General features: G+C 32.9%; 13 protein-coding genes, 1 long non-coding RNA gene and 1 other non-coding gene across 18 annotated transcripts; 7 read left to right on the top strand and 8 right to left on the bottom strand.

The window, feature by feature from the left end:
• Positions 1-54,940: 54,940 nt before the first annotated feature.
• On the bottom strand, positions 54,941-55,741 carry LOC105964980 (uncharacterized). Its single transcript, XM_012989486.2, has 2 exons — positions 55,465-55,741; positions 54,941-55,224 (listed from the first exon to the last, which is right to left on the bottom strand). Exons 1-2 carry the CDS (start codon positions 55,739-55,741, stop codon positions 54,941-54,943), a joined length of 561 nt encoding a protein of 186 aa, XP_012844940.2.
• Positions 55,742-56,675: 934 nt separating this feature from the next.
• LOC105965197 (protein transport protein SEC16A homolog) lies at positions 56,676-64,001 on the bottom strand. 2 transcript variants are annotated; one of them, XM_012989725.2, is made up of 14 exons: positions 63,916-64,001; positions 61,358-63,513; positions 60,957-61,274; positions 60,644-60,772; positions 60,442-60,564; positions 60,176-60,331; positions 59,822-59,947; positions 59,581-59,715; positions 58,910-59,037; positions 58,724-58,832; positions 58,318-58,629; positions 58,045-58,200; positions 57,670-57,968; positions 56,676-57,534 (listed from the first exon to the last, which is right to left on the bottom strand). In XM_012989725.2, the coding sequence occupies exons 2-14, from the start codon at positions 63,443-63,445 to the stop codon at positions 57,069-57,071; spliced, it is 4,545 nt and encodes a 1,514-aa protein (XP_012845179.2). In that variant the 5' UTR covers positions 63,446-63,513; positions 63,916-64,001; the 3' UTR covers positions 56,676-57,068. The 2 variants fall into 2 exon arrangements, with proteins under 2 accessions (XP_012845179.2, XP_012845178.2); XM_012989724.2 differs by having other exon boundaries at positions 63,764-64,000.
• A 1,843-nt stretch (positions 64,002-65,844) lies between these two features.
• On the bottom strand, positions 65,845-67,497 carry LOC105965342 (large ribosomal subunit protein eL30). Its single transcript, XM_012989889.2, has 5 exons — positions 67,339-67,497; positions 67,133-67,238; positions 66,895-66,996; positions 66,140-66,208; positions 65,845-66,042 (listed from the first exon to the last, which is right to left on the bottom strand). Exons 1-5 carry the CDS (start codon positions 67,357-67,359, stop codon positions 66,002-66,004), a joined length of 339 nt encoding a protein of 112 aa, XP_012845343.1. The 5' UTR covers positions 67,360-67,497; the 3' UTR covers positions 65,845-66,001.
• A 1,057-nt stretch (positions 67,498-68,554) lies between these two features.
• LOC105965340 (RNase L inhibitor protein-like protein) lies at positions 68,555-72,406 on the bottom strand. Its single transcript, XM_088822529.1, has 9 exons — positions 72,227-72,406; positions 72,078-72,122; positions 71,852-71,907; positions 71,360-71,423; positions 71,184-71,226; positions 70,541-70,677; positions 69,727-69,817; positions 69,232-69,419; positions 68,555-69,051 (listed from the first exon to the last, which is right to left on the bottom strand). Exons 1-9 carry the CDS (start codon positions 72,303-72,305, stop codon positions 68,933-68,935), a joined length of 822 nt encoding a protein of 273 aa, XP_088678655.1. The 5' UTR covers positions 72,306-72,406; the 3' UTR covers positions 68,555-68,932.
• A 2,509-nt stretch (positions 72,407-74,915) lies between these two features.
• LOC105965196 (MICOS complex subunit) lies at positions 74,916-82,314 on the top strand. 2 transcript variants are annotated; one of them, XM_088822527.1, is made up of 12 exons: positions 74,916-75,088; positions 75,189-75,252; positions 76,472-77,227; positions 77,334-77,438; positions 77,563-77,715; positions 77,886-77,963; positions 78,527-78,619; positions 78,713-78,832; positions 79,428-79,505; positions 80,146-80,325; positions 81,404-81,505; positions 81,736-82,314. In XM_088822527.1, the coding sequence occupies exons 1-12, from the start codon at positions 75,078-75,080 to the stop codon at positions 81,961-81,963; spliced, it is 1,968 nt and encodes a 655-aa protein (XP_088678653.1). In that variant the 5' UTR covers positions 74,916-75,077; the 3' UTR covers positions 81,964-82,314. The 2 variants fall into 2 exon arrangements, with proteins under 2 accessions (XP_088678653.1, XP_088678654.1); XM_088822528.1 differs by having other exon boundaries at positions 75,001-75,088; positions 75,189-75,489; positions 76,283-77,227.
• A 1,877-nt stretch (positions 82,315-84,191) lies between these two features.
• On the top strand, positions 84,192-89,803 carry LOC105965195 (Eukaryotic aspartyl protease family protein). Of its 2 annotated transcripts, none has more exons than XM_012989720.2 (10): positions 84,192-84,809; positions 85,614-85,752; positions 86,336-86,580; positions 86,664-86,891; positions 86,981-87,119; positions 87,197-87,267; positions 88,153-88,252; positions 88,768-88,828; positions 89,065-89,136; positions 89,271-89,803. In XM_012989720.2, the coding sequence occupies exons 1-10, from the start codon at positions 84,481-84,483 to the stop codon at positions 89,477-89,479; spliced, it is 1,593 nt and encodes a 530-aa protein (XP_012845174.2). In that variant the 5' UTR covers positions 84,192-84,480; the 3' UTR covers positions 89,480-89,803. The 2 variants fall into 2 exon arrangements, with proteins under 2 accessions (XP_012845174.2, XP_088678652.1); XM_088822526.1 differs by having other exon boundaries at positions 84,205-84,809; positions 86,301-86,580.
• Positions 89,804-93,862: 4,059 nt separating this feature from the next.
• On the top strand, positions 93,863-95,286 carry LOC105964979 (Heavy metal transport/detoxification superfamily protein). The gene is made up of 2 exons (XM_088822525.1): positions 93,863-94,230; positions 94,809-95,286. Exons 1-2 carry the CDS (start codon positions 94,074-94,076, stop codon positions 95,144-95,146), a joined length of 495 nt encoding a protein of 164 aa, XP_088678651.1. The 5' UTR covers positions 93,863-94,073; the 3' UTR covers positions 95,147-95,286.
• A 3,156-nt stretch (positions 95,287-98,442) lies between these two features.
• TRNAM-CAU (transfer RNA methionine (anticodon CAU)) lies at positions 98,443-98,527 on the bottom strand. Its single transcript is given in 2 exon segments — positions 98,443-98,478; positions 98,490-98,527. It is a non-coding gene; the product is annotated as a tRNA-Met (tRNA).
• A 1,824-nt stretch (positions 98,528-100,351) lies between these two features.
• LOC105964977 (agamous-like MADS-box protein AGL66) lies at positions 100,352-104,290 on the top strand. Its single transcript, XM_088821159.1, has 11 exons — positions 100,352-100,550; positions 100,681-100,734; positions 100,835-100,853; positions 100,989-101,044; positions 101,569-101,596; positions 101,708-101,769; positions 102,729-102,828; positions 102,995-103,048; positions 103,161-103,306; positions 103,667-103,808; positions 104,056-104,290. Exons 1-11 carry the CDS (start codon positions 100,366-100,368, stop codon positions 104,161-104,163), a joined length of 954 nt encoding a protein of 317 aa, XP_088677285.1. The 5' UTR covers positions 100,352-100,365; the 3' UTR covers positions 104,164-104,290.
• Positions 104,291-104,418: 128 nt separating this feature from the next.
• Positions 104,419-106,176, bottom strand: LOC148768904 (uncharacterized). Its single transcript, XM_088821378.1, has 6 exons — positions 106,046-106,176; positions 105,681-105,891; positions 105,487-105,582; positions 105,317-105,381; positions 104,935-105,190; positions 104,419-104,807 (listed from the first exon to the last, which is right to left on the bottom strand). Exons 1-6 carry the CDS (start codon positions 106,174-106,176, stop codon positions 104,691-104,693), a joined length of 876 nt encoding a protein of 291 aa, XP_088677504.1. The 3' UTR covers positions 104,419-104,690.
• Positions 106,177-106,275: 99 nt separating this feature from the next.
• On the bottom strand, positions 106,276-106,733 carry LOC148768903 (uncharacterized). The gene is made up of 3 exons (XR_016032940.1): positions 106,670-106,733; positions 106,449-106,548; positions 106,276-106,328 (listed from the first exon to the last, which is right to left on the bottom strand). It is a non-coding gene; the product is annotated as an uncharacterized LOC148768903 (long non-coding RNA).
• Positions 106,734-108,731: 1,998 nt separating this feature from the next.
• Positions 108,732-109,716, bottom strand: LOC148768902 (agamous-like MADS-box protein AGL104). Its single transcript, XM_088821158.1, has 4 exons — positions 109,316-109,716; positions 109,133-109,186; positions 108,984-109,002; positions 108,732-108,809 (listed from the first exon to the last, which is right to left on the bottom strand). Exons 1-4 carry the CDS (start codon positions 109,495-109,497, stop codon positions 108,732-108,734), a joined length of 333 nt encoding a protein of 110 aa, XP_088677284.1. The 5' UTR covers positions 109,498-109,716.
• An 8,352-nt stretch (positions 109,717-118,068) lies between these two features.
• Positions 118,069-119,568, top strand: LOC105965192 (Tetratricopeptide repeat (TPR)-like superfamily protein). Its single transcript, XM_012989718.2, has one exon. The coding sequence runs from the start codon at positions 118,167-118,169 to the stop codon at positions 119,313-119,315; it is 1,149 nt and encodes a 382-aa protein (XP_012845172.2). The 5' UTR covers positions 118,069-118,166; the 3' UTR covers positions 119,316-119,568.
• A 1,716-nt stretch (positions 119,569-121,284) lies between these two features.
• Positions 121,285-125,072, top strand: LOC105965191 (bifunctional aspartate aminotransferase and glutamate/aspartate-prephenate aminotransferase). The gene is made up of 10 exons (XM_012989717.2): positions 121,285-121,697; positions 121,936-122,173; positions 122,284-122,377; positions 122,466-122,569; positions 122,777-123,025; positions 123,132-123,245; positions 123,369-123,452; positions 124,002-124,172; positions 124,275-124,388; positions 124,721-125,072. The coding sequence occupies exons 1-10, from the start codon at positions 121,561-121,563 to the stop codon at positions 124,859-124,861; spliced, it is 1,446 nt and encodes a 481-aa protein (XP_012845171.2). The 5' UTR covers positions 121,285-121,560; the 3' UTR covers positions 124,862-125,072.
• A 1,049-nt stretch (positions 125,073-126,121) lies between these two features.
• On the top strand, positions 126,122-128,693 carry LOC105965033 (Polynucleotidyl transferase, ribonuclease H-like superfamily protein). The gene is made up of 6 exons (XM_012989544.2): positions 126,122-126,791; positions 126,890-126,936; positions 127,732-127,795; positions 127,959-128,039; positions 128,133-128,252; positions 128,342-128,693. The coding sequence occupies exons 1-6, from the start codon at positions 126,345-126,347 to the stop codon at positions 128,411-128,413; spliced, it is 831 nt and encodes a 276-aa protein (XP_012844998.2). The 5' UTR covers positions 126,122-126,344; the 3' UTR covers positions 128,414-128,693.
• The last annotated feature ends 14,961 nt before the right edge of the window (positions 128,694-143,654 follow it).

Genomic DNA, 143,654 nt, shown 5'->3' with positions numbered 1-143,654 from the left:
AGAAAGAAAAGAATAAAAAAAAAAAAAAAAAAAGTCAACTCCGGAAACTAACGAAAAAATCCGGAAGAAAAAAAAAATTGAAAAGTCAACGCCGGAATCCGGCGGAAAAAAAAGTTTTTGAAAAAAAAATTCTTGAAAAAAAAAAGTTTTGGGTCAAAATTGAAAATTTTGTAAAATTTGTGGTTAAATTGAGGTTAAATTAAGTTAAGGATGAAATTGAGCATATTAAAGTATGATGGATTATTTTAGTGCTTTACAAAAAATTTGAACCATGTGTGAACTTATTGTTAAAGGAGATTTTTGTGGATCTCTTTATAAATAAGTACACATTGATTGGCTTATTTGTAATCACCCCATTTTTATTAGGTTGGGAAGTATATATGTTGCATATAGATTAGGTAACTTAATTCCATGTTGGCTAATATATATTTATTTGTTAATTAAACTTGTGATTAGTTCATAATTAAGCATGTGTTATTTATAAACTTGTTATTTAATCTCTTTTCTAATCTTTACATGTTGAGAAATTGCAGTTTTTGTTGTAATTATTAGCCTAATAATTATAAAATAAATCAAAGGATATTCCATTGTTTAGTCATATAAGGTAATTGTTTTTTCTATTTGTATTTTCCTTGTGTTATATATATTGAATTATTAAAACAAAATAAGAGTAAATTACGAAAACTCCTACAACTTAGGCTAAATAATGAAAAACACCTCCACCTATTCGTAATTAAAAAAACTCCCTAATGTTCACTCATAATTTCAAATGTCCAACCATCCATATACTCTAAATATTAATTGTGTTCAATAAATAAATATACATGTGCCAGTACACCTATATAATTGGCGGCAGACTTCTTCCCGAAAAAAAAAATTATTATGAAAAAAAAAAGAGAAAAAAAAAAAACAGGATGAGACAAGAGATGACTAGGTCAACTGTATCATTGTCATTTCTATTCATAAATGTGCTCACAATAAATTCCACTACTTGAATTTTTCTATTTTTCTTTTTTTCTTGGCAAGTAGTCTAATTGCTAGATTTTTTTTTTCATCCGTATAAATTGTACGACAAATTTGAGTTAAGAATTAGGTAAAATTTATCGGGTCTAATACTGAACAAAGTTATTTCTATGCTATACCCGGTGAGGTTATACTGCGTGATTTTTTACCGTTGGTCTACACACACCAATGTAGGTATGTGTGTGTTTATGTGTATATGAATGGTAAAGATCTACCCAATGTATTTCACCCGGTGTAGCATAGTATAGGCGTACTGAACAAACCGTTGTAGGGGCGAAGAAGTACTGGGAAGCTATACGTTCAATTATTTTTTTCTAATATAAGATTGACACTTATATACACATACCATATATTTTTGTATGTCTGAAATATAATGATGACATAAAACAATTAATTTTAACTATGACAAAAAATGATAAATAGAAAATAGTATATACTAATACAAGTTGGCAAATAGGTGATGAGCAATGTGATTTCTGGAGAGATTTTGCCGACAAAAAAAAAATAAAAAAAGGAAAAATTCGATAATAGTCTTTATCACAAATTTATATATTTAAGGATATCGTTTTCATTTGTTGTAAATTCCGTTAAAATTATTATGTATCTTGTATTATAAATGACTAAGAACAAAATTTGAAAATTTCTTGATTCTGATCCGAAATTTTTCGATTTTGGAAGAAGTTTTTTCGTTATAATTTTTTGAAATTCCGATTGTTGTTTTTTCTGAATTTTTTTCGAAATAAAATTATCATTACATGACTAATATACGTACAATTGCACAATATAATACACACACAACTAAAATATAACAAAAAAAAAAAAAAAAAATTACCATATTCCACGTGTACAAAAATAACGTAATAATATTAGCTCTTCGTCACTCTCATCATAGTACTCCCAATAACGGCGGTCCCGGTGCTTCACCACCTCCTCCTCCGGCAGGATCACCCAGCGGCACAACGAGCAGGTGGCGGAGTGGTGCTGCTGCAGCCACGTGTCAAGGCAGTCCTTATGGAATGTGTGCTTACACTTCAATTTCCGAACTTCGTTTCCTTCTTCATAAACCGACAAGCACACCCTACACTCCGTTGGTTCGACTCCGGTGATCGTGTACCGACTGGCCAGAACTTTTTTATCGACGATTTTGAGGAATTGCTCGGTAGTCGTGGACTGCCTAGTGGCGATTCGGGCCGGGCCCACGATGAATATGGCTAGCTCAAGGAGTAGGATGGAGAAAAGGCCATGGTGGTGGTGAAAGCATGATTCAAAAATTGAAATAGGGATACCATTGTCACAAAAAGAAAATTAAGAGGAGTGTGTTGTAATTAAATTTTGGTTCGTCAAATGTAATATTTGGTCATATATATATATATATAGAAATGCATTTAATAATTTATTATATTTTAAATTGGAGTCATTTATGATAGTGATGGTATAGGATTTATATGTGTTAGAAAAAAATACATAAAATTAATTAGTTTTATAGATACTACGTCTGATTAATTATATATTTTAATGCACATAAGTTTTTGTTTGTTGTTTTCTTAATTCGAAAAGGCGATTGATTTTGAGAGAGAAAAAAATGCATTAAATTTTAAAATGAATATTTAATAGTAGTTTATATATTTTTATTGTCCCCATTAATATCTCGATCGATACTCAACATGTTTCAAAATTTTGTTGTTTTCATATATTATTAATCTTTGTTTTTTTTTTTTTGTTTAACGATTGTACGATTTGGTGTTTTCATATATTTTCTTTTATTAAATTTTTATGATTGTACGATTTTGGAAAATATGAATCAAATGATTTATTCGCAATGCTAACCGAGTGAATCAATAGTGCAATTTATGTGAAATACTAAATCGATCTAACCTATCATAGAAAATAATTTAGTAATATATATATATGCAAATATGATGTGCACTTGATAGTAATATTTCAAAATAATAAGAAAAATGATCAAAAAATATTAATTTAGACCAATTAATTCTTCAATAAGTTATATTTGCAATTTGATACTATATTATAGTAAGATGTAAAAATGATATGATATGTAACTATTGCATTGAAAATTATGAGTCACTATCAATCGTAATAAAAGTTGTATCTAAAAAATAATACAACAAAAGAAATATATACATCGAACTACAATTTGGTGATTGGGTTGTCATAAGCATAAGAAAAGATATCGAATTCTTCACTATCCATCTCAGTATCTTCTCCCCCCTTATTCTCTGTTGTTGGATCGTCTGTTCAAAATTAAGAACATTCAATCGAGATAAATGAGCTTGATTTTGCCGGTATAAAATGAACATTATCTTTAAAACTGAAAACATATGTCACATACCTTCTATTGTATTTTCTTCTTCACTAGAAATGTCATTGTTTGTATGACTTTCAGTTGTAACACTGCCATGAGATTCATAGTAGTTGGAATACGATTCACGAAGAAATGATGTTACAATTTCTTCATTTGCAATCGCCTCCTAAAAAGAAGCATATAATTACTCTAAATAAGCACTGAAATGCATAAATTATATATGCAATTTGAGAGATAAATAAGTAACTAAATAATTAGTTAAGGTATTTACCGTTTCAAGTCGTACGAGATCTTCCCTCCGACAACTATACAGTATAAAAAGTGCAACCTCCTTCAATGAACGAAAGTTGCCACTAACTTTGTCATGAATATAATACTGTTACACAATGTTTTTGGCAAAAAAATATTAGTATGACATACATATTTTATTTAAAATATGTTAAGAAAATTGTGATATATACCTTATCACTGGCTTTCGAGCCATTTCGTTTTCTCTCTTGCACTACCCAACCCTCCAACCGTTCTTGCAAAGATATGTTGTACTTCGGTTGAACAGGTGGATTTGATAGTTCGTCAAGAGGAATCAATACGCCGTGTTGTTGGATTGAAATCATTTTCACTCCTAACGCCGACCTTTCTTCTTGTCGTGAAGGAAATAAGTGATACATATTCGTTTCACTTGTTTCATTCTGTGTCACATTTGTAAGGAAAGTCAATCAAAACTAGCCTTTAAAATATATGCAGTCTACATAGTTGTGTTTATATATTTCCTAGGTATATGATCATTAAAAGCAACTTATAAAAAAATGATCAGTAGAGGCGTAAATATATATTGTTACATATATGGGCATGAGTTGCACATTTTATGTGTCGTCTTAGCGCAATAATTGTGGGAATAGTAACAATAGTCTTTTATATGGTAATGATTTTTGAGTTCATTCAAAAGTAGTTCGAGAAAATCTTAATTTTACATAATAATTTTCCTATATAGAAATTCTTATAATATTGTTCAACTTGTAAGTGCTATTAACCTTGTAAAAGAATGTTCTTCAAGTATATTCTATTACAAAACAAATTTTCTAGGATGTAACTAAGTAGTGAGATAAAAAGTTGTTTAAGAAAATAGTTAATCTAAGTTAAGAATGTTTAGTATATATATATATATATATAGGGTTTATTTTGTGGATTTTATGTGCACATAGAATTACCTTTTACTCACATTTTTATGTAATATTAATTTTATTTTAACTTTCTCTTTTAGTAAAGTGATAATATTTTTCCAAAATTTGTGACCTGGTAGAAAAAAGTATATTTTCTTTATAATTATTTTATTCAATATAAATCATGTGTAAAGTAACCAATCCATAATTGTTTATTTGAAAAAAATATGATTCGATCTTGAAAAAAATACTTTTTAAAGATGATGATTAATGAAAATAAAGAAGATGATAACAATGAAGAAATTAACATATACACAATAGTTACAAATATCCCATGCACGTACCTTTTGCATTTCTAGAATGTAATGTCCGTCTTCTTGATTTTGGAAAAGTCGAAACGAGACATTCCAAACTCCCTCGACTACACACCTTTCTCTTCGTTTCTTTTCGAGAGACGAATGTCTAGTGCTCGATTCAGCTTGATCCTACACGAGCAACGATAATGGTTATGTAAATAAAGCTAAAATTCGAAGAGCAATCCCTTGAAAATCGCATAACAATTTTGTTACGATATCTCATGAATTATATAACTTCACTATTTACATAATTACGCGTACGTATAAAATTATGATTGTTGTTCATATATACATAAATGAGGAGGCAAAAAAATATATCGATAAAGAGAGGCAAAGAAAATTAAGATGGTGAAGAAAGCAAAAAAAAATGTACAAAGCACTAATAAATTAGAAGAAAGGACACCTATTTTTAGACGCAATAGATCGAGTTAGGTTCGTTACACTTCGAAGGGGTACGGTGTAGTAATCTAATTTTTATTTAGATTTTCATCTAGACATAAATAACCAGCATATTGATCGATCGACTAAATGATCAATGAATACACAACCAATGTACATTTCCACGCGTCGAATCTATAACAACCTCATATAAAATCCTTTTACGACAACATCAATAAATATCAAAGTTGCGTGTTTGCATTTCGAAATATTTCGAACATATATACCTTTTTAGGATATCGTCATAAGAAAATATAAAATTACTTATTATACGAGGGTCATCGAGACCAATAACTTACATATGATTCATCATAGAAAAAAAAATTAGTTGGTAAAAGTGTGTTGCATTTAATTTTCTGTAAATGAGGTTAGTTACTTACTATTTTTTATAAGAGGAAAGACTTTATGTTTGTCGTCAATTACTACATCGCCTGCGCTACGATTGAAATCAAACTACATTTTTATTTTAAAAATTTGATAAATTCGTTGCGTGAAGGCCACGTTTAGTTTTCATTAGGTTTTCGTACTAGATTTCAAACGCATGCTATAACGGGAAAATATTTTAAACACATGCTTTTAGGGTTTTTTGCTCATACTTGAAATTATGTTGTTTCTTTTTATTAGAACGACGAAAATGGGACTCTAGACTTATTTCTAGTACTTATGCCGGAAATGAACCAGAATTCAACACCAATCTCAGACAACAATGAACGATTTTTATGTTGTCTTCGAATGTTTTCCCTTTTTTCTGATCCTTATAACTAGAAAAAGTAAAAAACAAACAATCACAAACCGAAACCCTAGAGATGGAAACATATCTATGAATGTACACAAAAATGTAAAAGATTTATCCTAATTAAATACTCAATTAAATAAAGAATGTGGTACCTGAGATTGCATTAAAGTTGCCGGAGGAGCAAATGAGATCGGCTCCGGCGATAGAACTTCGTGGGAATCTTCCACCGGCAAGAAATCCGAGTTGTGCTCAGATGTTAAGTTTCTGTCAAAATCACTCTGCTGCAAATCAGAGAATCAATTAAGCAAAACCCATCTAAAAAAATCAGAATTCAAAAAAAAAAAAAAAAACAAAACCCAATTCATTTTGAAAAAATTAAATCAAGAAATAGAGTCATGTCGTTTTGGAATTTTGTCTTACTTCTTGATTTTTTGAGTTTCCAGCCAATTTTGTGTAATTGAAGGATTTGGATGCCGAATTCCTAGGGTTCTTTTTTAGTGTGTGTGTGTGTGTGTGTGTGTGTGTGTGTGTGTTTTCAGGGGTGAATATCTTTTGTGTGTGTGGGTGTGTGGGTGTCTGAATATATATGATTGTGTCTTAGGGTTTTGTGTGTGTGTCTGAATGAGTATTGATTGTGTGTATTTATTGGTCTTTTACTATGCTAGACACATCATGCTACAAAAGATATATATAATTCATTGAAATTTATCGAATGTAGCATAGAATATAGACCCTATATATATATATATATATATATATATATATATATATATATATATATATATAGAGAGAGAGAGAGAGAGAGAGAGAGAGAGAGAGAGAGAGAGAGAGAGAGATTTCAAAACGCAAAATATCAAAATTAATTCTTAGAAAATGTCTTGGATTATAGAATGAAAAAGATTGTCTAGTTAATATTTAAAGGATAGATAATCAGATAAGATGAATTATTAATGTGTTGTTATCCCCAAAAATAGTAAGCAAATAGACTGAAATGGATAAAAAATTAATTTGGATCAAAAATTTATCATATGTTTTAGGATAAACTTTTCAATTTTGTTTACAAAATAAAAATATTATATAATTATAACTATATAATAAAAACTAATGTAAAGGACTATAATTACAAATATGAAATAACTATATAATCATCGTAGCATATTCATTAGGGAAAATTTGAAAAAAAAATCATTATAACATCGTAGCATATCTAGTCACTAAAATTAAATCTAATTTAAAAAAAATTATCTGATAAGTCTGAAAATTATTATTGTGTACAATTTTGATATCTTATTTCTATTATATTTTATTATAACTCCTTAATTTTGACTCAGGAGTTTTTTGAATTTTCAACAGACGGGAGCAAAATTAAAGTGCCCGAAATTAAAATTATATAGATAAAATAAATTAAAGTATATAGTATATACAGTAATTAGACTCAAATCCAATACACCACAAATAATTAATTTTTCAATTATAAAAAATTTCAATTAATACATCATGATTCTAGACCTAAATCGAACTCGTCGGCATCTCGAATCGACAAAGCGGACAATAATGGCTAGTCCTCAGCCACGTCTTGATACAATCGCCGTGAAAAATATGCGAACACGGCATCGATAACAACAATAACTCTTCTTCACAATCGCCGCCGCCGGAGAAGTCTTCCAAGCAAATCGAGCAACATCCCGTAAAAAGAATATTCCGGCGAGAACGATCTTCAACAACGTCCACCGTCTTCAGACCCTCGATCGACGAATCGGCCGCCGGAATCAAACGAACACTACTGCTAATAACTTCCTCGAGAAAAACAACTCGGTGTTCCAACAAAACATCAATCTCGAGATTGAGACGACTGAAGCACGAAAGATTCGACATGACGATTTTATTGGCCTCGCCCCACGCATAATCGACCAACCCTCGAATACGGTCAACTTCTTCGACACGGAACCGGTCCTTGAGCTCTTCCTCGACGGATCTTTTCGTCTTTTCTGAAAATAAATTCCCGCGCCTCACGCGAACAACGTGATTGATTACAGGGTGGCTGAGTTGTCGGACAAACTGCGGCAACTCCGAATCTTGCCGGAATATCCAATCGGAAAATTCCACGTGAAAAGAAAAGTGGAAGTCGATATCGCCGGTGACGACGGGGTTTTCGACCATGAATTCGTGTTTAGTCAATTTGCAGGTGAATGATGGATGGTATTCCGAATTGCTGGTATCCATGGCCGAATTATAATTAATTAAATAAATATTTCTGGGATTAGGGTTTCAAGAGAAAGTAGAAGGAGTAATTCTGGTTTTATAAGATGGAGTTTTTTTCAACGTTGTTGATTATATATATATATATATATATATATATATATATATATATATATATATATATATATATATATATATATATATATATATTAATTAGTGTCTTGGTGGCTAAGGTAAACGTGTTTTATGTGTGCTGTGATACCTTAATTAGGTGTCCTTTGTTACCATAATTAATTGATAATTCAGAGTTTTCCTTTTTTTTTTTTTTTTTTTTCTGTCTAGTTACCATAAATTTATTACATTATTACTTAATTAATTATTTTCTGTGCTGATGTAATAAAAAATTATTTAAATTATAAATGTCTTAATTCCACTTTGCACCCTTGAAATATAGCAATTTGCAACTAACCCCCTATGGTTTGGGCTTTGTGCATATTGACCCCTCCTACTTTCAATATAAGCCTATTAACAAAAAATTAAAAATTAAAATCAAAGGATATTCCATTGGTTATAGTCATATAAGGTAATAGTTATTTTCAGGTCGGAACGAAATTTATATGAAATTTGCCAACTTCGGGGGCTACATTAGTTTTTATTAACTCATTAAACAAAGACACACCCACAAATTGATTTTTTTTTTTTCCGCAAATTTCCAAAATTGAAAAAAATTTTGAATTCCAAAAATTTCGGAATTGGAATAAGAAGTGTTACTTGAATTTTTTTTTTTTTAAGTCGAAAAGTTGTTTCTCTTATTCATTCGTCTTTCAGCCCTAGCCCCTAATTAGTAGTGCTAATTAATTTGAACTTGATTTTTTTCTTTTACAAAGTCAGAAAACATAATTTAATCAAATCTCTAGAAGAAGGAATATAAGGCTTACTTATTATTATTTACAATCTAACTAGATTTTCTAATCCAACTAAAAATCTATGAAAGGGAATCATAAGTCATAACTATACTATAACAATACATAAAATAAATAAATAAAAATTGCACAAAAAAAATTAAAAAAAATTGTGTATAGGATTAACTCACGTATCTAATTCTCATTAATGAGTCGGCATCTCAAATCGACAAAGCGGGCAATAATGACTAGTCATCAACCACTTTTTGATACAATCGCCGTGAAAAATATGCAAACACGGCATCGATAATAATAACACTTCTTCGCCGCCGCCAGAAAAATAGTCTTCCAAGCAAACCGAGCAACGATCCGCAAGAAGCATACTCCGGCGAGAATCGGCGGGCCCCATCTCTTTCAGCTCCGCGATCGAAGAATCGGCAGTTGGAACCATACGAAGAGGAGAGTAATCGTCATAATTAATAATTTCCTCGAGATAGACATGATACAACCCGGCCTCGATGTGAAGATTCAAAACACCGTGGGCCGTCGGATCGGCCGCGGCCTCCGTCGCTATCCACGTGCACGCTTTGCGCAAAGCATACCCCGCGATCTTCTTACTGCGTCCAGAACTCATCGGCATCGCTTTGAGTTCTTCCTCCGCGAGTATCCGCGCTTCTTCAAAATTGCACGACAACTGGCGGCTACTCAAGCGGAGGTGGTATTCTTTTTCGAATTCGATCGATCGGCCCAAAAATCGTGGCTCCTCTCCTTCGCGTACGGCCCACACGAAATATTTGACCGTCAAAGAAAAATTGAAGTTGATTTCGATATTCGATTCATCTTCCGATTTAGGGGTCGGGATGAATTTAGTTTCGATTGTTCTGCAGGCTGATATCTTTTGGCAACGAATCGTGGTCGGCATTATGAAAAGATTTCAAGAGAGTTGGTTTTTTTCTTTTTAAGTTTTTTTTGGGAGAAGAGATATTTATAAGGTTGGGAACTATATATGTTGGATTTAGATTAGGTAATATAATTCCTTGTTGTTTATATATATATATATATATATATATATATATATATATATATATATATATATATATATATATATATATATATATATGGAGAATTACACTTTTGGTCCCTCATGTTTGGCCCGATTTCACTTTTGGTCCCCCTTGTTTCAAAGTGAACAAAGTTCACCTCCAAGTTTCAATTTTAAACACCTTTGGTCCCCGCCGTTACATATCCGTCAGCAAGTAACGGAAAACACTATTTTGGGCCAAAAATTAAAATTTTAAATATTTTTGGGGCTGAAAAATAATTAGAAATTTAAAATAGACTACTTATAATTAAATTCTTAATAATATTAAGTATAATGAAATTTATTTAGTTAATTTGTTTTTTATTGTTAAAAAATAATCATAAGTAGTATAATGAAAACTAATATTAAGTATAATGCACAATAATTTATTCAGTTAATTTCTTTTTTATTATTCAAAAATAGTTATAAGTAGTATAATTATAATAATAATAAGTATAATTATAAATGACTTGTTTAGCTAATTTTTTTTTTATTATGACTTTTTATTATAAGCAGTATAATTAAAAATAATATTAAGTATAATTAAAAATAACTTGTTTTGTTAATTTATTTTTTTAGTATTAAAAAATTAATTATAAGTAGTACAATTATAATAATATTAATTATAAGTAGTACAATTTTTTTTTGTTTGTCTAGTTACCATAAATTTATTACATTATTACTTAATTATTGTCTGCTGATGTAATTAAAAATTCTATAAATTATAAATGTCTTAGTTCTACTTTGCATCCGTGAAATGTAGCATTTTGCAACTAACCCCTATGGTTTGAATTTTGTGCACATAACCCCTTTACTTTCATTATAAGCCTATTCACAAAAAAATTAGAAAATAAAATCAAAGGATATTCCATTGGTTATTATAGTCATATAAGGTAATAGTTATTTTCTCGGGTTCAAGTCGGAACGAAATTTACATGAAATCCGCCAACTCCGGTTACGTTTGATTTTTCTTTTGAATATTTTTATTTAATTATTATTGTATTATCTCTATATATAATAAATACATAAAATAAAATAAATTGTAAAATTATTAAAAAATTACAAAAAAAATTAAAAAATTGTATATAGGATTAAATCATGTATCTAACTCTGATTAATTAGTCGGCATCTCGAATCGACAAAGCGGGCAATAATGACTAGTCCTCAACCACTTTTTGATACAATCGCCGTGAAATACATGCGAACACGGCATTGATAATAATAACACTTCTTCGCCGCCGTCGCCGGAAAAGTAGTCTTCCAAGCAAACCGAGCAACAATCCGCAAGAAGCATACTCCGGCGAGAATCGGCGGGCCCCACCTCTTTGAGCTCCGCGATCGACGAATCGGCAGTTGGAACCATACGAAGAGGAGAGTAATCGTCGTAATTACTAACAATGCCATCGAGATGGACATGATACAATGTGGCCTCGATGTGAAGATTCAAAACACCGTGCGCCGTCCGATCGGCCGCGGCCTCCGTCGCTATCCACGTGCATGCTTTGCCCAAAGCGTACCCCGCGATCTGCTTACTGCGTGCGGAACTCATCGGCATCGCTTTGAGTTCTTCCTCCTCGAGTATCCGCGCTTCTTCGAAATCGCACGACAGCTGACGGCTACTCAAGCGGAGGTGGTATTATTTTCCGAGTTCGATCGATCGTCCCAAAAATTGTGGCTCCTCTCCTTCGCGTACGGCCCACCGGAAATATTTCACGGTCAAAGAAAAAGTGAAGTTGATTTCGATATTCGATTCATCTTCTTCGGAGTTAGGGGTCGGGATGAACTTAGTTTCGATTGTTCTGCAGGCCGATATCTTTCGGCAACGAATCATGGTCGGCATTAAGAAAAGATTTCAAGAGAGTTAGTTTTTTTTTTTTTTTTTTTTGGGAGAAGAAAGAAATTATATTAGTAACGTTGATGAGAATAATCGACCTATTTTTATAGGGGTTTTTGTGCATAAGTCCCCAACCAAGCATCTTTATTATTCTAGGTTTAGGGGCTATATCTCTTTCACCAATAAGCCCATCCCTTTAATATTTATTATAAATAAAAGAAACATTCATGTATATTCCAATATTACCATCAACCATTTATACTCAATTTTTAATTGTAACCCAAATTTAATAAATTTTGTCCACAACAATCCAATTTTGACCACAAAAATTCAATTTTGACGGTTTTTTGGAGCATACTTTAATATGCTCCAATTTCATCCTTAACTTAATTTATTCTCAATTTGACCCCAAATTTCACAAATTATTCAATTTTGACTCAAAACTTTTTTTTTCAAAAAAAAACAAATTTGCCGCCGGATTCCTGCGGTCAACGCCGGTCTCCGGCGTTGACTTTTTTCTTTTTTTTTTCTTTTTCTTTTTTCTTTTCTTTTCTTCCGGATTTTTTCGCCGGTTTCCGGCGTTGACTTTTTTTTAGTGTTTTTTAAAGTTTTTTTTTTTTTTTTTTTTTTTTTTTTTTTTTTTTTTACGTTCGCCGCTAAACGTTGACCGTAATTGTGCTGTCACTGACAGTAAATTAACGTAATTATACTGTCAATCAAAGTTAATTAACGTAATTGTACTGCCGTTGACAATACATTTATGTAATTGTTCTGTCGTTGACAGTAAATTAACGTAATATTATTATTTTTTTATTTTTTGTTATTTTTTTTATTTTGTTTGATTTGTTGACAAGTCAACGTAATTATATTACTATCGTTGACAGTAAAATAACTGTAAACACAATAATATTACTGTCAACAACATCAATATTATTATTTTTTTGGGTTTTTTGTTTTGTTTGAGTTATTCACGGAGTAACGTAATAATATTACTGTATATTATTGTAATATTACTGTAAACACAATAATATTACTGTGGTTGACGGTAATATTATTGTTGGTATAGTAATATTGCTGTCAACCACATCAATATTATTATTTTGTTTGGATTTTTTTTTGTTTGAGTTATTCACGGAGTAACGTAATAATATTACTGTCTATTGTTGTAATATTACTTGTGGTTGACGGTAATATTACTGTTGTTATAGTAATATTACTGTCACTCACAGTAATATTAATTCTTTTGACTTTTTATTATGTTTACATTTGTTGAACGGTCAACATAGTAATATTACTCTATTACACAATAATAATGAGTTTTGTTGTGTTAATATTACTGTGTTAGAGATTAATATAGCAATATCACTGTGTTAAACTGTAATTTAGTTAATATTACAGTCAATCACAGCAATATTATTGTTTAAACGAAAAAAAAAGTTACAGAAAGAAAGAAAAGAATAAAAAAAAAAAAAAAAAAAAAGTCAACTCCGGAAACTAACGAAAAAATCCGGAAGAAAAAAAAAATTGAAAAGTCAACGCCGGAATCCGGCGGAAAAAAAAGTTTTTGAAAAAAAAATTCTTGAAAAAAAAAAGTTTTGGGTCAAAATTGAAAATTTTGTAAAATTTGTGGTTAAATTGAGGTTAAATTAAGTTAAGGATGAAATTGAGCATATTAAAGTATGATGGATTATTTTAGTGCTTTACAAAAAATTTGAACCATGTGTGAACTTATTGTTAAAGGAGATTTTTGTGGATCTCTTTATAAATAAGTACACATTGATTGGCTTATTTGTAATCACCCCATTTTTATTAGGTTGGGAAGTATATATGTTGCATATAGATTAGGTAACTTAATTCCATGTTGGCTAATATATATTTATTTGTTAATTAAACTTGTGATTAGTTCATAATTAAGCATGTGTTATTTATAAACTTGTTATTTAATCTCTTTTCTAATCTTTACATGTTGAGAAATTGCAGTTTTTGTTGTAATTATTAGCCTAATAATTATAAAATAAATCAAAGGATATTCCATTGTTTAGTCATATAAGGTAATTGTTTTTTCTATTTGTATTTTCCTTGTGTTATATATATTGAATTATTAAAACAAAATAAGAGTAAATTACGAAAACTCCTACAACTTAGGCTAAATAATGAAAAACACCTCCACCTATTCGTAATTAAAAAAACTCCCTAATGTTCACTCATAATTTCAAATGTCCAACCATCCATATACTCTAAATATTAATTGTGTTCAATAAATAAATATACATGTGTCAGTACACCTATATAATTGGCGGCAGACTTCTTCCCGAAAAAAAAAATTATTATGAAAAAAAAAGAGAAAAAAAAAAAAACAGGATGAGACAAGAGATGACTAGGTCAACTGTATCATTGTCATTTCTATTCATAAATGTGCTCACAATAAATTCCACTACTTGAATTTTTCTATTTTTCTTTTTTTCTTGGCAAGTAGTCTAATTGCTAGATTTTTTTTTTCATCCGTATAAATTGTACGACAAATTTGAGTTAAGAATTAGGTAAAATTTATCGGGTCTAATACTGAACAAAGTTATTTCTATGCTATACCCGGTGAGGTTATACTGCGTGATTTTTTACCGTTGGTCTACACACACCAATGTAGGTATGTGTGTGTTTATGTGTATATGAATGGTAAAGATCTACCCAATGTATTTCACCCGGTGTAGCATAGTATAGGCGTACTGAACAAACCGTTGTAGGGGCGAAGAAGTACTGGGAAGCTATACGTTCAATTATTTTTTTCTAATATAAGATTGACACTTATATACACATACCATATATTTTTGTATGTCTGAAATATAATGATGACATAAAACAATTAATTTTAACTATGACAAAAAATGATAAATAGAAAATAGTATATACTAATACAAGTTGGCAAATAGGTGATGAGCAATGTGATTTCTGGAGAGATTTTGCCGACAAAAAAAAATAAAAAAAGGAAAAATTCGATAATAGTCTTTATCACAAATTTATATATTTAAGGATATCGTTTTCATTTGTTGTAAATTCCGTTAAAATTATTATGTATCTTGTATTATAAATGACTAAGAACAAAATTTGAAAATTTCTTGATTCTGATCCGAAATTTTTCGATTTTGGAAGAAGTTTTTTCGTTATAATTTTTTGAAATTCCGATTGTTGTTTTTTCTGAATTTTTTTCGAAATAAAATTATCATTACATGACTAATATACGTACAATTGCACAATATAACACACACACAACTAAAATATAACAAAAAAAAAAAAAAAAAAATTACCATATTCCACGTGTACAAAAATAACGTAATAATATTAGCTCTTCGTCACTCTCATCATAGTACTCCCAATAACGGCGGTCCCGGTGCTTCACCACCTCCTCCTCCGGCAGGATCACCCAGCGGCACAACGAGCAGGTGGCGGAGTGGTGCTGCTGCAGCCACGTGTCAAGGCAGTCCTTATGGAATGTGTGCTTACACTTCAATTTCCGAACTTCGTTTCCTTCTTCATAAACCGACAAGCACACCCTACACTCCGTTGGTTCGACTCCGGTGATCGTGTACCGACTGGCCAGAACTTTTTTATCGACGATTTTGAGGAATTGCTCGGTAGTCGTGGACTGCCTAGTGGCGATTCGGGCCGGGCCCACGATGAATATGGCTAGCTCAAGGAGTAGGATGGAGAAAAGGCCATGGTGGTGGTGAAAGCATGATTCAAAAATTGAAATAGGGATACCATTGTCACAAAAAGAAAATTAAGAGGAGTGTGTTGTAATTAAATTTTGGTTCGTCAAATGTAATATTTGGTCATATATATATATATATAGAAATGCATTTAATAATTTATTATATTTTAAATTGGAGTCATTTATGATAGTGATGGTATAGGATTTATATGTGTTAGAAAAAAATACATAAAATTAATTAGTTTTATAGATACTACGTCTGATTAATTATATATTTTAATGCACATAAGTTTTTGTTTGTTGTTTTCTTAATTCGAAAAGGCGATTGATTTTGAGAGAGAAAAAAATGCATTAAATTTTAAAATGAATATTTAATAGTAGTTTATATATTTTTATTGTCCCCATTAATATCTCGATCGATACTCAACATGTTTCAAAATTTTGTTGTTTTCATATATTATTAATCTTTGTTTTTTTTTTTTTGTTTAACGATTGTACGATTTGGTGTTTTCATATATTTTCTTTTATTAAATTTTTATGATTGTACGATTTTGGAAAATATGAATCAAATGATTTATTCGCAATGCTAACCGAGTGAATCAATAGTGCAATTTATGTGAAATACTAAATCGATCTAACCTATCATAGAAAATAATTTAGTAATATATATATATGCAAATATGATGTGCACTTGATAGTAATATTTCAAAATAATAAGAAAAATGATCAAAAAATATTAATTTAGACCAATTAATTCTTCAATAAGTTATATTTGCAATTTGATATTATATTATAGTAAGATGTAAAAATGATATGATATGTAACTATTGCATTGAAAATTATGAGTCACTATCAATCGTAATAAAAGTTGTATCTAAAAAATAATACAACAAAAGAAATATATACATCGAACTACAATTTGGTGATTGGGTTGTCATAAGCATAAGAAAAGATATCGAATTCTTCACTATCCATCTCAGTATCTTCTCCCCCCTTATTCTCTGTTGTTGGATCGTCTGTTCAAAATTAAGAACATTCAATCGAGATAAATGAGCTTGATTTTGCCGGTATAAAATGAACATTATCTTTAAAACTGAAAACATATGTCACATACCTTCTATTGTATTTTCTTCTTCACTAGAAATGTCATTGTTTGTATGACTTTCAGTTGTAACACTGCCATGAGATTCATAGTAGTTGGAATACGATTCACGAAGAAATGATGTTACAATTTCTTCATTTGCAATCGCCTCCTAAAAAGAAGCATATAATTACTCTAAATAAGCACTGAAATGCATAAATTATATATGCAATTTGAGAGATAAATAAGTAACTAAATAATTAGTTAAGGTATTTACCGTTTCAAGTCGTACGAGATCTTCCCTCCGACAACTATACAGTATAAAAAGTGCAACCTCCTTCAATGAACGAAAGTTGCCACTAACTTTGTCATGAATATAATACTGTTACACAATGTTTTTGGCAAAAAAATATTAGTATGACATACATATTTTATTTAAAATATGTTAAGAAAATTGTGATATATACCTTATCACTGGCTTTCGAGCCATTTCGTTTTCTCTCTTGCACTACCCAACCCTCCAACCGTTCTTGCAAAGATATGTTGTACTTCGGTTGAACAGGTGGATTTGATAGTTCGTCAAGAGGAATCAATACGCCGTGTTGTTGGATTGAAATCATTTTCACTCCTAACGCCGACCTTTCTTCTTGTCGTGAAGGAAATAAGTGATACATATTCGTTTCACTTGTTTCATTCTGTGTCACATTTGTAAGGAAAGTCAATCAAAACTAGCCTTTAAAATATATGCAGTCTACATAGTTGTGTTTATATATTTCCTAGGTATATGATCATTAAAAGCAACTTATAAAAAAATGATCAGTAGAGGCGTAAATATATATTGTTACATATATGGGCATGAGTTGCACATTTTATGTGTCGTCTTAGCGCAATAATTGTGGGAATAGTAACAATAGTCTTTTATATGGTAATGATTTTTGAGTTCATTCAAAAGTAGTTCGAGAAAATCTTAATTTTACATAATAATTTTCCTATATAGAAATTCTTATAATATTGTTCAACTTGTAAGTGCTATTAACCTTGTAAAAGAATGTTCTTCAAGTATATTCTATTACAAAACAAATTTTCTAGGATGTAACTAAGTAGTGAGATAAAAAGTTGTTTAAGAAAATAGCTAATCTAAGTTAAGAATGTTTAGTATATATATATATATATAGGGTTTATTTTGTGGATTTTATGTGCACATAGAATTACCTTTTACTCACATTTTTATGTAATATTAATTTTATTTTAACTTTCTCTTTTAGTAAAGTGATAATATTTTTCCAAAATTTGTGACCTGGTAGAAAAAAGTATATTTTCTTTATAATTATTTTATTCAATATAAATCATGTGTAAAGTAACCAATCCATAATTGTTTATTTGAAAAAAATATGATTCGATCTTGAAAAAAATACTTTTTAAAGATGATGATTAATGAAAATAAAGAAGATGATAACAATGAAGAAATTAACATATACACAATAGTTACAAATATCCCATGCACGTACCTTTTGCATTTCTAGAATGTAATGTCCGTCTTCTTGATTTTGGAAAAGTCGAAACGAGACATTCCAAACTCCCTCGACTACACACCTTTCTCTTCGTTTCTTTTCGAGAGACGAATGTCTAGTGCTCGATTCAGCTTGATCCTACACGAGCAACGATAATGGTTATGTAAATAAAGCTAAAATTCGAAGAGCAATCCCTTGAAAATCGCATAACAATTTTGTTACGATATCTCATGAATTATATAACTTCACTATTTACATAATTACGCGTACGTATAAAATTATGATTGTTGTTCATATATACATAAATGAGGAGGCAAAAAAATATATCGATAAAGAGAGGCAAAGAAAATTAAGATGGTGAAGAAAGCAAAAAAAAATGTACAAAGCACTAATAAATTAGAAGAAAGGACACCTATTTTTAGACGCAATAGATCGAGTTAGGTTCGTTACACTTCGAAGGGGTACGGTGTAGTAATCTAATTTTTATTTAGATTTTCATCTAGACATAAATAACCAGCATATTGATCGATCGACTAAATGATCAATGAATACACAACCAATGTACATTTCCACGCGTCGAATCTATAACAACCTCATATAAAATCCTTTTACGACAACATCAATAAATATCAAAGTTGCGTGTTTGCATTTCGAAATATTTCGAACATATATACCTTTTTAGGATATCGTCATAAGAAAATATAAAATTACTTATTATACGAGGGTCATCGAGACCAATAACTTACATATGATTCATCATAGAAAAAAAAATTAGTTGGTAAAAGTGTGTTGCATTTAATTTTCTGTAAATGAGGTTAGTTACTTACTATTTTTTATAAGAGGAAAGACTTTATGTTTGTCGTCAATTACTACATCGCCTGCGCTACGATTGAAATCAAACTACATTTTTATTTTAAAAATTTGATAAATTCGTTGCGTGAAGGCCACGTTTAGTTTTCATTAGGTTTTCGTACTAGATTTCAAACGCATGCTATAACGGGAAAATATTTTAAACACATGCTTTTAGGGTTTTTTGCTCATACTTGAAATTATGTTGTTTCTTTTTATTAGAACGACGAAAATGGGACTCTAGACTTATTTCTAGTACTTATGCCGGAAATGAACCAGAATTCAACACCAATCTCAGACAACAATGAACGATTTTTATGTTGTCTTCGAATGTTTTCCCTTTTTTCTGATCCTTATAACTAGAAAAAGTAAAAAACAAACAATCACAAACCGAAACCCTAGAGATGGAAACATATCTATGAATGTACACAAAAATGTAAAAGATTTATCCTAATTAAATACTCAATTAAATAAAGAATGTGGTACCTGAGATTGCATTAAAGTTGCCGGAGGAGCAAATGAGATCGGCTCCGGCGATAGAACTTCGTGGGAATCTTCCACCGGCAAGAAATCCGAGTTGTGCTCAGATGTTAAGTTTCTGTCAAAATCACTCTGCTGCAAATCAGAGAATCAATTAAGCAAAACCCATCTAAAAAAATCAGAATTCAAAAAAAAAAAAAAAAACAAAACCCAATTCATTTTGAAAAAATTAAATCAAGAAATAGAGTCATGTCGTTTTGGAATTTTGTCTTACTTCTTGATTTTTTGAGTTTCCAGCCAATTTTGTGTAATTGAAGGATTTGGATGCCGAATTCCTAGGGTTCTTTTTTAGTGTGTGTGTGTGTGTGTGTGTGTGTGTGTGTGTTTTCAGGGGTGAATATCTTTTGTGTGTGTGGGTGTGTGGGTGTCTGAATATATATGATTGTTTCTTAGGGTTTTGTGTGTGTGTCTGAATGAGTATTGATTGTGTGTATTTATTGGTCTTTTACTATGCTAGACACATCATGCTACAAAAGATATATATAATTCATTGCAAATTTATCGAATGTAGCATAGAATATAGACCATATATATATATATATATATATATATATATATATATATATATATATATATATATATATATATATATAGAGAGAGAGAGAGAGAGAGAGAGAGAGAGAGAGAGAGATTTCAAAACGCAAAATATCAAAATTAATTCTTAGAAAATGTCTTGGATTATAGAATGAAAAAGATTGTCTAGTTAATATTTAAAGGATAGATAATCAGATAAGATGAATTATTAATGTGTTGTTATCCCCAAAAATAGTAAGCAAATAGACTGAAATGGATAAAAAATTAATTTGGATCAAAAATTTATCATATGTTTTAGGATAAACTTTTCAATTTTGTTTACAAAATAAAAATATTATATAATTATAACTATATAATAAAAACTAATGTAAAGGACTATAATTACAAATATGAAATAACTATATAATCATCGTAGCATATTCATTAGGGAAAATTTGAAAAAAAAATCATTATAACATCGTAGCATATCTAGTCACTAAAATTAAATCTAATTTAAAAAAAATTATCTGATAAGTCTGAAAATTATTATTGTGTACAATTTTGATATCTTATTTCTATTATATTTTATTATAGCTCCTTAATTTTGACTCAGGAGTTTTTTGAATTTTCAACAGACGGGAGCAAAATTAAAGTGCCCGAAATTAAAATTATATAGATAAAATAAATTAAAGTATATAGTATATACAGTAATTAGACTCAAATCCAATACACCACAAATAATTAATTTTTCAATTATAAAAAATTTCAATTAATACATCATGATTCTAGACCTAAATCGAACTCGTCGGCATCTCGAATCGACAAAGCGGACAATAATGGCTAGTCCTCAACCACGTCTTGATACAATCGCCGTGAAAAATATGCGAACACGGCATCGATAATAAAAATAACTCTTCTTCACAATCGCCGCCGCCGCAAAAGTCTTCCAAACAAATCGAGCAACATCCCGTAAAAAGAATATTCCGTCCAGAACGATCTTCAACAACATCCACCGTCTTCAGCCCCTCGATCGACGAATCGGCCGCTGGAATCAAACGAACACTACTGCTAATAACTTCCTCGAGAAAAACAACTCGGTGTTCCAACAAAACATCAATCTCGAGATTGAGACGACTGAAGCACGAAAGATTCGACATGACGATTTTATTGGCCTCGCCCCACGCATAATCGACCAACCCTCGAATACGGTCAACTTCTTCGACACGGAACCAGTCCTTGAGCTCTTCCTCGACGGATCTTTTCGTCTTTTCTGAAAATAAATTCCCGCGCCTCACGCGAACAACGTGATTGATTACAGGGTGGCTGAGTTGTCGGACAAACTGCGGCAACTCCGAATCTTGCCGGAATATCCAATCGGAAAATTCCACGTGAAAAGAAAAGTGGAAGTCGATATCGCCGGTGACGACGGGGTTTTCGACCATGAATTCGTGTTTAGTCAATTTGCAGGTGAATGATGGATGGTATTCCGAATTGCTGGTATCCATGGCCGAATTATAATTAATTAAATAAATATTTCTGGGATTAGGGTTTCAAGAGAAAGTAGAAGGAGTAATTCTGGTTTTATAAGATGGAGTTTTTTTCAACGTTGTTGATTATATATATATATATATATATATATATATATATATATATATATATATATATTAGTGTCTTGGTGGCTAAGGTAAACGTGTTTTATGTGTGCTGTGATACCTTAATTAGGTGTCCTTTGTTACCATAATTAATTGATAATTCAGAGTTTTCCTTTTTTTTTTTTTTTTTTTTCTGTCTAGTTACCATAAATTTATTACATTATTACTTAATTAATTATTTTCTGTGCTGATGTAATAAAAAATTATTTAAATTATAAATGTCTTAATTCCACTTTGCACCCTTGAAATATAGCAATTTGCAACTAACCCCCTATGGTTTGGGCTTTGTGCATATTGACCCCTCCTACTTTCAATATAAGCCTATTAACAAAAAATTAAAAATTAAAATCAAGTCGGAACGAAATTTATATGAAATTTGCCAACTTCGAGGGCTACATTAGTTTTTATTAACTCATTAAACAAAGACACACCCGCAAATTGATATTTTTTTTCCGAAAATTTCCAAAATCGAAACAAATTTTTGAATTCCAAAAATTTCGAAATTGGAATAGGATCACACTCAAAGCCAGAGTCACAGTGTTATTTGATATTTTATTTTATTTTTAAGTCGAAAAGTTGTTTCTCTTATTCATTCGACTTTCAGCCCTAGCCCCTAATTAGTAGTGCTAATTAATTTGAACTTGATTTTTTTCTTTTACAAAGTCAGAAAAACTAATTTAATCAAATCTCTACGAGAAGGAATATAAGACTTACTTATTATTATTTACAATCTAACTAGATCTTCTAATCCAACCAAAAATCGATGAATGAGAATCATAAGTCATGATTATACTTTAACAATAGATAAAATAAATAAATAAAAATTGCAAAAAAAAATTAAAAAAATTGTATATAGGATTAAATCACGTATCTAACTCTCATTAAAAAATTATATAGATAAAACAAATTAAAGTATATAGTTTATACAATAATTAGACCCACAAAAAAATAAAATTTTCAATTATAAAAAATTTCAATTAATACATCATTCTTGATCAATATCGAACATTCTTGATCTATATCGAACTCGTCGGCATCTCAAATCTGCAAAGCGGACAATAATGGCTAGTCCTCAGCCACGTCTTGATACAATCGCCGTGAAAAATATGCGAACACGGCATCGATAATAATAACACTTCTTCGCCGCCGCCAGAAAAATAGTCTTCCAAGCAAACCGAGCAACGATCCGCAAGAAGCATACTCCGGCGAGAATCGGCGGGCCCCATCTCTTTCAGCTCCGCGATCGAAGAATCGGCAGTTGGAACCATACGAAGAGGAGAGTAATCGTCATAATTAATAATTTCCTCGAGATAGACATGATACAACCCGGCCTCGATGTGAAGATTCAAAACACCGTGGGCCGTCGGATCGGCCGCGGCCTCCGTCGCTATCCACGTGCACGCTTTGCGCAAAGCATACCCCGCGATCTTCTTACTGCGTCCAGAACTCATCGGCATCGCTTTGAGTTCTTCCTCCGCGAGTATCCGCGCTTCTTCAAAATTGCACGACAACTGGCGGCTACTCAAGCGGAGGTGGTATTCTTTTTCGAATTCGATCGATCGGCCCAAAAATCGTGGCTCCTCTCCTTCGCGTACGGCCCACACGAAATATTTGACCGTCAAAGAAAAATTGAAGTTGATTTCGATATTCGATTCATCTTCCGATTTAGGGGTCGGGATGAATTTAGTTTCGATTGTTCTGCAGGCTGATATCTTTTGGCAACGAATCGTGGTCGGCATTATGAAAAGATTTCAAGAGAGTTGGTTTTTTTCTTTTTAAGTTTTTTTTGGGAGAAGAGATATTTATAAGGTTGGGAACTATATATGTTGGATTTAGATTAGGTAATATAATTCCTTGTTGTTTATATATATATATATATATATATATATATATATGGAGAATTACACTTTTGGTCCCTCATGTTTGGCCCGATTTCACTTTTGGTCCCCCTTGTTTCAAAGTGAACAAAGTTCACCTCCAAGTTTCAATTTTAAACACCTTTGGTCCCCGCCGTTACATATCCGTCAGCAAGTAACGGAAAACACTATTTTGGGCCAAAAATTAAAATTTTAAATATTTTTGGGGCTGAAAAATAATTAGAAATTTAAAATAGACTACTTATAATTAAATTCTTAATAATATTAAGTATAATGAAATTTATTTAGTTAATTTGTTTTTTATTGTTAAAAAATAATCATAAGTAGTATAATGAAAACTAATATTAAGTATAATGCACAATAATTTATTCAGTTAATTTCTTTTTTATTATTCAAAAATAGTTATAAGTAGTATAATTATAATAATAATAAGTATAATTATAAATGACTTGTTTAGCTAATTTTTTTTTTATTATGACTTTTTATTATAAGCAGTATAATTAAAAATAATATTAAGTATAATTAAAAATAACTTGTTTTGTTAATTTATTTTTTTAGTATTAAAAAATTAATTATAAGTAGTACAATTATAATAATATTAATTATAAGTAGTACAATTTTTTTTTGTTTGTCTAGTTACCATAAATTTATTACATTATTACTTAATTATTGTCTGCTGATGTAATTAAAAATTCTATAAATTATAAATGTCTTAGTTCTACTTTGCATCCGTGAAATGTAGCATTTTGCAACTAACCCCTATGGTTTGAATTTTGTGCACATAACCCCTTTACTTTCATTATAAGCCTATTCACAAAAAAATTAGAAAATAAAATCAAAGGATATTCCATTGGTTATTATAGTCATATAAGGTAATAGTTATTTTCTCGGGTTCAAGTCGGAACGAAATTTACATGAAATCCGCCAACTCCGGTTACGTTTGATTTTTCTTTTGAATATTTTTATTTAATTATTATTGTATTATCTCTATATATAATAAATACATAAAATAAAATAAATTGTAAAATTATTAAAAAATTACAAAAAAAATTAAAAAATTGTATATAGGATTAAATCATGTATCTAACTCTGATTAATTAGTCGGCATCTCGAATCGACAAAGCGGGCAATAATGACTAGTCCTCAACCACTTTTTGATACAATCGCCGTGAAATACATGCGAACACGGCATTGATAATAATAACACTTCTTCGCCGCCGTCGCCGGAAAAGTAGTCTTCCAAGCAAACCGAGCAACAATCCGCAAGAAGCATACTCCGGCGAGAATCGGCGGGCCCCACCTCTTTGAGCTCCGCGATCGACGAATCGGCAGTTGGAACCATACGAAGAGGAGAGTAATCGTCGTAATTACTAACAATGCCATCGAGATGGACATGATACAATGTGGCCTCGATGTGAAGATTCAAAACACCGTGCGCCGTCCGATCGGCCGCGGCCTCCGTCGCTATCCACGTGCATGCTTTGCCCAAAGCGTACCCCGCGATCTGCTTACTGCGTGCGGAACTCATCGGCATCGCTTTGAGTTCTTCCTCCTCGAGTATCCGCGCTTCTTCGAAATCGCACGACAGCTGACGGCTACTCAAGCGGAGGTGGTATTATTTTCCGAGTTCGATCGATCGTCCCAAAAATTGTGGCTCCTCTCCTTCGCGTACGGCCCACCGGAAATATTTCACGGTCAAAGAAAAAGTGAAGTTGATTTCGATATTCGATTCATCTTCTTCGGAGTTAGGGGTCGGGATGAACTTAGTTTCGATTGTTCTGCAGGCCGATATCTTTCGGCAACGAATCATGGTCGGCATTAAGAAAAGATTTCAAGAGAGTTAGTTTTTTTTTTTTTTTTTTTTTGGGAGAAGAAAGAAATTATATTAGTAACGTTGATGAGAATAATCGACCTATTTTTATAGGGGTTTTTGTGCATAAGTCCCCAACCAAGCATCTTTATTATTCTAGGTTTAGGGGCTATATCTCTTTCACCAATAAGCCCATCCCTTTAATATTTATTATAAATAAAAGAAACATTCATGTATATTCCAATATTACCATCAACCATTTATACTCAATTTTTAATTGTAACCCAAATTTAATAAATTTTGTCCACAACAATCCAATTTTGACCACAAAAATTCAATTTTGACGGTTTTTTGGAGCATACTTTAATATGCTCCAATTTCATCCTTAACTTAATTTATTCTCAATTTGACCCCAAATTTCACAAATTATTCAATTTTGACTCAAAACTTTTTTTTTCAAAAAAAAACAAATTTGCCGCCGGATTCCTGCGGTCAACGCCGGTCTCCGGCGTTGACTTTTTTCTTTTTTTTTTCTTTTTCTTTTTTCTTTTCTTTTCTTCCGGATTTTTTCGCCGGTTTCCGGCGTTGACTTTTTTTTAGTGTTTTTTAAAGTTTTTTTTTTTTTTTTTTTTTTTTTTTTTTTTTACGTTCGCCGCTAAACGTTGACCGTAATTGTGCTGTCACTGACAGTAAATTAACGTAATTATACTGTCAATCAAAGTTAATTAACGTAATTGTACTGCCGTTGACAATACATTTATGTAATTGTTCTGTCGTTGACAGTAAATTAACGTAATATTATTATTTTTTTATTTTTTGTTATTTTTTTTATTTTGTTTGATTTGTTGACAAGTCAACGTAATTATATTACTATCGTTGACAGTAAAATAACTGTAAACACAATAATATTACTGTCAACAACATCAATATTATTATTTTTTTGGGTTTTTTGTTTTGTTTGAGTTATTCACGGAGTAACGTAATAATATTACTGTATATTATTGTAATATTACTGTAAACACAATAATATTACTGTGGTTGACGGTAATATTATTGTTGGTATAGTAATATTGCTGTCAACCACATCAATATTATTATTTTGTTTGGATTTTTTTTTGTTTGAGTTATTCACGGAGTAACGTAATAATATTACTGTCTATTGTTGTAATATTACTTGTGGTTGACGGTAATATTACTGTTGTTATAGTAATATTACTGTCACTCACAGTAATATTAATTCTTTTGACTTTTTATTATGTTTACATTTGTTGAACGGTCAACATAGTAATATTACTCTATTACACAATAATAATGAGTTTTGTTGTGTTAATATTACTGTGTTAGAGATTAATATAGCAATATCACTGTGTTAAACTGTAATTTAGTTAATATTACAGTCAATCACAGCAATATTATTGTTTAAACGAAAAAAAAAGTTACAGAAAGAAAGAAAAGAATAAAAAAAAAAAAAAAAAAAAAAGTCAACTCCGGAAACTAACGAAAAAATCCGGAAGAAAAAAAAAATTGAAAAGTCAACGCCGGAATCCGGCGGAAAAAAAAGTTTTTGAAAAAAAAATTCTTGAAAAAAAAAAGTTTTGGGTCAAAATTGAAAATTTTGTAAAATTTGTGGTTAAATTGAGGTTAAATTAAGTTAAGGATGAAATTGAGCATATTAAAGTATGATGGATTATTTTAGTGCTTTACAAAAAATTTGAACCATGTGTGAACTTATTGTTAAAGGAGATTTTTGTGGATCTCTTTATAAATAAGTACACATTGATTGGCTTATTTGTAATCACCCCATTTTTATTAGGTTGGGAAGTATATATGTTGCATATAGATTAGGTAACTTAATTCCATGTTGGCTAATATATATTTATTTGTTAATTAAACTTGTGATTAGTTCATAATTAAGCATGTGTTATTTATAAACTTGTTATTTAATCTCTTTTCTAATCTTTACATGTTGAGAAATTGCAGTTTTTGTTGTAATTATTAGCCTAATAATTATAAAATAAATCAAAGGATATTCCATTGTTTAGTCATATAAGGTAATTGTTTTTTCTATTTGTATTTTCCTTGTGTTATATATATTGAATTATTAAAACAAAATAAGAGTAAATTACGAAAACTCCTACAACTTAGGCTAAATAATGAAAAACACCTCCACCTATTCGTAATTAAAAAAACTCCCTAATGTTCACTCATAATTTCAAATGTCCAACCATCCATATACTCTAAATATTAATTGTGTTCAATAAATAAATATACATGTGCCAGTACACCTATATAATTGGCGGCAGACTTCTTCCCGAAAAAAAAAATTATTATGAAAAAAAAAAGAGAAAAAAAAAAACAGGATGAGACAAGAGATGACTAGGTCAACTGTATCATTGTCATTTCTATTCATAAATGTGCTCACAATAAATTCCACTACTTGAATTTTTCTATTTTTCTTTTTTTCTTGGCAAGTAGTCTAATTGCTAGATTTTTTTTTTCATCCGTATAAATTGTACGACAAATTTGAGTTAAGAATTAGGTAAAATTTATCGGGTCTAATACTGAACAAAGTTATTTCTATGCTATACCCGGTGAGGTTATACTGCGTGATTTTTTACCGTTGGTCTACACACACCAATGTAGGTATGTGTGTGTTTATGTGTATATGAATGGTAAAGATCTACCCAATGTATTTCACCCGGTGTAGCATAGTATAGGCGTACTGAACAATTCGTTGTAGGGGCGAAGAAGTACTGGGAAGCTATACGTTCAATTATTTTTTTCTAATATAAGATTGACACTTATATACACATACCATATATTTTTGTATGTCTGAAATATAATGATGACATAAAACAATTAATTTTAACTATGACAAAAAATGATAAATAGAAAATAGTATATACTAATACAAGTTGGCAAATAGGTGATGAGCAATGTGATTTCTGGAGAGATTTTGCCGACAAAAAAAAATAAAAAAAGGAAAAATTCGATAATAGTCTTTATCACAAATTTATATATTTAAGGATATCGTTTTCATTTGTTGTAAATTCCGTTAAAATTATTATGTATCTTGTATTATAAATGACTAAGAACAAAATTTGAAAATTTCTTGATTCTGATCCGAAATTTTTCGATTTTGGAAGAAGTTTTTTCGTTATAATTTTTTGAAATTCCGATTGTTGTTTTTTCTGAATTTTTTTCGAAATAAAATTATCATTACATGACTAATATACGTACAATTGCACAATATAATACACACACAACTAAAATATAACAAAAAAAAAAAAAAAAATTACCATATTCCACGTGTACAAAAATAACGTAATAATATTAGCTCTTCGTCACTCTCATCATAGTACTCCCAATAACGGCGGTCCCGGTGCTTCACCACCTCCTCCTCCGGCAGGATCACCCAGCGGCACAACGAGCAGGTGGCGGAGTGGTGCTGCTGCAGCCACGTGTCAAGGCAGTCCTTATGGAATGTGTGCTTACACTTCAATTTCCGAACTTCGTTTCCTTCTTCATAAACCGACAAGCACACCCTACACTCCGTTGGTTCGACTCCGGTGATCGTGTACCGACTGGCCAGAACTTTTTTATCGACGATTTTGAGGAATTGCTCGGTAGTCGTGGACTGCCTAGTGGCGATTCGGGCCGGGCCCACGATGAATATGGCTAGCTCAAGGAGTAGGATGGAGAAAAGGCCATGGTGGTGGTGAAAGCATGATTCAAAAATTGAAATAGGGATACCATTGTCACAAAAAGAAAATTAAGAGGAGTGTGTTGTAATTAAATTTTGGTTCGTCAAATGTAATATTTGGTCATATATATATATATATAGAAATGCATTTAATAATTTATTATATTTTAAATTGGAGTCATTTATGATAGTGATGGTATAGGATTTATATGTGTTAGAAAAAAATACATAAAATTAATTAGTTTTATAGATACTACGTCTGATTAATTATATATTTTAATGCACATAAGTTTTTGTTTGTTGTTTTCTTAATTCGAAAAGGCGATTGATTTTGAGAGAGAAAAAAATGCATTAAATTTTAAAATGAATATTTAATAGTAGTTTATATATTTTTATTGTCCCCATTAATATCTCGATCGATACTCAACATGTTTCAAAATTTTGTTGTTTTCATATATTATTAATCTTTGTTTTTTTTTTTTTTGTTTAACGATTGTACGATTTGGTGTTTTCATATATTTTCTTTTATTAAATTTTTATGATTGTACGATTTTGGAAAATATGAATCAAATGATTTATTCGCAATGCTAACCGAGTGAATCAATAGTGCAATTTATGTGAAATACTAAATCGATCTAACCTATCATAGAAAATAATTTAGTAATATATATATATGCAAATATGATGTGCACTTGATAGTAATATTTCAAAATAATAAGAAAAATGATCAAAAAATATTAATTTAGACCAATTAATTCTTCAATAAGTTATATTTGCAATTTGATATTATATTATAGTAAGATGTAAAAATGATATGATATGTAACTATTGCATTGAAAATTATGAGTCACTATCAATCGTAATAAAAGTTGTATCTAAAAAATAATACAACAAAAGAAATATATACATCGAACTACAATTTGGTGATTGGGTTGTCATAAGCATAAGAAAAGATATCGAATTCTTCACTATCCATCTCAGTATCTTCTCCCCCCTTATTCTCTGTTGTTGGATCGTCTGTTCAAAATTAAGAACATTCAATCGAGATAAATGAGCTTGATTTTGCCGGTATAAAATGAACATTATCTTTAAAACTGAAAACATATGTCACATACCTTCTATTGTATTTTCTTCTTCACTAGAAATGTCATTGTTTGTATGACTTTCAGTTGTAACACTGCCATGAGATTCATAGTAGTTGGAATACGATTCACGAAGAAATGATGTTACAATTTCTTCATTTGCAATCGCCTCCTAAAAAGAAGCATATAATTACTCTAAATAAGCACTGAAATGCATAAATTATATATGCAATTTGAGAGATAAATAAGTAACTAAATAATTAGTTAAGGTATTTACCGTTTCAAGTCGTACGAGATCTTCCCTCCGACAACTATACAGTATAAAAAGTGCAACCTCCTTCAATGAACGAAAGTTGCCACTAACTTTGTCATGAATATAATACTGTTACACAATGTTTTTGGCAAAAAAATATTAGTATGACATACATATTTTATTTAAAATATGTTAAGAAAATTGTGATATATACCTTATCACTGGCTTTCGAGCCATTTCGTTTTCTCTCTTGCACTACCCAACCCTCCAACCGTTCTTGCAAAGATATGTTGTACTTCGGTTGAACAGGTGGATTTGATAGTTCGTCAAGAGGAATCAATACGCCGTGTTGTTGGATTGAAATCATTTTCACTCCTAACGCCGACCTTTCTTCTTGTCGTGAAGGAAATAAGTGATACATATTCGTTTCACTTGTTTCATTCTGTGTCACATTTGTAAGGAAAGTCAATCAAAACTAGCCTTTAAAATATATGCAGTCTACATAGTTGTGTTTATATATTTCCTAGGTATATGATCATTAAAAGCAACTTATAAAAAAATGATCAGTAGAGGCGTAAATATATATTGTTACATATATGGGCATGAGTTGCACATTTTATGTGTCGTCTTAGCGCAATAATTGTGGGAATAGTAACAATAGTCTTTTATATGGTAATGATTTTTGAGTTCATTCAAAAGTAGTTCGAGAAAATCTTAATTTTACATAATAATTTTCCTATATAGAAATTCTTATAATATTGTTCAACTTGTAAGTGCTATTAACCTTGTAAAAGAATGTTCTTCAAGTATATTCTATTACAAAACAAATTTTCTAGGATGTAACTAAGTAGTGAGATAAAAAGTTGTTTAAGAAAATAGCTAATCTAAGTTAAGAATGTTTAGTATATATATATATATATATAGGGTTTATTTTGTGGATTTTATGTGCACATAGAATTACCTTTTACTCACATTTTTATGTAATATTAATTTTATTTTAACTTTCTCTTTTAGTAAAGTGATAATATTTTTCCAAAATTTGTGACCTGGTAGAAAAAAGTATATTTTCTTTATAATTATTTTATTCAATATAAATCATGTGTAAAGTAACCAATCCATAATTGTTTATTTGAAAAAAATATGATTCGATCTTGAAAAAAATACTTTTTAAAGATGATGATTAATGAAAATAAAGAAGATGATAACAATGAAGAAATTAACATATACACAATAGTTACAAATATCCCATGCACGTACCTTTTGCATTTCTAGAATGTAATGTCCGTCTTCTTGATTTTGGAAAAGTCGAAACGAGACATTCCAAACTCCCTCGACTACACACCTTTCTCTTCGTTTCTTTTCGAGAGACGAATGTCTAGTGCTCGATTCAGCTTGATCCTACACGAGCAACGATAATGGTTATGTAAATAAAGCTAAAATTCGAAGAGCAATCCCTTGAAAATCGCATAACAATTTTGTTACGATATCTCATGAATTATATAACTTCACTATTTACATAATTACGCGTACGTATAAAATTATGATTGTTGTTCATATATACATAAATGAGGAGGCAAAAAAATATATCGATAAAGAGAGGCAAAGAAAATTAAGATGGTGAAGAAAGCAAAAAAAAATGTACAAAGCACTAATAAATTAGAAGAAAGGACACCTATTTTTAGACGCAATAGATCGAGTTAGGTTCGTTACACTTCGAAGGGGTACGGTGTAGTAATCTAATTTTTATTTAGATTTTCATCTAGACATAAATAACCAGCATATTGATCGATCGACTAAATGATCAATGAATACACAACCAATGTACATTTCCACGCGTCGAATCTATAACAACCTCATATAAAATCCTTTTACGACAACATCAATAAATATCAAAGTTGCGTGTTTGCATTTCGAAATATTTCGAACATATATACCTTTTTAGGATATCGTCATAAGAAAATATAAAATTACTTATTATACGAGGGTCATCGAGACCAATAACTTACATATGATTCATCATAGAAAAAAAAATTAGTTGGTAAAAGTGTGTTGCATTTAATTTTCTGTAAATGAGGTTAGTTACTTACTATTTTTTATAAGAGGAAAGACTTTATGTTTGTCGTCAATTACTACATCGCCTGCGCTACGATTGAAATCAAACTACATTTTTATTTTAAAAATTTGATAAATTCGTTGCGTGAAGGCCACGTTTAGTTTTCATTAGGTTTTCGTACTAGATTTCAAACGCATGCTATAACGGGAAAATATTTTAAACACATGCTTTTAGGGTTTTTTGCTCATACTTGAAATTATGTTGTTTCTTTTTATTAGAACGACGAAAATGGGACTCTAGACTTATTTCTAGTACTTATGCCGGAAATGAACCAGAATTCAACACCAATCTCAGACAACAATGAACGATTTTTATGTTGTCTTCGAATGTTTTCCCTTTTTTCTGATCCTTATAACTAGAAAAAGTAAAAAACAAACAATCACAAACCGAAACCCTAGAGATGGAAACATATCTATGAATGTACACAAAAATGTAAAAGATTTATCCTAATTAAATACTCAATTAAATAAAGAATGTGGTACCTGAGATTGCATTAAAGTTGCCGGAGGAGCAAATGAGATCGGCTCCGGCGATAGAACTTCGTGGGAATCTTCCACCGGCAAGAAATCCGAGTTGTGCTCAGATGTTAAGTTTCTGTCAAAATCACTCTGCTGCAAATCAGAGAATCAATTAAGCAAAACCCATCTAAAAAAATCAGAATTCAAAAAAAAAAAAAAAAACAAAACCCAATTCATTTTGAAAAAATTAAATCAAGAAATAGAGTCATGTCGTTTTGGAATTTTGTCTTACTTCTTGATTTTTTGAGTTTCCAGCCAATTTTGTGTAATTGAAGGATTTGGATGCCGAATTCCTAGGGTTCTTTTTTAGTGTGTGTGTGTGTGTGTGTGTGTGTGTGTGTGTTTTCAGGGGTGAATATCTTTTGTGTGTGTGGGTGTGTGGGTGTCTGAATATATATGATTGTTTCTTAGGGTTTTGTGTGTGTGTCTGAATGAGTATTGATTGTGTGTATTTATTGGTCTTTTACTATGCTAGACACATCATGCTACAAAAGATATATATAATTCATTGCAAATTTATCGAATGTAGCATAGAATATAGACCATATATATATATATATATATATATATATATATATATATATATATATATATATATATATATATATATATATATAGAGAGAGAGAGAGAGAGAGAGAGAGAGAGAGAGAGAGATTTCAAAACGCAAAATATCAAAATTAATTCTTAGAAAATGTCTTGGATTATAGAATGAAAAAGATTGTCTAGTTAATATTTAAAGGATAGATAATCAGATAAGATGAATTATTAATGTGTTGTTATCCCCAAAAATAGTAAGCAAATAGACTGAAATGGATAAAAAATTAATTTGGATCAAAAATTTATCATATGTTTTAGGATAAACTTTTCAATTTTGTTTACAAAATAAAAATATTATATAATTATAACTATATAATAAAAACTAATGTAAAGGACTATAATTACAAATATGAAATAACTATATAATCATCGTAGCATATTCATTAGGGAAAATTTGAAAAAAAAATCATTATAACATCGTAGCATATCTAGTCACTAAAATTAAATCTAATTTAAAAAAAATTATCTGATAAGTCTGAAAATTATTATTGTGTACAATTTTGATATCTTATTTCTATTATATTTTATTATAGCTCCTTAATTTTGACTCAGGAGTTTTTTGAATTTTCAACAGACGGGAGCAAAATTAAAGTGCCCGAAATTAAAATTATATAGATAAAATAAATTAAAGTATATAGTATATACAGTAATTAGACTCAAATCCAATACACCACAAATAATTAATTTTTCAATTATAAAAAATTTCAATTAATACATCATGATTCTAGACCTAAATCGAACTCGTCGGCATCTCGAATCGACAAAGCGGACAATAATGGCTAGTCCTCAACCACGTCTTGATACAATCGCCGTGAAAAATATGCGAACACGGCATCGATAATAAAAATAACTCTTCTTCACAATCGCCGCCGCCGCAAAAGTCTTCCAAACAAATCGAGCAACATCCCGTAAAAAGAATATTCCGTCCAGAACGATCTTCAACAACATCCACCGTCTTCAGCCCCTCGATCGACGAATCGGCCGCTGGAATCAAACGAACACTACTGCTAATAACTTCCTCGAGAAAAACAACTCGGTGTTCCAACAAAACATCAATCTCGAGATTGAGACGACTGAAGCACGAAAGATTCGACATGACGATTTTATTGGCCTCGCCCCACGCATAATCGACCAACCCTCGAATACGGTCAACTTCTTCGACACGGAACCAGTCCTTGAGCTCTTCCTCGACGGATCTTTTCGTCTTTTCTGAAAATAAATTCCCGCGCCTCACGCGAACAACGTGATTGATTACAGGGTGGCTGAGTTGTCGGACAAACTGCGGCAACTCCGAATCTTGCCGGAATATCCAATCGGAAAATTCCACGTGAAAAGAAAAGTGGAAGTCGATATCGCCGGTGACGACGGGGTTTTCGACCATGAATTCGTGTTTAGTCAATTTGCAGGTGAATGATGGATGGTATTCCGAATTGCTGGTATCCATGGCCGAATTATAATTAATTAAATAAATATTTCTGGGATTAGGGTTTCAAGAGAAAGTAGAAGGAGTAATTCTGGTTTTATAAGATGGAGTTTTTTTCAACGTTGTTGATTATATATATATATATATATATATATATATATATATATATATATATATATATATATATATTAATTAGTGTCTTGGTGGCTAAGGTAAACGTGTTTTATGTGTGCTGTGATACCTTAATTAGGTGTCCTTTGTTACCATAATTAATTGATAATTCAGAGTTTTCCTTTTTTTTTTTTTTTTTTTTCTGTCTAGTTACCATAAATTTATTACATTATTACTTAATTAATTATTTTCTGTGCTGATGTAATAAAAAATTATTTAAATTATAAATGTCTTAATTCCACTTTGCACCCTTGAAATATAGCAATTTGCAACTAACCCCCTATGGTTTGGGCTTTGTGCATATTGACCCCTCCTACTTTCAATATAAGCCTATTAACAAAAAATTAAAAATTAAAATCAAGTCGGAACGAAATTTATATGAAATTTGCCAACTTCGAGGGCTACATTAGTTTTTATTAACTCATTAAACAAAGACACACCCGCAAATTGATATTTTTTTTCCGAAAATTTCCAAAATCGAAACAAATTTTTGAATTCCAAAAATTTCGAAATTGGAATAGGATCACACTCAAAGCCAGAGTCACAGTGTTATTTGATATTTTATTTTATTTTTAAGTCGAAAAGTTGTTTCTCTTATTCATTCGACTTTCAGCCCTAGCCCCTAATTAGTAGTGCTAATTAATTTGAACTTGATTTTTTTCTTTTACAAAGTCAGAAAAACTAATTTAATCAAATCTCTACGAGAAGGAATATAAGACTTACTTATTATTATTTACAATCTAACTAGATCTTCTAATCCAACCAAAAATCGATGAATGAGAATCATAAGTCATGATTATACTTTAACAATAGATAAAATAAATAAATAAAAATTGCAAAAAAAAATTAAAAAAATTGTATATAGGATTAAATCACGTATCTAACTCTCATTAAAAAATTATATAGATAAAACAAATTAAAGTATATAGTTTATACAATAATTAGACCCACAAAAAAATAAAATTTTCAATTATAAAAAATTTCAATTAAAGTATATAGTTTTCCTTTTTTTTTTTTTTTTTTTCTGTCTAGTTACCATAAATTTATTACATTATTACTTAATTAATTATTTTCTGTGCTGATGTAATAAAAAATTATTTAAATTATAAATGTCTTAATTCCACTTTGCACCCTTGAAATATAGCAATTTGCAACTAACCCCCTATGGTTTGGGCTTTGTGCATATTGACCCCTCCTACTTTCAATATAAGCCTATTAACAAAAAATTAAAAATTAAAATCAAAGGATATTCCATTGGTTATAGTCATATAAGGTAATAGTTATTTTCAGGTCGGAACGAAATTTATATGAAATTTGCCAACTTCGGGGGCTACATTAGTTTTTATTAACTCATTAAACAAAGACACACCCACAAATTGATTTTTTTTTTTTCCGCAAATTTCCAAAATTGAAAAAAATTTTGAATTCCAAAAATTTCGGAATTGGAATAAGAAGTGTTACTTGAATTTTTTTTTTTTTAAGTCGAAAAGTTGTTTCTCTTATTCATTCGTCTTTCAGCCCTAGCCCCTAATTAGTAGTGCTAATTAATTTGAACTTGATTTTTTTCTTTTACAAAGTCAGAAAACATAATTTAATCAAATCTCTAGAAGAAGGAATATAAGGCTTACTTATTATTATTTACAATCTAACTAGATTTTCTAATCCAACTAAAAATCTATGAAAGGGAATCATAAGTCATAACTATACTATAACAATACATAAAATAAATAAATAAAAATTGCACAAAAAAAATTAAAAAAAATTGTGTATAGGATTAACTCACGTATCTAATTCTCATTAATGAGTCGGCATCTCAAATCGACAAAGCGGGCAATAATGACTAGTCATCAACCACTTTTTGATACAATCGCCGTGAAAAATATGCAAACACGGCATCGATAATAATAACACTTCTTCGCCGCCGCCAGAAAAATAGTCTTCCAAGCAAACCGAGCAACGATCCGCAAGAAGCATACTCCGGCGAGAATCGGCGGGCCCCATCTCTTTCAGCTCCGCGATCGAAGAATCGGCAGTTGGAACCATACGAAGAGGAGAGTAATCGTCATAATTAATAATTTCCTCGAGATAGACATGATACAACCCGGCCTCGATGTGAAGATTCAAAACACCGTGGGCCGTCGGATCGGCCGCGGCCTCCGTCGCTATCCACGTGCACGCTTTGCGCAAAGCATACCCCGCGATCTTCTTACTGCGTCCAGAACTCATCGGCATCGCTTTGAGTTCTTCCTCCGCGAGTATCCGCGCTTCTTCAAAATTGCACGACAACTGGCGGCTACTCAAGCGGAGGTGGTATTCTTTTTCGAATTCGATCGATCGGCCCAAAAATCGTGGCTCCTCTCCTTCGCGTACGGCCCACACGAAATATTTGACCGTCAAAGAAAAATTGAAGTTGATTTCGATATTCGATTCATCTTCCGATTTAGGGGTCGGGATGAATTTAGTTTCGATTGTTCTGCAGGCTGATATCTTTTGGCAACGAATCGTGGTCGGCATTATGAAAAGATTTCAAGAGAGTTGGTTTTTTTCTTTTTAAGTTTTTTTTGGGAGAAGAGATATTTATAAGGTTGGGAACTATATATGTTGGATTTAGATTAGGTAATATAATTCCTTGTTGTTTATATATATATATATATATATATATATATATATATATATATATATATATATATATATATATATATATATATATATATATATATATATATATATGGAGAATTACACTTTTGGTCCCTCATGTTTGGCCCGATTTCACTTTTGGTCCCCCTTGTTTCAAAGTGAACAAAGTTCACCTCCAAGTTTCAATTTTAAACACCTTTGGTCCCCGCCGTTACATATCCGTCAGCAAGTAACGGAAAACACTATTTTGGGCCAAAAATTAAAATTTTAAATATTTTTGGGGCTGAAAAATAATTAGAAATTTAAAATAGACTACTTATAATTAAATTCTTAATAATATTAAGTATAATGAAATTTATTTAGTTAATTTGTTTTTTATTGTTAAAAAATAATCATAAGTAGTATAATGAAAACTAATATTAAGTATAATGCACAATAATTTATTCAGTTAATTTCTTTTTTATTATTCAAAAATAGTTATAAGTAGTATAATTATAATAATAATAAGTATAATTATAAATGACTTGTTTAGCTAATTTTTTTTTTATTATGACTTTTTATTATAAGCAGTATAATTAAAAATAATATTAAGTATAATTAAAAATAACTTGTTTTGTTAATTTATTTTTTTAGTATTAAAAAATTAATTATAAGTAGTACAATTATAATAATATTAATTATAAGTAGTACAATTTTTTTTTGTTTGTCTAGTTACCATAAATTTATTACATTATTACTTAATTATTGTCTGCTGATGTAATTAAAAATTCTATAAATTATAAATGTCTTAGTTCTACTTTGCATCCGTGAAATGTAGCATTTTGCAACTAACCCCTATGGTTTGAATTTTGTGCACATAACCCCTTTACTTTCATTATAAGCCTATTCACAAAAAAATTAGAAAATAAAATCAAAGGATATTCCATTGGTTATTATAGTCATATAAGCTAATAGTTATTTTCTCGGGTTCAAGTCGGAACGAAATTTACATGAAATCCGCCAACTCCGGTTACGTTTGATTTTTCTTTTGAATATTTTTATTTAATTATTATTGTATTATCTCTATATATAATAAATACATAAAATAAAATAAATTGTAAAATTATTAAAAAATTACAAAAAAAATTAAAAAATTGTATATAGGATTAAATCATGTATCTAACTCTGATTAATTAGTCGGCATCTCGAATCGACAAAGCGGGCAATAATGACTAGTCCTCAACCACTTTTTGATACAATCGCCGTGAAATACATGCGAACACGGCATTGATAATAATAACACTTCTTCGCCGTCGTCGCCGGAAAAGTAGTCTTCCAAGCAAACCGAGCAACAATCCGCAAGAAGCATACTCCGGCGAGAATCGGCGGGCCCCACCTCTTTGAGCTCCGCGATCGACGAATCGGCAGTTGGAACCATACGAAGAGGAGAGTAATCGTCGTAATTACTAACAATGCCATCGAGATGGACATGATACAATGTGGCCTCGATGTGAAGATTCAAAACACCGTGCGCCGTCCGATCGGCCGCGGCCTCCGTCGCTATCCACGTGCATGCTTTGCCCAAAGCGTACCCCGCGATCTGCTTACTGCGTGCGGAACTCATCGGCATCGCTTTGAGTTCTTCCTCCTCGAGTATCCGCGCTTCTTCGAAATCGCACGACAGCTGACGGCTACTCAAGCGGAGGTGGTATTATTTTCCGAGTTCGATCGATCGTCCCAAAAATTGTGGCTCCTCTCCTTCGCGTACGGCCCACCGGAAATATTTCACGGTCAAAGAAAAAGTGAAGTTGATTTCGATATTCGATTCATCTTCTTCGGAGTTAGGGGTCGGGATGAACTTAGTTTCGATTGTTCTGCAGGCCGATATCTTTCGGCAACGAATCATGGTCGGCATTAAGAAAAGATTTCAAGAGAGTTAGTTTTTTTTTTTTTTTTTTTTTGGGAGAAGAAAGAAATTATATTAGTAACGTTGATGAGAATAATCGACCTATTTTTATAGGGGTTTTTGTGCATAAGTCCCCAACCAAGCATCTTTATTATTCTAGGTTTAGGGGCTATATCTCTTTCACCAATAAGCCCATCCCTTTAATATTTATTATAAATAAAAGAAACATTCATGTATATTCCAATATTACCATCAACCATTTATACTCAATTTTTAATTGTAACCCAAATTTAATAAATTTTGTCCACAACAATCCAATTTTGACCACAAAAATTCAATTTTGACGGTTTTTTGGAGCATACTTTAATATGCTCCAATTTCATCCTTAACTTAATTTATTCTCAATTTGACCCCAAATTTCACAAATTATTCAATTTTGACTCAAAACTTTTTTTTTCAAAAAAAAACAAATTTGCCGCCGGATTCCTGCGGTCAACGCCGGTCTCCGGCGTTGACTTTTTTCTTTTTTTTTTCTTTTTCTTTTTTCTTTTCTTTTCTTCCGGATTTTTTCGCCGGTTTCCGGCGTTGACTTTTTTTTAGTGTTTTTTAAAGTTTTTTTTTTTTTTTTTTTTTTTTTTTTTACGTTCGCCGCTAAACGTTGACCGTAATTGTGCTGTCACTGACAGTAAATTAACGTAATTATACTGTCAATCAAAGTTAATTAACGTAATTGTACTGCCGTTGACAATACATTTATGTAATTGTTCTGTCGTTGACAGTAAATTAACGTAATATTATTATTTTTTTATTTTTTGTTATTTTTTTTATTTTGTTTGATTTGTTGACAAGTCAACGTAATTATATTACTATCGTTGACAGTAAAATAACTGTAAACACAATAATATTACTGTCAACAACATCAATATTATTATTTTTTTGGGTTTTTTGTTTTGTTTGAGTTATTCACGGAGTAACGTAATAATATTACTGTATATTATTGTAATATTACTGTAAACACAATAATATTACTGTGGTTGACGGTAATATTATTGTTGGTATAGTAATATTGCTGTCAACCACATCAATATTATTATTTTGTTTGGATTTTTTTTTGTTTGAGTTATTCACGGAGTAACGTAATAATATTACTGTCTATTGTTGTAATATTACTTGTGGTTGACGGTAATATTACTGTTGTTATAGTAATATTACTGTCACTCACAGTAATATTAATTCTTTTGACTTTTTATTATGTTTACATTTGTTGAACGGTCAACATAGTAATATTACTCTATTACACAATAATAATGAGTTTTGTTGTGTTAATATTACTGTGTTAGAGATTAATATAGCAATATCACTGTGTTAAACTGTAATTTAGTTAATATTACAGTCAATCACAGCAATATTATTGTTTAAACGAAAAAAAAAGTTACAGAAAGAAAGAAAAGAATAAAAAAAAAAAAAAAAAAAAGTCAACTCCGGAAACTAACGAAAAAATCCGGAAGAAAAAAAAAATTGAAAAGTCAACGCCGGAATCCGGCGGAAAAAAAAGTTTTTGAAAAAAAAATTCTTGAAAAAAAAAAGTTTTGGGTCAAAATTGAAAATTTTGTAAAATTTGTGGTTAAATTGAGGTTAAATTAAGTTAAGGATGAAATTGAGCATATTAAAGTATGATGGATTATTTTAGTGCTTTACAAAAAATTTGAACCATGTGTGAACTTATTGTTAAAGGAGATTTTTGTGGATCTCTTTATAAATAAGTACACATTGATTGGCTTATTTGTAATCACCCCATTTTTATTAGGTTGGGAAGTATATATGTTGCATATAGATTAGGTAACTTAATTCCATGTTGGCTAATATATATTTATTTGTTAATTAAACTTGTGATTAGTTCATAATTAAGCATGTGTTATTTATAAACTTGTTATTTAATCTCTTTTCTAATCTTTACATGTTGAGAAATTGCAGTTTTTGTTGTAATTATTAGCCTAATAATTATAAAATAAATCAAAGGATATTCCATTGTTTAGTCATATAAGGTAATTGTTTTTTCTATTTGTATTTTCCTTGTGTTATATATATTGAATTATTAAAACAAAATAAGAGTAAATTACGAAAACTCCTACAACTTAGGCTAAATAATGAAAAACACCTCCACCTATTCGTAATTAAAAAAACTCCCTAATGTTCACTCATAATTTCAAATGTCCAACCATCCATATACTCTAAATATTAATTGTGTTCAATAAATAAATATACATGTGCCAGTACACCTATATAATTGGCGGCAGACTTCTTCCCGAAAAAAAAAATTATTATGAAAAAAAAAGAGAAAAAAAAAAAACAGGATGAGACAAGAGATGACTAGGTCAACTGTATCATTGTCATTTCTATTCATAAATGTGCTCACAATAAATTCCACTACTTGAATTTTTCTATTTTTCTTTTTTTCTTGGCAAGTAGTCTAATTGCTAGATTTTTTTTTTCATCCGTATAAATTGTACGACAAATTTGAGTTAAGAATTAGGTAAAATTTATCGGGTCTAATACTGAACAAAGTTATTTCTATGCTATACCCGGTGATGTTATACTGCGTGATTTTTTACCGTTGGTCTACACACACCAATGTAGGTATGTGTGTGTTTATGTGTATATGAATGGTAAAGATCTACCCAATGTATTTCACCCGGTGTAGCATAGTATAGGCGTACTGAACAAACCGTTGTAGGGGCGAAGAAGTACTGGGAAGCTATACGTTCAATTATTTTTTTCTAATATAAGATTGACACTTATATACACATACCATATATTTTTGTATGTCTGAAATATAATGATGACATAAAACAATTAATTTTAACTATGACAAAAAATGATAAATAGAAAATAGTATATACTAATACAAGTTGGCAAATAGGTGATGAGCAATGTGATTTCTGGAGAGATTTTGCCGACAAAAAAAAATAAAAAAAGGAAAAATTCGATAATAGTCTTTATCACAAATTTATATATTTAAGGATATCGTTTTCATTTGTTGTAAATTCCGTTAAAATTATTATGTATCTTGTATTATAAATGACTAAGAACAAAATTTGAAAATTTCTTGATTCTGATCCGAAATTTTTCGATTTTGGAAGAAGTTTTTTCGTTATAATTTTTTGAAATTCCGATTGTTGTTTTTTCTGAATTTTTTTCGAAATAAAATTATCATTACATGACTAATATACGTACAATTGCACAATATAACACACACACAACTAAAATATAACAAAAAAAAAAAAAAAAAAATTACCATATTCCACGTGTACAAAAATAACGTAATAATATTAGCTCTTCGTCACTCTCATCATAGTACTCCCAATAACGGCGGTCCCGGTGCTTCACCACCTCCTCCTCCGGCAGGATCACCCAGCGGCACAACGAGCAGGTGGCGGAGTGGTGCTGCTGCAGCCACGTGTCAAGGCAGTCCTTATGGAATGTGTGCTTACACTTCAATTTCCGAACTTCGTTTCCTTCTTCATAAACCGACAAGCACACCCTACACTCCGTTGGTTCGACTCCGGTGATCGTGTACCGACTGGCCAGAACTTTTTTATCGACGATTTTGAGGAATTGCTCGGTAGTCGTGGACTGCCTAGTGGCGATTCGGGCCGGGCCCACGATGAATATGGCTAGCTCAAGGAGTAGGATGGAGAAAAGGCCATGGTGGTGGTGAAAGCATGATTCAAAAATTGAAATAGGGATACCATTGTCACAAAAAGAAAATTAAGAGGAGTGTGTTGTAATTAAATTTTGGTTCGTCAAATGTAATATTTGGTCATATATATATATATATATAGAAATGCATTTAATAATTTATTATATTTTAAATTGGAGTCATTTATGATAGTGATGGTATAGGATTTATATGTGTTAGAAAAAAATACATAAAATTAATTAGTTTTATAGATACTACGTCTGATTAATTATATATTTTAATGCACATAAGTTTTTGTTTGTTGTTTTCTTAATTCGAAAAGGCGATTGATTTTGAGAGAGAAAAAAATGCATTAAATTTTAAAATGAATATTTAATAGTAGTTTATATATTTTTATTGTCCCCATTAATATCTCGATCGATACTCAACATGTTTCAAAATTTTGTTGTTTTCATATATTATTAATCTTTGTTTTTTTTTTTTTTGTTTAACGATTGTACGATTTGGTGTTTTCATATATTTTCTTTTATTAAATTTTTATGATTGTACGATTTTGGAAAATATGAATCAAATGATTTATTCGCAATGCTAACCGAGTGAATCAATAGTGCAATTTATGTGAAATACTAAATCGATCTAACCTATCATAGAAAATAATTTAGTAATATATATATATGCAAATATGATGTGCACTTGATAGTAATATTTCAAAATAATAAGAAAAATGATCAAAAAATATTAATTTAGACCAATTAATTCTTCAATAAGTTATATTTGCAATTTGATATTATATTATAGTAAGATGTAAAAATGATATGATATGTAACTATTGCATTGAAAATTATGAGTCACTATCAATCGTAATAAAAGTTGTATCTAAAAAATAATACAACAAAAGAAATATATACATCGAACTACAATTTGGTGATTGGGTTGTCATAAGCATAAGAAAAGATATCGAATTCTTCACTATCCATCTCAGTATCTTCTCCCCCCTTATTCTCTGTTGTTGGATCGTCTGTTCAAAATTAAGAACATTCAATCGAGATAAATGAGCTTGATTTTGCCGGTATAAAATGAACATTATCTTTAAAACTGAAAACATATGTCACATACCTTCTATTGTATTTTCTTCTTCACTAGAAATGTCATTGTTTGTATGACTTTCAGTTGTAACACTGCCATGAGATTCATAGTAGTTGGAATACGATTCACGAAGAAATGATGTTACAATTTCTTCATTTGCAATCGCCTCCTAAAAAGAAGCATATAATTACTCTAAATAAGCACTGAAATGCATAAATTATATATGCAATTTGAGAGATAAATAAGTAACTAAATAATTAGTTAAGGTATTTACCGTTTCAAGTCGTACGAGATCTTCCCTCCGACAACTATACAGTATAAAAAGTGCAACCTCCTTCAATGAACGAAAGTTGCCACTAACTTTGTCATGAATATAATACTGTTACACAATGTTTTTGGCAAAAAAATATTAGTATGACATACATATTTTATTTAAAATATGTTAAGAAAATTGTGATATATACCTTATCACTGGCTTTCGAGCCATTTCGTTTTCTCTCTTGCACTACCCAACCCTCCAACCGTTCTTGCAAAGATATGTTGTACTTCGGTTGAACAGGTGGATTTGATAGTTCGTCAAGAGGAATCAATACGCCGTGTTGTTGGATTGAAATCATTTTCACTCCTAACGCCGACCTTTCTTCTTGTCGTGAAGGAAATAAGTGATACATATTCGTTTCACTTGTTTCATTCTGTGTCACATTTGTAAGGAAAGTCAATCAAAACTAGCCTTTAAAATATATGCAGTCTACATAGTTGTGTTTATATATTTCCTAGGTATATGATCATTAAAAGCAACTTATAAAAAAATGATCAGTAGAGGCGTAAATATATATTGTTACATATATGGGCATGAGTTGCACATTTTATGTGTCGTCTTAGCGCAATAATTGTGGGAATAGTAACAATAGTCTTTTATATGGTAATGATTTTTGAGTTCATTCAAAAGTAGTTCGAGAAAATCTTAATTTTACATAATAATTTTCCTATATAGAAATTCTTATAATATTGTTCAACTTGTAAGTGCTATTAACCTTGTAAAAGAATGTTCTTCAAGTATATTCTATTACAAAACAAATTTTCTAGGATGTAACTAAGTAGTGAGATAAAAAGTTGTTTAAGAAAATAGCTAATCTAAGTTAAGAATGTTTAGTATATATATATATATATATATATAGGGTTTATTTTGTGGATTTTATGTGCACATAGAATTACCTTTTACTCACATTTTTATGTAATATTAATTTTATTTTAACTTTCTCTTTTAGTAAAGTGATAATATTTTTCCAAAATTTGTGACCTGGTAGAAAAAAGTATATTTTCTTTATAATTATTTTATTCAATATAAATCATGTGTAAAGTAACCAATCCATAATTGTTTATTTGAAAAAAATATGATTCGATCTTGAAAAAAATACTTTTTAAAGATGATGATTAATGAAAATAAAGAAGATGATAACAATGAAGAAATTAACATATACACAATAGTTACAAATATCCCATGCACGTACCTTTTGCATTTCTAGAATGTAATGTCCGTCTTCTTGATTTTGGAAAAGTCGAAACGAGACATTCCAAACTCCCTCGACTACACACCTTTCTCTTCGTTTCTTTTCGAGAGACGAATGTCTAGTGCTCGATTCAGCTTGATCCTACACGAGCAACGATAATGGTTATGTAAATAAAGCTAAAATTCGAAGAGCAATCCCTTGAAAATCGCATAACAATTTTGTTACGATATCTCATGAATTATATAACTTCACTATTTACATAATTACGCGTACGTATAAAATTATGATTGTTGTTCATATATACATAAATGAGGAGGCAAAAAAATATATCGATAAAGAGAGGCAAAGAAAATTAAGATGGTGAAGAAAGCAAAAAAAAATGTACAAAGCACTAATAAATTAGAAGAAAGGACACCTATTTTTAGACGCAATAGATCGAGTTAGGTTCGTTACACTTCGAAGGGGTACGGTGTAGTAATCTAATTTTTATTTAGATTTTCATCTAGACATAAATAACCAGCATATTGATCGATCGACTAAATGATCAATGAATACACAACCAATGTACATTTCCACGCGTCGAATCTATAACAACCTCATATAAAATCCTTTTACGACAACATCAATAAATATCAAAGTTGCGTGTTTGCATTTCGAAATATTTCGAACATATATACCTTTTTAGGATATCGTCATAAGAAAATATAAAATTACTTATTATACGAGGGTCATCGAGACCAATAACTTACATATGATTCATCATAGAAAAAAAAATTAGTTGGTAAAAGTGTGTTGCATTTAATTTTCTGTAAATGAGGTTAGTTACTTACTATTTTTTATAAGAGGAAAGACTTTATGTTTGTCGTCAATTACTACATCGCCTGCGCTACGATTGAAATCAAACTACATTTTTATTTTAAAAATTTGATAAATTCGTTGCGTGAAGGCCACGTTTAGTTTTCATTAGGTTTTCGTACTAGATTTCAAACGCATGCTATAACGGGAAAATATTTTAAACACATGCTTTTAGGGTTTTTTGCTCATACTTGAAATTATGTTGTTTCTTTTTATTAGAACGACGAAAATGGGACTCTAGACTTATTTCTAGTACTTATGCCGGAAATGAACCAGAATTCAACACCAATCTCAGACAACAATGAACGATTTTTATGTTGTCTTCGAATGTTTTCCCTTTTTTCTGATCCTTATAACTAGAAAAAGTAAAAAACAAACAATCACAAACCGAAACCCTAGAGATGGAAACATATCTATGAATGTACACAAAAATGTAAAAGATTTATCCTAATTAAATACTCAATTAAATAAAGAATGTGGTACCTGAGATTGCATTAAAGTTGCCGGAGGAGCAAATGAGATCGGCTCCGGCGATAGAACTTCGTGGGAATCTTCCACCGGCAAGAAATCCGAGTTGTGCTCAGATGTTAAGTTTCTGTCAAAATCACTCTGCTGCAAATCAGAGAATCAATTAAGCAAAACCCATCTAAAAAAATCAGAATTCAAAAAAAAAAAAAAAAAACAAAACCCAATTCATTTTGAAAAAATTAAATCAAGAAATAGAGTCATGTCGTTTTGGAATTTTGTCTTACTTCTTGATTTTTTGAGTTTCCAGCCAATTTTGTGTAATTGAAGGATTTGGATGCCGAATTCCTAGGGTTCTTTTTTAGTGTGTGTGTGTGTGTGTGTGTGTGTGTGTGTGTTTTCAGGGGTGAATATCTTTTGTGTGTGTGGGTGTGTGGGTGTCTGAATATATATGATTGTGTCTTAGGGTTTTGTGTGTGTGTCTGAATGAGTATTGATTGTGTGTATTTATTGGTCTTTTACTATGCTAGACACATCATGCTACAAAAGATATATATAATTCATTGCAAATTTATCGAATGTAGCATAGAATATAGACCATATATATATATATATATATATATATATATATATATATATATATATATATATATATATATATATATATATATATATATATAGAGAGAGAGAGAGAGAGAGAGAGAGAGAGAGAGAGAGAGAGAGAGATTTCAAAACGCAAAATATCAAAATTAATTCTTAGAAAATGTCTTGGATTATAGAATGAAAAAGATTGTCTAGTTAATATTTAAAGGATAGATAATCAGATAAGATGAATTATTAATGTGTTGTTATCCCCAAAAATAGTAAGCAAATAGACTGAAATGGATAAAAAATTAATTTGGATCGAAAATTTATCATATGTTTTAGGATAAACTTTTCAATTTTGTTTACAAAATAAAAATATTATATAATTATAACTATATAATAAAAACTAATGTAAAGGACTATAATTACAAATATGAAATAACTATATAATCATCGTAGCATATTCATTAGGGAAAATTTGAAAAAAAAATCATTATAACATCGTAGCATATCTAGTCACTAAAATTAAATCTAATTTAAAAAAAATTATCTGATAAGTCTGAAAATTATTATTGTGTACAATTTTGATATCTTATTTCTATTATATTTTATTATAGCTCCTTAATTTTGACTCAGGAGTTTTTTGAATTTTCAACAGACGGGAGCAAAATTAAAGTGCCCGAAATTAAAATTATATAGATAAAATAAATTAAAGTATATAGTATATACAGTAATTAGACTCAAATCCAATACACCACAAATAATTAATTTTTCAATTATAAAAAATTTCAATTAATACATCATGATTCTAGACCTAAATCGAACTCGTCGGCATCTCGAATCGACAAAGCGGACAATAATGGCTAGTCCTCAACCACGTCTTGATACAATCGCCGTGAAAAATATGCGAACACGGCATCGATAATAAAAATAACTCTTCTTCACAATCGCCGCCGCCGCAAAAGTCTTCCAAACAAATCGAGCAACATCCCGTAAAAAGAATATTCCGTCCAGAACGATCTTCAACAACATCCACCGTCTTCAGCCCCTCGATCGACGAATCGGCCGCTGGAATCAAACGAACACTACTGCTAATAACTTCCTCGAGAAAAACAACTCGGTGTTCCAACAAAACATCAATCTCGAGATTGAGACGACTGAAGCACGAAAGATTCGACATGACGATTTTATTGGCCTCGCCCCACGCATAATCGACCAACCCTCGAATACGGTCAACTTCTTCGACACGGAACCAGTCCTTGAGCTCTTCCTCGACGGATCTTTTCGTCTTTTCTGAAAATAAATTCCCGCGCCTCACGCGAACAACGTGATTGATTACAGGGTGGCTGAGTTGTCGGACAAACTGCGGCAACTCCGAATCTTGCCGGAATATCCAATCGGAAAATTCCACGTGAAAAGAAAAGTGGAAGTCGATATCGCCGGTGACGACGGGGTTTTCGACCATGAATTCGTGTTTAGTCAATTTGCAGGTGAATGATGGATGGTATTCCGAATTGCTGGTATCCATGGCCGAATTATAATTAATTAAATAAATATTTCTGGGATTAGGGTTTCAAGAGAAAGTAGAAGGAGTAATTCTGGTTTTATAAGATGGAGTTTTTTTCAACGTTGTTGATTATATATATATATATATATATATATATATATATATATATATATATATATATATATATATTAATTAGTGTCTTGGTGGCTAAGGTAAACGTGTTTTATGTGTGCTGTGATACCTTAATTAGGTGTCCTTTGTTACCATAATTAATTGATAATTCAGAGTTTTCCTTTTTTTTTTTTTTTTTTTTCTGTCTAGTTACCATAAATTTATTACATTATTACTTAATTAATTATTTTCTGTGCTGATGTAATAAAAAATTATTTAAATTATAAATGTCTTAATTCCACTTTGCACCCTTGAAATATAGCAATTTGCAACTAACCCCCTATGGTTTGGGCTTTGTGCATATTGACCCCTCCTACTTTCAATATAAGCCTATTAACAAAAAATTAAAAATTAAAATCAAGTCGGAACGAAATTTATATGAAATTTGCCAACTTCGAGGGCTACATTAGTTTTTATTAACTCATTAAACAAAGACACACCCGCAAATTGATATTTTTTTTCCGAAAATTTCCAAAATCGAAACAAATTTTTGAATTCCAAAAATTTCGAAATTGGAATAGGATCACACTCAAAGCCAGAGTCACAGTGTTATTTGATATTTTATTTTTTTTTTAAGTCGAAAAGTTGTTTCTCTTATTCATTCGACTTTCAGCCCTAGCCCCTAATTAGTAGTGCTAATTAATTTGAACTTGATTTTTTTCTTTTACAAAGTCAGAAAAACTAATTTAATCAAATCTCTACGAGAAGGAATATAAGACTTACTTATTATTATTTACAATCTAACTAGATCTTCTAATCCAACCAAAAATCGATGAATGAGAATCATAAGTCATGATTATACTTTAACAATAGATAAAATAAATAAATAAAAATTGCAAAAAAAAATTAAAAAAATTGTATATAGGATTAAATCACGTATCTAACTCTCATTAAAAAATTATATAGATAAAACAAATTAAAGTATATAGTTTATACAATAATTAGACCCACAAAAAAATAAAATTTTCAATTATAAAAAATTTCAATTAATACATCATTCTTGATCAATATCGAACATTCTTGATCTATATCGAACTCGTCGGCATCTCAAATCTGCAAAGCGGACAATAATGGCTAGTCCTCAGCCACGTCTTGATACAATCGCCGTGAAAAATATGCGAACACGGCATCGATAATAATAACACTTCTTCGCCGCTGCCAGAAAAATAGTCTTCCAAGCAAACCGAGCAACGATCCGCAAGAAGCATACTCCGGCGAGAATCGGCGGGCCCCACCTCTTTGAGCTCCGCGATCGATGAATCGGCAGTTGGAACCATACGAAGAGGAGAGTAATCGTCATAATTAATAATTTCCTCGAGATAGACATGATACAACCCGGCCTCGATGTGAAGATTCAAAACACCGTGGGCCGTCCGATCGGCCGCGGCCTCCGTCGCTATCCACTTGCACGCTTTGCGCAAAGCATACGCCGCGATCTGCTTACTGCGTCCAGAACTCATCGGCATCGCTTTGAGTTCTTCCTCCGCGAGTATCCGCGCTTCTTCAAAATTGCACGACAGCTGGCGGCTACTCAAGCGGAGGTGGTATTCTTTTTCGAATTCGATCGATCGGCCCAAAAATCGTGGCTCCTCTCCTTCGCGTACGGCCCACACGAAATATTTGACCGTCAAAGAAAAATTGAAGTTGATTTCGATATTCGATTCATCTTCCGATTTAGGGATCGGGACGAATTTAGTTTCGATTGTTCTGCAGGCTGATATCTTCCGGCAACCAATCATGGTCGGCATTAAGAAAAGATTTCAAGAGAGTTGGTTTTTTTTTTTAGGTTTTTTTTGGGAGAAGAGAGAAATTATATTAGTAACGTTATTGTGAACTATATTTATAAGGTTGGGAAGTATATCTGTTGGATTAATATACGGATGTGTTCCGTATATTAATAGTAAAATAAAATAAAATAAATCAAAGGATATTCCGTTGGTTAGTCATACAATGTAATTGTTTTTCTATTTGTATTTTCCTTGTGTTATAACTTATATTATATATTGACTTGCTAAAACAATTCAGGGTAAATTAAAAAAAAAAAAAAAAAAACCCTAAACTTAGGCTAAATAACCAAAAATACCCCCACCTATTCCTATTCGTAATTACAAACAACTCCCTGATGTTTGTTTCCGTCTTACACCAATCCCCTTACGGTGTGACTTTTCATGTATTTTTTTTTATTCTTGGGAATAGAGTTTACACAATTTCAGATATTTTCTTTTGTTTCTCACCCATTTAACGGAAGATATAATAGACTGTACTCATTTTTTGTTAAAAAACTCGATCAACAGTTTATCAGAGGGATATTTTGATTATTACGGATAGGTGGGGGTATTTCTCGTTATTTTGCCTAAGTTCAGAGGGATTTTCGTAATTTACCCAAAAATTCACGCACGGGGTGTTACCGGTTTATTTGATGCTACACGCTGTAAAATACACCGGATTATTATTAATCGATGATCTACGTATATATAATTACACACACATCCATGTGTATGTGTGTCTAGTGGAAAGTTATTTTCACCACATCAACGATTAAAAATCGCCCAATATATAAAATTTGTAAAGTTGAAAATTTCACACGATTAAGCAAATATTATAACTTCTTCAAAAAGTACTTTTTTTTTAATAAAAGGTGCAATTTTATTCATCAAGATTAACTAAAATAACAAAACCAATGTACCTTATAAAGATTTCTTACGAACTTGTAAATATTTAAAATAAGTAAAAATTATATATGGTTAGCTCAAATATAATGGCTTATATTACATGATCGAAAAAATAACATACTTAATTCTACCCTTGCTAAATAAATAAAAGATTGTAAGAAACAAAGATTTGTGAATTAATACATCATCCATATATATATATATATATATACACATCTAACTCGTCGGCATTTCGAAGCGACAAAGCGGGCAGTAGTGACTAGTCATCAGCCACGTCTTGATGCAATCGCCGTGAAAAATATGCGAACACGGCATACTTAACACCGCCTCTTTATTACAATCACCGCCATCGCCTCCCGAGAAGTTCTCTAAGCAGATTGAGCAATTATTCATCTCGAGAATATCCCGGCGAGAATATTCCACCGCCTTCAACTTCCGAATCGACGAATCCACCGCCGGAGTCATCATACAAGCAGATTCGTAGTTATTATTTTCCCGATTATAAAAAATATAGTCATGGTCTATCGATACGCACATGTGGACGTTCAGAACTAGGTGGGGCCCGCCTACGGGTTCGGGCAGAATTATTTTGCGCGCTTCGTGCAGCGAATAATTAACCAACTTTCTACGGTTATCGATGCTCAAGGGCAAACCCTTGAGTTCTTCTTCCATGTAATTCCGTGTTTCGTCGAAACTCGAGAATTGATGACCTCTCACGCGGACAAGGTAATCGATTATGGGGTCGTTGAATCGGCTCACGAATTGCGGCTCGTCTTCGTCTTCGTCTTCGCATTGAATATACTCGGAAGTTTGGAGTTCGTAAGAATATTTGAAGTTGATTTCAATCGATTGCGGTGGTGAATTATCGTGAATGGATGTGAATTCCGCTTTAACCAGTCCGTAGGTTAAGAATTCGTAGAACTCGTAATCATACTCATCCATGGTTAAGAAAGATTTAAAGAAAAAATAAATAATTAATTAATTAAAGGTGAAATTATTTGGAGATGAAGAATTAATGAAAGATATTACTAAGGTTGATGTGAATTTATAATATTAGGTTAATCCTTGTTGACGTATGATTAGGCTTGTGCCTACGTGTTAAGTTACTATATTTAATTCGTCTTATACCTTTATTAGTAGTAAAATTCCAAAAATAGTTATATTCGAAAAAGGTAATATTTATTAGGAGATGTAATTTCCAAAAAATATGTTATGATCAGAAAAAGGAAATAAATTAAAATTTGGATTGGAAGATTTACAAACTAAAAAGATTTTGTGCAGCAACCGAATTCTTGAACAATTAGAACACCTTTCCGTAAATAGGAAAACTTTAAATTAATTTTGGTATTATAAAGGGCAAATAGCACTTTACTCCCTGAACTAATGTTAATTTACGAACAATCCTCACCTATAAGTAATTGGGTAAATTACGGCATCTCCCTGAGGCAAGGTCAAATTATGAAGGAAAAAACATCTTGTTTGCGTAATTACGAACCACCCCTCAACTATGAATTTTCTTACATGTTCACCCTTGCGATGTCAAATTTAGTGGAATCTTCTAGATTATGTGGAATATTTTTCAATTTGTAATCGTTTTACCCCATTCCAGCTTCACATTTTGAAACAAGATGGTCATAAGATGTGTCACTTGGCTTGTAAGTATCAGATTGTGATGCATCTGAAACTATTTTTTTCTTTTGCACAAAACGAGTACAAACTAGAGAACATTCTACGGAATCTAGAAGATTCGGTTGAATTTGACACCATAAGAATGTACGTGTAAGAAAACTCATAGTTGACGGGATGATTGTAAATACCCAAACAGGAGTGGTTTTTGGTAATTTGACCTATCTCAGGGGGACCGTAATTCACCCTAAATAATTACCAAAATTCCCCTGAAGTTTGTTGACTTCTTACATTGTCCACCTTACGGTATAAACTTTGACGAAATCTTATTTCCGTACTCGTTTTTATGTGGAGTTCTATTGTATTTTTTATCATTTAAGAGAGTGTTGATCGTGATCTTTTGAGTATTCGATCGTACAATATAATATAAATTATTTGGATTCGCTACACCTCCCTCCGTTATTTATTTCTTTATTTTATTTCTATGAATAAAAAGCTATTTTATCCTTCAAACTACATGTTAATTTTATAAAATAAAAGGTTTTATAGACAATTACATGTAATACCATAATTTAACAGATTTAATACAAGATCAAATCTTACATACCAACCATACGAGCCCTAACTCTAATAGAACTCTTTAAATATCACAAGAAGACAAAATTCTGGAAAAAATTGCAATAATTATTAAATAAGCAGTTTGAATAATGCAAGAAAACAAATCCAAGAACATAAATAATTTGACTAATTACACTTATAGACCTAAAATCTCACTAATCACTATCTAATTACCTCGCTAACGGCATCTCGAATCGACAAAGCGGGCAGTAATGACTAGTCCTTAGCCACGTCTTGATACAATCGCCGTGAAAAATATGCGAACACGGCATCGATAATAACGATAGCCCTTCTTCACAATCGCCGCGCTCAGAAAAGTCTTCCAAGCAAACCGAGCAACAATCCGTAGAAAGCATATTCCGGCGAGAATCAACGGATACCTTTTTCAGCACCTCGATCGACCGTTCGGCGGTCGGAACCATACGATGAGAATCTCCCCCGCCGACGTTATTAACTACTTGTAATTCCCACGTAATAACGAAATTTTGATCCAACTCTACCTCCACGTGGAGATTCATATTGGCCGTTGGATGATTATTATTATTATTATTATTATTATTATTATTATTATTATTATTATTATTATTATTATTATTATTATTATTATTATTATTATTATCATCAATAAATTTGGAGGCTTCGTCAAAAGCACGCGCCACCATCCGTTGGCGGCGGTTGAGACTCAGCGGCAAACCGCCTCCGAGTTCTTCTTCGACGGACTGTCTGGTCTTTTCGGAACACGAGAGCAGCTGGTGGGAGCTGAGGTGGACAGAATATTCCTTTCTGGGTATGGTGTACCGGCGCATGGGTCGAGGGTTTTGATCGCCGCCGTCTCGTACGATCCAGTACTGGGAAACTTCTACAGCCAGTGAAAAGTTGAAGGTGATTCCGACGGCAGCGGCGGCGGCGGCGGTGGTGGTGGTGGAATTCACATTGATTACTTCGTGCGTGTCCGCTCTGCAACTCAACATCGTGACCCAAAAAAGACTTGTTACGTACTATAGACTATTTAGGGTTTGTCGATGGATTTAAATATCTGGATTCCTCTATATATATATATATATATATATATATATATATATATATATATATATATATATATATATATAAATAAGGTAATTTCCTTGGAGAATACGATAGTGTTGCTGGTTCTTTATTTGTTAAAATTGCATGAGTTAATTAATATCCCTTTTCCTAATACTATACAAATTGGGAAATTGCAACCGCGTTGTCCTTATTAGCTAATAATAAAAAAAAGGTAAATTACTGATATACCCCCATCAGGTAAGCCTAAATAACTTGCAAATTCTTGTGGTATTGGTAAATTATAAATAGCTCCTTAAGCTAATTGCGTATTAATTATAAATCCTAACGGAATGAATGAGTTGTCTAAATTACAATTTTATTAAACAAACAAATTATGGATATACCCTTGAGGTAAGACAAAATATAATATTTGCACCTCGGTATATTACATTTACCACCTTGGGTAGATTTGGAAATTCATATCGAATAGTGTATGGATTCTTCACGATTCTGTTAATCGTAGCTTTGTAAGGCTGTAAATGTTGGACAAAGCAGTAGTTGAGGGGAGTATTTGTAATTATCGATATCACATGGGTGTGTAAGTTATTTAGTCATACATCAGGGGTTCCTCCACAATATACCCTAATAAAGATAAGGGATTATTAGATGGAGGTCCCTCAAAAACTTTGGTACTGCTTAAAGGTCCTCTAGTTGGATTTTAGTACAATTCAAAGGCCCTGGAGTGCTTTAATTGGGTTATATGGGCGCTGAACAAACAAGTTTACTCTTTCGTGCGTTCTTTGTCGAACTCGCAGAGAAGAAAAGATTAAAAATCGAGAGAGAAAAGCACACACCTATACACTGACATGCTCCTGATCGAAGCGGAAAAAGAAGTTTTATTCGCGTTTACGAAATTTTTTGTCCTCCGAGTTCGTACACTAATAAACATACTCCCTCAATAAATAATCAAATGAACTGTACATCTTTCCACCATTCCTTTTTTTCGAGGTTGCCCATGTTATACGCAGATCACTTGTACATTTCGCCATACGAGCAAAACCTATCCCTCTATATATCGGTAAACATCTAAGTAACAATTAAAGTACAACTGTAAAAAGATTTAAAAGAAAAAAAAAAGGAGAGGTCAAAACAGAAAGAAGAAAGAAAAGGTACACATGTGATTATCTCCCACACAATCTTCGAGACTTGCGACTGTCACAGCATGGCAAAAATTTGCTATAATTTACATCCGATCCGACAGCCAATCAGAAATCAGAGTTCCACTTCATGAAGATCGTCGCCCGAACAATGCATACCCAATACCTCTCCGAGTGGTTTCACTTCAGCACTTTGAGGAGCGCTGAGAGAATCGTTAAGTATTCCACTCCACGAAGCTGTACGCCTCGAGTGTACAGGAAAAGAGCCATTACTAGAATTCCTCTGTTCCGAGATTTGATTTAAGCTCGCGTTTCTTTGCATTGTCATTGAAGATGAAGGTGATGTTGAGTTGAATGAATCTCTTAAATTTGAGACTGCAGGATTTTCGTAAGACGTCGAATTGTTTTGCGTGTCATTTATTACAGAAGCTTCCACTGGCTGCTGCTCAACTGGAGATACTGCACTAGGTACGAAGAATTTCGGATTCGCCCCAATTGCTGGTTTATTAATTGGAGGAGCAGAAGGTGACTGAAATAAATTCGTCGAGTTCCCACCACTTTGGTTAAAGGTGTCGACGTACCTAGGAAGTGGACAAGTTAAAAGATCGTAAGAATGCCACTTCATATTTTCATAGTTTCTTAGTACAAAATTCAAGATAAGAATGCCGTAATTCAAGACGTGATGAAATTATGAAATTGATGGTTTCGGTTTTTACCTAGATCGGACACCCATTCTTCCACGTGCTGAGTATTGATTGGAGGTGGGAGGGAGTGGTGGTATTCCTGGATTATTATCGAGAACATTTGGGCTTTTAAATTCTGGGCTGCCATTACCATGATAAGCTCCGCTTTGCATCGCACTCTTCAAATTGTAGTCTGAAGTTCCATTCTGAAAAGCTGCAGCTGTTGGTGGTGGTGGAAGGGCTGCTTCTTCCGCCGGTGGTGCAGCACCTTCCTCCACCCACCTCTTCAGTTTATCGTCATAATAGAACTTATTTGAGTCACCCAATTTTGCCTATAAAATAATGCAACCATAAGAAAAAAGCAGCGGTAAATCTTCTCTGTCAAAATAAGAAACTTCATTAAACTACCTGACGGCCTTGACGGGGTTTAAGTACTAATCCTACAGTCTTCTGCAAAAGCTGAGACCCGAAACCAAAACGACCAAAGCGAGAAGTCCCACCTGCAGCTGATGCTTTGTCTTGCATGTTTGTGGGAGTTGGCTCCTTCAAAGAATCAGTATGACTCTTCACGAATTATATAAAAAAAAAAAGAAATCAGATATTTTTTTTTATAACCGTGTAACGTCAATTAATTAATAAAAAATAGTATGAATGAAGCACATAGGTTAAATTGAAACAAACCTGTCTTGGACTTCTTCCGAAGTCAGGCTCTGAAACACTTCTTGTGTGCATTGCCATTTTGTTGTTATTAGCTCCCCACTCATTTATGGGCTCCACCGATTGAGAAGGCACTAATGACGACATAGCCATTGTCGACTGGCTAGCTGATACCCTATGTCCAAGTGTTTGTTGATTCTCATAACCTTGTGCAGTACCACCTGCTGTCGGCACTGGTGGTGGTATACCCCCAACAACTCGATGTGCAGTACTATCGAAAAGGTTAAGCAATTTACCGACCAATTTTTTAGGAGCTAAATTTGTCGAGAATCCACCCTGCATAAGAAAGAAGTTTCAGTGACCACTGTATTTTATAAAATAGGAAAACGGACACAACCAAGGGGAGAGGGAGAGGGGGAGAAAGAGATACCTGTTGATGAGTTTTGATCCTTTCCTCAAGTGATGAAACTAAGTTTCTTAGTGTCTCCACCTCTGATGTTCGACCAGTTTTAAGAGATTTTAGTACTGCTTGACAGTACCTATACATTAAACAACAACATTTACGACACAAACGCAACGTTTAAAAGATAAATGAAAGTAGTAGTAATGTGAGTACTTTAATGCCTCTGATATCCTCCCAACTTCTGCCAACATTTGTGCATATACAAGCTTATATGGTTGAAATGGAAGTAGAACGAACTGAGGGTTCCCAAGCGTTATGGAATACTCGTATATTTCTGTCCTCTGTTCAAATATGCACCAATGAATTATGCAGTTAGGCACTTTACCAGTGTACAAATAAACAAATAATAGGTTTACTGCATCCCGCCTCCAAAGCAGATCAGTAGTCATAGGCAATATAAAGCATAATGGGCTTGAACATATCCAATTACATTCATCACTCAAAATATTTCGTGACAAACATTAAACAGTTCGAAACAGTTATACCCACACAAACACAAATGCAAGACCTCTAGGAGTATTATTTTTCAAGTATTATCTTGCAGCAACAATCATTAAACCTCATGGAGTCTAAATATATTAGAACCGAAACATATACAATGAACATTGAGTTGTAATGCTAAGTAATTTACGAAAAGTAAAAGGAAGGTGAATACAGAGTAGGACGTACTTATTCATGATATTCCATGTTTATATGATGTTTAGTATTTTTTCATTTTCTTTATTTACATGTAATTTCTGCAAAGTGGCCTAGGCAGTCATTTAGGCATTTGAAAACTAAAAAGTAAAGTATGCATGACCACTCATCAATAACTCAGCCTAAACCTGAATAGCCTCTGGACTGGCATAAGTACGTGGGAATTTCCAATGGTCTGCACCAACAAGACACATTCTTGCAGTGTCTGAATATGGTTCGAAGCTTGCTTCCCCGACCAAATAGCATATGTGAGCAGCAATTATCTGAGTAAAAATCATTCCAAAAATTAATAACTAAAACATTAGACGGGATCAAAGGAACCCTCAAGAATAGTGAGAAAGATTTTCAGGACAATTGACAAGAACATACATCACTTCTATCCTTCCATAAACAATCTCCAAGATGCTTAAGCACAAGTTCATCGTCCTTTGTTCTATTAGCAGCGATGACTGCCAAATTCTCCTCCCAGTCATCCAGCAACCCATTGCCACCAAACTGTGAATGGAGAAAATGAAAAATGGCAAAACTAATTACTTTAAACTTCTGAAAGAACTTCCTCGTAGCATACGAAAGAGAAAGGAAGCTGTATCTTAGGAAATCATCAAGTAAATCCTCATGCAGTATTTTACAATAGCACCTAAAGACCATGTCACATAAATCACAGCAACAAGTATTGTAGGGAGCAGGTGAAGATTCGTAACATAACAAACATGCACTTCATACCTGTGCAGGTTGCAGAGGCATATTTACAGCAGCAGCCGTGGTACCAGCTGAAAATACATCAGCTGGTTGACCAGCAATTAGAAGGCATAATGTTCGCAAAGGTGACCCCGCTACAAACTGGCTAAGTGCCATCTGCCTAACAGTTTCAGCATAGAACTGCAAAGGTAAGAAAGTTAAAATTAAATATATGAAAACAAGCCATGAGAGGACTTCATATATTTTCTTTCTATTATCTAGAGAGAGATGGGACGTTTATATTGAAAAACCTGATCACCAATCTGGGCAGCAAGAAGAAGAGCAGGACCCCACAATTGACCCTCTTGTGCACATTGTAAAGCCTCTTTCTTTCTTCCAGAGACAAGAAGACTTTGAACCTCCGTAGCAGTTACCTAAAACATGGAGGTCGGTTCTTAACAAATGATTGCATTATTAAAAAAATGCAAATTTTGCAGAGAGCACCCTAAATACCTGCATTTGCCCTTCAGATGGCATTTGCTGTAAGCATTGGGCAACAGCACCATATTGATTGAATTGAGACCCACTTCCTTTTGCAGATGCAAACAGCCTAGCAACTGCTGATTCTGGAGCATCACTTTCCTATAGGATATCAAAGAAAGTTAAACTAGAGAAAAAGCTTATTTACTGATACCGAGGTCAAGGCGCCCAAGAAAAAGAAAACTGTTTCCAGAAAAGCATAATATAGTCAAAATAGGAATGTAACACATATCTATCTTATGCATAATATATTTACAACGTAAACCAACATATAAAACATATCTACCTTCAACTTAGCTTCTGCACCATAAGGAGATCGGAGTTTTCCATAATGCTGAACAGCTATTTTAAGCAGCGAGAGAAGCAACCTCAAAACTTCAGCGGTTCTATAGTCCACATTCGCAGATTCAATATTTGCAATTCTCTCGTCAATCCATTTGTTCAACTCTTTAGTAACACCTCCACCACTAAGAGGACCTGGAGTGCATTGTTGACAAAGAGCCTGGAAATAATTGCTACCGCCCTTTCCCTGGCTTGAAGCATCAGCATTCTGATTAACAACTTCTGCTAAGTTTAGAACTGATATTGAGCTTCCTACAGGGTTCTTCACAAAGAATTCAAAACCTTTTAGTATGTAATATAAGTAAGCTTTGATAAGAAACAAAAAAAGATGGCTTCGACACAGACCTGGCTTCCAAAGCTCAAATTTTCAGTAGAGCTGTTATCTTTCAGCACAATGAGCTTTCCACCAAAACCGAAAGTAACCAGAGCATGTGCAGGACGACCTGCAGATGACCTTCCAGCAGCAGGAGAATAGGAGGTTTGAGCAGTCTGAATCTGTTGCTGAGAAAAGCCGACTGAATTCTGGTTCTTGTAGTAGTCATTGGAAACATGATATTGGTCATTTTGATTAATTCTTGAATCATTGTAATGCTGACTCAAATTCCCACCAACAAAACTTTGTGACCTGTTAGGCGCGGAAAAATCATGTTGACGTTGAGTTGCATTCTCATGGTATGAACCTGTAACCCCGTAGTTAACAGTATCTTGTCCATTTCCATGACCTCTTGCAGAAAAGTTCTGTCCACGGTGGTCTTCCACTGGTTGGTTTGCTCTATACTGTGAAGTAGCATGACCACTGGCAAAATTATTAGGTTGCCACATGCTTGGGCTCTGTTGAATATTGTTGGCTACTGAACCAGCCCAGTTCTGATTTTGCACTTGGCTACCAAAGCTTTGGGCATTATTACTAATACCTTGTTCATGGGCACTGTACGTCTTGTGATTATCATTTTGATAAAATGTATCAGCCGATGCATATCCACCCAGATTTTTCTTCTCCTCAACATGAGGAGTAGACTGGGTTGATGCATTGTATGATTCCAAACTGTCCCATTTCTGGGCAATGGTATCATAATACCAACCAGGGTACTGAGGATCAAACACCATATGAGGTGGGTAACCATTGTTTTCCTCAGAAGCCTGATTCCAATCTGACGAAACGGCGGTGGTGCCTCCACCACTCACTTGTGAAGCCTGATTCCAATCTGACGAAACGGTGCTGGTGCCGCCACCACTCACTTGTGAAGCCTGATTCCAGTCTGACGAAACGGTGCTGGTGCCGCCACCACTCACTTGTGAAGCCTGATTCCAATCTGACGAAACGGTGGTGCCGCCACCACTCGCTTGTGAAACTTGATTCCAATTTGTTGCGGCTTCTGTGGTGTCACTCGCCTGAGAGGCTTGGTTCCAACTAGTAACACTCTCATTTCTACCAACCTCAGCCACGGTACCCTGTACAGATTGAGCAGTTTGCTGCAAGTAAGACACCTCGGCTTGCTCTTTAGTCTGCTGCCCCCAAGAAGAAGATGAATTAGAATCGACATTTGTTTGCACACTTGTTGCATCATATCCATCTATCTGATACCACTGTCCGGTACTTTGATCATACCTCCAACCCGGATACTGGCTCTCCCAGTACTGACTGCTATTCAAATCCTGCACACCTGAACTCTGATCTGCTGTTGTATCGTAATTATACAACTCATTATTCTGCTGCCCAAAGTTGTTGGTGGTGTTATCCACGTACGAAAATCCAGCTACATCATTTCCGATAGTGACATCTGGCCCATTAGCCAGATTATTCTCCGCCACATTCCCAAATGCATCACCAGCATTTTCTCCACCTAATTCGGTGAAAAACTCCGAGTAAGATCCGAAGCCACTGCCTCCATTTTCGGCAGGATCAGAATGAAAAGCACTCCATCCCACTTCCTTAACTCCTGGAGCCACAGATTCATCGCTGCTCTTACTCACAACAGTTGCATCAGATAAGCCCTCACCGCTACTCTTGCTCACAACTGTGGTATCGGACAAAACTTCAGCACCCCCATCTTCAGTTTCTTGGTGCTGCATCAAATTGTCAAACTCGAACGAATTCGACGAAACTAAATGGTTTACGATTTCCTTCATGGGTTCCAGTTCTTCAAGATGTTCGTGTTTATCTGCCTCTATGCTTGGATCATCAACAATGGTATGGTCACTACTGCCAGCCTTCTCGTAATTAACATCGGTGCTACTATCAAGGTCGTTGATGCTCAAATTGGCGAAGGCTTTAGCCTCGTCGGATTCATTCCCGTCCGACAAAAAGGGTACCGATGAAGATTCGGTGTTGACCTTAAAATCCAAGTCGTCATCATCACCATTCACTAACTTATCAAAAAAATCCTCGTCTGTATTATCCTCCACCTGGAATGGAGGAGGATTCGAAGCCATAAACTCAAACCCTCGCCTCGAATTGAACTGAGCTCCCTCACCAAATCCGCAGCCGCAGATTCCAAACCCTAAATTGATTCGAGCTAACACCGATCAGATCCAACAATAAAATCAACTTAATCCAACAAGTACGAAAACTGAATAAATCCAAATCGAGAAAAAGATCTACGGTTTTCACATTTATCCCAAATTACAAATCACAAAAAAAAAAAAAAAAAAAAAAAAATCAAAATCAAAATTCTGCAGAATTTTAACTTAATAGACGCGTAGAATGAAATCAAAAATCGAAAATTCGTGCGGAGGAAGTATTCAACTTACAGATCAAAAAAAAATTGAATTTTCCGGGATCGAATCAAACGTTATAGATACACATCTGTTTCGTATGTATACAAGGAGAGAGAGAGAGAGAGAGAGAGAGAGAGAAGAGAGAGAAAGAGAGAGTGCGTGTGTAAACTGAGAGAAAACAAGACCTCGATCTCGCTACAGATGTCTCAACGACCCACCCAGAATGTGATTTTCGTTTTTCCCCCAAAAAACCTATTTATATTTTTATTCGTTTTTCCCCCAAATTTATATTTATATATTTATCTTTTTTGTTTCAATATTGTTAATTTTTTTATTTTTTCTATTATATTAATTTTAGATTTCCAGTCATGTAAATCTAGGGGTGTTTATTCGGTAAAATCGTATCAGAATTTCAGTAAAACTAATATTCTGGTACCCCAAAGTTTCATACCATTAACAGAACTGAAATATAAGGTCCGGTTCGGTAAATAATCGAATCATCGAAAATATATTTTAGTAAAACATATTAATATTACATATAGCATGTACCGAATATTCGGTTCGATACAGTTCGGTCGGTTTACCAACTGGATGAACCGTCCCATGTAAATATGTAGCTTGGCTTCTTTAATTTTTTAATTTTGAATATTAGTCATTCCAACTTGCAATATTAAGATAAAGTTTAGTATCAAAATTTAGACCACTAGAACTTCATTAAAAATAATATTTTTCCTAAAGTTTTGACTCAAATATTAAGAAATCTAATAAATATATATTGGTTTCCAAAGAAAAAAAAAATACTGAATAGGATTAACGTATTCATCGAATTATATTTTTTTATTAGTTACTCTTCACTTGTGAGGATTATATTATTTGATTGAGATTACTAAGGTTAAATATGGAAAAGGGTAATTAATTCACTATTCCTATTCTAAAATCACTGATAATATGAAACTAAAGAAATTCTGCAAAACAAGAATCAATTTGAAACGGATTAAGTAATTTGTAATCAATATTTATTACATTATGTATAATTTTTTAGGCATGAAAATTTAATTGTGCAGGGATTCTTAACTAGATTTTGTCCATTGAATAAATATATAAATTATCTTGTAATAAATTCAGTTTTATCTAGTAAGTGTCATCATTCGTTACTTTAATTAAACTTTATTCCAAGAAGATTACGTAAATACTCCACCCGAATTAAAATTAAAGTGATCTATGGCACCCTAGTTACGGGTGTAAACGGTTAGTGAAACCGAATGAATAGTTGTTCAAGCTTATTTGAATATGTATTGTGCTTAAAAGTTGTATTTTAGTTTGGTTTCATAAACAATCGAATAAAGTTTATACGAATTTTAATCGAGCTGAACACAAAACGAGCCTTTGTTCGAACGGGGCTTCATATTTTATCAAACGGAAATATGTGTTAAACTTGAGATCAAATGAATTTCTAATGAACAATCTTAAATCAAGTATCGAGTAGCTTACAAAAGCAACTGTGCATTATTTATAGTACATTAAAAGAAGTGAATATTCACATTATATCAATAATAAGCTATATTTATTGAGCAAAAAAACAAAGTTGTAACTAGTAAAATATTTTACTGGTTATAACTTATAACTAGTAAAATATTTTATTTTTTTTGTCACGAATACGATGACAATAAAGAAAAGCTTTTATTTGCCAAACACTTCCAACATCTTATAAAATCAAAAAAATAACTTAAAAGTTATAACTAATAAAATATTTTATCAATATGTAGAAGCTTTTAATATGATTTTGATATTTTATCAAAATCAACAGAATTCAAAAATTCCAGTTTCCAATTCACATATGACATTAAATAAATAATCCAAATTCAGAATTTTAAAATCAAATGAAAAAGAAAAAGAATTTCAAAGTCCAAAAATAAAAAAATCCAAAATCAATTTTTTTAATCAAATTAATTCCAATTTGCACTCCTACTTATATCCAATTAATTCAACCACTTGAAAATAACTAAATTCCCATTTAATTGTTGCATTAATCAATTAAATGTAAAAGCCTATCACAATTCACAACCCTCTGCATATTTTTTAGTTCACACAAAATGGTTGGCTTGAACAAAAGGTTTTCGCCAAAAGCACGCAAAAACTCGATACGGATAACAAGACAACAAATAACACATAAACTATCATGTCAAAGAAATTTAACTCATCCGAAGAAGTTCTACATGTGAAAATAGGATCAATTTCAAGAAATCGAAAAAGTCAACGAAAAGTCTCTTCTCACTGTTCGCTGGGCAATGACTTGATGATGTCCGAATCACCTACATTGTGTCAACAAGCAATCGATAAAATCACTATCGGTTCTATGTTTCCATGTAATAAGTAAAAAAACATTCTATAATATAAATAGTACGGTACCTGGATCAACAATGCTGAGGCATGAAACTCGAAAGTACTTTCCGCAAGCAGTTCCCAAATCAACGTTATCTATCCACAAGTTTAAGATGATTGCGAATCAAAACAAGATTTCAAAACCAAGTACTTTAGAAATAGAACTTGAATTACGAGTTTCCGTTTCACAAACTCGAGAGGTATACAATACATACAGCCATATATTCATAATTATAAATGTTACCAAATTGAGGGTTATATTTGTCATTAGATTCATAACGTGAGAAGTATTACGATAGTGGATACTATATGAAGCCTTCTTTGGATCAAACGAATCACTTGATTATGTTATGCGCCACAAAAATCTACGGAAAATAACTTCAGTGATAAATTTAATCGTTAATATATAGCAAAATATCAACAATTATTCGACCGTATTTTAAGCACCATCAAACCATGTGGCAAAACGAGCGAATACCAAACCAGAGTATAAGTTGAACATGTATTAATACTAAAATGCCTGCCTCGTATTTCTAGACTTGAATGTAGTGTGGGAAAGGTACAACATTGTGATTACCGAACCGAATTACGAGTAAAGAAAATAGCATTATCACTAAAATTTCTGCTTCGTATTTCTAAATGCACACAATTATCAAACAATAATTTGGATTAGCATAATTAACCTAATCTCCGAATCAACATAAAGACTAACTAAAACATAATTAAACCCGAAAACAGGAAAAAACAAAATCATAAAATCAGCTAAAAATGAGTTCACTCACTTCCATTGTAGTGGTGAACCCCAACTTTGGAGAGCATGGCGTAATACTCGATCTCCGATTTTCGCAACGGCGGGCAGTTGTTCGAGATAAGAATCAATTTCCCTAAAATCATCAAACCCCAATTCATAACAAAATTCAAACCATCAGAATCATATTCAGGTACATACATATTTCAAAATTAAGCTTAAATCTCAACAAAATTGAATTTTTTTTTTTTTGAAAATTTGAAAGAAATTACCTTTCGAACTGCGGAGAGTTTTGAGAACGGTTTTGTAACCGAGGGTGAATTTGCCGCTCTTCATCACCAGAGCCAATCTGTTGTTAATGCTCTCATGAGTCTTCTTCTGTACAGATGAAATTAACATTTGAATCAGTTAATAAAAAAAATCAGAGATTTACGAAATTCACGAGACGAATGAACCACACGAGCGGAGAGATTCGTACAGTTTTCTTCGCCGCCACCATTTTGATAGTACAGCTACGGTTTCGCCGCCGCACAAAGAGTGGAGAAATCAGAAATGTAACCTAATGAGGCGTAGTTTAGCACCGCGGCGCAGTATACAGTGTGGGGACGAGTGGGGGTGGAGTTCTTATAAGTGGTGAGTCCCGGGTAAATTCCGGTTTTAACCCTCAGCTAGTCAGCTTGTTTCATTTATTTGTTTTTTTTTTGGTTTAATGTAATATATATTTCAAATATTTCTACATATTAATATATTTCAAATATATATTTTGGGATGTGATAAATGTCGTTCGAGCTTTAATAATACCGTTACAATTTCAAACTTGATTTTGATCATTTTTAATTCCAAATTTTGCAAAACCCGAAAAATAGAATTTGTAGTATTCTGAGTTAGTTTTCTAATCCAACTTGAATCACCAAAATTGGATGTCGGACGAGAAAGATATACATGAATCAATGGATCCTGCCCACAACTTTGATGTAATGAGATATCTAAGAGGGTGTTTGGCTAAGCTTATTTTAAACAGTTGATAAGCTCTTACGTCTGATAAGATGTTTTAAGAGCTGATAAGCTGTTACATCTTATTTTTAGGATTAATTTTTAGAGTGTTTGGATAATAAGCTTATTTCCTATTTTTACTCGTTATAAGATCTTAAATAAAAAGGTGGGATAGAGGTACTTATTTAAAAAGATCTTATTTGCTCTCCCAACAGCTTATTTTAAAAAAATTACCAAATAGTTCGAAAGAGCTTATAAACTTTAAAACATCTTATACGCTCCTTTTAATATTTTATAAGCTTAGCCAAACACCCTCTAAAATTAAAAATGTGATTCATTCATGCATAACTTTGTCACACTGCATCCAATCTAGCGGATTTAAGTTGGATTAGAAAGTTAACCCAAAGGACTACAGTTTTCGTGTTATGAATTTTGCCGAAATCAAAATAAAAATATGTCAAAATCAGGTTCGAAGTCAAAACGACATTAATAAAATTGAAACGACATGTAACATTTCAGATATAATTTTTACCAAATTTTATGACCATAAAAATAGTATCTCAGTTGTAAACTAAATTTGGGAATTCGATGTTTTTTTTCTCTGAAACTGTTTTTTTCCTCATTAATCTCAAAATTAAAATTCTATAAATTAAAATTGTTAACCTACAAATTGAGAGCTTATTTGGGGGATGTCGGTCTCATAGACGCTACACGAGATGAAATATATCAGATAACATATTACTGTAGATTTACACATAATATGCATGTGCGCAAAATATGTATACATACTAATACATTGCAGATATAAAAGTTATATATATATATGAAGCAAAGGCAAAAACAAGAAGAAAAAAATTGTAGAAAATCTCGAAGTTAACAAAATTATAACGAGTTGTCGTAACACCAAAAAAAAAAAAACAAAAAAAAAAAAAAAAAAAAAGCTTGCTTTAATGTGGTACCAGACCTGGTAAAACCGAGCTTAACTAGCTTTACTAGACATGTGAACATAAGTTATGGAGTGTAGATTATATTTGCGCGTTTTGATGACACACCCTCTTTCAAGATTAATAGTATATATTTCATTCACTTTCTTCGTCGCTTTCTTCTAATTGTAAGTGATTCATATTTCTTTCGAGTGGAGGAAGCCCATCTTCAGAACCGCTTGATAATCCATCATCTTCCTTGTTAGAATTCTCTCCTGAAAATGCAACGCAAAAAGGCTCGTATTTAAACTCTTTTATTCATTTTTCCCCAACGTACATATATACATACATACATACAATATTTTTCAATTTCTGTTAAAAAGTTCTTTTTACGGACCGTTAGTTGGAGAGGGGGGTTAAATGCAATTTCGGAAACAAAAGTATTAGAGAACTACCTTTTGTATTGGTGAGCTCGTTTGGAGGTGGCGATTTTTGCTGCGAAAGCCACTCGTTTTGTACCGTAATCATCTCAGCACCAGTCGGGCATTGAGAGTATGCCTTAAGAAGTTCCTTGTTCAGGGACAAGAATGCATGGCCCCACTTGAATTTGCTGAGCAATAGATTTCCAGTTTCTTTCTCTCCACTATTTGAAGCAAACAAATTAAAGTATCGAACAACCGATTTAATGAAATATTACAAGATTAATCGTAAATCGTAAACCAACTAAGAAAAGGAAGAATGTTTAATTGGGTGCATGCAACATAACCCTTTTTTTTTCAATATACCCAAAATAACTAAAAGTTATACGGATTCTCGAACATGGAGTTAAAACATAAAATTGAAACTGCAAATGAACAAGAAGGGAATGCATATGATTTTGATAATCTTATTTAAGAGCAAGTAATTATAGAGATGAAATGATGGCCATGTAAAAGGCTCGGGTTTAGTACCATATGATCAAAGCTGCAGCCAATGCCTCAACACATGAAAGCTGACAAGGACGACCGTAATTTACTGGATTTGCGGCTACCAACCAAGGTACTGTAAATCACGTACATTCATGAGAATAAACAAATTATAGGAAGAAAGCAAAGCAGAAAATGCAAGTAAAATTATAACTGACATTGAACATGATAATACCCATATATTTAAAAAAAGAAAAAAAAAACCGTAACAGGAAAAAAAGGGGAAAGCCATTTTGAAGACATTTCTCAACAATCTTATAAATCTCGTACTCATTGAATCGTTTTTAGGTTTATCTCTTTCATGATGGTCTGTCTGTAAAGCTTTTCGATGGTTGCAAATTTCTTTCTCATTCTTTTTTCCTTTACTTCGTCGGAGAGAACTCAAGCCAAACATAGTTATTCACATATCTTACGTCTTTCTCCCAAAAAGTAAGCATCCAAACACCAAAAAGCAGTAGCATGGAAGCCAGAGATTTTTATCAATTACCACATCAGTTAACTTTCTATTAATTAATTAAAAGGTGACTATAACAAACCAATGTGTAAAACCTATAACATACAAACACACACACACACACACGCACACAATTTTCATCGGCATGACAAGCTAGTCTACCGGGACCACTTCAGGATTGACGAGTCAAAGAGATCATCAAACCTGAATCTCATCCATTAATTTTCAGATTATAAACGGCAGCCCAAATTCTTAAAGACTTTTATGTGCAGCATATTGATAATGTTCCATAGTTTATGATCCAAATCAAATCATCGAAAATACATAGTAGTTTGATATGCTTACAAAGACGAGGAGCGACACACCGCAGCTTTGTGAAGGGCACATCCTCTAGACGGGCCCACGAGCAATCGACAACAGCTAAACCTCTTCTTTTGATCAACTCAAGATCCTCTTGGGAGACGCATTGTTTTCCAGTGGGACTGAAACAGTGTGAATATTACGACAAGTAAATCCAATAATGTATGTTCAGCACAAAGCAAAAAAAGTTTTAAATATACAGCACCAGACATGTAACGAAAAATGTGCATTTCTCTTAATTTGAGTTAAAATAAACAAAAAAATATGTAAACTCAAACTATTCAGGAAAACCATCGATTGCTCATGTATCGCTAAATTTCTCATGTATTGCTAAATATGTACATTTCTCACGTATTGCTAAATTTCCGTACTTCCAACTTATGTATATATTTCCAAGTTTTGACAAATCAGAAGCACGCCTACCGAGTGTGGCTCTAAAGTCACGAAAGAAACAATAAATTCATTCCTTAATTTTGTTTTAATGCCATAAACCACATATGAGACAAATATATGATGTCTATAGGAAACAATCTTTACTAGAAATCAACAGCACAACACAAGATGCAACATTAAACAAGAGGGCAAAATCATCACACGTGTAGCTAATAAACAGTCATACTGTAATTACCTCAAAACAACTCCGCCAAATCCACTATTAACCCGCAATTCCTGATAAAAAAAAAGGTGGTACTCAATAGAAAATTCTAGATAAAAAAGCAGTATTTCCTTGTCGAAGTGATAAGCATGACAAATAAATTATTTTGCTTATATGAAAATAATGTTCAAGCCATCAGATAATTTCCTTTATCAATCCGAATCTTGCAAGCTTGCGTCCCGTGCACCTCTTTGCATCACATTGTCCAAAATCCTGAATCCAGAAGATCGTTAATTTAGAACGACAATAGCAATGCACAAGTAAAACCAAGAACCATAACCAAATCCCCAATTAAATCAGGTCTTTAAATTCATTCCATCCAAGAAATATGTTTACATGTATACTTAGATGAGTCGCAAGACATATGAAAGTCAAGAACTAAGAAAAAGACCAAAGAACAAAGGAATTACAAAGTTTACATATCTAAAGAGAGCATTTTTTTTCCAGTACAAGATTTCTGAACTGATTTCGGAAAATCATAGATTACATCATATGACTAAATGAATGAGAAAAAAATCCTTACACAGTTCCACCAGAAATAGATCAACTTATCTTATAAACGATAATTAGCAGCTACTTAATACTATCAGATAAAAGAACTAAGAATCAATATGTATAGATTAAAGAACACGAACACGTACCCACATCGCGAGCTGAATCGCAGGAACTTGTTGCTCTTCCTCCTCCTCAGCTGCTGCTAAAACAATGTCGAAAAAAGTTAAATTTCCCCCCAACACAAACTATGGTTCAAACTACGCGTGTTTGCTAATAAAAATAGCATAACACAATTCATCAAACACCTAGAGTGCATGACTCAAACAAAGCACAACAACACAAGTAAGCACAAGTCGGCAGCAAAACATGTACCTGGAACAGTCGGCAAAGACCCACCATCTTCATCCCTGATTAACGTTCAAGCCAGTTAAATATTCATAATTAAAACATGGAATTAAAAAAATTGAAATTCGTCTAATTTTTGAGAAATTCGATTGGTTGTAATACAAGTACATGCCTGTAGTTTGATTGCCCGTGGGAAGTGGGACGGTGGTTATCTTTCTTGAATCGGCCATGCTTCTGCTTGCTGCTGTGACTCATGTTCGCCGTTCTTTATGGGATATGTATTGCCACCGCCGGTGGTACCAGTCGGCGTGTGTATATATTTTTGGGTTTTTTTTTGCAGTTACCACCCTTGTGTAATTCCGAATTGCATAAAAGGTATGGTGTTAAAGTGATTACCACAAACGCCCCTGTGAAAATTAGTGAAAGGCAAAAGGACCCTGCGAGGTTGAAAGACCTAAAATACCCTTCAAATTATTTTTTAAAAAATTACAGATTTCACCCCCAATTTTTCATAAGCCCGAAATGAAGTTTTTCATAATTTTTAATTCAATCCCTAACAATTTTAAAGAAGTCCTTTCTCTAAATCAACCCAAATCCTATCACCATTTCTTTTCTTGTCACTTAGAATTCAAATTCAAATAAGCAAAGTACATCAAAAGGCTTTCTTCCACTAAATAAATCCTAATGCAAATCCAAACATTAACTTGCAGCCCACTTGTTTTGGAATCAAACACCACTTAAGCCCCGAGTTCGATTAAAACTTTTGAACACTCTCCGGCGCCGCTTCTTTTCATTGCCACCGCCGTGGTAGTTAATCTCGCGAGATACCGCGATATATATCGTGATACGGTACGGTTCCAATCAAAACGATACAACTCGGGTTCTGTATCGCTTATTGATAAATACCGTTAAATACTGCGAGATATCGTATCGTATCGTTGTATCACGAAACGATACGATATTATTTGAGAATAAAAAAAACGAAAAAAAAAAAGAAGAAACGCAATCAGCTGCTCTGAAAAATGGATTTGAACAAATTTCTTCAATATCCCAACCTTAATTCACATTTTTCTCTTCAATCTCTTCACCAATACTTACAATATCATAACCCTAATTCAATTTCTATAAATTCTTGCGATTATAATTTTGCGATTCAAGACGGATTCAAGGCGTTTTTTGATTGGATTTTGCGATTGATAATGATGAAGCCAATCCTTTAAAATTGGTGGATGAGGACGATTTAAGTGACATTGATCTTTAAAATTATGAGTGATCGAATATTTTCACAAACTAAATGTTTGGTAGTGTTTTGATTTTGTTTTCATTTATTCCCTAAAACAAAATTATATTTATTACACTTCTCAAATAATTTTCTCAAAACAATCTCAAAAGTTTCTCTCTCCTTCAGACATGATGTGACTGCTATAGTAAAATGATTTGACTGCTACAGTAAAAAATGTCTTCACTAAAAAACAAATAAATATCACATCATCTTTCAATTTTTTTTCTTCTAAAATACTTTTTTCTAAAACTTTTAAACATGATGTGACTGCTACAGTGTATTTTGTCTCTTTCCAAAATACAAACAAACATTACTTTCATTCTCAAATTCCTCCCCCAAAACATATTTCCTCAAAATGAAATCAAAATAAGTTCCAAAACGCTTCCAAACATTGCCTAGGTATTCGAATTTGAACTTAAGGCCCATTTCGCTAAAGTTTATTTTAAACAGCTGATAAACTCTTACATACTCTAACATCTGATAAGTTGGTTTAAGAGTTGATAAGTTGTTACGTTTTATTTTTAGAATTAATTTTTTCAAGTGTTTAAATAATAATCTTACAAGATATTTTTACTCATTAGATACAAGATCTTAACTAAATAGGCCGGGTAAATGTACTTTTTAAAAAACTTCAACAACTTATATTTTGAATTTTTAAGATCTTTTAAAAAATTACCTAACACATTGGAAGAGCGTATAAGCTCTTTATTATCTTATAAGCCTAGACAAACACCACATTAGATGATGTTATTTGATGAGAAATTATATTTTTTGTCCTATTTTATAATAAGATGTTGAAACTTGAATTTATATCTATTTTGAAATGAGTAGTTTAACTTAAAAATAATAAATTTTATATGTTTATAATATTTTTATAATGTAGATATATATTTTTTCATATTTTAATAGTTGGTTAAATATCTTACGATACGATACGATAACGATACGGTACGAGATGTGGAGCAAAACGATACGAGATATTTTTACGATCCAATAACCACACCGCCACTATTTAATTCATTTTTATTTTTGTCTTTTTCTTTTTACGGAACAAAATAATAAAGGGCAAATTACGGCCACCCCTGAGGTATGACCAAATTACGAAAAAAAACATTCTTGTTTGGGTAATTACAGCCACCCCTTCCTTTTAAATATTTTTATATAAAATATATGTAATTCGGTTTTTTACCGAACCAAATCGTATATTAAGTTCGGTAAACGGAATGAAATGTTGGCGTATCGAAATTTCGGTTCGATTTTACCGATTTAACATCCCTGAATTTAGCTCTTGAGAGGTATTTTGTAAGATAATACATAATTGAGAGGTGACAGTAATTACCCAAACATTAGGGAGATTTTCATAATTTAACTATAACTCAGAGGGTGACCATAATTTGCCGAAAAATGTATTATGATTGTAACTTGTATGTTGAGTCGTATCGTTAAAATAATAAATTTATTATATTAATTATTAATTTAATCGAACAAACTTTAGTAAGCTCAATCTCCACTCATAAATGAATCAAATTTAATAAAATAGTTCAAAATCAGTCCGACTCAAATATAATTGTGCCGAACGATTATAGTTAAAATCGTGCATTAACAATTAATCGCTCTCCCGGAAATTTTCCCTTTATATTAATTCCGCCCCTTTCTTTTATTTCATTTGATTCGTCATCCTCAGAAATCCGAATAACAAAATTCTCTCCAACCCTCTGCTGAATTGACGAAGCTTAAACTCAACAATGTTACGCAGGTAATATACGATTCAATGTATTTACAGTGTATAAATAGTTGGATTTTCGTCGATTTTATTGCATCGAGGGTTTTTTGTTCTCTAATTTTTATTTTTGCAGGTCCATTTTACAACTCGCATCTCGTAGTTCAGTTGGTAGGGTTCCATTGCAGACGACGACCCAGGTACGATGTCGTATTGCTGTATGTATATACTTGATGATGTTGTTAGTGGAATGCAATTGATTTATTTTTCCCCTATTTTTCTGATGAATCACTGTGCAGTTTTTGAATTTTATGAATTTCGTTGTACTTCAGATTGTTGGGTTGGATTAGTGAACCGATGATCTGTTTATTTATGTATTGGGAAGAAGGGGAACCTTTGGATGCAAGGGTTTCTTCATTGTGTGTGGGTGGGTGGGTGTGGGTGTGTGTGTGTGTGTGTGTGTGTGTGAGAGAGAGAGAGAGAGAGAGAGAGAGAGAGAGAGAGAGAGAGAGAGAGAGAGAGAGAGAGAGAGAGAGAGAGAGAGAGAGAGAGAGAGAGAGAGAGAGAGAGAGAGAGAGAGAGAGAGAGAGAGAGAGAGAGAGAGAGAGAGAGAGAGAGAGAGAGAGAGAGAGAGAGAGAGAGAGAGAGAGAGAGAGAGAGAGAGAGAGAGAGAGAGAGAGAGAGAGAGAGAGAGAGAGAGAGAGAGAGAGAGAGAGAGAGAGAGAGAGAGAGAGAGAGAGAGAGAGAGAGAGAGAGAGAGAGAGAGAGAGAGAGAGAGAGAGAGAGAGAGAGAGAGAGAGAGAGAGAGAGAGAGAGAGAGAGAGAGAGAGAGAGAGAGAGAGAGAGAGAGAGAGAGAGAGAGAGAGAGAGAGAGAGAGAGAGAGAGAGAGAGAGAGAGAGAGAGAGAGAGAGAGAGAGAGAGAGAGAGAGAGAGAGAGAGAGAGAGAGAGAGAGAGAGAGAGAGAGAGAGAGAGAGAGAGAGAGAGAGAGAGAGAGAGAGAGAGAGAGAGAGAGAGAGAGAGAGAGAGAGAGAGAGAGAGAGAGAGAGAGAGAGAGAGAGAGAGAGAGAGAGAGAGAGAGAGAGAGAGAGAGAGAGAGAGAGAGAGAGAGAGAGAGAGAGAGAGAGAGAGAGAGAGAGAGAGAGAGAGAGAGAGAGAGAGAGAGAGAGAGAGAGAGAGAGAGAGAGTCGTTTGAAGCTTCTTGAAGTATAGTATATCTTGATATTTTGAGGAAATTTTCGTTTGAAGCTTCTTGAAGTATAGTATATCTTGATATTTTGAGGAAATTTATTTACAAGTCACCTAAAATTACTCAATGTAAAGTGTGCTGCATTCATATGTTAACAGCGAACTGATATGGTGTTATGATTAATTGAATGATTAAATGTTTTTATTGTTCTGAAAATTTGGTGTGGCGCAGACACCTTCTTATCTATCTTCAAGAAGAGCATTTTCTTCACTCCAAAAGAATGGACCGCCCAAGCCTGATTTAGGCAGCACTGCCCCGAAAACGCAGAATCGTTTCCCGAAAGTTCTTGTCGGAGGTTTAATATTGGCTCCTTTTGTTGTGGCTGCTTACTATTTTGAAGCTATTGAAAAGTATCTTGTCAAAGACCAGCAAAGCATCAGTGAATACACCAAGGCTCGGATTTCTGATAAGAACATGCAGAAGTCTACAGAACAGCAAAATTCTCACAATCAAGCTAGTGAATTAAGTCAACCCATTGCTGATAGCAGCTCAAAGGAATCGGATGTGTCGAGGTTTGATGCAAACGAGGTTAAGCAAGATTTTGAAACGCATCCAATTGCCGATAGCAACAGCTCAAAGGAATCAGATGTATCAAGTTTTGATGCAAGCCATGTCAAGCAAGACGCCGAAACACATCCAGATCTTAGTGTTTCAGATGATTTAATCAAAACTGAACAAGATGAAAGTTTCCAGATAAAAGATACGGCTGTTCTGACACCAGAAAATGTTGATCATGTTCAAGGGAGTGATACGGCTAATGTTTCTCAAAGCAGCGTCTCATCAGATGATGCAACTAGTAAACCAGACGAGGAGCAGAACAAGGCTATTGAAATCGCATCAAATTTCACTTCAGCAGAGAAAGCTCTTGCAGAAGTTGAGATCAAGTCTCTTCCGACGGAGCAAACCACCACTCAAGGCATGCAAGAGGTAATACACGGTTTTTGTAGAATGGGCAAATTTCTGTAACTCTATTTGTTGTCCCCTATTATTCGGGCAAATCATTCACAGTTTCTTGTGAAGCAACTTCTGGTAGGTTGTTCAGGATGACGGAACACAAACATCTAGTTCCCTCCTTGACGATTACCATTTAAAAGACAACTCTGAAGAATCTGCCACATCTTCATCCAACATACTTAAGGTAGGTATATCTATATATATATATATATTAAACAAGAGATTAGTTGTTATTTACATATGAATCATATTGTTTTATAGAAGAATGATCTCATATGTATCTAATTGTTTATTTCTGGAAATTGAAGGATATAAGTCCAGCAGTAGAGGATGTACATGATGCTTACATAACCAATGATGGGAAATTGGTTCTTGACTTCTTGCAAGCCATACATGCTGCTGAGGAAAGACAAGCAGAGTTGGATGCTCGCTCTTTTGCTGAAGAGAAGAGAGCAATGAAGGTCAGCAGACAGTTTGTATAAGCAAACAGTCTGGCTCAATCATCGATTGAATTTGTCACCTTCTCCTTTGTGTCATTATTGATAGAATGATTTTTTTTTTCAAGATACCATCATATAGAGCTGTATATCATCTTTGTTAGTTTCTGCTAACATAGTTATCAACTCATCAGGTAAAGTATGAGAAAGAACTCAAGGATGCAAGGGTCAGGGAACTCATGTATGCGGAGAGAGAAGCCATTCTGGATAAGGTTTAAAACAACTCCTTTCTTTTGCATGTGGTGCATTTGGTTGTTACTTAGTGTACCTAATGTCCGTACATCACTGCATTCTGTCACCATCAATCTGTTAGAAACTGATATGTTGCAGTTACTATTTTGATTTTCCTCCTCTGACCTATTCATACATAAGCAGTAAAGCAGTAGATAGGTGTTTTATTCAAATGTACAATTCCTTATATGTCTTGGGCGAAATGCAATTGTCCAGTTGTATATGGGTTTTCTAATTTTCTTTTCTCTGATTAGCTTTGTAAATAGTTTAATGTCCAAGTTTCAATTGACATGGGATGTTTTGGGAGTATTGAAAAAATGAGTTTCTTATGCGTTTTCATAGTTTTGTGTCTAAAGTATCGGGGAAATCAAAGAATTTGACAGTAGTAATTTAGCTGAGTAACTTTAGGAAGTAAATGTATATTTTAGGAACTGGAATACCTGCTGACAACTCAAAGAAGTTGGGGGCTTTCAATTGTGTAGGAGGGATAAGGGATAAATATTTATTTTGTCGCCAATTTTATTATTGTTTGAAATATTTTCAGGAATTATCTAAAGAAAGAGTTAAATCAGCTGCTACTCTCAAATCTCTTCAAGAAAAATTAGAGGAGAAACTCTACACAGAACTCGAGCAGAAGGTTCCAATATGTCATAGAAGCTGTTATTTTCTCAATGTTATTCATTTATCTGTGTTGGCATACTGATGCAAATAATCGAATTTCTATCTGCAGGAAATCGAAGTGGAACAAAAACTAAAGCAAATGCGTGATATAGCTAAAGCCGAATTGGCTGCAGCAATTGCAAGTGAGAAGGCTTCCCAGATTGAGAAAATGGCTGAAGCAAATCTTCATGTATGATACAACTGATGTTTGCTTCATCTTATAGTTTCTATTAAACCCAATTATTTTCATCACTGTCTCAATTTGGTTGGATTAAAAGAATTTAGAATTTATTCAGAATCCTTTTTTAGACAAAGGTCAAACAGAAAGTGAAGGAGTTAACTTCAAATGTGCAGATGTTTTTTACTATTAAGGTTTTTTAAGGCCTAGGTTTGTTAATGAAAAGGTGAAGGAAAAGATTACTGTGTCCACATTGATTGTTCTCTGTAATATAGAAAATCTTAAATAAAAATCTTCATATGTAGTTGAAATACATGGATGATGATTGGATTGTAGTGATAAAATCCGTTGATTATTAACATACTTACATCCTGATTTTCTCTCCTTTTTATTTATTTGTCTTATTTCCTAATTACGATATGCTCATTAATAACCCCCACCCTCAAAAAAAAAAAAAAAAAGGAAAGGAAAAAAACTAGAATGCCTCTTTATTTTATAGAATCCATAGAAGCCCCTGAAGAAAAAGTGACCTTGATGATTTTTTTTCGTGTGTCTTCAGTTATTCTGGATTTTGTGTTTATACTCCCTTTCTCTTGATTCTTGGCAGATACATGCTTTGTGCATGGCATTTTATGCACGATCTGAAGAAGCTCGCCAGAGTCACTCTGTCCACAAGCTTGCCCTGGTAATCTCTCGACTACCATGTTAACTGCTATTACATGCTCTCCAAGATGCCACCCTGAAATTATATGCTCCACTTTAATCATAATTTCGTACTTAATATGCTGAACAATTATTATCATAGCTGAGAATGGATCTGGCTTTCACATAGCTCTTTGTTCATTAATTGAGAATGGTAGCTAGAAAATTGGATAATTTCCTTAGTCTGTTTTAGTATCATTGATTCTATAACCCCAGCCTCATGTCTCCTATCACTTCCCGTTTCTTGTATTTCATTTTGAACAATGGTTTTGATTCTTTTATGTCTCCAAAGTCAAATTTCACAATATTTGGATTTGGCTACATTAAGAATTGGTTAATAAAAATTTGGATTTGTTCTGAAATGATTAACAATTTTTTTTACCACAACGTATTCTTGGTTGGCTTGTCTCTGCTTTCGGTAACCATTTAAGAGAGTTTATATATAATATATGGGTTTGAACTCCCATATACAAATAATCTGTGATGCCTTCTTTATGAATTTGTTAGAAGCTTCAGCATGTTCTGAAAGTCTAGAGACTGCCACACACATTTATGATTCATTTGCCGTGAAATATGTAGTTTGTTTGACAGGGAGCTATCTTCTAATCATTCATGTGTTGTAGGGAGCATTATCATTGGAAGATGCACTATCCAAAGGGCTGCCAATTAAAAAGGAAATAGAGGCTCTCCATGCTCATCTTGAAGGCATTGACAACGACTCGTTTATAGCTCTGGTTCTATCTTCGCTCCCTGAAGAAACCCAAAAGTATGGAACAGATTCTGTATCCCAATTGAATCACAAGGCAAGTTACATAATTCTCTATGTTACTTTGACATTTGAGTCTAACTCCTCTTTTTCCTGTTTAAGTTTTCGATGAGGAATTTCAGTTTCAAATCGATTTTTGACAAGCCAATTGCCTGTTCACCTTATTTTCTTGACAAAGATCTTAGTGGGTTGACAAATTTATATAATAAGGTTACGCCGTTGTATTTTAATTGCTACTTTTGGCTGTAAAATTTGCTGGACTTAGCTTTATGAAATCATTGCCACACACAGACTTTGTTAAGGGTAAACTACTAATTCCAATACATACTTGTCAAATATCCTGCAGATCCCCGAACATTTGGAATAATAAGTTTGTTACATCTGATAAGTTGTGCTAAAACATAACAGGGTTAGACTATTAACTATTGAGACCACATTCTGTGGTTAATATTATCAGTGGTACAAGCTGCTACTTTGTTGGTCTCGTGCAAAGCTTGGATTTAGTTACTCTTGGGAAAGTAGAGTCAACTGTATCTAGTCGTTTCAATTTTAATCTCCTAGACAGTTTTTTTTAAAAAGAATTAGAGGCTTCATTGTGCTCCATTTTCCTATGCCGAGGGACAATGTCCATTAGGTGTTTAAATTCTGTATTTATGGGTTATAGGTCAGACGTTTGTGGAAGATTCATCGCCTTCATCATTTACTGACCTCATTGTGTTTAGATGCTTATATTCATCACCAAAAAACAGTTGATTGCAAAAAAGTTGGAAGAAACAAGTTGTGTGGAATCAACCGAATAAGTTGAAAAGACAAGTGGGGTACATTCCCTTTTCAATACCTGAAAAAGCAGCAGTAACTTGCACATGAAAGCATAAAATAAACACGTTGAGATTCTGTTTCGGTTCGGAGGTGGGAAAGCGATAATTCTGGAAAATATTTAGAACCAAGGCAAATTTAGCTCGGGAGTATTTGAACTTCTTAGAAGTTTTATCTGGTTTCATTATTCCAATACTGCCCGTTATGAGTTACGTTTGGAGATAAATCATCTGTGCTGTGACCTGTTTATATCTGTTCATAGACATTTAATTGTTTTTATCTTTTTTGCATATTTGCAGTTTGATACCTTGAAGGGAACACTGAGGCACTTCAGTCTACTTCCACCAGGTGGTGGTGGGATATTGTCACATTCATTGGCTCACGTTGCTTCTTTGTTAAAGGTTCACATTCTCTCTCTACGCCCCTCGGTATTTAAAATTAGTTTGTAAAAATAACTTAGGTTGCATTTTGATTGAAGTATTTCAAAATTAATAATAACAAATACATTGTTGGATTGATTCATTTGACACTTGATTTCAAATCCTTAGCTCCCATTTTCAACACAAATGAATTCGAGTATTGATTCTACAACATTTTCATTATAATCTTTATCGATCACTCGATTTATCAGGTTAAGGAGGTGGATGAATCAGGTGATGGAATCGAGTCTCTGATAAATAGAGTCGAGAACTTGTTAGCACAGGGAAAGCTATGTGAAGCTGCAGATACTCTCGAAAAGGGGGTAAAAGACAGCCAAGCAGCAGAAGTTGTTCAAGAGTGGGTTAATCGAGCAAGAAACCGAGCTATCACAGAGCAAGCTTTGACCGTTTTGCAATCCTACGCCACTCTATCAGCCTAATACGAGCGGTGATTTAATATCAACACCCTTTGACTCTATTTTTTGTTAAAAATATTTTATCGGGATGTGTTTTTGGGCATGAAGAAGAATCTCACGGTTTCTAGAAGCAACGGCAGCATTTTTTTCTCTCTCTTCTATGGCTGTCCCGTTGTTTATAGTGATGCAAATAAATTTTGTTTTTTTTTTTGCCTTTCGAAAACCGGTCACGTGGCTGGTATTAGGACAAAAAAATTAAACAACTGACTGTGAAGTTCAGTTTGGTTCTGATTTTCTTAATCCCCCATGAGGAGACACTTGATTTTGATATTCGATGTATGACGAAATGCCTATGATGGTGGATTTCCACTCCTGTATCACAGTTTACAAATTAGACGAGAGATGTAAATTACAATACAGTAGAACCTCGATAAATTAATAACTTTGCTTAAATAATAATATCTTTTGGTCCCGAATCGGTGAGAATGTATTAAATGATTAATTATATAAATTAATATTTCGTTAAATTAATAGAATTTCTCTAATCCCGACTCTATTAATTTATATAGGTTTCACTTGTAGGTATAAGTCGTTCGACCCATAATGTATTGTCAAATAATTCGAACTCGAATCATCTAATTTCGCGCTCGCTCTAACAAATATATAGTGCATAACATGAAATTTAAACGTATGTAACACATTTCACTATTTCAAAACTAATTAAAAATGTCCCACAAGGGATGACCTAGCAGCTCGACTGAATTTTATGATCTCTTTCTTCTTTTGAATGTTTTGATGTAATCATGCATACCAAGAACATATGATGAAAATTGTAATCATACATGGGATTAGGGCTCTTGAGCTACCAAAAGTTACAAGTTTCATTTTGTGCTGATAATTAAGTTGTATTTGCAGTTTTGCTTGCACGTTTGTATAATGGGCAATGCTTTTCATCTAAGCAACTCCATGGTTGGTTATACATTATTCACATTTAGGACATACTAATTATGGATCACCATCTTCATAATTAACCTCTTCTACAATATCGTTTTTTATATACTATATCCGGTAAAGTATATAGAGTAATATGTATATATATATACACCATTGTAAATTTGCATCCAATAACATGTAAATTGTTAATTTATATGCCTATAGAATCAATCTTATTTAGTTGTAACAGTTTACTTGTTATGATACAGTAGTATGTTGCAACTACAATTGTTGTGTAGAGACACATAATATAACTATACTAAAAGCAGAATAAATAATACAAGAAATTAATGTGCCTCGACATAAAAGTGGCATACATTTACGAGGATCTACAAACAAGATCTCACTAGTTCTCATTTACAGTGTACATTAATAAAACTTATTAAAATATTAAAGATTGCCTCTTTAAATTCTACTTGTACATAACTCGAACGTCTTGTTTATTCACAATAGGAAAGAGGACACAATTCTGCTTCACATATTGCTCTAGCAAAGTCCAACTACTTTGACAGTTTTTTGATTTTTTCTTCAATAAAAACGAATAGATTCTTTATTGGTTTGTTGACTTATATAGGCACGAGATAAACTCTTCCAAACCTTTTTCTGAGCCTAAAGAAATCAATCATTAGAAAACACAATCGTACACGACTTCTACAACTAATTTAGATAAGTAAAATATAATTAATCTAAAACAATTACATGAAAACATAATAAAGCCACAAGTAAGTTATTGAACTACAAAAATATGGACTTAAATAATTTTCCAAAATAATAACATAGAAATAAATATTTTTCAATATTTATCTCACATCTTGACGGATTTCCTCAACACTCCTCGTGAGAAATCTGCCGCCAACATAAACACCACATATAACTTGCCCAATATAATTTACACCTCCTGTATAATTTACGAGTTCTTGCACATAAGTGCGACATGTATATATTATTGCGTACACATAATATATACGATTGGATATGATTGAATAAAGCATATCGAATCTATGTACATAACAAAATTCGTTTACAATTAGAAAAAAAAAAAACCCAACAATTAATATTGTAGTTAATCACATGACTTTTAAATTGGGAAGACTCATATTACTCATGGTATTGATTTGATAGTCTTCACAAACATACTAGACTCTATTTGACTTTCCCTAATCATAGGTTGACCATTGTAGGCTAATTAATTTTAGATCTTTATGGTTGGTATTAAATTAAATTAAAATTTAATTTAATTTAATTAAGTAATTAGCCTTACTTTCCCTTTTCGGTGCAAAGTTCCGGACACCCATCCCTGATCTCTCTCTCTCTCTTCTTCCTCAAGCTACTTTCTCTCTCTTCATTCACCGGTGCAGTTTATCTCTCTCTCTCTCTATCTCTCTCTCTAGTCTCTCCGAAGACATAAGCATTGGCTTTGTCTCTTTGTCTCTCTTAATTACATTTGATAAGTACCAAATTAAAGTAGAGTACATATACATACATACACCGATATAGACTTCCACTGGGGTACTTGAGCTTTCACTTTACTCCGATCTCCTTCTGTTAATGGAGATTCGGTTAATTTTGCTGGGTTTGTTGTTTGTTGTGTGCGTTAAGGGTGGATTTGTGGAGCCGATTGTTTATTCTGCGAGAGTGGTGCATAGATTCTCGGATGAAGCTAGGGCGCATAGAGTTTTTAGGGATTTGAAGAATGGAGCTCAGGTAGCTGCTGGTGGTGGAGGTGGTTTTTGGCCGGAGCGGCGGAGCTTTGAATTTTACCGGCGGCTGTTGAGCAGCGATGTGCAGCGGCAGACGCTTAAGCTGAACCCTCAGTTCCAATTTCTCTACCCTTCTGAGGGCAGCGCCACGATTCCTCTTGGAAATGACTTCGGATGGTAGTAATCTAATCTAATCTCTCTCTCTCTCTCTCTCTCTCTCTCTCTCTCTCTCTCTCTCTCTCTCTCTCTCTCTCTCTCTCTCTCTCTCTCTCTCTCTCTCTCTCTCTCTCTCTCTCTCTCTCTCTCCATGTGATTTGATGGGAAACTCTAGTGTAACCTGTCAATGATTCTTTAGTAACCCTAATTTCCTGTTTAATTTTTCGAACTTTGTTCTATTAAATTGTTGAACATAAAATTGAATTATCGAAAGCAACTGATATTTTGAACTGTAAAATCGATAGAATTCGCTGGCCTGCAATTTATTCATACGAACTTACTGCATAGATAAACCCACTGTTTTGCTGAAAGTTCATCAAATTATGCAATCAAAAGAAACATCGTCTGCTCATGAACATGCCAAATGGGCATCTCGGTTATGTCACGTTGCCTTTGATCGAACAATGTAATATTGCTAAAGGGTTACTTTCCTTCGGTAATCAAATCTAGTTCTGATTTGACGGCATACCAAATGCAATTTCTTCATGAATAAGGCATGTGTACCTCTCTCATTTTCTTTACGTCACGTCAAACGTAATACTAAATATAGCATATATATTTATGATTCCGATTTTTTCTGTGCCTATCATGAATAATAGCAAATGGTGCATTCATTTTAGCCACTAGGCACAACGTTGATAGTAATTACGAGAAGTCTGCGGATTGAAAGAAACCTGATTCTGTCTGTAATCTGTATATATTCGTGATTTTTGTAAGTCTTTGTTTCGATGTTAAGGCAAGTGGCACTAATTTTATTTCAAACAGGCTACATTACATGTGGATCGACATAGCTACACCGAAAGCATCTTTTCTTGTGGCATTGGATGCTGGAAGTGATCTATTTTGGGTTCCCTGTGATTGTGTTCAATGTGCACCTTTGTCTTCCAGTTATTACAGCAGCCTGGTATGCAGCCATTTTATCCAATGATCTGATTTTTTTTTTGAATAAAAATAAATAAAATCAAAGTGGTTTGGTTCTTTGCATTTCTGTTTCCATGTTGCCGCATGTTGTGTTATTTCGTTGAACCCGTGTAATTTTGGGAGAAACTATTTTTGCCGTTATATGTAAATTGACGGGTTTATGCTTATTTTCAGTTTCAACCTCATTCTTGGTAGAAAGAATTTGATTTTTCTTACACGAGCTTTTCAAACTCAAATGTTTTGCATTTTGCAGAATTTCTTGTTAGGGATAAAACATTTTCTTTGTTTCGCAATGGGGTCTGTATGTCAGTAACTATGAAAAGCTAATATATGTGCCATGTTTTTACATTTTTGGTAAATCTCGGAGATCATTTGAAGCTTTAAATGCTTAAATTTAGTGGGGTTTTCAGGTGAATTGCTTAGAGCTTTGTATCGTTTTATGATAAACTTTTATGCATTTACGGGACAACTATAAATTTCTAATTAATTAGAAACATGTTTATCACTTATTTTCAAACAATTGATTTTCAGGTGCTCCCTTGTTTTTTGGGGCATCTATTATGCAGGATAAAGATCTCAACGAGTACAGCCCTTCTTCCTCCAGCACAAGCAAGTCTCTTTCTTGCAGCCATCACCTATGTGAACTAGGCCTAAGTTGTCCAAATCCTAAACAACAATGTCCATACACCATTAACTACTACTCAGACGATACCTCAACGTCCGGTTTTCTAGTCGAAGACGTTCTTCATCTCGTGCCAGGTCATCATTCTGATGCATCCAACAAATCCGTAAAAGCTCCAGTAATTATCGGGTTTGTTATTTTTTTTTTTATTATTACTATTAATTTTTTTTAAATGCCAAGAACTACCATAATGGAATATTTTTCTATTTTAGATGTGGTAGTAAACAAACTGGTGGTTACTTGAATGGAGTTGCGCCCGATGGTCTTTTGGGTCTTGGACTTGGAGAAATTTCTGTGCCGAGTTTTCTCGCGAAAGCTGGTTATATTAAGAACTCGTTTTCGTTATGTTTTAATGAAGATGATTCTGGGAGGCTATTCTTTGGTGACCAGGGAATAGCTGAACAACAAACTACGCCGTTTTTGCCCCTGGACGGCAAAAAGTAAACATTTAATTTCTAATGATTAACTGCTACATTTTATTTTTGGTCTGTGCATTGAAAGATAGGTATGGTTGATTCATTTGTTGCAGTTTAACTTATATTGTTGGAGTGGATGAGTGCTGCGTTGGGAGTTCTTGTCTTGATAAAACGAGCTTCAAAATTCTGGTTGATAGTGGGACTTCGTTCACGTTTCTTCCAGATCAAGTATATGGAAAAGTGGTGGACGAGGTATATTATTTTCCTCGTTCGTACTATATCTGCTGTAGAAATAGTGAATTTGTTTTGAGTTACTGTTTTAATTACAGTTTGACAGACAAGTAAATGCTTCGAAATCTATGTTTCAAGGATACCCATGGCAATATTGCTACAAGTCCAGGTATGTGTTCTTTTTGGCTGTGTTTCTAAATAGGGGTGAAAATTGGAACAGATATCCGACTTTTACCAATTCCAATCCAAAATTTTCCGATTTTGGAACAATATTTTTCATTTGAAACCAGAAATTACAATTGCCGGTTTTCCCGAATTTTCCAATTATGAAACAATATTTTTCATTTGATCCGAAAATTTCGATTGCTGAATTTTATGATTGCCGAATTTTCCGATTTTTTTTAATGGAATTGGAATATATATGAGACTGTGATTTCCGATCCGATTTTGATTTCTAAAAATAATTCCGAAAATTCTAATTTGTTGTCGAAAATTACCCTTATAACATCGAAATTACTATGTACTCCCTCCTTCCCATTTTATTTGTCTTTCTAGAGAATTTTTTTAATTTCAAAATAATTGTCACCTCAGGATTCCAATGAAGTATTTATTGTGCTTTTCTCAATTATGCCCTTACTATTCTTAAGAGAATTAATGGTCAAGAATTTATGAAAGTGGTTTTTTAGTCATTTTATTATGATTTTTCTAGAATCCATGCACATTTATTAGTTTTCTTAATATGTATGAATTAGCATAAAACGACAATAAAAATGGGAAGGTGGGAGTATTTTATTAACTAAAATTGGTCCAAATTCCGGATTCATATCCAAAAGTTTTCGATTTTGGAACAAGATTTTCCGTTCCAATTCAATTTTCAAAATTCCGATTTCCAATTTCTTCAAATTTTCCGAACGTAATCGGAATTACTTTTTCACTTCCCAAAAAAATCAATTATTTTTCCAAAAGTGCTACTTCCAATCCGATTTTCACCCCTAATTTAAACCAATTGATCATTTTATTTAATTGCTTTAATTAATTCTTTTATGGTTGACAGTTCTCATGGAGTGCCTAAGATTCCTTCTTTGACTCTTAAGTTTGGAGCATCCAACACTTTTGTGGTCAGCAATCCTGTTTTTGTCATCTACGGCACTCAGGTTTGTGATTTTAACCCCTACTTTTGTTTCATAAAGGCACTATTATTTTATATCTCGTTTGTGGTTTATTTTAATGCTTTTCGTGCCTCAGAATTACGTGAAGTTTCGATTTTAAAGTAATCGCTTCCAAAAAAACTTTACTAAGCTATGGTATTTGAACGGCGAGTGCTTGATGTTCTAAATATTTGAAGAGAAGACAAAAAAATATCAGAATTTCGAAAGGCTCGTCTTCTTTTTCACTTATCAACGGCATCTTGTTGAAGATTCCGTTTCCCATTTGTATTAATTTTGTGAAAATCGACTTTTAAAATAATTGAAATGCTCATTCTTCATCATTAAAATGAGATTGTATTGGAGAATAGTTTGCCTGTTTGAGATTGAGTCATAATCTGTGGCATTGAATTCAATTATACGAGATGATGAATCAATACGTGTTTTCTTGCATGTTTTTACGTGTAAGATGAAATTTCCGATGCAAAAATTCGAAACCTATTAATAGTGACATTTGTGTACAGGGTGCTGTTGGATTTTGTTTAGCAATTCAGCCCACTGACGGAGACGTTGGCACGATTGGACGTAAGTACATATTAGCATTTAATTGAATTTCTAACTTTTTAACGAGCAGCCACGAATTCTATGCCCTTCATAAATATATATATATATATATATATATATATATATATATATATATATATATATATATATATATACATTTAAACGCAAATTTCAATATATCAGCATTGACAGAATGCTCTGTTTTTCTTGTCTTGTGCGTAAAAAAAAAACTAATCTTTTATGATTTTTTATTGCAGAGAATTTCATGACGGGATACAAAATCGTATTCGATAGAGAAAATTTCAAGCTGGGCTGGTCGCGTTCAAATTGTCAGTATCCGAGTCACTAAATACTCTGCCTTACTGAGCTAAATACACGCACAAGCACACACACCACACGCACATAAGTATACTTATATGTATTTATACATACACAAATATAAATATTTGTGAATTATTTTCAGGTCAAGAAGAGCCATTAAATCCATCGGCAAACGGAAATTCACCAAATTCACTGCCGACGACAGAGCAGCAGAGTTCGCCAAACGGTCATGCAGTCGCTCCTGCAGTTGCCGGAAGGACGCCTTCCAAATCCTCAGCCAAATGCCGCCTCTCGTTTTTGGCGAACTCTTTCTTGTTACTGCTCACGGTGCACATCTCTTTTATTAATTAAAAATCTTATCCTTCCGTTTACATGTAAATTTCCATTATCTAGTTTTTTTTTTTTTTTTTTTTTTTTTTTTTTTTTTCTTTTTTTTATTGTAGTCTCGGCCATTTATTTTTGTTTTTCGCATGCATTTACCGGTCACCATCCTTTCTGTTTTTTTTAGGCTACGAGTTAGGGTGGTGTGTGATAATACATAGAGTTCTATGTTGTATGTAATCGTAATTATCTCCTCGACTCGTTTCATAGGGACATATGTTATATTCCTCAATTTTGTAATGTACAAATATATTATACATTTTTATGCATTTTCGCGAGGGCGACTTATCGCAATATTTATTTACGAACCCTTGAGTAGCTAGGCGGAGCAAAGCAGCCAACGTAATGCTACGGGGGGCCATAGCCCCCTTTGTTTATGCTTGACTAGGACTGAGTAGTAATTAAATAAATGTAGGTATTTTTTATTTGTGTTGCAAATTAAGGAGATTCTTGTTTACCTAACTAGCTTTCTTTTGTAGCAGATGTATTCTCAATTAAGGAAGCACTATTATTTTTTTATGTTTTATTTGTGCCCCCCATGCTTTTATTAATTTGCTATTATTATTATAAATATATTTGATTCAGCATATTAGTCCAAAATGACAGCCTGGTTTCTCATGTTGTCTTGTAACTGGAACATTTTCTTGTGACGCCTGATGTTGGTACTATTATATATTAAGATTCAGGGTAATTGGCACTTTGCCCCCCCGAACTATAGTGGCTTTTGCACATTACCCCCTGAACTAATTTTTTTACAAAATTTCACTTCAACTCATGAAACGCTTGCACGGTCTAAATTGGCGGTTTCTATTCAATTTTCACCGGAATAACACCCCATGCGCACACGTGTGATTGAATTGACGACTGTACCCTCCTAAATCTCACGTGCAACGCATTTGGGAGTGATTCCGGTGAAAATTGAGCAAAATTTGCAGGTGAAATTTTGTAAAAAGATTTAGTCCAAGGGTAACGTGCAAAAGCCACTATAGTTTGGGGGCAAAGTGCCAATTATCCTAAGATTTAAGGTCATGCAATCTTTTATTATTAAGAGTTAAAGAATTGTGATTTTCATAATAGTAAATAAATACATTAATTAATTTTGTAAGAATGAATTGGTTATGTAATAGATTATTAATTAGTTTTCTTTATTTTGAGGGTTTTTGGGCGGTGTGGTGAAGTACAAGTGAAGACAAATGAGGAAAAGTAAAGGCATTATTATTCTTATTATAAGGGATTGATAAAAGAGTGGATGATTAGCTTTTTGAGTATTGGATTTGGCACAAATCCCCAAAAGCTATCTCCACTTTTTGCTATTTACAAACCTAAAGAAAAAGTGACCTATTTAGAAACTATCACAATAATTTTAAAATAAGTTAATTTGGAGTAGGGATGGTAAAAAAACTGAGCCAATCACTCTGAACTAGATGAGCCGACTTGAAAAATTCCAACTTGAAGAATAAAAAAGAAAAAAAAATTCCAAATTTGCAAAAAATTCGCCTAGAATTGGCGTACGTCTTGGATGTAAGCAGGAAAATTAAAATTTTAATTCCGCTGCCGGGATTCGAACCCGGAATGCATATCCGAGCGATTTGAAAGGCATTTGCCAAAGTGCTACAGCGGATTTATTGAAAATCTATCTCAATTAATGATATAAATATCCAATAAATATGGCAATTTGGATGAGGACAATAATTTTAAAATAAGTCTAATTCTGAATAGGGCTGGTAAATAAAACTGAGCCGATTCGTGGACTCAACGAGGCGACGACTTGACAAAAGCTCCAACTTGAGGAATTTAAAAAAAAAAAAAAAAAATCGAATTCGAAAAGAGTAGGACAAATTCGCTTAGAACTGAGCGAGTTAACATCACGTAACTCGCCCAATTTCAGAAACCGCCTAGAACAAGGCGGTTTCCACAATTTCAGATTTTTTCTTTTTTCTTTTTGCCAGAGTGCTACAGCGGATTAGTTAAATATCTTTCTCAATTAAAACTAAAATTCGTAACATTACCTTAATTCATACATTTTGCTGCATATTTCTTATATACTGTTGAAACTCTTGATTTATGATATGAAAATTGACGAAATGGTCTTGCAAGGGATGAACTAATTGTTGGAGCAAGTGAACTTATATTAATTATCCCAAATTTGAATTTCGTTACCAACAGTCACTAGGCCGAGTTTGTCGCAAATAGTTAACTTAGTGTTAGTTTACGTCTCTCGTATGGTTTGCAAATTATTATACGAGAATATAATTTTGGCTGCGGATTCCTTCATTAAAAAAAAACAATATTAAATTATTAATTATCAATATGATAAAGCAAAAGTAGGAGTCATTGTCCATAATAAAACCTATAGAAAACAACACCATTAAGAAAATGCAATTCTTGGTACATCTCTAATTTCATTTAATTAATGTACTATAAATTATAATTGTTAACTTTTAATTTTTTTTAATCAATAATTGGTGTTATAAATTGATTCAAAAGAAAAGTACAAATAGGAAACGACACGATATGACATTAGAAAATAGTTAATTAGAAAGGGGTACCCATAGTTTTATCGTACTCCAAATTTGGATTATTTAGCAAAATGTTTGTACAATGGCCCCACTACATTGATTTGGTTTAGTCAATTTGGAATAATAATGTGACCACCTAAATTTAGGGGCCAAAACACACACACACACACACACACACACTTATAGTATTATATTTCTTGTATTAATTTCTTAAGATGTGTTCAAATTTAAAATTGTGTTTGGCACTAGTTGAATTAAGTTGGTGTTTGTATAAGTTTTTATAAATAGATTATGAGTTTTTTTTTCCTGCTTATAATCTGTTTTTAGGTGTTTGCAACTGCTTTAAACTATATTTCTAAAAGCACCTATGTACAGTCGTGTTTGCAAAAGCTTATTCAAAAGTATAAGTTAGTAATTGTGGGTTAATTGAGCATTAAGTGTTTAAGTTGGGGTGTTTGTGTGCTTTTAAAAAAAACAACTTAGAACAACTTATTTTAAGATAAATAAAAGCAAAAGTTAATTTTGCAAATACCTAAAACAAATTATGAGCAAAAAAAAAAAAAAACTCAAAAGTTGTTTCTAAAAACTTTTGCAAACATCACCTACCTGTATTTTTTTCTATTTTAGTTGATTTTTCCAGTTAATTTATAAATACCACCAACTTTTAAATATCAAATACTTAACTCACAACTACTAACTTCTGCTTTTAAATAAACTTTCACAAACATCACCTAATCATTAACAACATTTCTCAGGTCATTTCTGTTTTGAAATTATTAGCTATGTCGGTTGCAAATTGCATTTCATTAAATTATAAAGAATATTTAATTCTTCAAAAAAAATATAGAAAAATAATATTTAATTAATTATTGGTCACCTCTATATATAACAAACATTCTTAGATCCAAAAATTTCAGAGCCCATAACAGAAAGATATAACAACTCGCAAAGGAACCAAACACGCCTTTGTACCAACTCATTTATTTTCAGTAACCCAACTTTATATAATTTCCCATCTCATTTTAATCCCCACCGTTGGATTCGACACTACGCTTGAGATCTCGCCACGTGTCTGTCTCCTAGACGTGGGTGCTACTCTCTCAATTATTGGTGGTTGTATTCTTTTTATTTATTTATGGTGCAGCGGTATTGTTGTACCATTATTTTCAACAAACTCACCTTCTTATTAATATTTAATTCTATTCGGTGCTAAATCTTGAAATTGTATTCCACATTTTCAATGGTCAAATTTTGTATTGTATTTACCAAATTAAATATCTATATTTCATTTTTGAGGGTCTAGATTACACGACTCAATTTCGACCGTGACTAAACTAGTTTGGAGAAATCGAAACTGAAACTGAAATTGAAACTAAAACTGAAACCCGAAATCCGAAACTCGAAATCTGAAAATCCGAAACCTGAAACACCAAAAACCCGAACTTGTTAGATATACATTATTCAAGATAAGTGCAAAGAAGTATTTAACATATTTGGCTTGTATATGTCGATAAAATACAAGAACTTATAAACTTTATTACGTACAATTACAAAAAAAAATTAGTTGGTATACCAACGAATTCTATTTCAAAGGGACTTCACTTTAACACAGAGTTTAATCTGACAATAATTGTCGCGGCAACATACTTTTCGAACAATATTAATTACTATTATTCAATTCTTTATTATGAAGAAATTCAATTCAAGCATTTTAAAATGCCAAAAAAAAAACTCATAAATATAACCATAAATTTTCACTATTTTGACACTTTAAAAAACTTTGCTTTATTTTCCTTTCATATTATACAACAAAAGTTAAATTATGCATGTTTAGAAAAGTGCTGCATCTTGAGGGGGGCCCACACCCCCCTTTCCCCCATAATTCATCCCTTTACCCCTGCAGCAGAAATATATATGTCTATATAAAGAAGTAAGCTGTGAGCAGAAGAATTTCAAAACCAGCTTAATAAATCAAGAAAAGTTATAATCAGCTTATAACTTTTCAAGAAGTTGAGAAGTGATTTTTGCATAATAATTAATTAATAATGGGTGTAACAGGTACACTAGAGTATATATCTGAGCTGATGAACAATGGACACAAACACAAGAAGAAGAAGCAGTTTCAGACAGTCAACTTAAAAGTCAGAATGGATTGTGATGGCTGTGAGCTTAAAGTCAAGAATGCCTTGTCTTCTTTAACTGGTAATAATAGTTTTACATATATGATTAATATTAATCCATCATTTTATTCAATTTATAAAAAAAAATTATATGGGTTTTTTTTTTTTTTTTCCAAAATCTACCCCTGTGTAATCTCTAATTTCTAAAAAACCCGTGTTTTAAAAAAATTAGCAAGAACACCCCTATGAAAAATAGTCGAACCCAAAAACATCCCTAACAACTTATCGTGTGATGCACGTGCGGATTCTGAGAGGAGTGTATCTTTTGACTTGAAAAGTCAAAAATACCCTCTATTTTTTTTGAATATTTCGTTTGTAAGGGTAATTTGGTCATTTTATATAAGCCAACAATAAATTTCGAAATAAGAACGTTGTTGTGCTTAAAAAACACAACACGGGGGCTTCTTGCTAAACTTGTTTGGTAACTTCGTCATTTCGTATAAGTCAACAATAATTTTCGAAATAAGGACAGGTGTGCTTTAAAAAACACAACACGGGGGGCTTCTTGTTAATTTTTTTTAACACAAGGGATTTTTCGGCAATTAAAAACAATACAGGGAGGTCTGTACTATTAGCTCATACATATGTATATATTTGCAGGAGTGAAAACAGTGGAGATAAATAGGAAGCAACAGAAAGTAACTGTAACAGGATTTGTGGAGCAAAGCAAAGTATTGAAGAAGGCAAAATCAACCGGAAAGAAGGCGGAGATATGGCCGTATGTGCCGTATAACTTGGTGGCGCAGCCCTATGCTCCTCAGTCCTATGACAAGAAAGCGCCACCTGGATTTGTCAGAAAATCAGATAATTATTATTATTCACAAAATAATATTAATAATAATAATAATACTTCATTAGTTAGTTCCACTAAATTTAATGAGGACCCCTACATTGGTATGTTCAGTGATGACAACCCAAATGCATGCTCTATCATGTAATAATATAATATTTTATTTTTGTTGTTGTTGTAATAATAAATTAAGATGATGATTAGTTTTGTTTTAGTACCACTAATTAAGTAATTAATGTATGATTATTATCTATATATTTATTCTATTCTAAGCTTTTCTTTTATTGTCTTTTTTTAGACTATTTTTTCTCTTTATATTATCAGTCACTTTACAATTTTAATGCTGTATTAGCGATATATTTTTCAATTATACGCTTATTAACTATCCAACACTATTTTTGCAATAATTAGTAAACAAGGGTATTTTAATCTATCAATATCTATTTTTCTAAAATCAAGATATATTTATTAATTGAGATTGTTAAAACTTGTGCCAATGTGAAAAAACGACACATATTTAACTACAGATGGAGTATTTAATTCACTATATGTTTTAAATTAAATAGCTTTATATATTAAGAAAAGTTCATAAATATACATGCATCTGGGAAAATATATACATTATGGCTATAATGCCCTTCCCACTAGTTCTCTATCCTATAATTATTTTTTTGAGTATTAATAATGTATGAACTATTTCATGAATAAGAAGTGCAAATTTGGATTACAAAATGATCAATTAATTAATATATTATTTACATTTGGGAGTTTGCACCCTTAAACTATAAGGGTGGTAACACTTACCCCTTAAAGTTACAAATATAACACTTACCCCCCTCATTAATGAATTTTAAGGTATAACTTTGACTTTGAATGATGTGGCATTTTTTCTTCCCAAATTGTCCTTCTAGCCATTAAATAAATAATGAATATGTAATAATAAAAAATTCGGCAAATTTGCCAAAACTTAATTTTATTATTTCAATATTGTAAATCAATGAATGAAAAAAATGAATTTTAGTTTATTTTTGTTTTACCTTGTGTTCATTTGTAGCTAATAAAAAGTTAACGATTATTCGAATTTTAAGTATAATTTTATAGTTTATATAGTTATTTTAATGCGTATATGACTCTAATATAATCATCTCACTTTTTACTTGGAGAATCACAAAATGTATTCAAAAGTTAATAAGAAATTATAATTTAAACGTCTAAATATTTAAATATTATTTTATTAAAATTTATATTTAAGTAACTTAAATAAATTTTCAAATCAATAATTATTATAAAAAACTTGGCCATTTAAGTCTTGAATATTTTTTTCTCGCGAATGTTTAACGTATTTTATATATTTTTTAAAATATTGAGATTTTTATTTATATTAGGGTATATAGTAATTAAAATGTGGAGTTAAACATAAATCAAAATATTTTTTTAATAATTATTATATTTTATAAATTTTAGTTTTTGAAATATTATTGAAACTATTTTATTATATATGCATCAATATAATAGCTAGAAGGACAATTTGGGAAGAAAAAATGCCACATCATTCAAAGTTAAAGTTTTATCATTAAATTCATTAATGAGGGGGGTAAGTGTTACATTTGTAACTTTAAGGGGGTAAGTGTTACCACCCCTATAGTTTAAGGGTGCAAAGTGTATTTAGCCCTTTACATTTTAAAGTGAAATATTATATTGAATACATATTTATTTTATTCAAAGCAATAATTATTTTAAAATGGATTGTTGATGTGCCCACAATTTAATTAGTGGACCCTTTTGGTACTGACTTATGAGCAATTATGGTCCAATGTTTTTCAATGATTGAGACTAATGAAGTCACATCTTGGGCCTAAACGACTAAGAGATAATTAATATTAATGAAAAATGTATTTTAATTTTATTATATATCACTTTCTAATTAAAATGAAAACGAAGTTATTAAAAATCGTAAATTAAGAGATTTTTTTCTATACTGACGATAATTTTTTAGAAGAACGACACCCGATGAGGGTAGCAGTCTCTGTTAAAAAACAAATGAAAAGATGCCCCAATGTAGAATCTATCTATAGTTTTCTAGTATGGTCTTTCTACTATGAACATGCGTGAATGTGTGTAAATATTACATTAGTGTAACATCTATTATAAGATCATCACTTCTATATGATATTACCTTTTCAAATTTAAATTTGGAATCGTCCCACATTTTATATGGACATACTTTTCAAAACGAATTTCATCCGGGTCACCGACAATTTATATTTTCTATACCTTTTCAAATATATACTTATATATAAAAAAAAATAAAAAAATTCAAACTGAATGAGAAACCTTTGCACACGTTCACATATTCTACATTCGAAATCTTCTTACAACGTTTGTAATTGAATACTTGAGGCTCCAAAAAGAAGAAAGTCATGTAAGAAAAACAAAGCATATTGCAAATAAAGCATTCCCCTTTTTTTTTTTCAGTTTGAAGAATATTTAATTTGCAAAAGAAAGTAGCATGTAAAAAAAAGTAAAGAACAAGTCGGTGGATGCCCTCACCTTTCTTTCTTCCTAGGTGTTTACAAGTGAATTTCTTAGTAAGTATGATGCTACGTTTCAAGTTTTATGTTTCAGGTTTAGGGATTCGGATTTAGGGTTTCTAGGGTTTCGGGTTTAGGTTTCACTAATTTGCAGGATTGTTACTAATAGGAAGACACCGTAATCGAACCCGAAACTTGGGACCCTCCGGATATAAGAAGTCTACCTCAAACAAATCGAAAAACTACTATAAACTTTGTTAGCATGGAATTGCAGCAATTGTCCATATGGGGGAGGCCCTGATATGGGCGGCCTACAATCGAATGCCGTTGACGTTTGTGTATGTTGAATGCACTATAAGGTTAGAGAGTTTGTGTATTACGTTACTCCAATTGATTTTAGGAAAACACCGGATATAATAAGTCTACTTCAAACAAATCGAAAAACTACTATAAACTTTGTTAGCATGGATTTGCAACAATTGTCCATATGGGGGAGGCCCTGATATGGGCGGCCCACAATCGAATGCCGTTGACGTTTGTGTATGCTGAATGCACTATAAGGTTAGAGTTTGTGTATTACGTTACTCCAATTGGTTTTAGGAAAATTGGTAACATCTGGGGTCCTACACAAGTGGTTATAAGGCTAGGGTCTTTCGCATTTTATGACAACAATTGTTTTTAGGACAATTGGTAGCGTATACAAACTTTAAATTCATCTGTTAGAATTTTTTGCTCCAACCGAAAAATCTTTTTTTTTTTTTAATAATGAAGGAACCCGCAATCAACGACAGTAAGCTAACTATGTATGACAAGCTTGACCTATCGACCATTGATCTCGAAGCTGGACCAACTGACATACGCTCACTGGACCACTCTTTGCAGAAGGGACAAAATAAAAAAAAAAAAAAAGATATGGGGTGAGAGAGGCTCGAACTCTCGACCTCAGGATCACTCAGAAGCTATGAGACCTACGCGCTAGCCAACTGCGCCACCACCCCTTGTACATCGAACCGAAACATTTTGTATATCACCTCTACACGTACAAGATAAATCATTGCCCAGTTGCATTCTAAAAAACAAGATTATTTTTTTTTTTCGCCCCACCTAGAATAGTGGCTAAGATGATTTTGAGTTTTTTTGCACCACGCTAGAATATAGTAGCTAAAATGATTTCTAACTTCTTTTGCCTCACACTAGAATATAGCTAAGTTGATTTATGAGTCCGTTGAATGTGTATATAAAACATTATTATTATAATAATGTTTTGATATTGGTTTATGATAAGGAGTTGAAGAGGGTTGTTGTCATCCCCCCACCACACAAATATATGTTAAATTCCACACCAGGTTATTTACATCGAGTGTATTTGAATCGTAAATTATGTTAAATAACTACCCACAAGTACACATATACATAAGTATGTGTGTGTGTGTGTGATTATGTGTAGATCTGCAGTTCAAATTCATCAAGTATAACTAATCAGGTGTAGTATCTAATTTCCCATATATCGAATTACATAGTCCATTAGTTGGTTAGTTGGTCTCATATATAATAAATCCATTCAACTCTTGGAAGAAAATATTATGCATGACGCTAATGTTAAATATGTCGTTCTCGATTGATCAAGTAGGACTTAGCCTCGTTTATTTGAGAGACAAACCCTACATATTTAGGATATTTATACTTTTGGTCCCAAGTAATTTAAGATAGGATTCATATCATTTTCAATTCAACGGTTTTTACAAGTCTCATTGGATGAGTGATGATTAATTTTTTTGTCTCTTTCTTTTGGAATTTAATTTGTTCTTGTCACTAGTCACATGCTCGAATCGTAAATCTTATTGGGTAGGATAAGATCGGTGGAGATTGATAGTCTCTGTGAACTACTGGATCAACGACAGCTAACTAATTTTCTGATTCGGAATATGCATCTTAAAAATCAATCTCAAATCAACACAAATTCTCAGTCGGATTAAGAAACTCGATTGGACAAAACAATTGCACACATTAATACAATAGAACCCTAATATATGTATGAATACTATGCATGGAGGGAAAATGAATTTGAATTTCTACAACGATCACACAAATATATAATTAATTAAGGACAAACGAGATCTTCTTTCACTCGATAAGAACAAGAGGTTTACGAAATACAATCAAGGGATAGATTTCATCAAATCTCTCTAGACGAAACTTGGTGCCGACGGAGGTTTTTACGATTCTTTCAAAAAATATAATATTTATTTAAAACATATAAAATTGAAAAAATAATTTCTAAACAATTGGACCTTCTAGCTGGATCAATTAATACAAGTCCCAATTACGGGCTTTTATTTATTTTAGAAATCCAGATGGATCTTATTGAATTTATTGGGCCGAATTCATATATCAGACAAGGCATATATCATTTATTGTCATAATTTATTTTTTCTTATATAATTAAAAATAATTTTTTTTTTCTTATGATATGATCTCTTTAATTAGTGAACTATATGTATTAATTTCTCCTAGAAATTACATGATAATGAAGCAGTGTATCTCGTTTAATTTAATCCAAACCATTGTTTCTTTTGTGGTGATAAATTGTTAATTAAAAAAAAAAAAAAAAAAAAAAAAGTTGTTAGTAACCAAAACAAACTTGTCCAACCATGACCTATTCTTCATACCATCCTTTCTTTAATTTCATCTAACTAATACATATATATTATTTTTCACAATTTATTTCTCTCCTTTTGCCAAACCAAAAACCTCGTACTCCCCAAAAAACAATCCTATGAAATTCTCGTTCTTGATCTTGTTATAGATACATTGCGAAAAAAATAAAAAAAAGAAAATGGGAAGAAGTAAGCTTCCGATCAAGAAAATCGAAAACACGACTAATCGACAGGTGACATTCTCGAAACGTAGATATGGTCTAATAAAAAAGGCGTACGAAATAGCTGTCCTTTGTGACATTGATTTAACTTTGATCATGCTCTCTCCTTCGGGCCGTCTAAGCCATTTCTCCGGTAGGAAAAGGTAATATCAAAACCGTGTCGTTTTTTTTTTTTTTTTTTTTTATAATTTTATTTGAGAATTTTTAGTCATGTTATTTGGAAGATTTTTGATTGATTAAATATATGTATTGTTGTTGTTTTGATGCTGGTAGAGTCGAGGATGTGATTTATCGATACATTAATCTCTCCGATCGTGATAGAGGAGGGTAATTTTTTTTTTCTTTTTTTTTTACTATTATCTTAAATTTTGTATTGATTATTTTGTACACTTTTATGTAACTTGATTACTATTTTTGAAAAATGCAGGATTATACCAAATAGAGAGGTAAGTTGATATATATATATATATATATATATATATATATATATATATATATATATATATATATATATATATATATGAAATAAAACGTTTATTTTGTTAATTGTATTGATATTCATATGATACAAATTGATGCAGCAAATAGTGAACACTTTAATGAAAATCAAAACTGAAAAGGATGCTGCTATGCAAAGGTGTGTGTATATATATGGGTAATTTACGTCCACCCCTGAAGTAAGGTCAAATTACGAAAAATCCCTTCATGTTTGGGTAATTACAATCACCCCTTAACTAGGAATCTTCTTACGCGTCCACTCTTGTAGTGTCAAATTCAATAGAATCTTTTAGTATCCGTTGAATATTCTCTAGTTTGTACTCATTTTATGTAGAAATGCAGTTTCTGATGCACCATTGATATTTACAAGCCATACATCTTATGATCATCTTGTTTCAATATGTGAAGCTCGAATGGAGTAAAACGAGTACAAACTGGAGAATATTCCACATAATCTAAAAGATTCTACTAAATTTGACACTCCTAGGATGAACGTGTAAAATAATTTATAGTTGAGGGGTGGTTGTAAATTGTAATTATCCAAATATAAGGAGTTTTTTTTGTAATTTGACCTTACCTCGAGAATAACAGTAATTTACCATTTTTCTTTTTGAGGATTTTATTTATTTATTTTGGATAATAACATTTAATGATTTGGAACAGTCCTGCAACTCCTGGCTCTGATACTGAGGTAAAACAACATTGTTCTCTGTAAGAGAAGATTTTAATTAGCAACTCAATTTTTTTTTAAATCTTTTTTAATATTTTTTTTACCATTATAAAATTTTATTTTCTTTTTCAGGAAATACAGAAAGAGATTCATGATTTGCAAGATCAACTTGACAATGCTGTAAATCAGCTTAGGTACTAAAAAGAATTAGTAAATTACAACCATCATGGAGGTATGCTAAAATTACGAAAAACCCCCTCGTCTTTGAATAATTATAATTATCCTCTCAACTATGAATTTTCTCGCACGTCCACCCTTATGGTGTCAAATTCAACATAATCATTTAGATTCTATGGAATGTTCTCTAGTTTATACTCGTTTTGTGAAAAAATGCAGTTTCTGATGCACCACAATCTGATATTTACAAGCCAACAAAACATATTTTATGATCATCTTGCTTCAAAATGTGGAGCCCGAATGGGACAAAATGGGTACAAAATTGAGAATATTCCATATAATCTAGAAGATTACACTAAATTTGACACCGTAAGAGTAGACGTGTAAGAAGATTTATAGTTGATGGGTAGTTGAAATTACTCAAACAAGAGGGTTTTTTTTTCCATAATTTGACCATACATCTAGGGGTGGTTGTAATTTACCCATAATATAAAATAGAAACAAATAAAATTAAGGATAAATTACACCTAGACCCCTGAGGTATGCTAAAATAACTTTAATGTCTCTATAGTATCGGTAATTACAATCACCTCTTGAAACATTGTTAGAAATCCCAACACAATAATGCATTGGATAAGTTATTCCGTTAGGGTTCTAACGTACTATTAGTTTCAGGCAGTGGTGGAGACAACATAGAGCTATGACTCTCCTAACAGTTCTTAAATTCTTATTATTTTCTATAAGATTTATAAATTTTCGTCTATGCTAACATTAACGGACCTGCGGGAAACAAATATAGTGCATATCGGTCCTCAGGACATGAAATCTTGGCTCCGTTAATTGTTTCAGGAGTGTGATTGTAATTACCAATACCACAAGGACCTTAAAGTTATTTTAGTATACCTTAGGGATATAGGTGTAATTTTACCCTAAAATGAAATATCATAATTAGTAACAAGAATGTTTCATCTTTAAGGTTATTTGAACCAGATTCAGACAAGTTTACGTCTCTAAGCGAATTTCAGAAGTGCGAATTCACGCTTGTCGAAGCATTACGCCGAGTTACGCAAAGAAAGGTAATAAAAAGAATCGAAATACTTAAGGCCTTGTTTGGTTGGTTAGTTCATTTTTTTTATTATTATTATTATTATAGAAATACAAACTATATATCAACTTTAATCTGTTTAGTTATTTAATTTTCGTTTATCGAAAAATTCGCCTCGACTTAACGTTTAATTTCAGAGAATCCTCCTCAGCAAAGTGGAGCAGCATTCAAGTTATCAGGACACTATACAGGTAGTAATAAAACAAATAAAATAACATATAATTAATCGAATATTATTGCGTAATTTATTCGATAAAACAATATAATTAATGTTTAATTTTTTCGTAATATTTTTACAAAAAGCAAATAAATACAGTTGTCCAGTATATAACTGAAGCACAAGCACAAGGAGCAGAAACTTTACTCGAGAACGACGATGATCATGGAATCGAGTTAAGCAACGTGGATAATATGAATTTTGGCTCTGATGAATGCTCTGGTACTCTAAGGTAAATGTTAATACAGAGTTTATTGCATTTAGTGCCCCTGTATAATTATAAATCTTAACAAAGCACCCCCTACGATGCACTTTTTTTAGCGTAAAACTCCCTAAATGGTTTGTTTTGGGGGGAAATTTGCTAATATTTATAAAATGAGGAGTTTTTTGACAGTTCAAATAAACACGGGGTGCTAAATGCAATAAACTCTCGTATAATAATTAGCACATGTAATTTTTGTTATAGACATTTATCATTCATATTTACACATACATATAGTCATACTTATATATATAAACTAAAATCTTGAATTAAGTTGTATTCGGTGTATGTATTAATTAATCAAAAAAAATTGTTCGCTCGTAATTTCAGGAAGCTCTCATCGCCAACGATTTACGAATCCGTCTCCCAAACAAGTGGAAACGAGAATGCTCAAATTATCGAGGAGTTCCATTCCTCGAAGGATCTCTATACTTCTCTAATGCCCCAAGAAAGCTCGAGTTCTTTCACAAAGGTCCTCGTATTTTACACTATTTATATTTGTTGCCTAAACTAATTTATAAGTTACTTATATAAACACTCACACCAACTGCATATACAATGTCTGAAGAATGTTACAAAAACATAACCTAAAAGCAATTATAAGTCAGAAATAAATTATATTCCATGCAATAAAAATTATGTTATGTACACATTTTATTACATATATAAAAGGTCGTCTAATTTATTTTATTACGCGCGTTTTTTTATTTTTATCGCAGGGCGTATTGGATGGATCGACAGGCCTTACTTCAATACTAGACCAAGAAACTATGTTCTTAGCAGCACAAAGCCACCACCAGATGCCATCAAGTGAACTTCATCTATAATTAATAAAATTTATAAATATATATTTTTTTAAAAGAATTAATAATTAGTCCAATAATGCAATTATTCGAAATACATATACAATAATTTGTTTTACATTTTAAATATAAATGATATTTTAGCTGTGCATATATATACTATTGTTTTGAAAAACAATTTTGTATTTTCACAGTTTTTTTTTTAAATTTCTTCATGCGTCGAAAATTGATAAAATAAATACATCTAAAATATTTCACATGAACATAATAAATTAAAAATAAATAAAAAGAAAAATAAATAAATAAAAATGATTGTATATCTATCACATATCACATGCATTGCACAAAAGCTGCATATGCTGTGTATGTATATGTATTACAATCTGTATGCATGCAGTATTTCTTATGATATATGTTTTTCAGTACTAGGAATTAAAAAAACTTAAAAAAGGCCCAAAATGCCCTAAAATTCGATTTAAATAGTACTCGGAAATTGCATTTTAAACGCAACGATTTATTAAAAAAAATAAAATAAAAATCACTCTCAAGAATTACTTAGAGAAACCTCCCATGTTGTAATTATTCTCATCAAGCAGCAAATCCTCCCACTCCCATAAATTCGTCTTCTGAATTTTCGACGCCCAAAATGTATTATCTCCAGTAGTATCCTATTTAAAAAAATAACAAAAAATAAATAAAATCAAATTAGCACAATTAAAAAAAATAATTATTGTATGACCAAATAACGCGAAATAAGATTAAATAAATTTAGCAATTTATTAAATTAATATTTACCTCTTGCTGCTGATTATCAAATATAGGATCTTGAGATATAACTTCCTTTGGTACCATGTAAGAACTTCCCTCCCCAACAAAATTATTATTATTCATATTATTATTGACATAATAATCCATGTTAATTTCGCCTCCCTCGACATTTGCGACTTCGTTGAAATTCGAAGTCGCATATTGGAAGTTATTTTCCATTTTGTCATATTGAGGGTTTGTCACACCATCAGCATTAGGTGTCACAATTGCGTTCGACGTGAATCTATAAACGAAAAAAATTAAAATTAAAATTAAAATTAAAATTAAATTAAAACATATAGTATATAAATTAAATTATAATGAAATGAAATAAAATAAATAATAATTTAAATTAGTGACAGTACTTCACCTTGGAGGCTGCATGGTGGATAGGTTATTATGAATGGAGTTGTCAATTGTGTTTGGAAAAATCATCTGCAAAAGAATTTTAGATTTCTTAAAATAATTATCCTTATATAATTAATCATAAAATATATATTAATTATTAATACATATATAAAATTAAATTCTCATACTTACAGAGGAGAAATTGTTCCAAGAATTAAGATTATTTTGTTCAGGGAAATTGAGCATGGTTTGATTAACCATCAATGGCTGCTGCTGCTGCTGCTGCTGCTGCAATTAAATTATTGATTTTTTTTATTTAATATTTAGAATTAAATAAATAATTGGAATTTTATAATTTATAATGTGGATAATAATATATTTGTTACCTGTTGTGCAACTTGGGACAAGGGAATATTCTGAGTATCAGATATTCCCATAATGCCTGCATCAAGAACGACCGAAGAGTTTGCGATCGGAAAGTTGCACATGTTCGATGAGATCGGAATGTTCGATAAATTCGACGGGCCCGCATCCATATTCGGTGTGTTTTTTGTGTGGTCGAGTAAGTCTTGAAATATGCTCTCGCGAACTCTTGCACTGTATAAATAAACCATCAAAATCATTAATTATTTCCGATCTTTTAGATGTCGAAAAATGTTACGCATGCATGCGTTTGTCGCTACTTTTACATAAAAGTAATAATAATTTATTTTACGAAAATAATAATAATAGTTAAAAACAAAATATTCACCTGTAGGGGCTAATCCAAGGATCAAGTTGCATGAGAATCTGGCGGCCAGACGGGTTTTGTGCGGTTAAAGTGACGTCGTTTTCGTTAAAATTGGAGGTAAAAGGAACACCTTCTTGATTCACAAATCCCATTTGATCCACCTAATTTAAAAAATAAAATCAATTAGTACATTAATACCATAATATATAAATATAATTGCATAATTAATTTCTCAATAAATATATGTTCTTACTTGATTATTCGGTTTAGCACGAATTATCGGCGGATTACCGAACAATTCACTCTAAAAAAAAAAAAAGAGTATTAGTAATTTTTAATTGAAACTTCAGAAAATAAAAATTAATATATATATTTATATTATTTGCAATTTTTAAATAAATAATAAAGTTTAAAAGAGACTAACTTTTCTGGCTAGGACTCTTTCCAGAGAATGGTTAATGTTTCTCTCACACCAAGTTAATTGGTGCAACGAAGGTTCTTGTTCTGGGTCTACTTCATAATCCCTATAAATTAAATCGAAAAATAAATTCAACAATTAAAAAAAAATCACATTTAATCATTTAATTAGGAATATAAATTCATTTAAATTAACCTCATAATATATATATAAAAAATTAAAATTACCGGAGATCTGCTTCTAAAATTTGGTACTCTAGGCTACCCTTTTTGATTTGCAATTCAAGATTCTGTTAGGACAGGATTAAAAATATTAACCAAATTGAAATAGAATATATATATATATATATATATATATATATATATATATATATATATATATATATATATATATATATATATTCTGAAAGAAAAAAAAAATTAATGATATTAGACAGAAAAATATATTTACCTCAATTCTATAGTGAACACGTTTCCAAAAATCCAAGCATAATAGTAGAATTAATTCGATATGCACCAAAAAAAAAAAAAACAAGTTATTACAATCGGATAAAATTAATACGACATTTTATTACACATCAAAATATAAGAATCAAGACTCGAATAATTTAGTACAAAAAAAATCAAATAACAAAAGAATTTTCCGACTTAGTAAAAAAAGATGACCTAAAACCTGTATGAGAAAAGGGATTGCATCGAGACACCTAACATATTAAATAAGATCTTCATGATTTGAATTTCTCCAATTTGTAACATGATTTGAATTTCCAAAAAAAAAAATACATTCGAGAAAAAAAAAATAATTAAAAAATATCTTCATGAAGATAAAGAAGTAGAAAGCAAGGATTTTAGAACAATATCCAGAAATTTGTGAAAAAGCTGCAGATTAGGTACAAAGGATTTCAAGTAATTAATATATGATATGTGCTTTTGTTTTTTAACATATCTAAGTAATAAATGAAGAAGTTCTTTTGTGAAAATATAATAATAATAATAATAATAATAATAATAATAATAATAATAATAATAATAATAATAATAATAATAATAATAATAATAATAATAATAATAATAATAATAATAATAATCCTCAATTTTTTTCCGATCTTGAAAATACGACAAAACAGCGACAACTAATCGACAAAAATGAACGTCTAATCCTCACATTTTACCAATCTTGAAAATACGACAAAAACGACAACTAATCGACAAAATTGAACGAATAATCCACACATTTTACCGATCTTGAAAATACGACAAAAACAACGACAACTAATCGACAAAAAATGAATGAATGATCCTATTTTTTTACTGATCTTGTAAATACGACAACTAACGACAAAAAATGAATGATATAGATATACTCGAAACAATTTCCAAAGTATGATAAACTACGTAACAAAACTTAACCTTCAAATATATTAGTGCGATTTGAAATTAATTATAACAAAAAAATGATGATAGGGTTTGAAGAATGAACAATTTTAGGTATCAAATTGGATTTCAATTTAATTTCTTCAAAAAGTATTTAATGAAATAAAAAAATTATTTGGCCAAAATAAAAAAATAAAAAATAATAATTTATGGGTTTTTGAGTATGAAATATTGGGATCTTGACATTTGGTACATAAAATAAATTACATATATATCATTCCTACATTATAAAACAAACAAGAACAACATGATATTCAATAACTATATTAATGGTGATCGATATGAACTCTTGCAGAATCTATAAACTTCATAATATTTTTGGTTTATATTTAATGCATAAATAATACCCTACGTATAAAAAGAGATATTTTGGCGTATTCGGAGATATCGAAGTGGATTTTCTATTAAAAGCGCCGAGTTTTTCTTTAACATGTCAAAGATATATGCGAATTCCTTAAATTTTGTAATGAAAACGAAACCATATTCGACACATTTGTTATATATCATAACATACCTATGTTGATATATAGATCCATGCTCTAACTAATTTTTTCCAAGTGAAATGAAACACAGTAGATCACATGCAAATTTGAATGTAATAACACACATATATACATATATACATATATACACACACAGAGAGAGAGAGAGAGAGAGAGAGAGAGAGAGAGAGAGAGAGAGAGAGAGAGAGAGAGAGAGAGAGAGAGAGAGAGAGAGAGAGAGAGAGAGAGAGAGAGAGAGAGAGAGAGAGAGAGAGAGAGAGAGAGAGAGAGAGAGAGAGAGAGAGAGAGAGAGAGAGAGAGAGAGAGAGAGAGAGAGAGAGAGAGAGAGAGAGAGAGAGAGAGAGAGAGAGTACTTACTGCTTGTCCAGATATTGTAGCTTGTTGGTGTCGCTCTTAATGTGATCGAGATGTCGCAGCTTATCGATTTTGCTCTTCATGAAAATAACACGACATGAAATAAGTCAATTTTCATACATTAATATATATATATTAACCTTGATCTATATGCTGATGGAAGTGATTTTTTTTTTTTATGTATATGTGAAATAAAAGTAATCTTGTATCAAATTATGTTATTACAAGAAATCTTGCATAGTAAAACATACCTGAACATTGCTTATATGACTGCATCTCCCATGCAACCACAACAAAAGAAAAGTCAAAATCACAAACAAATAAAAATAAACACAATATTATTACTACTTCAATAATTTAAAAAAATAAATTAAAGAATAAATTCAAGAATCAAGATTACTTCAATCTACTCTCCGCCGGTAGGTTGACATAGCGATGAAGCACATCTTCGATCCTGTGAAAGTCATGAAATTAAAAAAAGATCTTTAAATTATTTAAAAGAAAAAATTAAAGATATATATGTAGATTTTAATTTTAATTTTTTATTTTTATTTAAAAAAAAAATTAAACTAAAAAAACGAACCTTTTTTGGTTGGAAAATTTGCTAACTCGGCCAGAAGGCGAAAATGCGACAAACGCAACATCTATGTCACAACAAACGGCTATTTCATTAGCCTTTTTCATTAGACTACTACGCCTCTTTGAGAATGTCACTTGACATTTAGTAACATCCTCGATTTTTTTCATGTCAATTTTCCGACCCATCTTAATTCTCTTTCTCGATTTTTCTTTGTGGATGTCGAAAAATTGCAAATACACGGGCTATAGGTCTAACCAAACGACTCTATTTATAACCCTAAAAAAATATTACGACTCGAATACAATTAATGCGAAATCACCAAGATTATTGGTAATTGTTTTTCTTCTTCGAACACTTGTACACCACAAATGAGCCCCTACATTGATTACTAGCTTATTGAGAATCCGAGTTTTCAATAAACGTTAAGCGAAAGCAATAAATTTCGTTGCCATGTGTGCTCGTAAGTCAAGGAATCAAATCAACACTTCTTGCGCCATGTTTGGTTAAAGTTTGTAAACTTTGAAGAAATTGGCAATACTAAAGAACGAAACTTTGTTCGATTTTCGGTATTGCCAAACGGGACCTTGAGCAATTATGAAGGCAGTTTTGCAAATCCAGTGTAGCTGATTCTGTAGTTGCATGGATAGAAAGTAATTATTATTTTATTTGTGACACTTGTTTTATTTTTTTTATTGCATTAAACATTTTCATAAAATTGGAAGAAATTATTTGAATTCCTTTTTCACAAATTGAAAAAGGGGGATCAATACAATAGCAATGGCTTAGGTCAAATTGTAATAGGGATAAGCCCATAATAATTGTTGTAGATATTGGGATAGACTCTCTTATAATTAATTTTTTTTATAATGTTTATCTTCATAATTAATTTGTTCACATATGATTTTTTATTTTTATTTTATTTTTTGTATTTATAATTTTTTCTTACAATAAAGTTGAAAAATATAGGAATATTAAATGAGTAATTATAATGCACGTTTCGATCTCGATTTTCAATGAGAAAAAAGGGTCGGACGCACGACAAAATCCGTATAAAATTAAAACTCGAAGCACTATTAAAGGGAGTTATTTAAAAAAAAAATCTCGTAGCCTTTTATTTCTATATTAGCCTTTCACGGACCAAACATAGTGTAAAATTCGACGTGCTCCGTTGTTTACAATTTAGTTAACATTTTTTTATTTGGTAAAATTTCAATTTTTTTGATGTAAATATTTATTCACTTAAATTAAATTAAAAGTATAATACAAACAAAAATTCAAATATGGATCATTAGATAAGAAAATCTTATTGTTTTATTAATTGGTTCGATTGATTTGTATTTCACTAGATAAATGCCATATTCAAACATTGGGTTTTATTTGGAAGAAATACTTGTGCTTTTGAATCGAGTGATGCTTTTAATTTGTAGAAGTTAAAACTTAATCAGGGTAATTTAGTAAAAGTGCCTCGAGTGTCCCTAGCTCGTCTTACCTTATACCCCGCATTTTTTGTTAGTTAGAAGTCTATCGGGATCTATGGGGGGCAAACTGTAAATACTACAAGGTGTGATCGTAAAGACGTATAAATAGTGTGGGGGGAAACATGTACTCGAAGGTTAATGTCAGAAGTGCACTGTCAATATTTTGAAAGTTCATTGCCATTTTTCGGAAGTGAATTTATAGTTTTCAAAAGTTCGATTCGAATTTTGAGCAAGTTTTAGAAGTTCACTACTAATTACGAGCAATTGTCGGAAGTTCACTATCAATTTTCAGATGTTCACAATACCATATTGTTTGGTGAACATTAAAAAAAACATAATCGTAATAAAAATTGTGAAGTCCTATTAACATGGAAATAAACTAGAAAAATAAGAAAATTATGACCAAAAAGAAATAAACTAATTCTAATAGATCGAACTTGATATTCTAAAGAGTTCGATTTGCTGTATCGGAATCTGAATTTCCGATCGTACGAAAAGTTATAATGATTTTAAAAATTACTAGAAATAAAAATAAAATGTGTTTTTATTTTAATGGCTATTTGCCACAAATTTTGCTTATGCAAAATAGAGATAATATGCAAGAAAAACGACAAGTATTCATGTTTTATACGGGTAAATTGTATAAAATCTCCATGTGTTAAGGAAAACCTGCGCCAAATCCCTTGTGTTTTTTTTCTTGCGTAAACCCCCTTGTGTTTTATTATACTTTACACGAAATCCCTTTTTTCGTTAAAACTTAATGCCGTTAACTATAGAGGGGGTGTTATGCAATTTTTTTGTAACATATGGGGATTTGGTGCATAATTTTGCAAAACAAGGGGGTCTATGCAAATTAATTTATTCATTTAAACTTCAAATTATTTTCTTAAATTATGTCGAATATATCTATTAATTTAAAATATGAAAACTAAGAAAATATTACTCGAGATTGAAGTTGGAACGAATTTTCAAATTATTTATGTTCTTTTCACATATAATTAATCAATAATAAATTATAAACATATATAATAATTTCTCATAAAATAACTATATAATTTAAGGGGAAATTTGCTAGACACCCCTTATTTTGAACTTATATATGTAGAGATCCTAATTGCTAGATGAATATAGACATAAGTCCTTTGACCTCAAAATATAATATAAATAAAATAAAATAATTAGTATATATAGACATAAACACCCTCAATTAATAAGAAAACAAATCTGATTTATTATCTCTTCAATCTCACGTATCTCTCACCCTATATTTAATCACTCATCTATCTTTCTCTGTATCTAATCTCACGCCTCTCTCTCTCTCTCTTTCTCTCTCTCTCTCTCTCTCTCTCTCTCTCTCTCTCTCTCTCTCTCTCTCGTTCTTCGTCTCTGTTTTTTTTTTCCTTCTTCTTCTTCTGTTTCTTTATTTTTTTATGAAGAAATATTATAAAGAATGAGAAAAACAGGGATGTGAGATGATTTCTTAATGAAAGAATTAAAGAGGACAACAAACATCCCCTCCCCTTTTCTTAAAAAAAATTCAGAAGTCCAAAATTCTAGCCAAATTCGCATTGTGTCTCCCGTATGTAGAACCTTCCCATCGTTTGTTGTTAGCAATTTTCGTTTGAAGGTTGGTTTCACTTCGTTTGTTGTTTGAAGAATTGCGTTTGGTGTTGAGATTCGATTCCTCTGGTTTACAATTTGCAAGGTATGTCTTAAGTTATATTTTACAAACACTTTGTTTAATGTTTTTGCTATTTGCAACGTGTTTCATAAACAATTTTTTTGTTGGTGTTTTTAATGATGATGATTTTTTTTCCGGTTTGTTGTTTGCATTTGATGAAGTCATAGTTAATTTTTTGTTTGCAATTTAATATTGCATATTCTGAATTTTTTTTTATCAGTTTGTTGTTTGTATTTGACAAAATCATAGGTATTTAGTTGTTTGCAATTCTATAACACAAAGTCTAATTTTTAGTTTGGTATTTGCAGTTCACAGAGTCACAGAGTCATAAGCGTCGCGGGAAGTCCCGGAGTCATCGGTAGTGTTTTTAAAGTATGAGTTAGTAAAATAAATTGTATATTTTTATATGAATTAATTTAATATTTGTAGTTAATATTTGGAAGAGAGATTTTTGGGAATTTGTTTTGATAGAGAGATTTTTTAGCATTTGATTTGAATTAAACTAAGGGTATTTTGGGCACAATAAATATTATTAATTTATTAAAACATGGAAATTTTTACTTGGATCTACACACATAAATTATAATATAGAGGGACCTATAACAAATTGCCCCACAATTTAAAACATCAAAATTCATACATTAATAAATTATATCATATAAAAATTGATTTTTTTTATAAAATTTTTATTTTTGATACTGTAATTGAATAAATGTGTTCAATTTAATTTAAGAAAATAATATGAAATTTAAACAAATAAATTACTTTTTGCATAAAATCCCCTTGTATTGTAGAGAATATGCATAAAATCCACCTATGTTACAAAAAATTTGCATAAAACCCAATCTATAGTTAACGGTGTTAACTTTTAACGGAAAAGGGGATTTCCTACAAAGTAAAATAAAACACAAGGGGGTTTTACGCAAGACAAAAAAAACACAGAGGGATTTGGCGCAGATTTTTAACACAGTGGGGTTTTATGTTGTTTACCCTGTTTTATACAGACGTAAAGTTTACAATATTTTTGTACGCGGTGAATATTTAATATTTAATCACTTCATTATATATTATCAATATATAATCTAGCTAATATATATATATATATATATATATATATATATATATATATATATATATATATATATATATATATATATATATATATATATATATATATATATATATATATATATATATATATATATATATTTTTTAAATTAGTAATATAAATAAATAAATTCAACCTAAAAAAGTTTAATATGTACCAACTAAATATAAAATAAATTTATTATCAAACAAGTCTATTGAAAAATCCTAGTTTCAATTCTCATTTTCTAAACAAAGCTTTCTAAGAAAATCCCAATTGATAAATTTTAGTGGTAAAAAACCCTAATTTCATCTCATTTCCCAATTATTTTTCTTATTTAATTCCTCCATCATATAACACACACAAATTGCACACGCCCGTTTTTTTTTTTTTCAATCTCCAATTATCTAGGATGCATAGACATTATATAATAATAAAATAGCTATTAAAGTTACAAACATGGCTCGTCGGAACGGTCAGAACGGAACGGGAACAACCCTCTTCGTTTTCGTTGCCGTAACAAAATTGTTTTGAGGCGAAGAACATTTGGAAACGGGCAAAAAGTGGACGGAATGTCGGGACAATGCGATAAATCGGATGGTCGCAGCTATCACGCTTATCGTAATGTGAATGGCATGCCATGTATCATCTAATTTACTTCTCCAGCTCTCCAAGGTTGTTTAAAGATGTTAAACTAGTGTTTTAATTTTTAATTAAAAGTTTTCAAAAAATTACAATTAGCTCTAATATTTTAAACATAGTTTGATTTGAGGCAAATTAAAAAAATTTAAGATCCCAAAATTTGCAATCTGGTCATAATTAATTTTTATTTATGTTAAAGTAAAAACGTACCATAACTTACAATTTCAATAAAAATATTGCCTTTTAAACTATTTATTACAATTAGGGAAAATTACGGACATTCCCCTAAACTATGGTCAAATTACGAAAAATCCCATATTGTTTGAATAATTACAGCTAGCCCCTTCTTTTAAAATTTTGGGTAAATCACACCTACACCCCTGAGATATGCTGAAATAACTTTAAGGTTCCTATGGTATTGATAATTACAATCACCCCCTGAACATTGGTAGAAACTCTAACGGATAATGCATTGGATACATTATTGCAATAAAATTCTAAGAGACTATTAGTTTAAGAAAGTGGTGGAGACAACATAAAATTATGGGTGATTCAAGAAATATTGGGAAAGCCACGTCACCACCTAGCTCGATGTTGTCTCTACCGAAACTAATAGTTCGTTAGAAATCTATCGGAATCACGTATCTAATGTATTATCCTGTTACAGTTTCTAACGATGTTTCAAGGGGTGATTGTAATTACCTATACCATAGGGACCTTAAAATTATTTTAGCGTACCTTAGGGGTGTTGTTGGTGGTAATACCTACACGCAAGTGAACGTATCAAGTAATATAGTGGACAATTAAGTCCGGATATCGAACCCACAGGGAATATTTAATTATTTAATCCTATACGGTAAATTCTACCAATTATTATCAAGCCCACCCTACACAGTCGACTTTAGAGAGAATCAACTAAATTAAAATAAGGCAAATGGCAAAAAGGCCCATCACATGGGACTTAAATGCATTTTAGTCCACAAAAAAAAACAGTCTCTCAATTAAGCCCATCCCCATGTCTTTACTCTAAAATACCCTCAATAATATAATTCTTAACAATTCCACCCATTATGCTCTAACTTTCTTAATATTACACATTGACCCCGGATTTAAACAAATATATCACATTAACCCCCAAAAGTTTTTTTTTTTTCAGAAAATATTTTTTTTTCTGAAATGTTTTTTTTCCGGCCAGATTCCGGCGTTGACTTTTTTTTTTTTATTTTTTGAAATTTTTTTTCCGGCGGTCAACCACCGTTGACCGCCGGTCTCCGGCGTTGACTTTTTTTTTTTTTTTTTTTTAAATTGTTTTTTCTTAGAAAAAAAATATTTTAATTAATATTACTGTCTTGACTACTAAATTACTGTCTCAGACAGTAATATTACTGTTTGGGACAGTAATATTATGAATATTATTTTTCCGAACAGTAATATTATTAATATTATTGTCTAAGACAGTTAAATTACTGTTGGAGACAGTAATTTAACATCCAAGAATGTAAATATAATTAAAATAAATTTTTTTGTAAGGAAAAAAATTAAAAAAAAAAAGTCAATTAACAGTTAAATTACTGTTTCCGACAGTTAAATAACTGCTGGAGACAGTAATTTAGCAACGAATACAGTAATATTAATTAAAAATATTTTTTTTAAAAATAAAAAAGTCAATTAACAGTTAAATTACTGTCTCCGACAGTTAAATAACTGCTGGAGACAGTTTTTTAGCAACGAATACAGTAATATTAATTAAAAATATTTTTTTTAAGAATAAAAAAGTCAATTAACAGTTAAATTACTGTCTCCGACAGTTAAATAACTGCTGGAGACAGTAATTTAGCAACGAATACAGTAATATTAATTAAAAATAATTTTTTTAAGGAAAAAAAAGTCAATTAACAGTTAAATTACTGTCTCCGAGAGTTAAATAACTGCTGGAGACAGTAATTTAGCAACGAATACAGTAATATTAATTAAAATATTTTTGAAGAAAAAAAAAAAAAAACAGTCAATTAACAGTTAAATTACTGTCTCCGACAGTTAAATAGCTGCCGGAGACAGTAATTTAGCAGCCAAGACAGTAAAATTAATTAAAATATTTTTTTTAAGAAAAAACAAAATTATTAAAAAAAAAAAAAAAAAGTCAACGCCGGAAACCCAGCGGTCAACGGCCGTTGACCGGCCGGAAAAAAATTTCAGGAAAACAAAAATTCAAAAAAAAAAAAAAAAGTCAACGCCGGAATCTGGCCGGAAAAAAAATATTTCAGAAAAAAAATTTATTTTCTGAAAAAAAAAAAGTTTTGGGGGTTAATGTGATGTATTTGTTTAAATCCGGGGTCAATGTGTAATATTTAAGAAGTTAGAGCATAATGGGTGGAATTGATAAGAATTAGGGTTAAAATTGGGGTCAAAATTGAAATTAGGGTTAAAATTGGTTAATTGATGAAATTGGGCTAAATTGGGGTGTAAATCATGAAATTGGAGTTGAATTGGGTTTCAATGAATTGAGGGTAATTTTGGTATATATAAAAGGATTTTCCTTATTTGCAAATAAGTTTGAATGGGGTGGATTTATTTGAAAGACCAAAAAATTGAATGTCCCATTGTTTTTTTTGTGATTACCCCATTAAAATAAATTAAAAAGCAAATTAAAAAGACAAGAGCACGAAAGCAATTAAAAACGAATGATTAATCACAGTAAACAAGTCTAGGATTTTATTCTTCCCCCTATGTGATTATTACTCCCTCAATTCCTTCAATTGTGCAAGCAATTAACCTGGATTATTAACATGAGATGCTAAAATAATCATAACCGCTTCCGCGTGTATTACGATTCTAATACTCTAGATTCAATTACTATATTCCTATGCAATTAATTTTAGAACACAACATTTAGCCAAATCTCAATAATGGCTACCTAAGAAATTAACTATATTCCTATGTTAATACCACAAAGGCTCTTCTACCACTGTTCTAATTATTAATCCGATCTTCCGATTCATGTGATTAACAATAACATAAAAGCAAATAAGATGATCAAGTTCATGCACTTAATAAAACAAGTAGAAGAAATAATTCGGAATTAAAACTTGCATAAAATCCTAGAAATAAGAAAATTAGCTACTCATGATTGAAGGAAAAACGCAAATAAAATTAATCATAAACGATAAATCTATGCTTGGAGTCTTCGAATTCTTCGTCTTCGTTATTGCTTTGTTGCTCTTGAAATTGCGTAAGGAGATCCCCAATTGTGTGCTTGGCTTGATTTTATATATGGTGAAAAACTTGGGGAAAGAAGGCAGTTTCTTTGTGCAATTAAAATCCCTTTACTGCACTGCCACGTGGTCTCGGAAGGCCGTCCCATAATTTGAACTAAAACTCGGACGACCGTCCGAGCTTTAAATCTTCATATTTTGGTTTTTTCACTTTTGGCCCATATTTTCTCCAAAATTACAAATTTTACCCCATACTTTTCCAATTCTTCAATTTGTACCTAAAATACAATAAATCAACTTTTTAAGCACCAATTATCATTAAAACACACCAAAAGCTCAAATAAAAAGGTACGATAAAGTGTAAAAATATACACTTAACAGGTGTAGGTGTAATTTACCTAATATTTGTACATAAAATTTATGTAATTCGGTTATTTACCGAACTAAATCGTAAATTAAGTTTGGTAAACAGTATGAAATGTTGGCGTACCGAAATTTTGGTTCGGATTTACCGATTTAACGTCCCTAAATTTACCTCTGGAGGGGTATTTCGTAAAATAATACATAGTTAAGGGAGTGACTGTAATTACCCAAACATGAGGCTAGTTTTCGTAATTCGGCCTTCCAATTAAAGGCCCAAAAGAAAAGAAAAAACAATTGAAGAAAGCCCAATATCAATAGGCAGAATTTGAGTCAACATTTCATTTGTATTCTGTATTTTTTGACCGACGGCGTACGATAGCCTGCCTCCGCCATGGATATGCCTGAATCACCACCACCACCACCAGAAAACTCTTCGCCGATCTCCACCACCACCGCCGCCGCCGATATGGTGGACGACGACCCACTCTCGAGCCCGTACGCGTCTCTAAACTCCCACTGCCACGAACTCTCCACCCTGCAGGACCTCGCCTGCCGCGGCGCGTGGCAAACCATCCTCGACAAGGTGGCGCGTTCCCGCTCACTCTCCCTCCTCACCAAACCGCACGAGCACCTCATCTACCTCACCTTCAACCTCCTCTCCCTCGTCAAGCTCCGCCGCTACTCCGACGCCCAATCCGAGGCCCAAACCCTAGACGAAGATCTCGAATCCGATCAGTACCTATACGAATCGTACCCGGATCATTACCCGACCCGAAAACCCGGATCCATGATCCCTTTCGCCCTGCGTTGGTTGCACGCCCACTTACCCTTTACCCTAGGCGACCGTCAATTATCCCTCGATCGCCTCTACTCCCTCCTACATTTCATCCGCAGCAAAAGGCTGTCGCAAAATCAAGAATCGATCGGCGAAACCTCGCGAACACTCTGGAAAAAGCGCGATTCTTTCGTAGTGAACACGATCGTAAGCCACCATTTGAGCCATAAGGAATTCAAGGTGTGCTTGTCTCTGCTGAAAGCCGAAATCGCCAAAAACGACGACCCTTTGCTCCTGTCGAAATTGGGCTACGTCGAAATGCAGTACGGCGATCTCGACGGGGCGAGGCGTAATTTCGAGGCGGTGGAGAAATCGATTGTGGGTAGTGAGAATAGCAAAGATGATGTGGGGTTGAAGAATCTTGTGAGTAGGAACAAGGCGTTGATGTTCTTGGTGGCGAAGGATTACGTGTCGGCCGTACGAGAGTACGAGGAGTGTATAGATAGAGATGGGTCGGATGTTGTCGCGATTAATAATAAAGCGATTTGTCTGATGTACTTGAGGGATTTGTCAGATTCGATTAAGGTTTTGGAGAACGCTTTGGAGAGGGTTCCTACAATGGCGTTGAACGAGACCCTTGTGGTGAATTTGTGCAGTATGTACGAGCTGGCGTATGTGAACCATGCCGATGTGAAGAAGACGCTTAGTACTTGGATTGCCAGGGTGGCGCCGGACGATTTCGACACTTCGTGTACGAGGATTTGAGGTACGAATGTTCTTTCAGCCATTCTTTCTTGTTGTGAGGAAAAAAAAAATGGAGTCTTTGAGGTCGAATTATTCGTGATTTGTTTGTTGTTTCGTTGTTCTGTTTCGATAACGGGATTGGTCGGTGTTTTTGCCGAGAAAAAGTACAATTTAGTTGTCAATTTAGTTGTCGAATGTTTTTTCGTAAGATATGATACGACAGCATACAATGTAAAGGATTATTTATGTTGTGGAAAATCTTCTCCGAGACAAACTTGTGGTTCAATCTCCGTTTGGTTTCGATGCTTATGTTATATTAACTTCAATTTTTTTTTTTTTTATCAAATTTGCATTTGTGTCCTATGTTATCAACGATGGCGTTCGTGCTCCTTTACATACGACTTTTGTTGAAGAAACTAATGTATCGAGTTTTGGTATTACCACTATATTGTATTGAGTTTTCTGGATATACCCGATCAGGGTTAAACAACGTAAAGTTGTTGAGATGAAGCGTAACTTTAGCATACAGTAAAAAGAAATAAACTCGATAATGCCCCTCGTCTTTGGATAGTCGTTTTTGCTGCATTCAATATGTGACTTACGTGTAGTTCAGAAATGGAATATTCTGTGAAGCGCAGACGGGGGAACTATTGTTCGTACTTTTTATGGAAGTTTTAAGTTTCTTGTCACAACGTGCTTAGAAGAATCGTTTGCGAATACGTTTCAAAAGTCATAGTATGATAAATCGATTGAACTGAGGTATCATTGTGTGCAGGATATGTTCAGACCATTATCGAACTTTGTATATATCGATGCCTGTAATATCGCTTACGAATTATACATTGCGGGTTCAACATATTATTCGTTTGTATATATATATATATATATATATACACATATATATATATATATATATATATATATATATATATATATATATATATATATATATATATATATATATATATATATATATATATATATATTTTACAAAGGAATTCAGCTGTAGATGTGTAGTGGGTAAATTTTATTCTCATGTAATAGTTTGTAAATCAGACGAGTTCGATCTTGAAAATATTGGTAGGGAGAATCGAACTAACTGGATTGTCAGGGCGTCGACGCGCCAAACATAACACAATATTGTTCTTATTACTTAAATATTTTTATATTTTAAACCTTACAAAACATAGCCGATATCTTTCTCGTCGAGAACAATACTACATTACTGTCATGTCGGGGGTGGAAATCAGACATACCGGATGAAAAATCTCGTTTTAAAAAGAAATTGAAAATCAAAAGTAAAAGTAAAAAAAATGATCAGAAGAAATTTAGAACTAAAAATTTTGTTTTAAAAAAAAAAAACATGGGACCGGAATTTGGAATTCAAAATTTTGTTTTTATGTTCACCTTTAAGTTAAGATACCTAATCAGTAATACTACTAAGAGGTCTTTGGCTAAACTTATAAGATATTAAAAGGAACTTATTAGATGTTTTAGAACTTATAAGTTTTTCCATAGTGTTTGGTAATTTTTTAAGAATTTTTTTTTTTAAATAAGCACTTAGAGAACAAATAAGATCTTTTTAAAAGAGTATCTCTACCCCACATTTTTATTTAAGATATTATAATGAGGATAAATATGAAATTAGCTCATTATCTAAACACTCGAAAAATTAATCTTAAAAATAAGATGTAAAAACTTATCAACTCTAGAAACAACTCTAAAAACATCTTATCAGACGTAAGAGCTGACACAGCTTGTCAGCTTTTAAAAAAGATAAGCTTAGGCAAACACCATCTAAGTTTCGGAATTTGAAAATTATAGATTCATTTATATATTTCAATTCCAAGTAACGAAATGCAAATTTTGGAAATCGGACCTTCGAAATCCGGAATGAAACCACTGTTCCAAAATCGAAATTTTTTATATCCGAATCGGCAGAAACCAAAAGTTTATTGCAATTCCCATCCCCTAATTATCATCAAACCAATGGTAGGGGGTAATCATTTTCAATTATAGATTTCTTTTCTTTTTTTTCCTTCTTTTTTTTTTCTTTGTTTTTTTAAACATGGTGAAATTTGTCTGAAAATGCATTGATCCACCAACCCTTACCTAATATACCAACAACCTCAGCCACCTCTTCAACTCTTTCTTCCCACCAAACCCTTTTTTTAAAAACAATTTCTTCCTATTTTTTCACATTCAAATCCAATTTCAAGAATCATTACTCTTCTCAATCCCACCAAACTCTCTGTCGGAAAAAAAAATGGCAGCGGCGACCTCGTATTCAATCCAGCCCAAATCAATTTCTGCAAAGATTACTCATCTTCAACATCAATCTAATTCACAGAGTTCTATTACATCACTCTCTTTCTCCTCTCAATTGGAGCCTGTTTCTATCAAGTAAGATCCTTTAATTCCCCCCCCCCCCCCCCCCCCTTTTTTTTCAAATGGGCTTTCTCTAATTTTTCGAATTGGGTGAAATCGGCTGTTATTTTTTGCAAATTCGCGATGTTAGATTAATGGGTTTTGCGGCAATTTTAGCAATTTTGAATTTTTGTAATGTAGAATTTGAATTGGAAGTAAAAATTGCTGAGTGATTATGAATCGGAGTTCATTTGTGTTTTTGTTTTCTGTACAGATCGTTGTCTGCAGCAAGACAACTCCATTTGCAGAGAGTTGGTGCAGTTGTAAGAGCAGAGGTCAACTCGGGAGCAATGGAGGTTGATATCTCACTGAGCCCACGAGTCAACTCAGTCAAGCCTTCGAAAACGGTGGCTATTACTGACCAGGCTACTGCACTCGTGCAAGCCGGTGTGCCCGTTATTCGATTGGCAGCTGGAGAGCCTGATTTCGATACACCCGCAGCAATTGCCGAGGTAATTCTTGATTGCTCAAAAATCGAATCTTTATTTTTTTATTTATTTCGTTGAATCCATCGAAAATAGTTGCGAATTATATTAACTCGTACTTTATCGTTTTGATTTAGGCTGGAGCTAATGCGATACGTGAAGGATATACGAGGTATACCCCTAATGCAGGCACGTTGGAACTCCGTTCGGCTATTTGTCACAAGCTAAAAGGTGAATTTTACGACACTTGTTGCGTTATATTGCTTAAAGAACAAAAAAAATATTCATTAATTTATTATAATTTTTTTTAAATAATTAGAGGAAAACGGAATATCTTACACGCCCGATCAGATTCTGGTGAGTAACGGGGCGAAACAAAGTATCGTTCAGGCAGTTCTCGCAGTTTGCTCACCCGGAGACGAGGTGATACTTTTTTTGAACTTTTATTAAGTCGTCGGGTTTGTTTTTTCACATGTCGAATTAGTAATTGTTTTGAGTAAATATATTTATCCGTACAGTCGGGTTTTTATCGGCTCCGTTTAAGAACCAAATGTTAATGAGACAAGGATTGTATAATCACAAATCTTGAACTCTAGGATAATATAATCCCGACCGATTTTGCTTTTGCAGGTGATAATTCCAGCTCCGTTTTGGGTGAGCTACCCAGAAATGGCAAGATTAGCCGATGCGACCCCTGTAATTATTCCCACGAGCATATCCGATAATTTTCTTTTAGACCCAAAAGTTCTCGAGTCGAAGTTGACCGAAAAGTCAAGGCTGTTGATTCTGTGCTCTCCTTCGAACCCAACGGGGTCCGTTTATCCTCGTAAATTGCTCGAAGAAATTGCTGAGATTGTCGCAAGGCACCCTAGGCTTCTAGTAAGCTCTTAAATCTCCACCTATATATATATATATATCAAGAATATATAGTTATATTTTTCTAGTTCTCAAAAAAAAAAAAAACTTTTTTTTTTCTTTTTCGCAGGTGATGTCTGATGAAATTTACGAACATATAATTTATGCGCCGGCGACTCACACGAGCTTTGCGTCTTTGCCGGGCATGTGGGATAGAACTTTGACTGTAAATGGCTTCTCAAAGGTGAGAAAAGACTTGATTTTTATTTTTTTCCCCCAAAAGAATAATTAGTCCACGATAATCCGATTTTTTTTTATTTTTTTATTTTCTTAAGCTGAAAGAATGTTTTACGTGTAACTTGATCAGGCTTTTGCGATGACCGGTTGGAGACTTGGGTATATTGCTGGACCGAAACACTTTGTTGCTGCATGTGGGAAGATCCAAAGTCAGGTGCGTGTACTAATCTAGTGCTCGTTTTCTAATTTATTTTTGTGGATAAATAGACGAATAGAAGTGTTCAAACATTTGTTCCAGTTAAAAGAAAAGGGATTTTACAATTCATTTTTTTAATTGGATTCATCCTCTTCTTCGATATTCGTTCATATATGTTCATTAAATATTTAATTGTTAATATGCCTCCAGACCATATATTTGTGCACAATGACGCAATTATTTATAAGGTCAATTATTCCGAATTCATAATTTTTTGTTTGTGCATGCGCTTACTTCAAATCTGAAATGTGTGGCCAATTTTAAATAGTTTTTGAAATATGTACCCGAATAAATTTGATTCTTGAAATAAAAGAACACGCAGACGCTAAATTGCATATGGAGGTCCGTTATAATGTATTCGGAAAAAAGGAATCACAGTTGAAATTCTTTATACATTTTACATAAACCTATGATGTAATAAAGAAAAAAAAAAAAACAAATATGTAATTAGTTATTTCTTCATAAATAAACAAGTTCCAATTTTTTTTTTTTTTTTTTTCGGTACAGACGACTTCAGGAGCAAGCAGTATATCTCAGAAAGGTGGTGTTGCTGCTTTAGGGTTGGGATATGCTGGTGGAGAAGCGGTCTCGGTTATGGTTAAAGCTTTTCGTGAGAGACGAGATTTTCTTGTTAAAAGCTTCGGCGAATTGGATGGTGTCAAGATTTCCGAGCCTCAGGCAAGGATTTGTTTAATTTATTTTGTTTTACTTATAAAGTATTTGCTAAAACCTATTTAATTAGGCTGATATCGGAATTTTTTTTTGGCATTTTATTTGCAGGGAGCTTTCTATCTTTTTCTTGATTTCAGTTCTTACTACGGCTCAAAAGTTGACGGCTTTGGTGTAATCGACGGTTCCGAGTCCCTCTGCCGGTATTTACTCGACGAGGCTCAAGTAAGAACAGCTTGTTTTACCGAAAAAAAAAAAAAAAAGATTTCCATTGGTTACAAGTTAAATGATACATTTACACGTAGCTCCCCCGATATTAAGTGTACGAGTTTATTGCATTTAGCACCTTTGTGTTATATCAAATTGCTAAAAAAATTCACCCCCAACAAAGAAAGATTTTATTTTTCTTTTTTGTTTTATTTAGTTCATAATTTTAGAGGACTAATTGTGCAAAAAGACTTCCGATTTTTTCAGTTCATCGTTATTGTGACAGAGTTTTATTATTACAAGCGAAAAAACGTGTGATATTTATTGTTATTGGTGACAAATTTACGCAGGTTGCCCTTGTTCCGGGAGATGCATTTGGAGACGATACATGCATCAGAATATCGTACGCAGCATCATTGGCCACTTTGAAGTCTGCTGTAGAAAAAATCAAAGGGGCACTCTTATCCCTCAAGCCTGCGGTTCTTGCTTAGTTTTTAGTCTCGTAAATTTATTACATCTGCAGAATTTGTCGAATAAATTACGTTTTTTTTTTTGTTTGTTTTGTTTTAAATTAGCTTGTGTTGTAAACTATGTAACATATATAGCCAAATGCAATGGCTGTGTTTGATCTGTGTTATGTCGAAAAATAAAAATAAAATTACTTGCGTTGAGAGAATTTGAATTATGGAATTTCATGAACAATTCATTTTGTGGGTAAATTAAGAAACGCCCCTACACTTTTAGGCTAAATTATGAAAAACTCCCCCACCTATTAGTGATTACCAAAATCCCCTCAATGTTTGTTTCTGCCTTACGCTGACCCACCTATTATGTCGTAATTACTAATAGGTGGGAGAGTTTTTCGTAATTGATCTATGTTCAAGGGCGTTTTTGTAATTTACCCTCTCTTTTTTCTTGAATTCATATATATACCACAATATTGTGATGACATATTTCGTTTCATTAGCATTAGACAACACTACAAGGAACACAAGAATCAAGTCTTAATAGTATTTAGTTCAAGTTAATTTAATTAACAAGCCATACTTATTATTAATTGAATATATAATAGAGAAAATTATGAAAAAAAAACCCTGAGGTAAAACCTAGTTACAAAAGTCCCCTTCATATTTGCATAATTACGAAAATACCTCCTTGACAGGTATTTGACCGTTTAAATTCACAGAAAATATATTATGTCCGTTAAAAAACTTGCATCATATGATAGTATATATTTTTTCTAGTATAAAATTGTTTCATGAATCATTTCACTAGGGTGGGAATCAAACGGATTGAATTAAAATTAGTGTTTTTGGCCAAAAAAATAGTTTTCGAAAGTAATAAACTAATTTTGTAAAAGCGAAAATCAAATTTTGAAATGAAAAATATTGTTCCAAAATTAGAATTTTTCCGATCGAAAATGGTGGAAATAAAAAAATATCATTTTTTATTCACATATAATATAAAAATAAATAACAATATTAGTATTGTGAGGTAATTTCAGATTCTTTTTAAGTTTTTAGAATTTGTTGCGGAAATCTGAATCTTATATAAATTCCAATTCCAATTCCAATTCAAATCAGCGAAACTATGACTTAAACCGAAACTGGCAAAATGTTCAGATCGAAACCGACAAAATTCAAATAATTTTATTACATAAAAAAAAAAAGATAAGAGTGTTGGAATCTTCTTGAGAAGATTCTTTCTATTCATATTTCCTTACAAAATGGATTTCTGTGAACCTAGGACTAGGCCCTCATCAAGAAGCTAAGGACAAGTTTGTACAAACACGTAAACCAAAACCTAACTTGAATTACAATACAATCAATCTCCATTGTTCATCAAGAATATTCTTTGTGTCACACTTCATGCAGCCAAATCAATTCTTCATTTATAATAAACCCCCCTCCTTCTTCCCACAAACAAAAATCATACAAACAAATTAAATTAAACCAGCACCAAAAAAAAAAAAGGATGTCTGCTACGTGTTCGACGAATGTCCCAGCTGAAATCGTGTTCTTCGATTTAGAAACAACGGTGCCCAACAAGACCGGGCAAAGATTCCACGTCCTCGAATTCGGCGCGATTGTTGTCTGCCCGCGGAAACTCGAGGAGCTGGAAAGCTTCTGCACCCTCATCAGGCCCGGGGACTTATCGGCGGTGGGCCTGAAATCTGGCCGGACCGACGGAATAACCCGGCCGGCGGTGGCGGAGGCGCCGCTTTTCCGGGAAGTAGCCGACAGGATATTCAAGATTCTTGATGGAAGAATATGGGCAGGGCACAATATTCAGAGATTCGATTGTGTTCGGATTAGGGAATCGTTTGCTGACATCAAAATGCCGGCTCCGGTTCCGATCGGGATTATTGATTCTTTGGGAGTTCTTACTGAGAAATTCGGCAGGAGAGCGGGGAATATGAAGGTTTGTGTCGATGCATGCATTCATACGACGTAGTTTTTTGCAAATGTTGATTTTCGATTTTGTTTTTTTTCTAATTTTGTTTATTTTTCTTCGTAAAGATGGCGACGTTGGCGTCGTATTTTGGGCTTGGCCAGCAGAAGCACAGGTATGAATGAACATGATGATCAATAATTATTGGAAAAAATAATAGTGATTTATGAATTTATGGGTGGAAAAATCGGACCGGATTGTATAGGAATCAACACTTTCGAAAAATTCCAATTTTCTTTTCGGAAGTTTAAAACTTATAATTCCAATGCCGTTTCAATAAAAATCGGAAAGAAAAAACATTTTCCATAATCGGAAATTTTTGAATCGAAATCTGCGGAATTCAGAATTTTTTTTTTGATTGAACTTAAATATAGAGAAATTATATGGAAAAATTACATTTTTCATCCCTTAAGTTTGCACCAATTTCACATTTGGTCCCTTATGTTCACAAAAAACACATTTGGTCCCTCATGTTCCAATAATTTAATACTTTTAATCATTTCCGTTAATTTACCGTTAGTTCGTTAGTTGAGGCAGTGATGGGCACATGCTTGATTCCGTTAGTTTTACCGGAAAATTTGACGAAAATGAACAAAAGTGTTGATTTTTTTATAAATAAGGGACCAAAAGTGTTTTTTTGCGAACGTGGGGATGAAAACAGTAATTTTCCAAAATTATATACTGATATTGAACTTAATTAGAAAAATATATAATATATATTCCAATTCCTTTCCAAAAAAACTTCCTTTCCAAAAGAACTCGGAAAAATCGGTAATTGAAAAATTCGGAATGAAATATATTGTTCCGAAATTGGAAATTTTCAGATCAGATTCGGCGAAAATCGGAAATTATGTTCCGATTTCCACCTCTAGAAGAATATGCTGACATGTTTTTATGATGATTTTTGAAGGAGCTTGGAGGATGTTAGAATGAACTTAGAAGTGTTGAAGCATTGTGCCACCGTGTTATTTTTGGTACCGTCGGAAATTCGTCTTTTTATTTCATTATATATATTTTCTTGAAAATAATCATTTAATTGGAGAAAAAAAAAACATAATTCTAATATGATTTTATTTTCCTAACTAATTGCTGTAATAAGATCATTAATTACAAATTTGGCCTTGATTTAATATCTAGGAATCAAGCCTTCCTCCAAATGCAATGAATGGAAAATGGCAAAGCATTCCCAATGTTACAACAAGAAGCAGAAGCTTATTGGTAAGAGCACCAATTAATGGCTGCCACGTGTACAATCTTCTTTTTTTTTTTTTTTTTTTGGACTTGAAACAAGAATTTGAAATATATTTGCAGCAATCGGAAAATAGAGGGAAATCGATATGCCGGGAAGAAACGACGAGCCGAAAATCGCCTCCTTCGACTTCTGCAGCAAATCAGAGGGCAGTCCCTTATGCTAAAGAAAGTCTTGGAAAGGTTTGTTTGTATATACCAATTTTTTATTAATCATTTGTTTAGAGTTTTTAATAAGTAATTAAGTAATTATTGATCTGTAATGTGAACAGATGACAGCTAGGGTGAAAAATGTAATTTGCAACGGCGATTTGTTGAAGCATACTCGGTCACTTATTCGATGATAAAAAGAAGTCGTCGAAGGGAAATAAAATCGAGGCTCGAAATCGAACCGTTTCATTAGAAAAAGCAAAAGCTCGAGATATTCCGAAATTTGGCTGCTTCATTTAGCTATGTGGCAGAGGCTTAAAAAGAAGATATATAGCTAGATAACAATGTATATAATTTATATATAGTTATATATTTTCTTATTTCGTAGCTTCCCATTCATTTTCATTGATTTAATTAATTCATTTAATATATTGTGTAATTTAAGATGGCTTTTGAATTTATTTGTTTGGCTTTTCCTCCTTTGTAGTCTTTTCAATTGGTGGTGACAAGAAATTGGTTGTTTATTTGGTATACAATTAGAATTAGGTTTTCAAATTAAAAATAAATTAAAAATAATGATAGTCCAAAACTGCTAATTTCGATCTAATCCATATACCCAATCTTCGTCCCTTGTAGTAGAGGAGAATTGGGAAACGAGTAACTGCCCTTCCACTTAAAACAAAAACAAAAAAAAATATTGTCATTTGAAAATAGTACTATTCCATATTTTGTATTGGGTCCTCGTGTCTACACAAGAATTATATTTACAACATATTATTGTCGTAACAAGTAAACTATTATAACTATATAAGATTGATTTCTATATGTATATAAATCAACAATATATGGACTATGGAGTAGTTTAAAGATAGGTGTTTATGGTGGAGCAAGGGATCGGAGCATGTGTTAATTATTGATGCAGGTTTCGAATCTCCTTGCCAACGGTTGATAGGTCGAACTTGTCACATGATTAACCTAGGCCGGTATACGTTTTTCTCGTATGATTTGTAAGTTATTATATAAGAGTGTAGGTTTACCCGATGCACCTATATAGTTGTGTGCGATTTTTTTTATTTTTAATATGTGATTATGGTGGAACGTACCTTATAGTCAAATATGGTAGGCTAAAATCATATTTTAAAATTCGTGTTTATGACTTATGAGTGAGTATATATAAATATATATATATATATATATATATATATATATATATATATATATATATATATAGAGAGAGAGAGAGAGAGAGAGAGAGAGAGAGAGAGAGAGAGAGAGAGAGAGAGAGAGAGAGATCACGTTAATTACGATAGCACAAACAAGACGAAATCTTATGGGACCAAAGTAAATCTGTATTCTTGCGAAGACACACAGACAAATTGTAGCTTCACCTCATTCCTCTTAATTATATTTAATGTAATAAATTAATTAGTAATGTTATTTTCTTAATTAATAATGTTTGAAAAGGTTCAAGCAAAGAAAAGTACTTGACCATTATGGTTTGGCAGCTCAATTGACTAGAATCAATTTTGTCACTTGTCTAGTCAAAATATTGTACCTATCTAAATTTATATATAGATGGTTTATTAGAAAATTAACGGTACTAATATCTTATATTTTTTCATAATCTTATTTGAATTTAAAAGTAAATTGAAGGCATATTCGAAGTCATATCTAACATATTATTCACTCTAACAATATTGCTTTAAGAATTCAAAGTTTGATGATGCTAAAATGTTTAGATCACCTGGGGTGGTGTAGAAAATGAACTGGGAGAGCAAAGCGGATCAGTAGCTTGACAACTTGATGATCCTGAGGTACCTGCGATCATAGAACACATGAACTAAGCCGGGGGTTGATCCGGCGGAAACCCCTCCGACGCTCAAGTCAGACGTGCTCATCATAGAAATAGTCCAGAGAATACATATTTTAGTATTGCTCAGTTAATAGGACGTACCTTAAGGAATGAGTTCAAAGGTGTATTTATAGCTTAGTCGAGATTGTCGGGCCCCAAACCTTGCTTGAAGGTGATTGGGCCTCGGTGATAGTGGTCTTCGATATTGGGCTCGTGGCCCAGTAGGTAAATAAATTGTAGGCCCATTGGGTTGGCCCAATTAGGCATATCATTAAGCCCCCCACTCTCGAGTCGATGTGGGGGCCATGTCGAAATGGGTTCTCAATCGTGTCGAGAGTAAAAATTGTAGTGTTCGTTCTTTGGCATATGGCCTGATGGTGTGCGAAAATGTATTGGAGCGTGTGTCGGAGGGGCGTGAATGCGCGTTGGCGCATAGCGCGACCAAGTTGTCGCGATGTAAGTTAATTGAGTCGTCGGTTTTGTCCCGGACGATGTAGTAGCGAATTATCTCCTCGTGGGAGTTGTCTCGTCGCGGGGTAATAGTGTTGATCGAGTTATCTCCTCGTAGGAGTTGTCTCGCGATAATGTAGTAGCACGGATCAAGTAATCTCCCCGTGGGAGTTGTTATTTATTGAGCGACCAAGTTGTCACGATGTAAGTTACTTGAGTCGTCGGTGTTGTCTAGCGACGATGTAGTAGCGAATTATCTCCTCGTGGGAGTTGTCTCGCGTTAATGTAGTAGCACGGAGCTAGTATTCTCCTCGTGGGAGTTGTTATTTTTCGACATTTTCAATGTTTTGACGCGTTGCTTGTATGTGTTTACATATAGCCTTCTGCGTGATGTACTTGAGGAGGGGATCAGGCTCTCAAGATTTTTATATGGGGATCGTGCCCTTTGTTAGACCTCGTGGGTCGTAAGTATGTTTGGACCGTGGCCACGTTTTAGTGAAGGACCCATCGAAAACAAGTAGATAAATTTGAGTAATCAAGCTGGCCAGGCTATGTAGATTCCCATAATATTTCTAAGTGTTTCTAGGGTCGTAATCGTGCTATCTTGAGCTTGCGATTATATATTGAATTTCGGGCGAGTTGTCTCCTCATGGGAGTTGCCTCGCAACGGGTTGTAGGATTGAGCGAGTGGACTCCTCGTGGGAGTTATCTCGCTGTAGTTTTGAGACTAGAGAGGGTTAGCTCCTCGTGGGAGTTGTCCCACAACGGGCTATAGGACGGAGCGAATGGTCTCCTCGTGGGAGTTATCTCATTGTGGTTTTGAGACCAGAGAGGGTTAGCTCCTCGTGGGAGTTGTCCCACAACGGGCTATAGGACGGAGCGAATGGTCTCCTCGTGGGAGTTATCTCGCTGTGGTTTTGAGACCCGAGGGAGTTGGCTCCTCATGGGAGTTGCCTCGCAACGGGTTATAGGACGGAGCGAGTAGTCTCCTCGTGGGAGTTATCTCGCTATGGTTTCGTAGACCCGAGGGAGTTGGCTCCTCGTAGGAGTGGTCTTGAGCGAAGTTGTAGGAGCATTGGATGATGCGCGATTTAGGCGCGTGTGGATTGAGGTTGCTCTGAGCGAGTTGTCTCCTCGTGGGAGTTGTTTCGCAGCGAGTCTTATTATCGAGCGAGGTGGTTGCACGTGGGAGTTGCCTTGCAACGGATTTGTAATATCGAGCGAGTTGGCTCCTCGTGGGAGTTGTCCCGCTGCGGGTTGGGGTACCGAGCGAGTTGTCTCCTCGTGGGAGTTATCTCGCTGTAGGTTGTAGTACTGAGCGACTTGGCTCCTCGTGGGAGTAATCTCGCTGCGGGTCATAGGATGGAGCGAGTGGTCTCCTAGTAGGAGTTATCTCGCTGTGGGTTCGTAGGACCGAGCGAGTTGGCTCTTCGTGGGAGTTTCCTCGCTGCGGGTCGTAGCATGGAGCGAGTGGTATCCTCGTAGGAGTTATCTCGCTGTGGGTTCGTAGACCGAGCGAGTTGGCTCCTCGTGGGAGTTTCCTCGCTGCGGGTCGTAGGATGGAGCGAGTGGTATCCTCGTAGGAGTTATCTCGCTATGGGTTCGTGGATCCGAGGGAGTTGACTCCTCGTGGGAGTTGCCTCGCAACGGGTTATATGACTGAGCAAGTTATCTCCTCGTGGCGGTTGTCTTGTTGCCGGTTGTAGTACCGAGCGAGTTGGATCCTCGTGGGAGTAATCTCGCTGCGGGGCATAGGATGGAGCGAGTGGTCTCCTCGTAGGAGTTATCTCGCTGTGAGTTCGTAGTATTGAGCGAGTTGGCTCCTCGTGGGAGTTGTCTCGCAAGCCCCCCACTCTCGAGACGATGTGGGAGCCAAGTAGAAAGGGGTACCGGATCTTGTCGAGAGTAGATCGGTGTTGTAGTCTTGCGTTAATCGTTGGCATGGTGTGGAGAAATAATTTTTTTTTTTTTTTTTTTTTTTCCATTTGAGAGCGCTCGCGAATTGGCGAGATGCATTGGAGAGCTCGCGGAATTTGGTGAAGCGCGTTGAAATTCTCGTGCGATTAGGTGAAGCGAGTCAAAAAAATCTACGCACAATTTGGTGGAGCGTGTTGAAATTCGCGAGCAATTTGGTGAAGAGTAGTAAAATTTGCACGCGATTAGATGAGTAGGGGGAGGCGCGCGCGATTTGAGGTGTAGGGGGGCGCGCGATTTGATGTGTGGCATGGGGAACCGCGTGCGCGCGCGGAAAGAGGTGCAGACGCGTGCGTCTCACGCGCGGCAGAGAGGGAGTGCGGCGCGTGCATTGCACGCGCGGAGAGAGAGGTAACTCGCGCGTGCGACGCACGCGCGGAGAGAGGGTGAGGCAGTAATGCTGGGCGCGTGAAACACACGCGCACCACTGGCGAGTGAGAGACACGCGCGGGGCAGGCAGCTGCTCTGTTCTTTTTTTTTTTTTTTTTTTTTTTTTTTTTTTTCTCTGTTCGCGCGCGCGCCAGAATTTTTTTTTTTTTAATAGAGCCGCGCGCGCGCGGCTTGGCTCGGCTCGCGCGCGCGGCTCGACTGCATATCCTCCCTTTTTTTCTTCTTCTTCTTCTTGTTCTTGTATTTTTTCTTCTTCTTCTTCTTGTTCTTGTATTTTTTCATCTTCTTTTTTCTTCTTCTTGTTCTTGTATTTTTTCATCTTCTTTCTTCTTCTCTTTTTTCATCATTTTCTTTTTTCTTCTATTTTTTCCTCTTCTTTTTTCTTCTCTTTTTTCATCATCTTCTTTATTTGGTTGATATTCATCCCCTTGGGGATGTTTTATTTTTTGAATAGGGATATTACCCTCGTTCCTTGAGATGGGATGTGCACCCCCTTGGGGATGTTCTATTTTTTGAGTAGGGAGATTATCCTCGTTCCTTGAGATGGGGTGTGCACCCCCTTGGGGATGTTCTATTTTTTGAGTAGGAAGATTATCCTCGTTCCTTGAGATGGGATGTGCACCCCCTTGGGGATGTTCTATTTTTTGAGTAGGGAGATTATCCTCGTTCCTTGAGATCGGATGTGCACCCCCATGGGGATGTTCTATTTTTTGAGTAGTGAGTTTATACTCGTTTCTTGAGATGTGATGTGAACCCACTTAGAGTTGGAAGGTAAGGGTGATGCCCAACCTTAGGATGGGGATAACTGCCCACTGTAGGATGAGGCGTTCGAGACCTATGGTTTGAGGTGGATGCGCATGGTTGTGCCATTGGTTCGCGCGTGCGCGTCATACCATTTTTTCTGTTTTTGAAGTAGGGACGTGAAACACTTGATGGGATGTGAAACCCCTTGGGGTTGAAAGGTAAGTGGATGTACCACCCTTGAGATGTGATGCCCAACTTTAGGATGGGATAGCCCCCCATTTAGGATGAGGCGATCACGAACCACTGGGATGAGATGCCCCACCTTGGCGATATATGGTGCCACTGATTCAGTGGCAGCACGAGTTGAATCTTCCGTGATCATACGCTGAAGGTCTTCTTCGGTTATCTGAACCGTTCGAGAAGTAAGTAGAAATTGATCATGTTGAGGACCCAGTGGGGCCTCCTCACGAGGAGGAGCGTTGGCTCCTGCTATGACGAATGAAATGTTTTGGGGGCGATGTGACCCCCAGGGAGTCGATAACCCTTGGCGAACGAAATATTTTGGGAGCAGATGTAAGCCCCCATGGAGTCGATAACCCTTGGCGAACGAAATATTTTGGGGGCGATGTAAGCCCCCAGGGAGTCGATAACCCTTGGCGAGCGGAATATTTTGGGGGCAGATGTAAGCTCCCAGGGAATCAATAACCCTTGGCGAGCGAAATATCTTGGGGGCATATGTAAGCCCCCAGGGAGTCGATGGCGGTGGTGCCATAGGTGGCTCCACATGTGGAGCAGGTGCTGGTATCGCATTGGGAGCATTTGCTCCCATCGTGGCGATATATTGGGTCACGGCCTCTATGGCAGCGCGAGTTGAAGTTTTTGCTATCATGCGTTGAAGCGCATCCTCGGTTATTTGAACCATTCGAGGAGCAGGGAGTGGTGGATCGGCGAGTGGTTGGTCCCGAGGGGGATCACCTGAACCTCGCGAGGCGGATCCATGGGACGTGGAGGAGGTGACAAGCCAGAGCCTCCACGAGGTGGGAGGTCGTTAGCTGTGTCATTTTCTCTCCGAGCAGATGCCTCAGGAGGATCTTGTTGGCTACGAGATCTGGTTTGCATCGTTCCCACAGACGGCGCCAAAATGATGATGCTAAAATGTTTAGATCACCTGGGGTGGTGTAGAAAATGAACTGGGAGAGCAAAGCGGATCAGTAGCTTGACAACTTGATGATCCTGAGGTACCTGCGATCATAGAACACATGAACTAAGCCGGGGGTTGATCCGGCGGAAACCCCTCCGACGCTCAAGTCAGACGTGCTCATCATAGAAATAGTCCAGAGAATACATATTTTAGTATTGCTCAGTTAATAGGACGTACCTTAAGGAATGAGTTCAAAGGTGTATTTATAGCTTAGTCGAGATTGTCGGGCCCCAAACCTTGCTTGAAGGTGATTGGGCCTCGGTGATAGTGGTCTTCGATATTGGGCTCGTGGCCCAGTAGGTAAATAAATTGTAGGCCCATTGGGTTGGCCCAATTAGGCATATCAAAGTTCTTGAATTTTTTTCCTAAATTTCATCTGAATAGAAGAACTTTAATATATATATATATATATATATATATATATATATATATATATATATATATATATATATATATATATATATATATATATATATATATATATATATATATATATATATATATATTAGCTAGTATTGATCACCATGGTTATGAATAAGTAACAATGGTACTGATAGCAACAAGAATTTATAAGCTTAGGTTATAGTGAAGAAAATTTAATCAATAATATAATATAAGTGCTAGCTTTATATATAATTAACTAGATTTTAAAATTAAACATTTATTTTAATATAACTAATAAATCATCAACAAAACAATTTCATGAGACCACTGTAAATTGAAATAACTCCCTAATTACATGAATTATCATCATAAACAGATCGAATATACGTTAAATAAATATGTGGTTAATTAATTAATTACTCATCGTACGATGATCTAGATCTCCTTGTCTTCATTCGTTCACCGGACCTTTTCCTCAACCCGTGGAGCTGCCTCTCCCACACCTCTCTAGAAAAATGGACGCTGTAGACGCATAAAATTAATTAATTGGTTAATTAAATTAGCCAATTAAATTGTGTCTAAATTAAATTATAAATTATCTTGCAAAATAAGTTATGGAGATAATTATCAATTAATTATTGACCAATAGGATTATTTCTTCTCTTCCAAGTTATAAGAGATAAATATCAATTTAAAGAGAGCCAATCAAATCGCGCCACGTCATCAAACAGACTTTAAGTAGGACTCTTATTCTATCACTATAAATAGGGACCCTCCTTACACAATTCAGAACACAACTGAAGAAGCAGAAAAAACGTAGGAGAAAATTCTCTCTACAATATTCAAGTCGTTTTTCAACAAATTGAAGGCGTTCTTCATCAAATCGAGGGCGTTCTTCAACAAATTCAAGGCGTTCTTCATCAAATCGAGGGCGTTCTTCAACAAATCAAGATCGAAGGAAGATTGAAGGGCCAAATCCATCAAGAACTCCAAGATCTTCAAGTCAAAACCCGTCAAAGTTCAACAAATCAAGATCGAAGGAATATTGAAGGGCCAAATCCATCAAGAACTCCAAGATCTTCAAGTCAAAGCTCATCAAAGTTCAGCGTTCGATCCGAGATTCAAGTCGCAAGACCCTTGGAAAACGTTATTCAAGTTCAAAATCAAATCCGGAGAAGATCAAGTCAACGACCCGACTCCGAAATTCAAAGTTAACATATATTGTTCTTGAGAGAAGAATCAGAGGATTAAATTAGAGTTTGTAACCCGCAATATTTTATTTTAATTCAATAAATTATCTTTGTGCAAGTTTTTCTTGTTTGTCTAAATCGCAGATAAGAATTTGTTGCTACAAATTTTGGCACGCCCAGTGGGACAATCTTCGCCCCTCATCTCTTCCTCCGATGTCAAATTTCATGTTCATTCAACCCGTCTATGATACGTTGTTGCTCGTAGACGTGGTTGGTAAGTCAAAGTCAAAGACTCTAACTTGGGGGCAAAGATATCAAGAAAGTGGAAGATATGGTGGCAGTTATTTTGTATCGGCAGCAAAAGATTTATGCAAATTTATGGATTTGCCAAATCTTTTTTATTGAGGGAAATTTTCTAGAATCAGCAGAAGTCCAACTTCAATCTCGCACCGCCTCTTCCACCGGAAACTCAAAGGCAACTTCTGAAAGCTAGATTTGCACCAGCGAACTACCAATCGCCGCCCGAGGCCCGAAGCACTAGCCGGTGTCACCACTTTGCTGTCTCTACGAGGAGAGGCACATTTGTTCGAGTATGCTGCTGCAACGAATCCGCCACCTCCAGCACGCCGCTGCACGAGCTTCTCGGCGACCCGACGTTGATTTCCTATAGACAAGTCTTGTCCAGTTTCAACACTCCACATCGCCGCCAGAAGCAGCCGCCGGTGTTATCACCTCTTGGAGTTGGAGACCCCATTGATAACTCTCGAAAGCTAGATTTCCACAAGCTAACTACCAATTGTCGCCCGAAACACTCACCGGTCTCATCACTTTGCCGCCGCTGCAAGGAGAGGCACGTTTGTTTGGGAATGCTGCTGCAACAAAACCTCTGCTCATTGGATTTGCCGCTTCAAATTGCCGCCAATACAAAGCCTAGTCGGCCACCTTTAATTCACGTCGACAGAACAGTTGTCCCATGTCTTCTTCCATAGACACAAGGCAATAGGCAGAGAACACTCCACGATGGCACTCCGTTCCGCCGCCTCAATCTCGCCGCCGACCGGAAACGCCATCACCGCGCAAGCACTCGACAGGTGTTATCTCATGTTTGCCCCGCCGCAAATCGTTGGCCGCTCAGATCCGCCGCCTCAACATTGCCGCCGACCGGAACGCCATCCCACCAAAGCAGTCGACGGTGTTATCTCATGTTCTCACCGCCGCAAACCACTGGCCTCTCAAATTCATCACCTTAAATTCACGTCCACCAAGCGCTGGCCCTCCCCGCTTTGCCGCCTAAATCAGGTGCCGGAGTTGTCACCTAATCCCGCCGCTCCAAACCACTCTGAGTTAAATCGCCACCTCAAGCACGCCGCTGAACTAGCTGGAGAGCCACAAAATGGATGCTTCGGATCCACAGTCATGAGAGGCGGGTAGATGAGAGTTAGAGGAATGAACGGCAAAAGTCTTGGCTGGTGGCGGCGAGAGTCTGAAAGTTTAAGGGATGGGTGAAGCCGGTGAAGGAGATACGGACGATCCCCCAAATTGTGGGATAAAACTCAAATTGAAATTCAGTCCTTGACGACTATTCATTTAAGTCCCTGAAGTTGAAACAAGTTAGTAATTAAACCCAAAATGGAAGAAATGGGGTTCAAGAAAAAAAGTGGAAAATAGATTCGAGTACTTCAAGTCTCGTCTCTCATTTGACATGTTCTTCGTCGAGACTAGAAGTGGGGGCATTTGTAGACATCGAAATTTTGAGATAAATCACCAATTAATAACCAAAATAAATCGGTTATTAATTTAGGTCTCAAATTAAAGTCCATAATATATTTGGGCTTTAAAATGTCTGGCCCACTCTGCAAGTTGAGAAACCCTAACCCTAGCTTGTGCCTATAAAAGAAGATCTTTGGTGCATCTAAAAATCAGACTCACACAGACACATATCGAGCTCTCAAGCTCACGTCTCGAGCCTCCGCCTCGAATTCATAACATATTTGAATTCGAGATGTTCGTGATAGGAAATCATATATTCGATTCCTCGAATTCATAACATATTTAGATTCGAGATGTTCGTGATAGGAAATCATATGTTTGATTCAAGAACAAGCTTTTAAGCCCTTGAATCAAAATTAGAATAGGAGAGAAGAATCAGGGGAATTACGGAGATTGTAATCCGCTTTCGTTTGATAATATATTTATTTGTTTTCCTATATTTTTCTTGTCTTGTATTTATGTTTTACAGATTCGAAAAATTTGCGGTTAACAGACGCCAAACGGGCCGTCGCCCGAACCCAACTCCGAATCGTAAATTTTCCTCGAATACGGGTCGGATAGGGTTTCGTAAGCCTTCCTCAACTCAATGAACCGTTTAGTCGATTCTTCCTTTGTCAGAAATTGAGTATTATTAGTGCATACATCTGGATGGTATTGAAGGGCCATAGTTTTGTAAGCTTTCTTGATTTCATCGAACCCCACGTTTCGAGAATCAAGAGAGAGAAGTCGATAAAAGTCTGTCGTATTTTTGTCGTGAGTTTAATTTGCATGGCTACTTGACAAGAGATTGTCGTCGTCGTAGGTTTTTTGTTCTTGGAGAATGGCTTATGTTTGTGCATGAGGGGAACCCTAGTTGATACGGTGTCGTTCATCATAATTTGCATGGACACCTCCATTGTGTGTGTTTGTGTGTTTTTATTACAGAGTGTGAGTTTGGAGAGAAGGGCATGCAGTGCATATATATATATATACACACACACATATAGAGACAAACTAAAGAAACATATATGAAGGAAGCTTCTTAAGAAGATCTTGTAGGAGATTCGCTGTAATAAGATTGATTATTTTTATTATTATTTATAATGATTTAATTTAATTTTTATTTTTTGTTGTCAGAGCTGTAAAGAAATATGGATTTGAAGAAATCAAGAAACGCGGTATGGTCGTTGAATGTAGATTTGGACATCAGCTATTTGTCTTAAGTCTTAACCGTTGGTAATTTCTTGGTAGCAAAATTAAAATAGTGCTGTTTAATTTGAATTAGTGTTTTAATTATATATATTAAATTGGCCTGCATGCATGCTTTTCCTATATCATTTTTTTATGTGATCAAGAGTAAATTTAGATAGGCTGTGTACAGTGCATTGAAATTAAATTAATCGAAGATGTTTTTGTCTCTTTGCAATTTGCATACTTTTGACTCGAATTGAATTAATTAAGTAGTAAGCAAATATTATGTACATCTCCCTTTATCCAAACGTTATGAAGCAGCCAATCATATTAGTGCACTAGATAAGCCAACATTCTGGTATAATGGTTTACAAATCATATGAGAGATGTAAATGATGTTAGGCTAACCATGTGTGACAAACTCCACCTAACAACGAGACTTTGACTCTAATAGTCTAATCGAAAATCGGAACTTTTAAAATTAAAAAAAAAATAATAATAATAATTTAACCTAGTATCTCATCCGTGCAATGCACAGACACAAAAATCAAGATTAAAAGATAGTGGAACGAACTTGTGAATTGGGTCTGTTGTAATAGGGCCGTTACTTCTAGTGGACTCCAACTAGGAGAGGCCCATCAAAATTAGAAACAATCCACTAAACAAAGTAAAGAAAGATACTATACCATTAAACTTTCAATTAATGTTGTTTTCAAAATTATAAAATAAAAAAAATGAAAAAAACTTTCAATTATAATTATTAACATTTAATTTTGTTTATTAACTAGAGAAATCAGAATTTTCTTCGATATAGGTCGAGTTTTCCTATTTTGTGGAAATGTAATCTAGAAGAATTGATTTCTGTGAAAAAAAAATATATACAGTTAAACCTCTATAAATCAATACAGTCAGGACCAACAAAATTTTATTAATTCAGCGAAATATGAAATTATCGTACTAATAATTAAATACTATTTTAACCGAGTCGGGACCAAAATAAATTATTATTTAAACGATGTTATTAATCTATCGAGGTTGTGGATTTTAATTTTAAATGTATGGTTTGCAAGTATGCAAGAAAAGTCCAATAGGAAAAAGAGAAGGGGAAAATGAACTCTAATTCCTCCCAAAACGAAATGTGGAAGTCCTCTTCCTCGGCAAAAAAACAAAATGAAAACATGTGGAGGGACTTCGACATAATTTTCAGAAAATAACAGGTTTAATAGAAATGACGTCTGGTTTATTGCCTTTCGCACCTTTATGTTGAGTTTAATTGTAAAAATAACCCTTCTACTATTTAGCACAAAATCTTATGTGATCGAAAAATAAAGACAATCTACAATTATTTAAAAAAAAACAATATTTAACCGGTCAATAAAACAAACAATATTTAAAAAACTAAATTTTATTAATTTCAAAAGATTGTTTGTGAAATTCAAAAAATACAAGGGAGGATTTTGCAATTATAGCAAACTAAACAATTGAAAGATGTAACACTCCAGTCCCTTCATTATCAATAATTTGACTTTTTCAATCCTATTTCACCTCATCTTCTTAGCTTCTTAGTCTGAATGTCACATCAACAAAATTGTGATTTCTTGAGAAAATAAATTAAGTATAGAAGTGAATGAGAGAGACAAATGAGAAATTAGTGTGAATTAATAAATAATAAAAGGTAGTTAATTAGGATACTCATCCCAACTTTTTCTTATTTTTGTCACAACACCAAAAGAAAAAAAAATCATTGAATTTGTCATTGTTGTACAATTTTTATGAAATTTTCAATCAACAAATTTTATTCATTGAAAATTCAAATACATCATCATCTTTCCATCGTACTAAAACTTCTAAGTGCATTTAATTTGATGATATGATCTTGTGTCTTGCATTACAAGCTCGGTTCGCTCGAGTTCGAGCTCAAAAAAAATTACTCAAACAGCTTGAGCTCGACTTTACACCCCTATTTAAGATAACTCAAAATATTAAAATCGTGGGCAGTGTAAATTGACTGATTCATGCATAACTTTCTCCATTGACATCCAATCTTGGTGATTCAAGTAGGATTAGAAAGTTAATTAAGATTAAATACAAATTTAGAGCTTCGAGTCTTACCAAATTCATACTAAAAATTTGTCAAAATCGCATTTAGAGCCAAAACAATATTTTCAAAATTAAAACGACATTTATCACATCCAATGTCGAAACAGTTCACGTGTTGCAAACGGTTTCACATGTACTACAATGTAACTAAAAACGGTATATTGAAAATGGAATTAAATTAAACATTGAATGCATTTATTTAGATATATAGCCCTTCCTCTTTGGAGAACTAAAGTATGGTACTTTGGTCCATCCCCAATAAATGATTCAACCCAACTAAGAAAAATGTTAAATGTAAGTTGCTACAAATATTTTTCTTATTAAATAAATAAATTAATTAATTAATTAATAAAGGGCTCAAATAATTGCAATTTTTCCTAAATTTGGCTTCCATGCAATTGGGGGAAGAGATGGGCAATTTTGGCCATAAGGTGATAAAGTGATGCATATGGCCACATACAATTTTTGTGGTAGCTGATTTTTTTTCCTTCCCAATGAATTTTTTTCTAAGTCTTTGAATTTATCCTTTGGTTTGGGTATGGGTGAATGTGACATTTCATAATAGGCCAAGTCTATTTAAATACTATCAACTCAAATTGTAGTGATATTGGTCCCCAAAAGAAAAAGGGCACTTTATTTGCCATTTTGTTACACACTTGTGCCTTTTAAATTTGTATATATGTAACAAATTAATAATGAACTATTTAAATGAGAAAGAAATTAGAGCAAGTGAGTCTGTATCAGTTGACCGAAATTTGAATCCCATTGCCAACGGTAGCTAGGTCGAGCTTGTCACACATAGATGGTTAGCCTAGTGTGACTTACGTTTCTCGTATGGTTTGCAAGCTATTATACGATAATGTAAGTTCACTCAATGCATCTTCTATGATTGGATGTGGTTCTAAGATGCACACGATATTTTTTTATTTCGTATTTTAACTTTTGTATTCTGTATTTATTAATGAACATATTTTTTTTTGCAATAAATGACAAAAAGAAAAAGAGAAAAAAATATATAAATAAACACATATTATGTGGAATAAAAATAAATAAAAGTGCTATTTTGAAAGGGGGAAAACATTCCAAGTAATAATTGATACCAATGGTATGCACGTATGAAATAATTGGCTTAAAATAAATTCAGCCTCAAATTGCATATATGGACCACGTGAATGTGACAATGGCCTAGATGCTACAAAATAATAACAATTATATATTATTCAATCACACAATTAGACCTTTTATTTTATTATTTCTGCAGAAATCATTGAAGAAAATAATTTGTTTGTTCTTGGCCAAGTTGAACTATATAACAACACGGGTAAAAGGTGAATAATTCAATAAGTATATGGTTTAATTTAATACACAATAATGTTGTGCACCAACTAAGCTTTAATTTAGTAGTACCAGGAGTCTCTCCCATAGTGGTATATATATTAATTACTGTTTTCATCCTTAATTTTTACAACGACTTTACATTTGTCCCTCGTGTTCGGAAAAAAAAAATTGATTCCTCATGTTTCAAAAATTCAGCATTTTTTAGTTATTTCCATCAATTTTTCGTTAGTAATAACGGAACCAAGTATGTGTTCAACAATGTCTTAACTGACAGATTAACGGTAAAATTGAAGGAAAGGACGGAAAGTGTTAAGTTATTGAAACATAAGAGATCAAATGTGTTTTCTAAGAACACGAGGGACCAAATGTGGAATCGGTGCAAACTTAAGGGATGAAAATATAATTTTCCCATCTTATATTTGAGGATCTTTTTGTAAACCGGGCCAGGGTTAGACTGACATTTACTTTAGTTTATAGCATAAGTCAGAATTTATTGGGCTAATTGGGTCGATTGAGTCACATCTCTTATCATACCATATTAATATGAATTTTATTTCAAGTGATTTTGAATAAATTGAAATGTTTGTATCATTTTAGAGAAAAATAAAGAAAGAAAAAGACAAGCTGTCAATTATTGTCCACAATATATCACTCTCAAATTTAAATATCTCCGAAAAAATAAAATAAAATAAAATAAAAAAGACGAAGATATATTAGAATTTGGCACACGAATAAATGTGGATATAAAATAACATTGTGTCCTCATAATCCACACCAACTTAAGCTATTCTTAATCAAAAATGAAATTAAATACCTTACTTTCATTTTCAAAAAAAAAAAAAAAAAAAAAGGGTTTCTATTTTATGTTTTTC

The sequence above is a fragment of the Erythranthe guttata genome, chromosome 8, assembly GCF_056151865.1.
Source record: "Erythranthe guttata isolate IM_541 chromosome 8, IM_541, whole genome shotgun sequence".
In the NCBI taxonomy this organism is placed as follows: Eukaryota; Viridiplantae; Streptophyta; class Magnoliopsida; order Lamiales; family Phrymaceae; genus Erythranthe; species Erythranthe guttata.
The sequence above is the reverse complement of the archived record's forward strand: the minus strand, read 5'-3'. Positions and strand labels throughout refer to the sequence as shown.

Excerpts from the sequence above, each read along its gene's own strand:
- LOC105964980 (XM_012989486.2), bottom strand. The coding sequence starts at position 55,741 with ATGTTGAGTTGCAGAGCGGACACGCACGAAGTAATCAATGTGAATTCC. Across the intron at positions 55,225-55,464 it reads CGAAGAAGAACTCGGAGGCG|TTAATAACGTCGGCGGGGGA; the intron begins GTTTGCCGCTGA and ends AATTACAAGTAG.
- LOC105965197 (XM_012989725.2), bottom strand. The coding sequence starts at position 63,445 with ATGGCTTCGAATCCTCCTCCATTCCAGGTGGAGGATAATACAGACGAG. Across the intron at positions 60,565-60,643 it reads CATCTGAAGGGCAAATGCAG|GTAACTGCTACGGAGGTTCA; the intron begins GTATTTAGGGTG and ends TCCATGTTTTAG. Across the intron at positions 59,948-60,175 it reads TGCCTCTGCAACCTGCACAG|TTTGGTGGCAATGGGTTGCT; the intron begins GTATGAAGTGCA and ends CTCCATTCACAG.
- LOC105965342 (XM_012989889.2), bottom strand. The coding sequence starts at position 67,359 with ATGGTGGCGGCGAAGAAAACT. Across the intron at positions 67,239-67,338 it reads TGGTGGCGGCGAAGAAAACT|AAGAAGACTCATGAGAGCAT; the intron begins GTACGAATCTCT and ends TCATCTGTACAG. Across the intron at positions 66,043-66,139 it reads CCTCAGCATTGTTGATCCAG|GTGATTCGGACATCATCAAG; the intron begins GTACCGTACTAT and ends GACACAATGTAG.
- LOC105965340 (XM_088822529.1), bottom strand. The coding sequence starts at position 72,305 with ATGAGTCACAGCAGCAAGCAGAAGCATGGCCGATTCAAGAAAGATAAC. Across the intron at positions 71,424-71,851 it reads CGATTCAGCTCGCGATGTGG|GATTTTGGACAATGTGATGC; the intron begins GTACGTGTTCGT and ends TTCTGGATTCAG. Across the intron at positions 69,818-70,540 it reads GTGTGTCGCTCCTCGTCTTT|TACCTTGGTTGGTAGCCGCA; the intron begins GTAAGCATATCA and ends CGTGATTTACAG.
- LOC105965196 (XM_088822527.1), top strand. Across the intron at positions 77,228-77,333 it reads CCACTCAAGGCATGCAAGAG|GTTGTTCAGGATGACGGAAC; the intron begins GTAATACACGGT and ends AACTTCTGGTAG. Across the intron at positions 78,833-79,427 it reads TGGCTGAAGCAAATCTTCAT|ATACATGCTTTGTGCATGGC; the intron begins GTATGATACAAC and ends GATTCTTGGCAG.
- LOC105965195 (XM_012989720.2), top strand. The coding sequence starts at position 84,481 with ATGGAGATTCGGTTAATTTTGCTGGGTTTGTTGTTTGTTGTGTGCGTT. Across the intron at positions 85,753-86,335 it reads CCAGTTATTACAGCAGCCTG|GATAAAGATCTCAACGAGTA; the intron begins GTATGCAGCCAT and ends TCTATTATGCAG. Across the intron at positions 88,253-88,767 it reads TTGTCATCTACGGCACTCAG|GGTGCTGTTGGATTTTGTTT; the intron begins GTTTGTGATTTT and ends ATTTGTGTACAG.
- LOC105964979 (XM_088822525.1), top strand. The coding sequence starts at position 94,074 with ATGGGTGTAACAGGTACACTAGAGTATATATCTGAGCTGATGAACAAT. Across the intron at positions 94,231-94,808 it reads TGCCTTGTCTTCTTTAACTG|GAGTGAAAACAGTGGAGATA; the intron begins GTAATAATAGTT and ends ATATATTTGCAG.
- LOC105964977 (XM_088821159.1), top strand. The coding sequence starts at position 100,366 with ATGGGAAGAAGTAAGCTTCCGATCAAGAAAATCGAAAACACGACTAAT. Across the intron at positions 101,597-101,707 it reads CTCCTGGCTCTGATACTGAG|GAAATACAGAAAGAGATTCA; the intron begins GTAAAACAACAT and ends TTTCTTTTTCAG. Across the intron at positions 101,770-102,728 it reads AATGCTGTAAATCAGCTTAG|GTTATTTGAACCAGATTCAG; the intron begins GTACTAAAAAGA and ends TTCATCTTTAAG.
- LOC148768904 (XM_088821378.1), bottom strand. The coding sequence starts at position 106,176 with ATGGGATTTGTGAATCAAGAAGGTGTTCCTTTTACCTCCAATTTTAAC. Across the intron at positions 105,583-105,680 it reads TGTCCCAAGTTGCACAACAG|CAGCAGCAGCAGCAGCAGCA; the intron begins GTAACAAATATA and ends ATTTAATTGCAG. Across the intron at positions 104,808-104,934 it reads TTGATAATCAGCAGCAAGAG|GATACTACTGGAGATAATAC; the intron begins GTAAATATTAAT and ends TTTTTTAAATAG.
- LOC148768902 (XM_088821158.1), bottom strand. The coding sequence starts at position 109,497 with ATGGGTCGGAAAATTGACATGAAAAAAATCGAGGATGTTACTAAATGT. Across the intron at positions 109,187-109,315 it reads AAATTTTCCAACCAAAAAAG|GATCGAAGATGTGCTTCATC; the intron begins GTTCGTTTTTTT and ends TGACTTTCACAG.
- LOC105965192 (XM_012989718.2), top strand. The coding sequence starts at position 118,167 with ATGGATATGCCTGAATCACCACCACCACCACCAGAAAACTCTTCGCCG.
- LOC105965191 (XM_012989717.2), top strand. The coding sequence starts at position 121,561 with ATGGCAGCGGCGACCTCGTATTCAATCCAGCCCAAATCAATTTCTGCA. Across the intron at positions 122,174-122,283 it reads CACCCGCAGCAATTGCCGAG|GCTGGAGCTAATGCGATACG; the intron begins GTAATTCTTGAT and ends GTTTTGATTTAG. Across the intron at positions 124,389-124,720 it reads ATTTACTCGACGAGGCTCAA|GTTGCCCTTGTTCCGGGAGA; the intron begins GTAAGAACAGCT and ends AAATTTACGCAG.
- LOC105965033 (XM_012989544.2), top strand. The coding sequence starts at position 126,345 with ATGTCTGCTACGTGTTCGACGAATGTCCCAGCTGAAATCGTGTTCTTC. Across the intron at positions 127,796-127,958 it reads GTGCCACCGTGTTATTTTTG|GAATCAAGCCTTCCTCCAAA; the intron begins GTACCGTCGGAA and ends TTTAATATCTAG. Across the intron at positions 128,040-128,132 it reads CAAGAAGCAGAAGCTTATTG|CAATCGGAAAATAGAGGGAA; the intron begins GTAAGAGCACCA and ends ATATATTTGCAG.